This window comes from Prunus dulcis, chromosome 1, assembly GCF_902201215.1.
Source record: "Prunus dulcis chromosome 1, ALMONDv2, whole genome shotgun sequence".
Lineage (NCBI taxonomy): Eukaryota > Viridiplantae > Streptophyta > Magnoliopsida > Rosales > Rosaceae > Prunus > Prunus dulcis.
The window spans coordinates 32163151-32285046 of record NC_047650.1 but is presented as its reverse complement, the minus strand read 5'-3'; the positions used below and the strand labels follow the sequence as shown (position 1 = coordinate 32285046).

The window sequence follows — 121896 nt, the reverse complement described above, 5'->3', positions numbered from 1 at the left end:
ACTTTTGCAAGGGGAATATATTCTTAGAATTTTCAATTCAAAGTTAATGAGAAATGACACACAATTGCTATTAACCTACGTACAAATCCACCAAAACAAGACATTAAAAAATAAAGCAAGCAAGCAGGCCCATTTATATCATCATCACGACTCTTGTTGGTTTGTCTGCAATTGCATTTTGCCTTTTGCCTTCCCAATTTAAAATTGTCTTTTTCATTTTGGGTCACAAACACATTGAGTGATGAAGGCGTGCTTGGTGTAGGTGCTCCCCACTATTACCAGGAAAATCTCTATATATATATATATATATATATATATATATATATATATATATATATATCTCTCTCTGTGTGCAAGCAAAATACCTTTCTTCTTTATCCCCCAATTGGAATTTCCTTGAAAACAAAATGGGATTGAGGACAAAAGCCAGAGTCAATTTTCAACCTTTTATCATTTTTGGTAATGTGGGTTGCTCACCATGTAGTTGTCGTAAAAAGGGCAATGCACTCGAGTGACATGCCGTCGCATTGTCTTGCACACGTGCTCTTTCTTAGTTGCTGGAAGATGACCAACAAATGATGTCAATCTGATAAGCTTTTTTATTTTATTTTCTTCAAGGTTTTATAACCAAGTGGGAGTGGCTGAGCCTGAGTGAGTGTAGAATAATTGTACATCATACAATGTATACATGCTCTCGTGAGTTGGGAGATTATAATTACTAAAGAGAACACAAAGAAAGCGTTAGTGTTTGTGAAGAAGAGGGACCAAAACTCAAATTGGCTTCCTTCCTTCCATGATATGGACGGAAGCCTACATTCGATTTTCAGCGGTAGAAAAAATATGCTTCATGTGATCGAGGCATGCATAAAAAAGAAAACCTTTGACCTCACTCATACCCGCCTGCTCAATTAATAATATCACACCTTTTTTTTGCTTCTTCCTTTTAATTGTTTAATCCCGAAAACAGTCTAATAAAATTAATAAAAAAAAGCTGGTCTAATTTCTTGTATAAATAAGTATATATCTAAGATAAGATATGTATGGTCTGTATACATTGGATGTGTGTTTTGTGTGTTATGACCTATGAGCAGCTCATCGAATTCGAACCTTGTTTTCGCCAATTTTCACCCCTTGGAAGAAATCACCACAGAACAGTTTTCTGGTTTTAGAAGATTTTACCATAGACCAGATCAGATTTTACCTTTATTTTTATGAATTTGAAACATCACATTTTGCAACTGAAACAGTTATTTATTTATAAGTCAGCTGAAACGATTGAAACATGTCCTAGTGAAGCCCTTTGTTGTAAAGGTGGTAGGTCAAGATGATAGAAAGTGAGAAAGAGCAACGGTTGCTTTCGTTCATCTCTTAATCATACTCTCAGAGATGTGCCAATAACCGGTTAAGATTTTCTCGAAATTAGCCGTTTGAGAATCCGTATCACACTGCAAGGAAATAGCAGAAGGGTCATGATTCATGCGGACTTTAATCCAATGCCAATAACCGATTACACTTCAAGATCTGCTCGAAATTAGTCATTTGAGAATCCATATCACACTACAAAGAAATAGCGGTAATGTCCATAACCCATGATCCATGCAGACTTTAATCCAATGCCATGGCCCAAATCCTGACTTTAATCCAATGCTATGGCCCATTCCCAAGTAGGCGTTGTAATTGTTTTAGGGATAGCTAAGCCAGTAAATTACCCAGCCCAGTGGTAAATGACCAAACGCAATTAAGTCAATGATTTCTTTAACCTCAATAAAAGATAATCAATTCAATAGGCATAGAACCTTAACATTGCACGTGAAGTCAGAAGCATCAATCTCCTGTTTTGCTTCTACAAACTTATTTACTTTATTCAAAACAAACCAGCCATAAAAGACCAAATTGCTTTATTTTAACAGAATCATATAAAAACCTACCACTAAAACATCCATCCATATAAAGATTTACTACATGCCTTGCCTCTGCCACTAACTAAAAGAGCTCACACCCATAACTTTTTTCACCTGGGTCAGGATTAGACCCAACCAAAACCAATATACATATAGCAGCAACAGCGAGTTAAGTCACCAGCCCTCATCCATAAAAACAAAAACAAAATTTAAGTGAAAAAAACTTGAAATATGCAAACCTGAGGAGTTAATCAAAACAACAATATAGTAGTATTCCTCTCCTGATTTCAACAAAAAAAACTGTTGCTAACATAACATAATACTACATAAAATGTTGTCGGAAACAACCACCAACAACCGAATTCAGTTTAAGCTACTGCAACTGCAGGAGCCTCTATGTTGACTGCCGCCACCGGTGGAACTGGAAGATATTGTTCTTCCTTGGGAGAGTGGATAGTCACCAAATCAGGCAATGGGGTCATTGGCCCCTGCTTACCCTTAGGATCCCAGTCGAGCATGATCTTCACCTTAATACCAAGCACACCCTGTTGTATTCCCAAGAAAAAATATATATCACATAATCAACCATACCAGTCAAAAGAAAAAAACAACTGAACCCTTCGGCTAATACCAAATACCAGTTCGAAAGAAGCTAACCTGTCTAAGAAGAACATGTCGCACAGCAGAATCAATATATTCATTGACGGGCTGACCAGATGATATCATGTAACCATCCTTAAACTTCATTGACTTGGCACGCTGTGCCCTGAGCTTTCCACTCACAATAACCTATGTCAAGACAAAAATTAGTTTTTCAGGAACCATCCTTAAAGTCCTATGAGAAAGAACTAAGGTTTCCAAATGGAACAACAAGGGATCTTATGGCATACCTCACAACCCTTTGCCCCACTCTCCATGACAAATCTCAGCACACCATAGCAAGCCCTACAAGAATGAAAAATCTTTAGCTTTAACGCATAACATTATCATATAAATAAATGTTAAGTACACCCTTGTGCAGCAATTCAGGTAGATGTAGGAGAATATTCCAAACTCCAAGAACCTTGAGATTAGCACAAGAAGCCTGACAAACTCCACCCGGGGTTTTATTTGAGCATTGATACGAAATCAACCCCAAGTCTAACGTAGAAATGGCATAAAGGGAAATGGAAACAATGCTCATGCCCCACATAATGTGTTACGAAACGTGGGATTGAAAACCATTAAATGATGAAAAATTTACCATCCAGTGATCAAAGTGATCCTATAGCCAGGAGTGAACATACATATCAATCCTAAGCTAACATAGATGGAATGAGCAACTATAGTCATCCTCAGACACGAGTTTGGCACTTCGTACATGTACATCATAAGCCTATTCGCTGAAAAGATGACTTCTACTGACATGAATTCTGAATTTAAACAAATAAAGAAAAAAACGAAAAATGGAATTGGACCTGCGAACAGCGAGGCCTCCAAGGAGCTTGTAACGGAGAGACTCAGCCTGAGCAATGGCGCAGAGACCCCTGTTGTTCACCTTCTCAGCGTATAGCTCAACGCTGTTCTCAGGGAACTTGAACCGCTTCTGAACTATGGATGTCAGCTCCCTAATTCTCCTACCCTTCTCGCCTATTCGATATATACATACACATATTTTAATCAAATGAATACAAAATTATCAAATTTAATTGTAATTAATTTGATTGATAAACAGAACTATAGACCGTAGATTAGAATTACCGAGAACGTTCTGAGTACGAGTGGCTCTGATGATGATCTCAGTGCGAACAGGGGTGACCCTGACTTCGACGCCAGAGTAGCCATCCTCAGCCAGCTCTCTGGTCAGAACCTCATTCAGCTCGGCGAAGAAGACTCCGTCGGCCACAAACTATCAATTGCATAAACAAATCTACGATTAATTTATCATTTTTATGTATAATCATTTCAGATTTTAGATTTGATTGGCTAATTATTTAACTAAATCGGGGGAGTTTGTGTGTACCTTTCGCTTCTTGCTCATCTGGGTTGCCATGTTGTGAAATCGGAGGAGATGAGAGTATCCAAGACTGAGCTTCGGCGCTTTCGGCGTTTGCTTGCACAAAACCCTAATTGCTTCAGCAGAGGCGTTGCTGAACCCGAATATGTTTACTATATAAAGGGGCGGAGGAGGAGCCTGATCCGACGGTCCATTTACAAGGACAAGATCGTAATCTGTCACACTTTCTGGAACCCATTAATTTAGCCCATCATCGATTTCCCTTTTTCTCTTTGGGACGAATAGGCGGGCTTAGCCCAAAAAGTAATTACATCATTTCTCAGTCATTGAAACGGTGCGTTTGAATGAGAAAAATAAACTTGAGATTTTAACAAAACATAGAATTTCTAAATTGACATGAACCAATTCCCGTGTTTGGATTAAAAAAACATAGAAATTTAGAAATTCCGCGTGAAAAAAAAACATAGAATTTAGATATCATAAATCCAAACTATAAATTTTATCTAAAAGTCGTCATTTCTAAAATCCCAAAAAAGATTGAGTTTTTAAAAAAGATAACTTTACAAATAAAGGTTAAATTCCGTATTTTAAATCCATCACCCAAATAAGAAACTTTACAAATTCTAGAACATTAATTTCCATCATTTTAAATTCCATCATTTATGAAATTCTTTGTACTTTGATGGAATTTGAAAGTTACTTGCGCACATGATCGATCAACCGTATCTAACCGTCATCTTCCTAGAAGAGCTTAAACTCATCAAGGAGTTGCATTGTTTTTTTTTTTTCCTTTGATCTTTGAACTCTATAATAACAATATCGATTAAATTATATATTTGAAGAATTATTTCGACACTCAAATAGAATCTTTGCTACGCATATTGATCTTCTATCTTCAAATGAGGCAATTACAAGCTTACAACCACTATTTTTGAGGCACATAGGTGCTGCTCCATTCTATTCTAACCTATTTATTATTCTCAGTGACATACAATAACTGAATAAATATGGTGGTTGTCATTAAACAGGAGGACAAGCTGCTGCTTGGTTGCAAGTTGATTTTCCTTTCTGTTTAGTGAAAACTGTAGTGCACCGCGATCGAATACTAGAAGTCTGAATGGTACAAGCAAACTAGGCTCGAATGAGTTATGGGAGTCCGGCAGAGGGGGCATTCAGGCTTTTCATTGCACCACTCCATAATGCAACTCCTGCAAACAGATCGTGTTAAACCCGAGAGAGAGAGGCCAGAGTAACGAAAATGCAAAGGGGCAGTACCAGCAAAATACGTGGCCACAAGGTGTGGCTGTTGGGTGTTGCCGATTACTCAAACAGAGTGTGCATTTGCTCATCCCACTGGCCTGAGACTAAAAGGAGGAAAAAAAAAGAGTTTGATTCAGTCATTTAAATTATTTCGAAGAGATCACATCCACTTGGATGTACAAATAGGCGAATGACACTTTTGCTGGATCGACCCATTCACACTGCAGAAGTCATAATGTATAAAAAGTAATACATAAGCCTCAAAAGAGGAAAAGAGTTCAGTGTCATGATTGGAATATATACCTCTGAAGTCGATGAATCAGAGACCCAACTTCCCTTGGCAGCGTCTGCTGATATCAAATGACCTTCCTCATTTAACACAGGCAAATCTCGACCTATAAACCCATAAACAAAGGTGGCAGATTGTAATTGTAGTTACTAATTGAAAAAGGGAAACTGGTCTTTAATATACAACCATGAAGAATGCTTCTGTGATTGCCCTAAGGGCTTAACTTATTTACTCTTACACCATATGACTGGTTTTACTTGATAGGTTGTAAGTTCTGTTGCTTCATGTGAAGACCATAAATACAAATTGTTAAGAACATACTGACCTCCAGAAGTTTGATGTGTACCAAAAGTCTGATGAGATGAACCTGCGATAGAAGATAAATTACTCCGCCTCAGTCCTTCAGCAGCTATAATACAGAGCTGAATCAACAGGAATACGCCCAGAATTTGGTATCTGCATGGAAGCCAACAAAATAAGTCCGCATTTTATAGATAAAGAATCGCTATACAATTGCCAAATGATGTTCTGAAGCAAATGGGGGACAAAAGCAAGGGCAGAACAAGGGCATTGACGATAAAGAAGAATAGAGAAAATTGCTAACAGATTGCAATAAGACTCAATGAAAGGCACATCTTAGATTCACTGAGATTCTTAGACATGCCCAATCTGTGGAAATTAAATTTTAGAATAAGAATGCGGACAATTTCAATCCTTTTAATCATAAAATGTGAAAAAAATACAGTCACAGGAATACTAAGACAAGTTCATGTAATGTTATACATCCCAGAAGAGGAAGCTAGCGGAGATGAGAAACCTACGTGTTTTTGCATAAGAAAATCAGCATGAAAAAATATGTTGATACTGGAAGTTAAGAGTAATCAGCAGCTGATATACCATTCTTACATAAGTGGCTAATTGAAATTCCATTGTAACATACAATCCTTACCTAGGCCTTTGGTTGGATGGTTTTCCAATGAACACATAACGAATGCCTGCTGTACGTTTTGATATATGATAAAAGAGGCCTGCAGAGAATCAATAATAGCAAGAAAATTAGTTTCTCTCCCAAATCTTCACCAGAACTTTCACTACAATGCATGAGCTTCTAAATGCAGGAATCACCTTCAAAGTAAAAGAACATGAGGTTAGCACGAATAACCAATTGCAAAAATTCACGAGCTATAGGAAGCACCTGGAGGGACCAGCATCATAGAGATATTAACTACAAAAGGGATTCAACCCAGGTTATCTGATCACCAATCAATGCTAGTGGCATTCAAAGATTGAAAAACAAGATAACAAAAATCCTAACCTGTAATCAACTTATACGTAAAAATAAGAGGTGGTTAAGTATACCGTAGGCCATCTGCGAACTAAAGAAAGCCATAATCCGTTGAATTTCTCTTTTAATCTTCTGATAGCTGAAGCAGATGCCCCTGATGTAGAGGCAGTTGAAGTAGGGGTGACTGAAGAAGACTGAACATCATTGCTCAATGAAGCATTATTGCCATAGAGCTCATCGGAATCAGCAAGTACTATGCCACGGTTAGCAGCTCTAGAACTGCGTAAAGTGAAATCGAAAAATATACATGAGTAAGCTCACAGTTTGCTGAATAGATGCGTAAAAATGAAAAGAAAAGGTCAGGTGGGGGAGCTGGGACCTAATTCGTTCTGCAATATAAGGAAGTGCCGTCTGGTACACAATGAAAAGTGCTCGCCTTGCTGGGGTTGGAGGCAGCCCATAAGGCCCTGCAACCTAAAAACACAAGTATCAAGCATCAACTACACAAGTAACAAAGGAATTTTAAATTAGAGATAAAATCAGAAGCTAAATGGTTAAACCTGAGTGATGTCGCAGTACTCTTCCCCAAGAGTTTGCTGGCCTGACCCTGTTGTCAAAACGTAATAAAGCACTTGCCCAAGAAGCTTTGTCTGCCAAAAACAACAAAGAGAGAAAATTAACTTCATGGATGGAACTAGTTATTCATATCCCAATTCACAGTGGCTAAAGTTGAAAACTTATAAAAGGGCCCAACCTCGTTCTGGTAAGCTACAGCAGTTCTTGTACCCAAGAGGTGGCGGACGGCATCGCGGCAAGCGTCGTAGACGAAGGAGGCGTACTGGTCGTCCTTTTCGGCTGCTCTCATGATCTCCGGCTGAGCCGCCAGTTGGAACCGCCGCGCCGAGCCAGGGTCGCTGCTACTGGGACCCGCTTCTCCTCCGCTCGGCCCAGCTTGCTGCCCCGACCCGGTTACCTCGTTCCAACCCATGCTTTGTTCACTGTTTTTCTTTTTTTGGTCGAATTATGTGTTCAAGTTAGTAATTGCAACTCCAATTTGGAAAACCTAAAGATTGAGGCTTGAAATTTCAGTGTGCAGATACGAAGAGAGAAACAGAAAGAAAGACTCGGAAGAGTTTTTTGGTTGCTCGAGGAAGAGAGAGAAGGGGACAGTAAAAAAGGATAAACTCCAATACGACGTCGTTTTACCGTAAAACGAGTAGCCAAAATGGCCATTTTTCAAAAAAGAGCGCCGTTGCCGGGGATCGAACCCGGGTCACCCGCGTGACAGGCGGGAATACTTACCACTATACTACAACGACTTGGTTGTTTACTCTGCCGCAGAACATTTTATTTAACGACAAATATTTACACGACGACAGCAAGAGTTTGCCAGATAACAAACCTTTGGTAGGAAAACAAAGGCGAGCCTTATCTCCCACCAAACAAAACTCCAAAAGGCATTGGCAAAATTTAAACAGAAAATTAAAAAAACGCTGACCTTGATGCTAATTATACCTTATGCCAATGGCTGTGTCATCTTCCACCTCTACCATACACATTGCGCAGAAAAGCTTTCCTATTAATCCAACGCCTAAAAATGGTTGTATATTCTCTTCAAACTCCATAAGGTTTGCTTCAAAACCGCGCAGGTTTTGCATCATTAGAAGCTCCAGTGATGTATCGGCAGAGACTGCCACGACTGAAGCCGATTCACAAAGCTCCATTGAAGTTCCGCAAGAACCGCCTTCTCTGATTTCTGCTCTTAATGTGGAACGAGCACTTCGCGGCATACGTACGTAGAGTGTTGAGTTGTTGATCATCCATTCATGTTCGAATATTCAAGTTTTTTTTAGTTACCCTTTGAGCTTAATTAACCAAAAAAAGGTTTAGAATTGCAGCAATTACAGATGTAGATCACTATGGCAGGCTTGGACTTCGAAGAGGATGCTCGTACGATGAGGTCACAACTTAACCATTTTCTTCAAGCACCTATCTTCTTCTCCATGGTCTCTTTGTTTATGTGTTTCTGTTTAAGCATGCAGGTTTTGGTTGCGTACAAAGCCAAGCGTGATGAGCTAAAGAACCAGGGGTTAGATGAAGAGGAGCTGAACAAGAATCTGGTGTCTTTAAAAGTCAGTTTTAGTCCAGTTTATTTTGTATATGTTTTTATTATTCAAAAACAAAATATCTCATCTGCTGATTGAAATTTTGTATGTGTATGCATAGGAGTCGTATACAATCTTGTCATCTGGGGATGAGCGAAGACTATACGACTGGAGCCTGGCCAGAAGCGAAAAACCAGACACGTATGTTTGGCCTTATGAGGTTGAGAAAACGAGACCGGCAGAAGGAACTCCACCACCAGTACAGGTACTTGCTAATCTTTTTAATCTTGGTCATGTCCAAATTAAGGTTTTTCTTAAGTTAATTTCTTTATGGTTTTGTTTTGATTCTTGAAAGTCGGGCTTTAGTTTCTGTTCTTCAAGTTCAGTTCAGACTATGGTTTTATATGAATAATGGATAGGAGCACTTATTGCAGGAACCAGATGATCCAGGGCCGACAAGATTGGTGGGATACTTCATATTGGGATGGTTCATATTGTCCATCATATTATCCATAGCCCTTAATCGATAGAACAAGTTTGTTGCAACTTGCATTGCCTGTTAAATATTTTATCTGCAGCTTCTTAATTAATTTTTGCCAATGTTGCTTGGTCACTATTTTTGTGTTGCTGTGTTGGGTTTCATTGGTGCAATCGAAGTCATTGCAGCTTCTCTGGCCTTCGGTAAAACTTCCTGCGGTGTTTTTGGGGAGGGGAAGCAAATATGTACCTGAAAACACAGAAAAAAAACGCTTGCAAGTTAGCATTCTAGTATTAGCGACGGTCTACTTTTACGGGCAACCCCGAAAAGCCCTTAATTTTCAACTTCTTTATCGACGAATAAGACCAGTGCTAAAAGTTAAGTTTAGCAGCAGAGAGGAAAACCGCCGCTAAAAGTCCCGGGGATTTCGTAGAAATAGTTGATATCCTAAAATTCGATTAAACGTTTCCTTACTGAAATATTTTACTTTAGATTTAAAAAATAAAAAATAAAATTCTTTAAGAATTTATATCAAAAAATATTATTAACATATATTATCTGAACATATGATTTGAGTCTATATCACTAGATTCTTATACTATAGTATACATTTACAGAAATATTAAATATACCTTTTATTTCATTTTATGGAAATATTGAGTATTTGTTAGATCCAGTCAGGACCCAGAAAACCAAAAGAAAGTAATAATAGGTAAATATAGCAGAACCAAGATATTAAAATAAGGAACTGGAAAATCAACCAGCAATGCCAAAACTCAACTCACTTTTGTTTTGATCCAGAATTCTTTTTTAATGATATTATCCACTAATTTAGCCCCCAACACTCTAAACTGAATTTTATATTTACTCACAGCAATGGGTAACTGGGATATACTGGCTTAATCAAAATGTATAACTTCGGAAGCTTGCCAACTTGAGGAGGCAATATTAACCCCCGATTTTATGTCTTCTGTTTCTGTATCTTTTAACATACCTTCAACCAGCTTCGATATGGCTGCAAAAGTAAAGTTTCATGAAGAGCAAAAGGTATATGAGCCCTATGTCTACATCAACCATTGTGAGAAATACTTCCCTATCTCCGTTTCATTGTCACCTATCAAAGAAGGTGAAGGATAGAGAGAGGGGGTTCAATGAAACGGGGTTAGGGAAGCTTTCTCCAACCACTGCTGCTCTGGTTAAAACTTTTGTTTGCCAGCCTTCCCCCTCTATGATCAAGCTAAAAAAGTGAAGAGGGTTAGCAGATATTAACAAATAGTTACTGTCCCAAAGCCGAGTCAATCAGATCTGTATCAACAAAACCAACAGAGAATTGGCATTAGAAAAGAAGTAGCATACATAAGCAAAAGATAACTGTGCGCTAAATATGTTGCTTTCGACAAGTATAGGCAGATTACTTCAAGAAACAAAAAGAGCTAATGCTATGCTAACCAAAATAATACAATCTAACTGAAACCAAAGAGTACCATATAGAACATCAAAGTTGAGAAATCTGACGTCATCCACACAATTTACCTCAGAAATCAGCACTTCTATTCAGTGTTTTCTTTTCCGTCTACAATACTGATAACCTTCTGCACCATCTTCATCGGACCCACTAGCCATCTGCCACCTGTCATGACTCAGCTCATCAACATTACTCTTTGCACTGTGCTTAGAATGTCTAGAACTGCGACTGCTCCCTTTATGCAACTTCTTATCACTGGAAACACTCTGTTCTATGCCGGATCCTGAGTGGCTGTGATGCTTCTGACTATGCCTTTTGAAATCGTGCTCAATCCTTTTCCTGTTATCATCTTTCTTACTCATACTTTGATGATGACTCCGGCTGGAACCACTGCCACACGGTTCTCCTCTTTCCCTATACTTTTTGGAGCTTCTATGATGGTATTTGTGTTTCTCTTCACTGTGGCAACTGCTACTTGGCATATCATCTACTTCTGAACTTGATCTCTCTGTGCGATGATACTGCTTCTGATCTCTACCACCAACCACCAAATGAGAACTCTTCCGCTGACCATCAATTGAGAGCATGTCATCATCTGTGTGATTATGATGCCGATATTGCCTCTGGGACCCTTTCGTAGAGCCGTCCTCAGAGTAACTTGTACTCTTTTCTTTGTTTATACAAGATTTATGGTCATGCAATCTTTCTGTCCCAGTACAGTAACGCCTCTTGTTTAAATCAGAGTCTTCATCACCATCATGAGATTGTTCTCTGGTGCAGGACAAAACCACTCATAAGAATCAGGACTATTAATAGTACAATAATCAAAACTGATACTATCATTTCAGACGCAAACTAGCATACAAAGATGCATATACTTGTGCCCTTATTTACACACATCCATCAAACAATATATGCATAAGTAACTCCTACTGATTATTGATAATTAAAAGACTTACCTCTTTGAATTCTCATTTGAAAATTTTCTTCTCTTTTCCCGACCTTGAAGATCCGGGAACTGTGGATGAGTTAAATTGCAGTCTTCACCCATTCCTCGAAGAGGAGTGACACCTCGCATCCTCATATATCCACTGCAAGATTGTTTGGTGTCAAAATCAAAATGATGCAATTGAAGGATACTTTATATGATTGAGGATCAATACCATCACCAATATCTTATGTACACCAATCAACTAAAGATGATAAAGAACCTACCCAAAGGCAGGAAACGAGTTATGATACATAGATGCCATGTATGTAGGAGCAGCAAAAGGAGCAGGAGGGACCAGACTTGTATCAAAAGCAGTCATCACATGATTTCCATATGGATTTCTAAAGGGCTGGGCATGAGGCGAGGGAGCCCCATTCCAGTATGATGGTACATAACCTGGCATAACTCCTGGAAAGATTGCATTTCCTGAAATCCATGAATAGGCAAACATCACAGACAAGACTTCATAACAGTCTACAAGATAATGCATGCAGGTCCCATTTCATACCTGCATGAAGCATAGGATGTGGACTTGAAGCAACTGGACAGTCTCTTATGAAATGGTCTGGAGCCCCACACATGTAACAGGTACGTTCCCCCTGATTTCATAAAGACAGGGTCTAGACAGTCAAAAAATTTCCCCGAAAAGACAAAAAGGAATGTCATAACATGAATGATGGACCTATGTCAAATTCATTTTTCTCTTCATTTCATCTAACATTACAGCCCGAGTTTATAAATATGTATTACAATAGGACAAAAAAGTGAAGTTACAATAAGGACATAAATAGAGTCTGTCATTTTAGCACTTGGACCTAAAATATGGGCTCAAAAGCCAAAAAATAACTTCTAAAACAATGAAAGAATACCAACTTCCGCTGGTAAACTAAAACAGTGAACAACTACAACTTTTTTACGATAAAGATCCTATCCAAAAGAATTGACAGAATGAGATTTTAATGTTTAAATCTGCCAAATTTGAAATCTAGAGTTTGGGACTTTACTTAAATTGGCAATTATGTTCCCCTAGAGTGACATATTTGATTATTCCCACAATAAAAATAAACTGTACGTCTAACTTCACAGTTAATACCTTTCTGTGCTTTCCAGTCCCCAAGAAACTCTTGTCACCACCTGGTAAAATAGCATGATTGTTAGAAAAGGTGATAACGCCAAAATAGCTTCTGGAAAAAGTTCCAGCAAGGTCACAAAGGACCAACTTAGATAGTACCTGCTGTGCAAACCCAAGGTGGCCTCTTTTTCTTTATTGTGGGTTCAGCTGTAATCACATCATAAAAGGACATATTAGAGTAACAATATGGACTGGAAAAGATACAACGGTTAGTTATACAAGAAATAGAATACTGAGTCTACTTCCAGCAAAGTTACATTACACTAAATCAAATGTATAATTGGAAATATACAAAATAATAACATCAGACAATGAAAGCAAGAGTGAATAAGCCCCAAATTTTAAAAAGATTACCTTCCTCATGCATAGGCTTGCTTTCTCCTTGGCAATCATCAAAGGCTGCCAAGCCATCAGGTACGATACGAGTAGAACCATGTCTTTTTAGAAAGTTTTTTGCACCCAAATGGTTAGGTGCATCTTTTTTGAAGGCTGGGATATGAGCAGATTCTGCGAAGAAATGATTAGATCCCATCCCTGTTTCAGGAGAATGAGGCAACTCTGACTCTCTTTGTAAGGTACAACCACCACAAGACACATCTTTTGCCTGAATTCCAGATTCGCCATCTGTTTTTACATTACTAAAGAGTTAAAACACAAGAGTAAAGTTGAGGTAGGTCATAATAGACACATATAAAACTCGTACCGGGAGCATATTGGCAGCAATCATTATCTGGACCAGTGATTAAATTTTGAGATTCTAGGAAATGCTCAATTGCTTGCCTAAGTGATACATTCGGTAGCAAATCATCAACTCTGCATTTAGTCGAAAAACACTTCGGACATCTAGCCTTCTCAAGCAGCACTTGACAAATGCCTGAACTCAAGTGCAATTATCACATTCAGGTTACAGCCCAGATTACTAATATCTAAAGAAAAATTATATAGTAGTTCTGGGAAGAAAAGAAAAAAGGCAATAATATCCAGTCAATATCTAGGAACGAAAGTCAGCAAACTACCAGACGGTACACTTACATTTCTCACAAAAACTGTGCTGGCAGCATGGTATCATCATGGCCTCCTTGAAAATTGAGTTGCATAAAGAGCATTTCAGCTCTGATGACAAATCAGCATGCCGGGTATCTATGGGATTCACACTACCCAACCTTCATTTACAAGTGATTTAAAAAGTCAGATCCTTGAGAGAAGAACCATAAAAACAAGAAGATGATAAAACAACTGCATATCCTACTTTTCCAGATTCATGTCTTCGGCAGGATTTGGTTTTGTCTGTGGTACGGTGTGCTCAACGCCACTATGTACATGACCTAAATTAAATATTGCACAGTGGTAAGCATAGACCTAACCCATGAATGACTCGTACAACTAACAAATAACAATACAAACAGCACATACCTTCTGGAATAGCATCACTAAGGCCACTTGCTTCAAGCTTACGGCCTCCTCCCACAGCTTGCTCTGAATATCTAAGTACACATTGAAAATCATGTATTGCATAAATACCAAAATTCTACCCAAGGATTTGATGTATCTGAAGTTTTAAAATAACAAGTCATACCACACTAAGAAATCACTATTGAAAGAAAACAATCAAACCTTTTGATGTCAGTATTTGGCTCATAATCAAGGATGCAGGTATCCTTGTCCGCATCCATATCAGAACTGAAAAAGGTTTCTCTAGGAATGGGAAACAAGTCAACCCCAAAGTCATCAAAGTCAACAGTCTCCACATTCTGTGACATTGAAACATATAAGCTTTACCAAAGAGTTATATGATACAGAAGAATTACAACAACAAAAAAGTGAGTGCAAAGTTAAGATATAAACCGCTGAAACAAGTGATTTAACATTCACAGAGTCCTTGCTATGAAGATTCTGATATGAGTTGAAGTGAGGCTTGCCACTGTAGTATAAAATCACAAGAGGAAGAAATTCAGGGGCACTAAATAAACTTCCATTACCAATGAAAGATGCATGCCCATCAAAAACGAGCAAGCAATATAAATATCAAATGGGTAGATATCTTACACATCCGCATGAACTGATCCTGCGGGCACTCTCTTGATTATCACGCTAGAACCACGCGGAATTTGAATATTCTCGTCAGTGTACTCTGAAATCAATCCGAATGTTAAAATGTATCTATCAATATGCTTAAACCCTAATTCCAATTCCGTGCAACAAAACACCACAATTTTAATTCTAATTATTAAAATTGTTAAGCAAGATTTCATGCCCGAATGTAATGTCAACTGGTTTTCCTCCATTTTCCCGGCAACCAAACACAGACCATAATAAGTTGAAAACGGCAAAGAACTATTGATAAAGATGAAGGGCGGGAGAGAGTTAACCTTGACCAGTTGTCGCATCAGAGAATTCGAGATCGGTGTCTTGGCATATATTGAGGTTCTTGTGGCGAATTATCTTCGATTTGAGATCGCGAATTGCTATGGACGTTCGGCCGTCGATATCGACCGAGTCGAAGTTCATGGAGCTTCGGAATTTGAACTGAACCGCCATGGCGGAGTCGGGCCGAGTCGAGTCGAGTCGAGTCGGTGAGTCGAAGCTCAGATTATCAAGTTGTCAGGTAAGAGAGAGAAAACCCAGGAGGGATATAGATGGGACGGGATTACGTAAGAAATTTCGTTTTCTTGGTGCGAGGGTTACGATTTGGACTTTGTTTTGTTTAAGCCCATAAGAAAAGGTTTTCCTAAGAAACAAGTCAGGTCCAACTCAAACTCTTAATACAAAAATTCCATATGAACTTCTTTTTTTTCTTTTTTCTTTTTTGTCGAAACACACTTTCATTTCTTGATAATTTTTTTTAAAAAAAAACACTTTCATTTACGAAAGCGAAAGAAAGGAAACAGCACAAAAAGCTGCTACGCAACCAACCAAACAGGGAAAATCAGAGTAACAACTACAAGAAGGCCAACCAGACAAAAGCCCACAAACATAACGCCGCCCCAGAAGATGGACAATAACTTGTTATGCGTCTCATTTTATTGTGGGGTAGTCAAGAGAGAGAAAAAGAGAGAAGATGCATGAGAAGGAGGTGTTCGGAGGCCAGCGGTGCATGGGTTTAGGTTGTGAACTAATAATTTATTGCATGATTAAATCTCGTTCACATTATTCATTTGGGAGACTGAAACTTGAGCTCTCTTTTGACCAAACAAAATAATAAAAATTGAGCAATCTATGTTTAGAAGTCTCCTTTTAGAGTAAGTCCACCCCCAAAAAGCTAAGGCAAGGCAACGTAAATAGTGGCAGTCTTGCCTTTTTTGGTTCCACCCCAAAAGGCTAAGGCAAGGGCAATTAAAAAAAATGAAGATTATACAACAAAATATAAACAATTTAGAAATGCAAGAAATAAAATGATTATGTAAGAAAAAAATAAATATGGAAGAAAATATTAACAATTTACAAATGCAAGATAAAAAAAGATTACAATTTACAAATATTGGAAGGAGAAAAGTTTGTATGAGGACTTGGTGTGGAACATAAATAAAATTGTTATGTATTTATAGGGAAAAACATCCATACTTTTTTGGGTTTTTTTTGATTTTTTTTTGCTCGATGACATCAACGCCTTAAGGCTTCAGCCCAGGTAGAATTTGCCTGTGGGCTTGCCCGGGTTGGTGGGACCCATGGCTTGCCCAGACTCCTAGTCGCGCGTTGGAGGGCTTCTGGGCTCGCAAGGGGCCTTTTTGGACAGTTTGAGTCCAGCAGTGGACTTGCTCTTATGAACGGTTGAAAGGCCAAAGTTTGAAATGTAAACATCCAAATTAAATAAAGCCAACCTTAAGTCAGCCCAATAGTGGTGAACTCAGGATTTTATGTGTGTGGAGGCCTCTTACAAAATATAAACAATAAAAAATTCGAACTTGAGACATATCAAAACATCAAAAATAATATTGTCTATTCATTACAATCATAATTTTGACCCAAAAAAAATATAGAAAAAAAATCATTACAATTCATAATTGTCCTTGACACGTTTTCATATGTTGAAATCTTTGCATAACAACCACATCATCTATACTATTAAAAATGTTTTTCTCAATATATGCAACCAAGCAATCATTCATCTATGAATTAACCTAATTAAAACTTGATAATATAATATTAATTTTGAGAGAAATACTCACAAACAATGAGAAAGTTTGCTCTTACCAAGAAAATAGAAAAATGGATTAAAATCTCTTTGCTTTTTAGCAATTTATGCAAAAAGGTAATATAATAATAGTTTTATTAAAACTTTTGGGAATGGGTTTGCAAAAGAAGGCGTAGTCTTGGAGGAAACGTAGGTTTAACTAGGTAGGGCCCCACGTGGTAAAATAAATATGTTAATTAATATGGGTTATCCAATAACAACATACTACTTTCTTTTTTTAAAAATAAAAACTGAGTAGGGGTCTGGTCCCAGACGTGGCTTCGCCCCGCCCACCTTATTTTTTACAAACTTTGGATCTCACTTCATCATAAGAAAAGAAGCAATGCCCCGTTTGGTTCATGAAATGGATTTTAGGGGAAAAGAATGCGTTAAATGATTTATATTGTAATTCTAAATTGTTAATGGAGACAAAATAATCATGAAAAATGTGCATTTAATGTTAGCTCATTTTCCCAAATATTCCCATGATAAGGGAAAATAAAACTCAAAGGGTGAGGAGGGCTTCACTTTCCCCATACTTTAACATGTGTCAGGCAACGACTTCCCATACATGGGCTTATCTATAGGAAAGCAATTGATTTCTCATCCTCATGCCTCCTTTCCCATGAACCAAACAGAGCTCAAAAGTTCATTAGCCCAAAACTCAGGGCAAAATCAACCAACTCTTTTTTCTTTTCAGAAGAAAGGTCGACCAACTTTTTTTTCCCTTAATTAAACAAAACCCTTTTCAATTCATCTTTTGAATACATCAATCATCCGATCTATTTTTACTCATAAAACTCTGGATTTTGGTAGACCATTAGGATTTTGTACACAAAAACTAGTCGATAGCATTTTTTCTCACCACTTTAACTTAAGGTGTACCATCACCACTCTTCTCAACACTTGACAAGTGTCCATGAGTATAACTATAATTCAATAAATAAAAAGTAAAGAATTAATTATGATTATGTCTATGAACACGTGTTAAGTGTTGAAAATAATAATGGGAATGCACCTTGAGTTAAATGATGAGCAAAAATAATTCCAAACTACTCCATCATCCTCGAGTAAATACATAGAATTTATAATTGACATGAAATCAACCAAGATCTTTTAAGATCAGAGTTCGAATTTACCAGCATTTGTTTACTCGTGATCCTATAAATCAATGCAATATGATAATAGCCTCAAATGTTGCTCTCTTTAACCTTAATTAACTATTTTCCCCTTCCAACTTTCTTTAAGTAAAAAAAAAAAAATTCTCTCAAATAACGCACAAAATTCTCTTGATTTGAAAAGCTTTGTTGAAAGTATAAATCATAAGTCATAAGACAAACAAGAGAAGATATCTCCGGCTCTTTGGAGACAGAGACACACTTTCAACAGTTACATCAACTGCTCTCCAAGCTCTTAAATCTTTCATGTGAACAGAAATAAAGAAAAAAACAATCGTGATTAGCGAGTGTTTAGTTTTCCTTTTCGTGATGACAACATGAAGAATCACTCTCAGATCAAACCAATCACGAAATATTATATATTATAAAAAGTTTTAATTCCAGGGGGGAAGGAAGAAGGAAGGAAGTGAGATTTGTGACATGATGAAATTTGTCTTCTATCGTATCTGTCCTTCCGTTACATTGACATGAACTTTAAACCTTGGTAGAAAGTTAGGTAGTAATTAATGTGAAATTGGTCAAGAAAATGTCCAAAAAAATCCAATCATCACTTTGAAGACTTGCATTATTCCCTTGCCACTCTTGGCCGCCTTCAACCGTGTGAATTATTAGTGTCAGAAGAGTAAATTTGTGTCCACGTTTTGATGTCGTAGGTTTTGATGTCCATGGTGATGAGGATTATATTCGTCCCTTAGTTACATAGATAGTGTTTTTACCCTAGACATAGGTTAGATGGCAAAACAAATTTTATTATGAATTGGTTAATCTTTAATGAGGTTGTGACTGAGGTCTTATCTTAATGAACCCTTTGATTCACTCCACTGGTCAATTATTAACGTTGTTTTCTTTACAGAACAGCCTTCTGTATTGGTGAAAGAAAACGATGTTTGTGTAACTCTGCAGCCTGCAGGACTTCATAGGACACCCTTTCTGGAAGCTTTCAATTGGTTGGAAATTGAGGGGCATGCAGGAAAGAGTCGTATTCAATTCATAATTAATCACTCAAAGTATCGAATTCAGTGAGAGGTCAATTTAAGATGAAAGCTCATATCAGATGTCACCCGGCCATAAAATTATTAATTAATCACAAAATTCAACATTGTTTACAATAAATTTTGAATGATTTTGCCCAATAATTACACAAAATTCAATGGATGCGATAAAGCTAAAGTTTGAAAAAAATTATCTCGCGTGAAAATTGGAAAATTAGATAGCCAGGTAGGTTATCAGCACCTTGAGCCTTTTCGTTTGGTTAATTTCAACACCAAAATCATGAATAAATAGAAATTAAAGGGTAATATAATAATTATTGGACGGGGGTCTCTTTCCTTCCCATTTTGGTCAATAATTATACCTACAAAATTAATTGTGGCGTAACATATCTTCTCTCTTCGAAAAGCCCAGCACTGGTTTCTGTATGAACCACACTAAGCAAGCCAAACCTACAGTTAGGGTACGTTTTAGGCACTTATATATTTACTAATTAATTGAAATAATGGCGTCTAAAATAAATTACTTCACGTAATCTGCAAACAATTAATAGTTTTGGTTTCCCAGCACTGAACAATCTTCTTAATTAACTTTTAAGATTAGCCTAATAACATATTTTGGTGAGAAGAAGGAAGCTTCTAAAAATGGTTGGACTGTAACATCTTGCAGATGAACAAACTTCATAATCAGTTTTCGGTTTCCATGTACGTGTAGGTATATATTATGAAGCTTTGTATTATTTTCCTCCCACGTGTGCCCTTGGTTGGTTTCTTTCAATTACACCATGTTGGGGTTTTACACACAAGAAGAAAATCAGGTTTTTATAACGCAAAATGCGCGCGTGCCGCAAATGACAATTCACGATGTGATGCCGCGTACCACAAAATATGTCAACTGCTCAAAATGATTAACTTAGAAATTAATCAACAATCTCAACTAAATGATCACTGCCGCAGGAACACATGCACGATTGTTTGTAGGACTGTACTTCTATGACAGAGATCCTGTTGTCTTTTCTTTTGTTTGGTCGAAACAAAGATCCTGTTCTCTGTTGCGTACAAAAACGCTGGACTACAAATTAAAGCTAGGGCATTTAAAAATAAATGAATAATGAAGGGACAAATTTATTCAGAGATTGAAGGGATCGATCGGCCAGACCTACCCCTCAAACAATTGGACAAACTCTCGCTCTCTCCAGCCATATGTGGTCTTTCAAAAGTTGCGACAAAGACACACTCCAAAATCAATAATTATATATGAAAGGCAGCTAAAGCTTGATGCAAATAATTTTCCATTACCATTTCATCTGCTTCCACCCATAACCTAACCCCTCCTTCTGGTCATGATTAATGAAGTTGCAAATCATGATTAAGGGAGGGAGGCTTAGTTAGCATATATATTAATTTATGGTTAATGCATCACTTTGGAAAGATATTTCGTTACCTACCTCAAACTTTCAATCGAGTAGTGAAAATTAGATATTAATTCGTAGCAAGCCAACCTACCCCCATTTAAAGCTACCAGAAATTCAAAGCTCACAAGTCACAAATTAACAATCTTGAAAAGCACATGCTGGCTAGTGACTTGAAGCAGAAGAAAAAAACAAACAAACAAATAAGGACAAAAACATAATTCTTAGGAGACAAATTAGTAGGGCTCATGCTTGTATATGCTCCGCACATTTGGCACACAGGATTCGGAGACTCTAGTCCCCATTTGCTCACTTCATCAAATACAAGCTTTCATTATTTTGATCACATTCATAGGGTCATGTTTCTCGTTTCTTGATTATTTTAGTCACTATAGGAAATATTTTCACCCAAAACTTTTTTCATGAATTAATAATGACCATGCATAAGAAAAAGCCTAGGTATGTTTGGGTAATAATATTTTTTTTAAATGATAGTCACATCACATTGTGTACCACCTGTTTAATAGAAGTGGACTCTATTGTATTGATTATGTGATATGCAAATATGGTACGCCTCGCATTGCTCATAATATTTGTGTGGGGGTTGGCAGCTTGGCACATGTTGGTGCAAAGTTGCACTAAGTAAGTCCTTCATAAAGATGATTAATGACCTAAGCAGCAACTACCTCGCAAATTATTGGTCTAACTGTACATTAAAAAAATTTATATATATATATATATATATATATACACACATAATATATTGACTAATTGACATGTTAACAAAGACTGGTTTTCAGTGAATTGGAACCCTGAAAACAAGTTTAGTATCATTTTAGGGTACAACAGTGACATGCTACCAGCTTTCAGAATAAGTTTTCTTTGATGTTTTTAATCGTCTCTTTTTATTTTGCTAAGAACAGTTTTCTATTGTCAGGTGCAAGAGCAACATGTATTTAAGAAATGCAAGTCTTCATTGACCCATGATAATTATATTACAAGCAGGGTTAATTAACCATAAAGCGCATAACAACTAAGATCAATATGAAATATGAATTACACAAGCTAGCTGTCCATTAGTTAATTAAGCAATCTGCTAAGCTTAATTAGGAACTCGTAATTAATTAGTGTGTTGATCTCCTTCAACTTTAATGGTTTTGCAGAAGTCACACATGACATGCACACTCTTTTATTACTTATTTACTTATTAATTATTTCAAATTAGTTTAGGAAATATTATCTTGCGATGGCCATTCCTCGGAATCAAGCAAAAAAGCCAAAGAATCTAAATCCAATGTGGCACCGTAGTCTTCAAGATCACAATCGTTTCCACCCGTCCACGTGGCATTGATCATAGCCTCGTCTAGTGGCAGAGACTGAAACGCATTGCAGAACCCACTCTTAGCTTCAATATCATCATCTTCGTCGTTGCAGCCATAGTTGTTGTTCAAGTTGTTAGTGCAATCCCCTGCATTAACTTGTTGATCTGTCAACTGGGTTTGATGACCTTGGAGCTCTGATGGGTTTGTGGAAGATGAAGCATTGGCCGTCTGATTATAATCATCGCTAGGAATCTGAGGGATTGTTGGGACTAAAACTTTGGTCAACCTTGTGGCCTTGGTTCTTATTACTGGAGGCAGAGTGGCTGCGGCTGCTGCTGCTGATGGTTTCGTTGTTTTCGACTCGATTTCTCGCCTTTTGGCTCTGGATTTGGTTGGGGGTGGAGAAGTTTCTTTTGATGATCCGGTGGAAGTTGGCTCTCCTTTAGCTTTCTTCCCCAAAGTGGTGTTCCAGTAGTTCTTGATTTCATTGTCTGTTCGCCCCGGTAGCCTTCCAGCTATTAGAGACCATCTGTACAGTTATATATAACCAAAGTTCAGAAACTATTGCTCGAAAAAACCCAAAAAATAATGTAATTGTGGGAGAGAGAGAGAGAGAGAGAGAGAGAGACACCTGTTGCCAAGAAGGTTATGGAGTCTGACAATGAGTTCTTCTTCATCACCGGATATGTTGCCTCTCTTTATATCTGGTCTCAGATAGTTTAGCCATCTAAGTCTACAGCTCTTCCCACATCTCTTCAAACCTGCATTATGTTACACACCATCAAATTTTGAAAAACAGAGTAAAAAGCAGAGCAAAAAAACAGGGTAAAAATGCAGAAAAAGCAAAGTACCAGCTCTCTTTGGGAGGCTTCTCCATTTGCCTTCACCATGGGCTTTGATGTAAGAAGTTAGTATTTTATCTTCTAGGGCAGTCCATGCTCCTCTGTTCAATCCCTGCTTGGAGCAACATGGACTTCTCCCCATTTTGATATCCCCTTCTCTCTCTTCCTCTCAGCGAAAAAAGGAAGGAGGACTTGTGCCCTTTTATATAGCCCCCCCACCCACACAATAAATCAGAAGGCTACCGGAAGCAAGAAACTGACTGCTGCTGAGAGAAATATTATTTTTTTTGCTTGTTAAGGGCAAAAAGGCCAAGCCACTGATGAGGTGGCCAACAAAAGTCTAACAAGTTGTGTGGTAGGACGGATTTGGTGCTCCAGGGCTTATCATATACATGCGCGCGCGCACACGCACTCTCTCTTTCACATTTATATCGAATTGTTAGAATATATTTAATTTGCCTAAAATCTGAGTGCTCAAGATTTTCGATATCTCAAGTTATTATTATTTCCTGCTCTTTAAATGAGACAACGTGTTGTTGTGCTGTGAATTTTAGACAGTAGCAGAATATCACACGCAATTTCTATCACCTACACCTATGCAATTTCATTTTCTAATGTGATCCACGACGAAAAAAAAAAAAAGGAGATTGGTTGCATTGGCTAGAAGTTGTTTGCTCCAAAAAGTATTAGGAAATCTGTCTATTATTTATGTGACTTGCTGTCAAGAAAGTTAGCTAATGATTCTTGCATAATTAAATGTGTGTAGATTGTTAATCCCTTAATTATTTATGTGAACTTGGTTCGAGGAAGTAATTAATTCTGTTCGGGATTGAGATCAGTTTCTTTGAGATTTGTTTCCTTAGGTCATTCTAATTTTCTGGTAATACGTTTGGTGCCAATCCTCGAACCTAACACATACTCACCTTTAATTGCATCCTTAAGCCAACAAATTTTAAAAACCCGTTAAATTTTATCGTGCTATTGAATTACAAAAACAACCTTATAGACAGCATGCACTATTTTGGAGACTTGGAATTTCAAACCTCAATGAAATGACCCACAATGGACGCCATGTCCCTACACAATACAGTATTGATGTTCACAAGGGCTGAAAATAGAAGTTATAATTTCACTTCCACGTCCAAGTACGCAGGGGGAAATTTACCACCTGTTTCATGCGCCTCATATAATACAAAATTAAAATAATTCAGCCTCCGTTACCAAAAAATAATAATAATTCAGCCTCTAAATAAACCCAAAAAAATAAATATATCTGTATAAAGTCGTACAGAAAATAAATTTAATATTTTAATACCATATTAAGTTGTCATATCAGTCAATCTTTTATAAAAATAAGAATTTGCTACAAATATTACTTAATACTTTATTACCAAATTTGGATACATGTCATTAATTGGAATATGAAATTATGTACATTGACAAACGGGTCTCAAATTATTATGCGAACTAGGGATTGTTTCACTTTCACACGTCTGTGCCCGCACCTAATTTCCAGGTTGTGAACTTGTTTCCATTTTAGGGTTAATCAAAGAAGACCTAATACCATGCATATAGTCTGGTCAAGCCCACAAGGATTTTCACCTGCCAAACTAACTTTCCGAAAGAGTCCCATTTTATGGTTCTCTTTTAATGCTAGCAGCCTCACAGCTAATATCTATAGATAACAAAGTTTGGCTTAATTTCTCCATTGGCTAAACTGCTGAAAAAACGAATATAGACATAAGAAATCTTAATCGCAAGAGAAGCGACATGTAACATCGTTAAAACTTTATTATAAAAAATCCAAAAAAAGAAAAATTCACTCGAAAAAAAAGAATACCACCACTTCTTCTAATTCAAAAATACATAAGAAAACAAAATACCGGAGGGAAGGAAAAAAAAAAACCCCAAATGGAGCTCCGTCAGAATAAGTGAAAAGCGATTTAATTGAGGTTTTGATGGCCGACGACATCATTGATTTATTGTCCATTACTATATTGGATTAATTCTGAATGGGTTTGCCAATGAGCACATGTGCATTGTTGTTTAACTCCGACAGGTTAGAAACACAAAATCCAAAAATGACTGTCAGCGACTCAACTGAAATTCAACCAAGGGGAAGATGAAGGAAAAATGGACCCAAATAAACTAACTTGTCAATCTTGATCTCTTTTTTTTCTCCCCGAATAATGTTATATAAGTTTACAAATTTTAATGAGGTGGAGGCAGAGACTTGTTTGGACCACCGATTAATTAATAGAAAAATGTTAATAAGTTAATTATTATTATTATGTTTTGGTTGAATATAATATAAAATATTAGAAAAAACTAAGGCAAGGAAAGGAAAGGAAAAGGTGTCATTATCAAAGGCTGCAAGCTTGTGCTTTCAATATTCGTACGGTCTTAATTTGATGGGGTCTCCCTCTCGCTCTCTCTCATATCATCTCTCATATCATCTAGCTAACTTTCAATCCTTGGCACTGTGTTTAAGACTTGTAAGTTGAGCAGGTGGTAGCGTCCTTCTTCATCCACTACCCTACACAAATAGGACTATGCTTTATTTTATTTTATTTATAGCCATTGTGTGTCAAGTTGTTTTGGTAGTGTTTGAGGGGGCAGCTCCTTCTTCCTTGGGTATCCTTTATGTACATTATTTATTTTTGGCCCCATTTCAAGACCAAAAAAAGCAAAAATTATTATATAGTACCAAAACTGGTAAATAAATAATATCAAATCTAACGTACAAATGAGATATTTTTGGAGAAGCCCTCCAGTATAGGACCATTACGAATTTACGTCCCTTTAGTAGTGTCCCTCAAGAAAATGATCAGTTCCATTAATGAAAATAAAAAAAAGAGATATTTAGTTATGTATCCATTCTTAGCACTAAAATTATAAATAAATCATACATCATTTAATTTCTATAAATAAACCCAAAAAAAAACCTAAAAAATGACAGCTAATTTTGATTATTAAATTACTTTGATGCCCTATTGAGTGTTTTAAACTTTTTTATGAGATTTTTTTTATAATTTGAGTTCTTATATTAGGTATAATAGTGAATCTCTAAATAATAATTATATATAAAAAAAAAAAAAAAAAACTCCTCCATTTACAATTACAATATAAATATAATATGCATGTGACTTGTGGGAATATTCCTTAAAGTCGAAGAATCTGTCATGTCGTGTGGAACTTACTAAATGGTGGAAGCGTACCAATCTTATATCCATCAACGCAGAGGTAGCTAGCTTGTTAGGGTTTGAGTCGATAAAAAATGCAGAGGAACACATTCCTTGGTCTGGTGATCCAATTTTGCGAGCATTAGTCAACAAAAGCATACAGAATTTGTGAACTGGGTCGTCTAAATCTTTTGCATGGTTTGTTTTCTTTGGCTTATTATCAACGGTTTTAGCTAGCTTTTGTAGCTAGCTACTTGTCAGAAATGAATGGAGACTGCTCTCTCTGCTGCTTTACATTATATATTATGGGCACCTGCAAGGCTGCAAAGTGATAAGATATATATATGTATTAACCGACACACTCATAGGATAAGAAAACTTAAGTTATAGGCTCCAGCTAGCTCTGTTTTTATTGTGAATGAGATCGAGAGGATATTGGGGTCATGAAAAATGCAGAGCAGAGCTAGCACAGATGGGGAGGGTAAGAAGGGGGGGGAGGGGGAATCTTATGTTATGGCTATCTATATGGTCCACACTCCACATTCATTAATTAAGCTTCTAGAAGCTCATCGTTCCATGATTAAAATATATTCAAATGGTGATGAGTGCAGCTTTGGACTAAATTCATTTTTGACATTCTCCTTTTAATTTCCTTTTTGTACGTTCACACTAGAGGAAAATTATAATATAAAAAAAAGAGCAACCAACTTTCAAATTCGTAAGACCGTACTGGGGAAAGTTAGATTCAAAAAAAATATTTGGAAATTGGAATGGTAGTTGAATGAATCTTCGGCCCCGCGCCTTGTCATGAACTTTACGGATGTCCTTCGTCACATGACCCCTTGCCAAAATGTAAAACCTACTTTATTAATTATATAGTAATTAATAATAATTAGAGGTGGTTCTTTACAGCACACATTCTCTAATTATTAAAATTAAAGCTTTTTTATTGTAGTGATCTTGTTGAAAAATAAACCCGCAGCTGGGTCTCTGCCTATAAGAATGAACATGACGCAGACGCCCCCACCACATCCACATCCCCACACGGCAGGAAACCATGTCGCTGAGATAGAGACAGGCTAAGCTTAATTCCAATTATGGGTCGAAGACCGTGTTGTTCAAAGGAGGGAGTCAAGAGAGGGCCGTGGACTGCTCAAGAAGACAAGTTGCTTGCGGATTATATCAGAGATCACGGTGAAGGCAAATGGAGTAGCGTTCAGAAACAAGCAGGTCAGATTGAGAGAGATTATTTTTCGAACTTAATAATGGCAATTCTGATTATTTACATCGAAGGGAATATTGTTGGTGGTTTAATTTGTTTGATTGAATGCAGGGCTTAAGAGATGCGGGAAGAGCTGTAGGCTTCGGTGGTTGAATTATCTGAGGCCGAATATCAAGCGAGGCAACATTACACAAGATGAAGAAGACCTAATCATCAGGCTCCACAAACTCTTAGGCAACAGGTCACTTGTCCTAATTGCTTCAAATCATTTGTTTTTTGTTTTTTTTACACAAGCAATATTGGGGAAGGGATATTCGAACACAGCACCTCTAATATTTTGTGATTTGTATAGATGGTCTCTAATAGCGGGGAGAATTCCAGGGCGAACAGACAATGAAATCAAGAACTACTGGAACACCAACTTGTGTAAGAAACCACTACCAAACAATTTTGTACCATGCAGACCCTCCGAGGAGGCCTCCTCAGACCCACAACAAGAACAACAGTCCAAAGCTGAAGACAAATTAAGCAACGTCCCCAAATACAATAATCAGAATGCAGAATCAGAAACCAGTGAAGGGTCACTATCGTCATCGGCGACTAGGGAAGAAGAAGACTATTCTTCTCATGACTTGTGGATGAATTTTTACACGAGGGAAATGAGCCTTTCACAGTTTCTGGACACTGACTTTTCAAATATGAGCAATTTGTTTGCCGGGGTCATAGTTGGAGGATATTCTAGTACAAAACCCATGCATGACGATGATGTGGAGGCAGATTTTGGAGCTCAACTGGCTGCTTTCACGGACTTAGCTGACGAATGGATCATGTAATAAAATAAGCATATGTGTATGTGTTGGCATTATCAAAATCTTGTATTATAGTAGCACCGAATAAACTAGCTGCCTAGGTAGGGGGAAAACTTGTGTTTTATGCCCTTCAGAGATTAAACATATGGCGGAATTTGTTTGGGTGAACTTTGAGACATGTATCTTTGTTTTATAAGACTCTACAGTAATAACGTGCTACGTGTTGTAGATTTATGTGATGCGGGACCTGTACATTATGACTTGTATTGAGTCACCTAAACAAACATTAATGATTTAATTTGTGAATGTATCTGTTTACTTTGCTTAATGAAGTCCAATGTTAAAGTACATCTTTTGCAATGTGGGGTTTTTGGATTAATGGAGAGAGGAAATTGAAACTTTATGGGATTCTTTGCTACATAAACTTTACTTATGTAGAGCTTAAGTGCCATAAAACCCTTCTTCCCACGTCTCCTCCTATCCATAAACGTTCGTCACCTCAAAATTGGCTATTGGGATCTTTGAATTGCAACCCAAAAGAAACCACTGGCCATTGGTCTAAATTTTATTTTATTTTATATTTTTATTGACCAAAGGCAGTAATCCTTTCCCAAAATTGAAATTTTATAGGCCTCATAAAATAAAAGAGTTGGGTGGACAATCATATATTTGTTTGGGCCAGCAGCATCCTAACAAAAAAGGCCACTGCTTTTGTTTCTCGATATATTTTAGATAAAAGGATCAAACCCAATAACTAAAAAAAGGATTTCATTTTATTATCCTATTATTCACGGGCAAAGAATTATAGATGATATATTTTATTATCTAACAAAATTATAGATGATTTGTAGTCTATGTGATAGTGTGACGATAGCACGGGCAAAGAATATCCAAGTGCTTCATGAATCATGTTTGATATCGTCTCTTATTGACTTTTATACCATTTTACTTAAAAGGCGTAAATATTAAATGACGACGTACAATAACAGCCTAACACGGTAGCTCGGCACCTTGTAGTAGATGAGTTCTTATAAAAAATATTCAAAACTTACCCTTTGCTTTCATAAATATCAGTTTTTTAAAAAAATTTCAAAAATAGTTAAAAGCTCACTTAAATGGATTTAAATGCCCTCGCAAAGGATCCGCTAGTGTAGTAGTTTGAAGTATTTATTCCCTCAAATAAGATCTTGGGTTTGAGTCATAGCATCCGTATAGTATGTGTGAATTTAGTATGCTATCGCCTTTCTCAATATGAAAGGTCTTCTAAAAAAAAAAACCCTCAAAACAAAAACCCACATAAATAAATAAATAAAAGTCAGTCAGACAAAGAAAAAGAAGAAAATAGGAGAGTGTGCAACACAGTATGAATCGATAGGTTTTGTTGCTATTCTTCTCCCTCTATAACTGCAGAAAAGAAATTAAGACAACTTAAAGGTGTAGAGTGACGACACGTGAAGGCTGTTTGCGATCAATCTTGAAGAAAACATCTACAGCTGCAAGTACTGCAAAATCCCATCTTGCTCTTGTTGATGACATACTTTCTAAGTCATTTGACTAGAGACATGGAAAGACTTATTTTTTTTATAAAGTTGTAAATGTCACACTTGGAGAGAATGATTACATACTGTTGTTAACATATCTTGTGTTTCATGTGGCTTAATGGTGGGGTAGCAGTATGAGTCAGCACCGGAGAAAAGCCAGAAATACAAGCAAGGGAAATTTATCCTAGAGAGGTTCCATATTCTTGGTCATGATGGAAGCAAATATTTTATAGCTATGGAAGCTAAGATTGGTGGAAGCGATTTTGTATGCTGCAGATTATAGATTGCAGATTATTAAGTATTAGCTATTTTATTGATGTTGTGCTGGATTGATACTTTTAGTTTACTTGGGTTACTTTTGATCGAGTGTGTTCTCTTGTACACACTGTACGTAATCTATGGCATCACCCTTTGAGAACAAATATATTCATTTATCAATAAATAGGATGATATAAATTAATTTCTGTTCTTCTATACAAACGTGGGTTAATAAATATTCTAAAGTTTTTTTTTTAAGGTTTATGTGGGTTTTTAAATTTGAGAGCATTTGTGTCTATTTATGTGAGTTTTTGGCTGTATCTGAAATATTTACAAAAATTGACATTTTTGAAATTTGGGGTCAAGTTTTGGCTATTTTTATAAATTCTCATGCTAAACATGTGGTTAAGTTGAGGATAATATCGATGTTGCTAGTAGTGGGCCTCTGACCCGTCTCTTTGAATTTAACAAATTGCACTTGGTTAAAATGTATATTCTTTGCTACGTTTTTCTTATTGAGTATCATATTTGGATTAGTTTTTCTTCATCGATGATGTAATCTAGGATCCTAGGTTCTTTCTATTGTCATATAATGCAAATTGTTTTAGAATCTGGACAAATAAGTTCTTAAAAGAAAAAACAAAAGTTGGCCCCACTGACTTAGTTTGAGGGCATTCAAGTCTATTTATGTTATTTTTGACAATTTTTATGAAGATTGACATTTATGAAAATTTTGACTATTTTTGATAAAAACTTTTAGTAGATGTGTAGTGTGTAGGCAATAAACTACTGATTTAATTATAAGGCTTATTATCACAAAACATCCCTGAGGTTTACGAAACTATCAGATTGCATCCTTAATGTTTTTTTGTGTCACTTATGGTCCTCAAAGTTAGTATGTTGAATCACAAATGGTCCCTGACGTTAGGGTCTGTCAAAAACTTGTTAGTTTGCTATCGGCATACATATATATCACAAAACATCCCTGAGGTTTACACACTTATCACAAATGGTCCTTACGAATTTTTTTTAAAAAAATTTAAAATTCATAAAATTTTGGTTTTCTTTTTAAAATTATTTATAAATGAAAAAACAATTTATAGAAGGATTTTAATCTTGAGGACCATTTATGAACCCTAAATCTTTAGTTTTTTTTTTCATTTTTAAATTCAATGAATTTTAAATTATTTTTTAAAAACTTCATTAGTTTGTTGATGTGGCATATATATGGAGCCCACATCTACAATAATATAGTGTCACATGTATTTAAAATTTAATTATATTTTAAAATAATTATAATTCATAAATTTTAAAAAAAAAACAAAAATTTTATGAATTTTAAATTAAAAAAATTTCGTAAGGACCATTTGTGATAGGTGTGTGAACCTTAAGGATGTTTTGTGATATACATATATGCCACGTCAGCAAATTAACGGAGTTTTTGACGGAACCTAACGGCAGGGACCATTTGTGATCATACATGCTAACTTTGAGGACCACGAATGACAAAAAAAACATTAAGGATGCAATCTGATAGTTTCGTAAACTTTAGGGACGTTTTGTGATATAAGCCTTAATTATAATGCAATTATGCCCCCCCCCCCCCCCAAAAAAAAAAACCGTTAATTGTACCAATAATTACCTCTCTTGTCTCTTCCAAGTTCAACTTTGCGCATTCTACCACATTAATGATTCATGCCAATTCATTGATTCATCATCAACTTTGTAATATTGTTACTAAAATAAATTAAATACACTAATTTGTACTTCATGCCATTATTCTCCCATATGTGTTATTCCCATGCCAATATGCAGACCAATCGAACAAACCAACGAACCGCACAAAGAGAGAGAGAGAGAGAGAGAGAGAGAGAGAGAGAGAGAGAGAGAGAAGTGATTTTTCAACATTATAATTAAATTGAGTGTGGGGGAGAAGTGGCAGTTGCAGAAAGGAGTAAATAGCTTGTTAGAAACCGGTGGATCCACCGCTAGAAATGGAAGTGGGATAAGTAAATTATGAGAAAAACTATTTCCTGATAAGGGGTGAGCAATTCAATTCCTGCTTGCTAGGGACCCCTCTCTACCACCCAACTTGCTTGACCAATACGACAGTCGTTTGCTTGAAAGTTATTGCAAATGGCATGGACTCATCCTTCATCAATATCTCTACTACCCTTCTGTCGTTTCCAAAATTTCGCTACCATTATTATACCAACTCCTCCATTGAGGCTAGTAGAAATCTACGCATTTTTTATATGCACATGAGTCCATAGCATGACCAAGATATAGGGCAGATAAATGCTGACTAATGTGCGTGAATTCCATACAATATTATGATATTAGGGGGACGGGGTTACTTTACCAATGGTTAGGTTTCTGCTCCTACTTGCAGTTGAGTATGTAAGGCTACTCAGTTAGACTGACGATTGAGCCCGTATATGTAGAGAAATTCGCCTAATCTCCGAAGACATTTACCAAATTTTTGTACTGATTACGTTTTTCCTATCAATAAAATCCCATCGCTATTCTCTTTAAAAAAAAAAAAAAATCATCCTTGTAATTATATCAAAGTCGCACCCACCCATTGACGCAGAGAGAGCAGGACCTAGAGTTTCGCGTAAAAACAACAAACAACCCTTAAGGCACGTATCCATCCACCAACACGCCCCAATCTATGTAAGGGAGATGAGATATATATTAATTGTTTTTATAACGCAGCATGTAGGGACGACCACATTTATATTTCGCTGCTATTCTACATGTGCTTTTGACAGCACATTGTAGAAATTTTTTTTATTTGTTTCGCAGACACTTTAGGTGATTGGTGGAGGGGATTTATTTACATATTTATTAAGTGTTTGAGAGTTTCGAACCTCTATTTATATGAATGATAGTAAAAAAGTTCAACCAATTAAGCTATGCCCCACTAACTTCACCGACACTTTAATGTAAGATTTCTAGACACAAAAACAAAAATATAATTACTGCAAACAACAACAAAATTAAAAGCGTGAGATTGATTGAGTCCTAGTCCTAGCAAAGCCCAATGCAGTGAATATAGTTTACTATTGTACGTAGCACTGCCACTGGTTATAATTTTTATGCATATAGTGGAGATTTTTTTAATTCCAAGTTGAAAACATATGTTAATTTAAGTTATTTAATGAAAGATTCAGTTATATATAAGATTGGTTTGTACCAAGATCTATCACTCCATCCCCCAATAGCTATCTCAAGATCCCATATGAAAAGGTATAGCTATATATCTTTTGCAAAATACAGGCATATATAAGATAAGAATAATTCAGATTGCCAATTTGCCAAAGTTTGGAAAAATGGGAAGAACTCCTTGTTGCTCTAAGGTAGGACTGAACAGAGGAGCTTGGACTGCTCTTGAGGACCAAACTCTCACAGATTACATCAGAACCCATGGAGAAGGAAAATGGAGAAAGATCCCAAAGGAAGCTGGTGAGTGCAGTGCAGGAATAATTTGTCAATTTAAACAAGCCTTATAAATAATATTCATTAAATTAACAAGATGTCAATTTGGTGCAGGTCTCAAGAGATGTGGAAAGAGCTGCAGACTGAGGTGGCTGAATTATCTTAGACCTGATATCAAAAGGGGAAATATAACTCAGGAGGAAGAGGATCTCATCATTAGGCTACACAAGCTATTAGGCAACAGGTTTTCCACTAATTATAATTTCTCACCCCTTTTTTCTTCTTTCTTTTTTCTTAATATGTTGGGTGTTAATTAATTTGCAGATGGTCACTGATAGCAGGGAGAATCCCAGGGCGAACAGACAATGAGATCAAAAACTACTGGAACACAACCTTAGGGAAGAAGGTGAACTATACGGATCAACAAACAAAGCAATCCTCTGGTGCTGTTAACGACAACACGAAGAAGAAGAGAAACAAGAGCACCAAGTTACCAACGTCCACAGATAAAACTCAACCGTCGACCAACATTGCAGTCCGTACAAAGGCATTAAGATTCAACAAGGTTCTTGTCACCCCACATGCACAACAAGAAGCCATCTTTCCTCACCACGCCGATGGAAATCACGGGGACTTGGTGGCGAAGAAGAAGGCGGCTGCTGCCAACTACTACAGCTCTGAACAAGAAGACACGACAGCTTCGGAGGACCTCATGTTGGATTTCGACGTCGGGGAGCTTTTGATGTCTGGAATTAACAACCCAGATTCAGAATTCTGGAAAATATGCCATCAGTTGGACGACAACAATGAGGGCTCAAAGAACTACAAATGGGCATCGTCTCATCATGCACCTCTGTGGTTCTCTGAGGATTACAAGGATTGGATGGGAGATGATGACTGTTTCCACCATTGATTAATAATGTTGACCATAAGCATAACCTAGCTAGCTCGATTCTCTACAAGGATTGGATGGGAGATGATGACTGTTTCCACCATTGATTAATAATGTTGACCATAAGCATAACCTAGCTAGCTCGATTCTCTGGAATCTCATGCACTTTGGGTTCAACAGTTTGTCTGGATTAGATTACTTCAAATGAACTAAGCTGACTAAGAACCCCCTCCTAAGCTAGTCTTTGTTTTAATTTCTTTAATTTTTTCTATGACATAAATAGTTGCAGTCAATCAGACTGACCACTCTCTGTCTGTCTCCACTTGGAATCTTGTACATCAGCAATTCTTGGGGAAAATAATAATAATCTCATCTATCCGATCCGAGTATGGCAGCAAGTTGGATTATTGGTATTGTTTTACGGTATTGCAATTCACGCTTTTGAAATGTCATCATGCACTCTTTGTGGAACAAGTGTTGAGCTCGAACTTGGGACTGCACAATGACAAATTGAGAGTGTAATATGTTCTGTCTTTTATTTAGACATCGAATATGAATAAAAGTAAGTTTTGATGTATTAGATTATTCACTCTCAAATTTACTCTAATTTTCTTCTGTGTCTATTAAAATAAAAAAAATACAAGGGGTGCCCACAGCCAACAAACATTATATATGAATAAAATAATAAAATAAAATAAAATATAAAAAATAAACTTAAAGGGTCCTAATAAGAGTATCTTCAACTGCCTGTTTAACAGTATTAGAATGCAAAAATAAGTAAGCCACATCATCAAAATCCTCTCCAACGAGAAATTATAGAATGATACAGTATTAACATGTCAGCTGGTGATACTTCCATTCATATATTGACATGTGTCTTTTTTTCCTCCATTAATTAAATTATTTTCCAGCTAGACATTAGGTTTCAATTTTACCCTTGAAACAAAATTAATTCAAAAAAAGAAAGAAGACGACTGCAATCCTTGGCTGCATTGCCTCTACCCCCTTGGCTGCATTGCCTCTACCCCCTTGCTGCTGCCCCCTCCCCTTCTTTTCCTTCATATATATATATATATATATATATATCTCTCTCTCTCTCTCTCTCTCTCTCTCTCTCTCTCTGAATCACTTTATTTAATAGTTGGCTTTTATCATCACATTCCATGGTCCAAAACCTTATCTCTACGAGTCAAGAATTTCTTGGGGCATTTTAGGTTAAGTTTGCTTTGCACATCTTTCTGAATGCGTGTATCTGATCATCTCTTGTCAAGGCATTGCGGGATTGAGAGCAAAGTTGGATAAAGATAACTCGGATCTGGAGGTTTTGAGGGACATGAAAGCAACCTAGATAAGGAGATTGAAGGACTGGGGAAAGGAATACAAACAGGGAGGGAGGGCGCTGTAGAAAGAGACTGTGAACTGGACGGAGGGGGCTGCGAATTGGACAGAGGTGGGAGGCTGTGACACAATTTGTTTTCTCTTTTAATTTTGATGAAGAGTAAATTTGGAACCCAATGTCTAGCTGAAAAAGCAGTATAAATTTTCTTTTAAAAAATACACGTGGCAAATTCTAAATGTGTGGTGATATTGTACCATTCTATAATTTCTCCAGTCATCAAAGTTGCAATCTCTGTCTCTCTTCAGGATTGATGAGTTGACATTGGCTCTTCAAAACATTTAATTTTACTTTGGGAAAATAAAACTTACCTTGAAAATATTAAAAACATGTTTTTTTTTTTCAAACAATAAATACATAGATAGTTTTCACATGTTTTTATATTTTTCATTCTTTTCCATAACATTGCATTAATTGAATTGAAGAATTTATTGGTGCACAAAAATATTAAAGTAGCAAGCAAACAAAGCTTTTCAAATTATCACATAGATTAACAAACTTCAATTTGAAAAGTTTAATTTGCTAGGACTATGGAAGATACTCTAAGTTTATGATTTCAGACTGAAGGCCCACCATAAGCTGACTTTCTTAACATGGGCCTACTCTAGTGATTTTATGTGTTCTTTATCATGGACTATAGCAGGCCCACACGGTGGCTTCCTTATGACGATTAAGACCCTTGACACAAATGCACACCAAAGAAAAGGACAAACGACATTGCGCAGCAACAGCCTGACATTTGACCTAGAAGGATGCAATGACATTTGTAAGATCAAGTAATGTGATTCACATTTCTTTCAAATACATTTAAAATTGACAGCTTCATCTTGTTTTGTCCAAACCCAATCACACACGGTCGCTATTTTCAATCAATTTCATAAGATAATCAAAATCATCATCAGATTGTTCTTGTTTTCAAGGAAAATTCTGTCACGTGGTCCTTACTTTACAATAACTCAGACCAAAAAGGTGCATTCGAAGAGAAAAAAGTGTAGCACTAGCATCAGTCGCGTGTGAGACGTTCTGAGCTATTAATGAATGATAATATATATTTCTTCTAGTACAAGTGCTTCTTGGGAATTAACAGTACCTCATTTGCATGAATATATTTTAACTATTTAAGATATAATTTGGATGATTCTAAGTCTCTATATTTAGAGTCGGTGTAATTTACTTGTATTTCGCTAAATTTAGAGCATTGCAATAATCTAACCTCTTAGAACAAGACACATCATCAAGTTTTTTTCTTCTTCTCTTCTACGTAATCCTCTTTTCTCTGGATGAAAAATTGCCCATGGTTGAATGAATATTCCAGTCCGAAATGAAAAAACTCCAAAAGTCTTGAATGCGTAATTTCTTTTAAGTAAAAATAAAGACAGATCCATTGCAATCTGATTATGAGGGGAATGGAAATTACTTTTTCGATCAAAAGAAAAAAAGAATATGAGGGGAAGGAACTAACGAAGTTTTTTACGGAACCTAACGGCAGAGACCATTTCTGATCACATATGCTAACCTTGAGAACCATAAATGACACAAAAAAACATTAAGGGTGCAATCTGATAGTTTCATAAACCTTATGGACGTTTTGTGATAATAAGCCTATTTTAAGTTATTAGATTATTGCAATGGCATATATTTAGCGAAATGCAAGTAAATGCACCATCCATAAATACAAGATTCCAATTTGACAACAACAAAAAAACTATTTAAGCTACCAAATTTTGCAATTAATGATATCATTATTTCAGACCTAAATAAATGACATCATTATTATTTTGTGTAATTCATAAGAAACATTTGTTTTGTGGTACAAACTTATTACAAAGACAAATGAGATATCATTAATCTAATAAATAAGTAATAAAACCTCGACTTTCCGAACAAATACAACAAAACATCAGGTCAGACGATAACAACTGTGTTAGACTTGGATCTATCTACTTAAACCCACTAAATTGGGGTCCCTCACAGCAAGAACTATATAACGACTACGTCTTTGGAAATTTGTGGTCGTTTCGTTTGCAAGTGGGGAAAAAAAAAAACCTTTTATCTCAGCCACAAATCCTACCAACTTTGTTATTTTTCTTTTCTGTTGGCATTTCTAGATTGAGTAAAGCCAAACATTATAAATAAATAAAAACAATATTAATTTCAATTCTGATGCGTCCACCTCCACGTACAAGTTGCAGGAGGGTCACTCATTTTCAGATTCAGAGCTTATAATTGTTAATGCAACAGCTCGATTGAATATGCTGATTCTCTGTGTGCATGCATGCCTTGCCTTGCAATTACATTTTATCTGCGATATTCCCATTGGAGGGCCAAAGAATCAAAATCAAGCCGGCCCCTGTTTTGTTTTGTAGCTTAAAAACTTGCATAGACAACTCATTAAGCTAATTAATACTACCTAATTAGAAAATAATTAAGCATAATGCATATATACTTGTCAGAATCTAGATAATATATCCAATTCCAACTGATGATGCAAAAACTACAACCACTAATAGTTGTTTTGTGCAGAGGAGAATGTATAAAACCAATCCACATTAATTGTTTTTGTATAAAACCAAATAATACTTGTCATGTTAATTCAGGATTTTACATATGCACCTAATTACAGTTTACAGAAATATGTCAAGTTGTTCTTGAATCTGTTTTTCTCATCTATTACATGAGTTTTTCTGCATAAATCGAAGACATCGTAAAAGTGAAGATCAAAATTGTATAAAGAATAATCCTAATTATATCTGTAATCAATACATGTACAGGTTTAGAAGGCTGTACATGTATCACTGCTAATCATGACCTCATTAGACATGAAATCTTAAAACGTGATATCATTTGGCAGTAAGTTCAATTCTTTATGTTGATTCTAGCCACGTTGTTAAACAGTTAATACAAATTATTCACAAATTTCTAAGTCTTCATATAATAAGATTAGATTGAACTACAAACCATCTATCTAAAATCAGTCACTTCCAAAGACACTGGCGCAATAACGTGCAATTCTGAAAGAAAGAGAGGGGGAGAGACAGAACCGAGCAAGTTAGAGAGAAATGGGAAGAAGCTATCGCTGTGATAAGGATGGACTGAGTAAAGGAGCTTGGACTGCTCTTGAAGACCAGATTCTCATAGAGTACGTCAAAGACCACGGCGAAGGGAGATGGGAGAAACTGTCAAGGGAAACAGGCGAGCCGACTTTGACTTTACGCACAAGTTTCTTAATTTCAATGCATGAATGATTATGAAAATGATAGAACATTGTTCAATTAGAAACATGTATTATTGGATGCAGGTCTAAAGAGATGCGGGAAGAGTTGTAGACTTCGCTGGTTGAATTACCTGAGGCCTGAGATCAAGAGAGGGAACATTACAGAAGATGAAGAAGACCTCATCATCAGGCTCCACAAACTCTTAGGCAACAGGTACTGGCCTGTCACTTCAATTACTATATATTGCTTGCTACTAGCATTGAAACTGTTAAGGTTTTTCTCTTCATATGCTGCTTCGTTTATTAATACTACCAGGTATGCTTTTTTTTTTTTTTTTGTCTTTCCTTTTTTGGATACCTGTAGGTGGACATTGATAGCTGGAAGGCTTCCAGGCCGAACAGACACTGAGATCAAGAACTACTGGAACTCTGCTTTAAGGAAAAAGGCACAAGAAAGCCACTCAGAAAGGTCTAGAAATGAGTGGAAAACGACCAAGGACACCGAAAAAGCTGTCCCATCGTTAAAAATGGACTCACACTTCATCCAAAATGGACTCACACCAACAAGCTGCATCAATAATGAACAGCTTGGCACTACCAATACATTAGCAGAACCATTTATCTCTGGAGTTGAAGCAACGAATATCGAAGTAAAATCAGATTCCAGCGATGGATTCTTACCAATCACTAGAGAGAACGATATGACATGGAACTTCATAAGGGATCTTAATGCAGGCGAACTTGGCATATCTGAATTTCTACATACTGACTTCTCCAAACTTTGTGAGTTGAATACCACGATTTTTGATTGCACAAGTGGGTGCAGAAACGGGTCATTAATGTCAACCTCAACTGCCGAAGCTCCTTTGAAATTGCAGGAGTGGTTAAATGATTGGGCAGCAGACGACAATTGTCTTCCTGAAGCAGCATTTGGTCCTTGATTCTTCTATTACTGTGCATGTCAATACCAATTCAAATGGCCAAGTAGATTTTCTAATCATACATCCTCCATTCAATGTTTTCAATGTATTTGCCAAGCTCTCTTGGTTTTGTTAGAATCCAATCCAACTACACAACCTTTTCTGGGAGATATCTTAAAGGATATGTCTTTTAGATTTTACCTCAAATGGAAACTGTGTATTGAGCATTTACCATTACCAATTTTGGTAAAACAAGTGGTCATTGAGGTTGCTCGGAATTTCAATTGCACGTGCACCTATGACCAACTGAAGTGAAAATGACAGTTCATTTTGTGATACAATGATATCCGGAGCTGGTATCCAGTTGCAGTTGTTACATAGTGAGTGGGTGGAAGCTGGGTTGAGTAACATACATATGAATATGAGTTACTAATTTGATGAGTTAGTAGACTTAGCCAACAGTTTCATATGGTAAGACATCCTCCAAAATTTATCAATATGTTATATCCTAAAAAGAAGCATTTAATTTAACTTCAAACTCCATCAGCAGTAAAAAGTTATAAACTGCTTAAGAAGGCTGGAAACTCAAGCAAATAGCATAATAAATGAACGTCAATGAATCTGAAAACACTTCAGTTCCTAGGTTCATAAAAGAAATGCAGGCTGTGATAATCTAACGTACCTTTCTAGTTCTGTCTGATGGTCATGCTCTACCTCATTCATCAGAATCATCATCATCAGTATCTTCCGTTTCATCCACGTTCTCGTCATCCTCACAGTTTTCCTTCTCCTTCCCAAGGTCTCCTTGCACATCTTCTACTTTACCACCAATAATGCCATCAAAATCCAACCTATTGGACCCCATTTCAGAGATTTCAAAATTGCCACTAGACAGATTATGTGCAACTCCTGCCTCTCTCCCTGCAACGAAGGCTTCCAAAAGATCTGAAAAACCTTGCTTTGGAATGTTATCATCCATGCTAGCTGAAGGGTTACTAGAATAATAGGAAGACGAAGATGAAGGGGCGGTGATGGGTGTTCCTGAGTACAGCTGATCCAACTGATTAAAATAAGAGCAAGTTTTGAAATTATGAGGACGCTTTTTGGCACTGTCTTTGGTTTTTCTGAAGTACTTGTTGATGTTCTCCCACTTTTGTTTGCACCTTTTGGCACTCCTTTGATAACCCATTGAACCCATTAAAGCACTGACCTCTTCCCAAACAGGCCCTTTCACCCCTGGTTCCTGAAACTTTGATTCTATACTACTTCGCACTAGAATCAATGCCTTAACTTCACTTTGAGGCCATCTGCTATTTGTATGATCAATTTTGAAGGGTGTCAATTCCTCCACTGCGGGTTCATTTAAATTATCAGGCTGCAACAACAATGGGGCTTGCCTTGAAGGAAGATTGACTCTTTGGCCAGTGATTTTCTCAATGTAAGAAACAATGAGTGCCTCTCTGCTTGAAGCCAGAGCCTGTTCATGGACTTTGGCAATGGCTTCTCTCTTATGGTTTTCAGCCTCTTGACTTCTCCATGCAGCTTCTCTCTCCCTCCTCTCTTTATCCATTCTTTCAATCACTTCCAAATGCTTCTTATGAAGATTCTCTTGGTGATCCATAACCTGCTTCACCAAGCTCTCAAAGAAGCTAATCACTGAACTTAATTGTTTCTTCATTGTCCTCTTTCTCTTCCTCTTCTGAATCTTCCTCGGCGAAGACTCTTCTCCGATGGAGGCTTCCGACCCATTATCCACCCTAACTTGAGCAGTTGGAGCAACATTGAGGTCATGTGGATCACAAAAAGGCACAGGCAAGTCTACATTTTTAGGGGAGTTTTCACCAGTGAGTGCAGAGCCAGAGCCCGTTTGATTAGCCTCGCCCATCTTTGCAAGGCTATAGATTGCTTCAAGCTCACCATAAAGCCTGTATTTGTTCTCCAAGTCCTTGCATATATCTCCTTCATTGGCTTCCTTCTGCTTTCTGTTGGTCTCGGGAATTGCTGCATCGAGAGGTTTCCAGCTGCGGCATTAACACAAACACGTGCTATGTAAAAAAGGAGCAACATGAAAAACAGAGAAAATAAAGAACAAGTACAACAAAAGCACGTAAATCTGTGCATTAAGAATGTTATGAATAGAATTTTACCACATGGGTTCATGGGTTTGCCAACTTTTGAATCCTAAGTTATGCATTCGACTCTGAAGCAATCGAGGGTCGTCTCCATTTTCATCATCGAACAAACCAGCGCCAAGCAGAGCACTTTCTCCATTTCCACTGTTCTCATTGAGACCAAGCTTGAAATTTACAGGACCCAGCTGCCAGTGCAACCTTCCTTGCTGCTGCAATGCTTGAAGATGCTGGCGTTGAAACAAGTCGTGGGTAATGGGAGTGGGATGAACAAGGTGACTGATATGATATGGCTCAGGCTGCTCAAGTTGTTGATTGAAATGGTGGTGGTGGTGGTTTTGCTTCTGATGATTGAAAATGGGCAAAATTGGTGCGCAAGAATTACTAATATCCATCAAGTGTTGCTGGTTACCAATCTCTGATATGTCAAAATTAGACTGCATATCTTCTTATTCCAAGATTTCCAAGAAAAAAATAACAGTTTTTGTTTCTAATTTGAAAGTGTTGTTGGGGTTGCAATGCTAGTTGAACTTTTGAAGTTGAGGAGTAAAGTTTAGGGCTTTCTTCTTCATCCCTTGTTTGTTGTTCTTGGGAAAGAATTCCTAACAGAAAGATCTTTTCAAAGGCTCAAACACATAACAGACTGAACCTGCAGGGAGTAATTGTAGGGAAGGATAAGATTGCAGCTCGTCTAGTCAGGTTACTGTTCTTTGTGAGTGGTTTTTTATTTATTTAATTTTTATAGAAAATTATTCATGAAATATATTTTTAGAAATGAACAATATTTCTCTATAAAAAATATAAAAATATAAAAACATTACTATTTTACTTAGTTTGCAATAATTAAATAAATAGGAAAAGATTAATAAGACAGGTTAAAAAGACCAAAAATAAAATAAAATCAGCTAATTAATTATCCTTCTCTTTTAAATTGACTACCATGAAAACTAATTCAAGTTTCTTTATCTTCTGTTTTTATTATTAGGAAAATCTCCTTATCCTCTAAAATCATTGTAAAAAAAAAAAAAGCAATAAAAATCATGTGGTAAATTGATAATATAATTTATAGGTTAGTGCACATATGTGGACACATTTTACTCTTTTAAAAAAAAAAATTTAAACCTCTACTAAATTCCAATTAATTTTGAATTAAATATTTTAATTTTAAATAAAATTATGTCCAAAGTACTTTATTAAAATATATAAAGAAATCATTTGACAAGAAAATGTATTAGTAACTCTTTTTTTTTTCTTTTCTAATAAAAGTAAATAAATTTTCAAATTCAAGTATAGTTTAATTTTGTAGAAATATTAGCAAGAAGGCTTTAATTGTGGTTTCCTTGTATTATTCCTCGATGGCCATGCTTGCTGTCGCTGCGGTATTAAATGAGGGGAATAGACTGGAGAGGAGCGGAGTGTAGTGTAGCATGCACTGCAGGAAATCTCATGCGGGGCCCAGTGAGACACGTGTTCCAATCTGAAATAATATGTCCGACGACGACATGAAAGAGTGAGAGACATCCTTTTGGAAGCATACGATGTATTGTGGTTCACGTGAAGAGTAGAGTACGCGTTGTCCTGTTGTCGAGTTGTCTCCACCATTAATTCTCTGTCCCGTACGGATCTCGAATATCATCCAACGGCCAGAGTTTAAAATTGGCAAAGGCTCAGTTGACAAAGTAGTAGCATTATTGACATACGGCTATCTATAGACGCCACCATACAAGTTACAACAGCTCTCTTCTCCCTCACTCCCTTCCAACTTCCCAAAATGATTGTCTATTTCTCCACGACAAAAGTTCACAAACCAAACCAATCACCTACGGGACCATTGGATTACAATTTCAGACGTAATTGGGCTAATTGGTTAGGACAGTGAACCTGCTCCGGATTTTTGTACTAAAGTTTGAATCTTCTTTTCTATAAATTACATTATATGAGTTATTTTAATTGATTAACATGGTAAACCTACTCAATATATGTTGCTTTATATCTCCTATGTTGCAAGATGCTTGTAGGTAAAATGATTAAGAATATTTAAGTTCGATTTCTCCCTTCTCTAATATCACTTGAACCCAAATCCTAAATTGATTTGTTCACCAAACGAGGACCCAAGGACCTAAATTAATGGTGGGCCAACGCCCAAAACGGCAAAGACCAAGGTGGGCCGGCCCGAGCTTTAGCTACATTACAGCCTAAAGGCCCACTAAAGGTTCTTCAACGTTTCTTTTTATTTGAGGTCACATCTTCATAAATTGCAATGTGCTTTTAAGTATTCTTTGGCTCACGGGGACCAAGGCACGCAGAGAGCATACTTTATTAATAATTGTCCTGTCTTTTGTCTCAAATACTTATCTTCAAAGTCGGCATTCATTTGCTGCCTGTGGGGTCAGTCAAGACTGAAAATGAAAGAACTTTTGTTGCTTGTTGAAACTTGGTCCTCAAGAAAAAAGAAAAATGACACCAGATTTTGTCTACGATTCTATTCATGGTGGGGGCAGCAACAATGAAAAGTCAAAACTAAAAACCTACGTGGGGTTTGCTTACTTTTTTTGTCAAAATATCAGCCACACATCCCCCGTGTAGGGAGGGACCTATAAATTCATCAGTACTTTGGTGTCTCAGTTCCTCAAGCCAGCTTTAGTTTCATAGCAGCAAATTAGCACAAGGAAGAGAATCAAAAGAAAAAATGGAAGATAATATTTTGATCAAAACGTTGACATTCTCCTTGGTTTCTCTAATTCTGTATTCTGTTGGGAGAGTTATTCAAGTCTATTGGCTGAGACCCAAAAGCTTAGAGAAGCAGTTGAGGCAGCAAGGGATCAGAGGCAGAAATTACAAGCTTTTCCAAGATGACATGAAAGAGATCAAAATGTCCAGCGAGGAAGCATGGTCCAAACCCATGTCACTCAAGCACCAGATTGCTCCACGTGTCTTCCCATTTTTCGATCAAATGGTCCAAAATTACGGCAAGCAATAACTATATATTATCTTTTCCCATACAATTTGAGATTTTTCATGTATGATTGTGATTGATGACATAATGGTGGTGACATTTTAATTTGTTTAGGGAAAGTGAATTTGGGATGGTTTGAAACGAGGCCAAGGCTCATAGTTGCAGAGCCAGAGCTGATCAAGTTGATATTAGCTGACAAGAGTGGGCACATTACAAAGCCACCACTGAACCCACTTGTCAATCTTCTGCAATTGGGTGTCTCTACCTTGGAAGGAGACCAATGGGCCAAACGCAGAAGGCTCATAACTCCTGCTTTCCATCTTGAGAAATTAAAGGTACCTATCATATCAATATTTAATTAAAAATTCTCACAATTCACATCATATCATATGTGACATTATTGAAAATAATAATAATAATAACCAGGGGATGGTGCCTGCATTTGTGACCAGTTGTTCTGGTCTGATCAATCGATGGGAAAATTTAATTGGTGTTCAAGGATCATACGAAGTAGATGTGGCACCAGAGTTTCAAAATCTTGCTGGGGATGTTATAGCTAGAACAGCATTTGGAAGCAGCTTTGAAGAGGGGAAGAAGATATTTGAACTTCAAAAGAAGCAAGCTGTTTTAGTGCTTGAAGCCTATTATGGTTTCTATTTCCCAGGTTTAAGGTGTGTTCATTGGCATTAATTTAAAGTATCAGCTGAATTGTAAAAGTAGTTTATTCTAAGTTGTTTTAATTTGATGCTAGTTTTCTATCTGTACAGATTCATACCCACTAAAAAGAACAAGATGAGGTACAACTTGGACAATGAAATCAAAGCAATATTAAGGGGTATGATCAGCAGGAAAGAGCAAGCCATGGAAAATGGTGAAGTGGGTTCGAATGATTTGCTGGGTTTACTCTTACAGTGCAAAGAACAAGAGCAGAACAGTATGACAATTGAGGATGTGATAGAAGAGTGCAAGCTCTTCTACTTTGCTGGCCAAGAGACCACAGCCAACTGGCTCACTTGGACTATGATTGTCTTGTCTATGCATCCAAGCTGGCAAGAGAAAGCAAGAGAAGAAGTCCTACGTGTGTGTGGAAAGGAAACACCTGATTTGGGTGCCATAAATCGCCTCAAGATTGTAAGTCGTTTTCTCGCACGATTAATGTTACATGTACTACATTTAGTGATGATAAATAGTGTTACGAACATCAATTCAAACCAAAATGTTTTCTAGCAATTTGTTGCCTGAATTTTCCTTTTGCAGGTATCTATGATATTGAATGAAGTTCTGAGGTTATATCCACCTGTGACTGTTCTATATAGGCACACCCAAAAGAAAACCAATATAGGAGGCCTTTCCATCCCAGCTGGGGTTGAATTTGTGTTGCTGATTCTGTTTCTCCAATATGATCCAAAATATTGGGGTGAGCAGGTTGAGGAATTCAACCCAGAGAGATTTGCTGAGGGAGTTTCCAAGGCATCAAATGATGAATTTGCCTTCTATCCATTTGGTTGGGGCCCTAGAATTTGTTTGGGCCAAACTTTTGCTGTGATAGAAGCAAAGATGGCTCTGGCTATGACTCTTCAACATTTCTCTTTTGAGCTCTCACCCTCTTACACTCATGCTCCCATTGTGGGCATTACCCTTCAGCCACAGAACGGAGCCCCAATTATACTTCACAGAATTTAAGATGATGAAGCTGAAGCTGGTGAATTTGAATATTTATTTGCATAAATAAAAAGGGTGGATCTTCATTCACATTATCACGTTCCAGGATGTCTTGTCTGGTCTATCAATCTGATTAAACTCAAGAAATCTCTGCAAGATTTCTAAGTTATAGCCGAACAGTTCTAGTACCAATTCCACAAATGTGAACATTCCACAATAACATGAAAGGATTGTCACACCAACATATGATTTGTTAATTCAAGGAAAAAAACCTCACGGAGTGGAAAATAAAAACAGAAGGAACAAACACGAAGTGGGATTTTCCTAGAATGAGCAAATGGCCTCAAATGCAATAATAAGAAATATCATGAAATCAGAAAAAGAGAAGGGGAAAAAAGAAAGGAACAAGGTAAACCAACTCTCATCCATTTCAAGGAATTGATTCATCCACAGTCCACTCCAAGTTCAAAGGCGCTTCATCACTTGAGCAGTCAAAAAACTCATCTCATTAAAGCCAGACTTGAAGCTATCCTTGCGTTTGGAGACATCTTCTCTTCCAATTGTCAGAGCATTCACAAGAAATGAATCCTAATTTTAGGATGACCGACCCAGTAATTCTTAATCTCATTGTAGGTTCTACCTGGTAGCCTTCCAACATCAATGACCACCTTAATTCAATAGCTACCCAATTCATAAAATTGTCAACCCAAATGTTCTATACACATGAAAAGATGAAATAATCTAAATTAATGAGAAAACATTGTTCAAAAACTAGAACTTGGGCAAGCTCACATGTTTCCAAGGAGCCTTTGAAGCCTAAGTATCAAGTCTTCTTCTTGGTCTGATATCTCTTAATATTGGGTCTAAGATAGTTTTTTTTTTTGGACGAAAGGGTCTAATATAGTTCATCCATCTAAACCTGCAACTCTTTCCAAATCGGTCAAGACCTTCAAAAACCAGAAATTGAGATTTCTATATCTAGGTCATGTGGTTTTAGTTATACAGTATTCTTTTGCTCTTGGGGACAAAGGCATGGAGAGAGCACACGTTAATCATTGACCTCTTTTTTGTCTCAAATACTTGTCCTCGGAGCCACGTCTGAAAATGAAAGCACTTTTGTAACTTGTTGAAACTTGGTCCTCACGTATATCAAGAAGAAAAAAAACTTGTTCCTCGAGAAAAAAAAAAAAAAAAGTGACACCAGATTTTGTCTATGATTCCAATAATGAAAAGTCAAAAGTACGTGGCTTTTGAATTTTTGTGTCAAAGATATCAGCCACTCATCCCATGTATGTGCCTATAAATACATCAGTACTTTGGTTTCTCAGTTCCTCAAGCTAGCTTTAGTTTCATAGCAGCAAATTAACACAAGAAAGCAAAAATGGAAGATTATGTTTTGATCAAAACTTTGATACTCTCTTTGGTTTCTCTAATTCTGTATTCTTTTGGGAGAGTTGTTCAAGTCTATTGGCTGAGACCCAAAATCTTAGAGCAATTCCAGTGATCAGGCCAAGTCCGAGGCTAGGCGAAGCACAAGCGAAAAATTCAATTCCAGCGGGCCATTTTTGCCCTGACTGGAGGCGGGACCCACGAAGACAGGCTGGCCCGAAGGCAGCTCTCGTCTTAGTTTGAGCCCGAGGGAGGATGACGTCAGCCCTGCACTCCACTAATAGCTAGAAGACATGTGTCGTCGTCTGGGCACTCCGATCGCCTGCTCTTCTCCAATCCAACGGCTGAGGTTTTTTTTGCTATAAAATTATGAAAAAAATACCAAAAAATTATGGATTTTTTTTTCTATAAATACCTACGAATACTCTTCACTTTCAACACTAAATCTTCATACATTTTCTTCTACTTCTAATATTATTCACTTTTAAATTGTATTTTTATTTATCATCTTATCCGAAAATTTTATCCGATTGGTATATGAATTTTATAATAAATACTGACACGTACGAACCCAAAAATCTTATCCGAAAATATTATCCAAATTAATTATTTAGGTAAAAAAATTTGTAAAAAAAAAAAACAAATGAATAGTATTTGCCCTGTGCCATGACAATAGGTGGAAACACACATTACTTTTTACAAGGACAGCTACTATTCACGTGAATAGTACTGCCTTAATCTCCCCCTTACCATGACAAAGGGCAAATGGATGGAATTGCTTTTAGAAAAGCAATTAAGGCAGCAAGGTTTCAAAGGCAGAACTTACAAGCTTTTCCATGATTACAAGAAAGAGATCAAAATGTCCAGAAAGGAAGCATGGTCCTGTTGAAATTAATGCACATTTGTGCTAAAGAAATGTGTGGAGAAATCTAGAAGCTTTGAGATGAGCCTAAACTATTGGAGAATTATCTAGAAAAAGCCACACACTTGTGGCTGGAGTAAAGTCGGCAACTACATGCAACTATGAAGATTATTCTAGAAAGCCACACACTTGTGCCTGGAGTTAATAGACTAAGTCGGTGGAGAATGTCTATGTCGTCTACTCTCATCTATAAAAGGACTTGTAGCCTTCCAAAGCGGAGTGGAGTGAACCAATCAACTCCCAATCTATGTGGGAGTCAACAAAAAAAAAAAAAAAACTCCCAAACTAAGGGAGCCAAGAGCTATCCAAAGAAAGTAATGTTGAGAGCCAATAAACTCATCAATCTAAGTGAAAGGCCAAATAGTTCAAACTAAGGGTCAAATAGCCAAAACTAATATAAGCAAGTGTGATGGCCGATAAATTAAAAAATTAAGAAGGCTAATTAGCATACACTAAGTTATGTACTGTTTTTTTCTAATCTAATAAAATCACTTTGTTTTCAACTATTGTTTATTGTCCTAAACCTCTTCACCTTGGTTGGAGCGGGCTTGTCCTATTTTTTTCTACATGTTAAAATTGCCAGGTTGAATTTAACGTCTCTTTTGGATATGCCCTCAGAAGCCACAACACCATATCATTTCATATGTGACATCAATTTAAACCATACTTTAACCAATTGGGAAAAAAACAGGGGATGGTGCCTGCATTTATGACCAGTTGTTCTGGCCTGATCAATCGATGGGAAAGCTCAATTGGTGTTCAAGGATCATATGAAATGGATGTGGCACCAAAGTTTCAAAATCTTGGTGGTGATGTTATAGCTCGAATCGAACCGCCTTTGGAAGCAGCTTTGAAGAAGGGAAGAAGATATTTGAACTTCAAAAGAAGCAAGTTGTTTTAGTGGTTGAAGCCTATTATAGTTTCTATTTCCCAGGTTTAAGATGTGTGGTGCTACTTTATTATAAGTTGACAATGATAATTTAAACTACCGTTGAATATTAATAGTAGTTTATTTTAAGTTATTTTTATGCTAGTTTTCTCTCTGTGCAGATTCATACCCACTAAAAAGAACAAGATGAGGTACAACTTGGACAATGAAATCCAAACAATATTAAGGGGTATGATTAGCAGAAAAGAGCAAGCCATGGAAAATGGTGAAGTGGGTTCCAAGGATTTGCTGACTCTGTTTCTCCAATATGATCCAAAATATTGGGGTGAGCAGGTTGAGGAATTCAACCCAGAGAGATTTGCTGAAGGAGCTGCCAGCCAAGGCATCAAAGGATCAATTTGCATTCTATCCATTTGGTTGGGGCCCTAGAATTTGTTTGGGCCAAACTTTTGCTGTGATAGAAGCAAAGATGGCTCTGGCTATGATTCTTCAACATTTCTCTTTTGAGCTCTCTCACCCTCTTACATTCATGCTCCAATCATGGGCATGACCCTTCAGCCACAGCATGGAGCCCCAATTATACTTCACAGAATTTAAGATGGTGAAGCAGAAGCTGGTGGATTTGAATATGTATTTGCATAAATAAAAAGGGTGGATCTTCATGTAAATGTGAATTTGTCACATCCATTTACTTATTATAAGACTAGTTTTAAATCTTGAGTTTGGAATTCTGTTGTTTCACCAAACCACAAGAAGACAAAAGGTTACTGAATTAATTAAATAGCCGACATTTTATGCAGCCTTTTATCTCTTTATCACTTTTTCCAAAACCTATAATTGGTTCTGGTCTATCAAGCTGATTAAACTCAAGAAATCTACCACTTCCTTCTCTGCAAGATTTCTGAATTGGGCTAAAACAGTTCTAGTAGCAATTCCACAAATGTGAACATTCTGAAATAACATATAGAGATTGTCACACCAACATATGCTTTGTTAATTCAAGGAAAAAGAACCTCACAGAGTGGAAAATAGATACAGAAGGAACAAACATGAAGTGGGATTTTCCTAGAATTAGCAAAAGGCCTCACAAATGCAATAACCAGAAAAAGAAAAGGGAAAAAAGAAGAAGGAACAAAGCTTAAATGTCATGCAAAGTAAACCAACTCTCATCAATTTCAAGGAATTTATTCATCCATTCCAAGTTCAAAGGCCCTTCATCACTTGAGCAGTCAAAAAACTCATCTCCATTGAAGCCAGACTTGAAGCTCTGCTCACATTTGGAGGCATCTTCTCTTCCAATTGTCAGAGCATTCACCTCCATTATCTGGATATTCTTAGTGTCAGAGGACTCTTGTTCTGCTTTTGAGACTGCTCTGTTTTGTCTTTCTCTCTGCTTTATCTTTTTGCTCAAATGGGAGTTCCAATAATTCTTAATCTCATTGTCGGTTCTACCTGGTAGTCTTCCGGCAATCAATGACCACCTTAATTCAACAAACAGGTACCCAATTCATAAAATTGCCAACCCAAATGTTTTATCAACATGAAAAGATCAAAGAATCGAAATTATAGAGAAATCATTGATTATAAAATAAATAAATAAATAAAACTAGAACTTGGGCAAGCTCACCTGTTTCCTAGGAGCCTATGAAGCCGAAGTATCAAGTCTTCTTCTTGGTCTGATATATTGCCTCTCTTAATATTGGGTCTCAGATAGTTCATCCATCTTAACCTGCAACTCTTCCCACATCGGTTAAGACCTGCAAAAACCAGAAATGAAGCCTGCTGTATTAATATCTCCACAAAAAGAAATAGACTTTGGACATGTCTATATGTGTGTGTTGAAAATGAACCTGCTTTGGTTGCAACAAACTTCCACCTCTTTGGACCGTGGATTTCAATAACTTGAGCCAGTTTCTGGTCTTCCTCTGCTGTCCAAGAGCCTCTGTTTACTTCTTTCCTTGTACTTCGTCTGCTCAATGGAATCATTGCAAACTAAGGCAATTGAGCTCACTTGAACCACTACCAAGAGAGGAAGCTCAAAGTTTTATACCAAGCTTTCAGAGGTGTATTTATGGCCTAGAGAGTGGTGAGGATATGTTGGTTTTGTTTCGCCTCTTATTTCTTAGCTACCTTTCCTTGAAAAATTTCAACGCCAGCTAACTTTATATTTATATATACATGAACAGAACAGTGTAGGACTGTATTAAGAGGTTGCAAATCTTTCCCCAAGGCATCTACGTGGATTGATGATTGAAGAACGATAAATTTTTGTGTACAATATACACACACATGTTGTACACATGAGAATTCAACCAATTAAAAACATTCTGCAGATCTAACGGCCCAGATTGTCCAATCAAAGATTATACATAGGTAATGCTGCCATATTGCTTTATACAAAGATTATATGCATGTGATATGTTCTGTGATCCAAGTGGACCCAGACAAGAGAATGATGAAAGCGCTGAAAGTTTATTAGCCTTTGATCAGGACAACAAGCTAGCCAATTTAGTGATCAAAACTAGAGTCAAATTGCATGATATAAAAAGAACACTCTGTTTTATAATCATAAAGATAACAAAGTACAAACCCAAAAGTTGGAAAACACATTACAGGGATTGATTGGATTCTTTCTTTTCTTCAGAGAAGTAGGATGATGCCCCATTCTCCTTACAACCCACATGACCCAATGTTTCTGTGCCCTCATCATGCTTTTTTATTCTCTTCTTATTGTCTACATTCCAGACCATAAAAAAAACTTAAAATTTAAAAAAATTATAAAAAAAAATTGAAAGAAATGGGCCAGAAAGCCACCTGCCCTCTCTTCTTAGCAGACTGAAGGAGTCAGAGACCCACTTGGATCCTGCCATGCTTGCTTGCTTGTGTAGATTGGGGCCAACTTCCAGGACATGTTGCATAAATCCATAGAGAATCCATTTTCAAGCCAACTTGGCAAGAGAGAACTCTTTTGGGACATCTACAAAATTGTTATTTGCAAAATCTTTAATAAACAAAAAAAAAATATTAATAAACCATGGTATCTAACATTGGTTATGTTGGGTTTTGCAGATTTAGTATTTTAATGAAGACCCTTACAGTAGCTCAAAAAGGTTCAACTCTTTTCTCAAGTTCCCTGCAGGGACAGTCATTATGAAACCATACACATCTTTGAAAATATCAAATGACCTTTTTAGACAGAGTATGTACTGTGCTTTTTGATTAAGGATTAGGTAGAAAGTGGGCATCTGCTGCAGCAATGTTTGTATTCTTTTTCTTATCTATTTACAGACACAGAACTTGTGGATTTACATGTATTGGAAGAGAATATAGCGAGTTGGATTTTAATGAATGGAGTTTACATAATAATTGTAAAAACTAACTGCTGCAGTTTTTTCATTATAATTAAACTAAGAAATTGAGCTTAATTATGCTCCTTTGCACATGAGTTCGATTCCCCGAAATCTACATTATACTAGTTTAGAATTTTTATAGTTAAAAAAAGGAAAAAAAAGGTCATACTTGACACAAATCTAAAACAAAATGTTCAAGAAAGTGCTAATTTGTAGTAGAAATTGGCTTCTTTTTTCGGTACGTAATTAACCACTACCCACCAATAAAAAAGAAGACAGAAAAGCAATTCAAACTCTAAAGATCACTGCTAATTGAAGTTTTGAGTTGATCATCATGATTAGTATAATAACATTTACATTACAATGATCTCTTTAAATCAAGATTAGTCATCATCATCATCATTGAGCTTGTTGACCCGTCACAGCATGTGGAGCAGTAATTACCAATTACCATAGCAGAGAGAGCTCCATTAATTTATTTAGAGACATCGAAAAGAAAACCAAGAGTTATCATTTAGGGCATGTGAAAAGCAAAGTCTCAATTATATGGCCATGTTTTTGGCATAGGGAAACTTCAGTCAGGAAACTTGCCAAACAACAGCAACCAACATAAGGAAACAAATTGACCGAAAAAGCATAAAGGAAACTTTCAATTTAAACAGTCTGCCTGCACTACACTTTATTCAAGTAACCCACCCTCCCTCCCTCTGTAAAGTTTCAATTGGCGGACGCAGCAACCGAACAACCAAGGGAAATCAGTTATAGATACACCGGACGATCAACCCGAAAGTTATTACGGCCATCCTGAGAAGGCCAGAAGCAACCAGTAAGGAACAGAAACAGAGTCTAAGCAAAGAAACAAAAACAAAAATACAGGGGAAAGGACCTCTTCCACTTAATACAATGGGGGGGCTTACCAATTCTATATGTTTAGGCACTTTTCGTGCCATCTCGTCCCTAGCACGATACATGAAAAGGACCTCTTCCATTTCTTCTTCGCCATTAATTTGTCCGAGAGGATGGTTGACAATTTTTTCCAGTCCAACAGCGTTGTCTATTAAGTACATCACCAGCTTCAAATCACCGGGGCGACCACGATAGTTTTTCACTTCCACTACCTTGAGGGAACCATGGGAAAATTTTGGAGCTTCCTTGATTTCTATCTCAGGTTGGGGTCTCAAAATACCTGTCAACTGCAACGAGAACCGAAATACCATTACCTCTCCTTGACGACTTATTGACCATTATCATTCCAACGGGAAAAGTAGTTACCCAAGAAAATTTCACATATTTATTTTTAATACATAAAGTAGACGCAACTGGTAGTGGACCGACCGCACGGAAGATGCCTTTGTCTTGTTGTACTTGGTTAAAAGTTACATTTAGTAAGCAAAGCAAGAAGTCATAAATTTTACTGGGCTTGAAATAACTGACCAACGGATGAATTTGCAGTAAAAGGGAGCATTAATCTATACAGAGGAGAGGTTAGGCACAAAATACAAATGAAGTGTGTGATCATGGAACTGGAATAGCATCAGTACATTGAAAATGTCAAACACTCCAGCGTACGCGAGTGAACTACCATCTATACACAAATTAAATAGGAAGTTTCACTAGCAAGCAAGAATATATATATATATAGCTCCAACACCAGTTTCTGCAACTTTGGACATGCCTCAATGAAGGAAGCTAATAGAAGGACACACCAATCCTCATCAGCTGCAATCTTTACTTCCAAATGTTTGAGATTTGCTAATTTTGTAATTCCATTTCCATGATTCCCGTAGAACTGAAAACCAAACAAGGGGTAAGGCACCAACATATATTAATCCAAGAAAAAGGAAAAAACCAACACATAACCAGGGTTGAATTCAGCTTGAGCACCTCCATACTAGGATGACAGGAGTAAAGGTTAGAGAACACAACAAAATGAGAAACATCGCTAGTATATTTCAGGGATACCTGGGCAAGGAGAGGTGCATTCGAGAGAAAGAACGTTTTATAATCTCCAGGTTTGGATGATTGATCTCAAGTGCTTGGGCACTGCAATTCACTATCTCTAAGTGCATCAATTGCTTTGATGGTCCAACAACTCTTAGCTTATCATCCCTAAACCCTCCGCAGTTTACCAACAGGCAATTCAAAGCTTCTCCCATCGTGGCGATGGCTGTCAAATGGATAGACTTTAGAAACTGGAATCCCATGTACTTGCAAGGGTGTGCAATATCAGTCAGACCATCACACTCCATCATCTCGTAGTTACCCATAAATGTGTGGGCAGACTCATAGGCCAAGTCCATCACACTCCAGCAACGTCACTGTCTGGGCTTTGGCTTTCTCCGCAAACTCGAGCCATTTACTTACTGTTGTATTTGTAGATTTATCTTTTTCCACATCAAAAAGAGCCAGAAAATAGTCTAGATGTTCCCCTGTGTGGTGTTTCAAAACATCATCGACGAACTTCACGTAGTTCTCTTTTCGCTTCTCTGGTTCCAGCGGCTCCTCAGGGAACCTATAGTCATCGTGAAAGTTCAAGGTTCTAGTATGCGACCACACGTAGCGCCATCGTTTGGAAAGGACACAAGTAGCAACTGCTTGTTTTAGCGGCAAGCGAGAAACTATTCCTCCAAGTATTCCATCACCTAACTCACTTATTCTATCCACCAAAACCTTGACCCAAACAAACAAAAATGAAAAAATCAACGTCAAAATAATGAAAGCAAAAGCCAAAAAAAATTAACAAGAATCATAAATCAAGAAGATGACATACAACAATTACAAAACCTACTCAAACGAAATTGCACAAAAACAACAGAGCCACCCTCCCACTGTAAAATTTATTAACCAGAAGATGACATACAACAATTACAAAACCTACCCAAACGAAAACAAAAATCAAATCAAAGTCAAAATAAGGAAAACAACAGCAAAAAACAAGAATCATAAATCAAGAAGACGACATACAACAACTACAAAACCTACGCAAACGAAAATGCGCGAGAAGCTTGATCAAGAATCAAAAACTTGTTACCAGATTAACAAAATCATAAATCAAGAACATGACATAACAACAATTACAGACCTACTTAAACGAAAATGCACATACGTACCTGGCCTTGATCCATAGAACGCAGCCGCACCGACCGACTACCGAGTGAGGAGGCGATATGACCACTAGCTCTCACTCTCTCTCTCTCTCTCTCTCTCTCTAAAACTCGCCTATAGCAGAAGAAGAAACAGAACAAACCGGATGCTACAGTAAATAGCTATCTCTCTCTAACGTGAAGCACCAGCTTATGAACTGCACTAACTCTCCCCGCCCAAACAAGCTGCTTAACGGCTAATTCAGCACCCAGTAACTGTAGCAGTGGACACATGCCAGATGGAGAATCGACGTCACTTCATTTCTTTCTTGAGTTACTACAATACAAGCCGTTAGATTACTTTGAAATCTACGGCTGTAAACAAAACACCAAAAAGTAAAAAAGTAAAAAAGTAAAAATTGAAAAAGAAAATATATAAAAAAGATACAAGGCTATATGACAAAAAGACAAAGAACATATTCGTATACATTATTTCATATCATATGCTATCAACCAAACCAATTTCATCTGAAATCCTCTTTAAATTTTGAGATTAAAAAATAAAAAATAAATACACCAATCCACCAATCTGTTAAACTAACTAAAAACAAAATAGAAAAGAAAGGCAAGATTGCTAGCTGACGAAAAGGCCCTCTTTAGGAAGAAAGCTTCCAATGGTTTTCCCAAGCAGTAAAAGTGAATCAAAATTTTTTTTCTTTTCCAAAAATTGCTTCACCAGCAGTAAATTATTAACATAGTTTTGGATGGAATTCATGGTAAGGGGTAAAATGGGTCACTAATTTTTGGTCGGGGGAAAATGGGTCAATTTAAGTTTATGGGGACAAAATGAAATTTCACCCTAGTTTCATGGAGCATTGTTGTAAATAAGCCTTATTTTAATCTCTAGATTTTGGACACAATAACCTGAATTCTAATTGTTTAACACATGCCATATCTGTAAAACTGTTCCTCTTGTGCATCAGAATGTCAAAAGTTTGCTTCCTCAGCTTCGTGGAAAACTATTCCTCTTATGGATGCAAGATCTGTTTTTGGTTCCCTCAGCTTCGTGGAAAAGTTTGACATTGCATTGCATAGATTCTCATCTGTCGTACATTTTTATTCACCTGCAAGATCGGGCTGCAGAGCTTTTTATGTTTCTTCACTTCAAAAATATCGAACCCTGGTTTATCACAATGAGTCTTTCAAAACCTGGCACAAAAATTATCAAACTAGCAAGGAGCACAAGGAAGCAAGCAAAAACCCAAATCCTAAATACAGCAATCAAATTAAGCACAATGCACTTCAATCAAAAGGAAAAAGTGTGCCCCTAAAGAAATTGCCAAACAAAAGAACAGAAACTCAAATACATACTAGTGTGCAGCATGATGTTGCACATAGGGGAGCAAACAAATTGTATAAGTTTAGGAAGTTTTTCTTGGAGCTGCTGCCTAGCATGATTTACTTCTCTTTGTTCCCTCTTCATCATTAGGTGAGGATATTCGAGAGGACCGATCGCAATTTTTTCCAGTTCAAGAGCGTTCTCTACCAAGTAGATGACAAGCTTAAAATCACTTGTGCGACCACGATAATCTCTCAATTCCACTACCCTGAGGGAATGATGGGAGCAATTGGAAGCTTCCTTGATTTCTATCTCAACTGAGGGAGTGGGAATAAACAAGGATCTCGTACCGCTCAACTGCACCAAAAAGAAATGGAAGATGAAGGTGTTTTCCTGCTTGATTCAAAAGTCATATATAGCTAAGGTTCACAGAAAAAACTGCTCAAGGAGATGGAGTAAGCAAAAGCAAAGCAAGCTAGCCGTCAAGATTTAAATTGACTTAAAATAATTGACCAACGTATGAATTCAGTGGAGCACTAAACTAGGTGAGTGATTGAACTGGAATAACAACTGTATACATTAAAAGTGTCAAACGAGTGAAACACCACAGTAAATATAAGTACCAAGTAAGATATTATACCTCCAACACCAGTTTCTGCAAGTTAGGAGATGCCTCAAGGAAGGAAGCTAATTTAAGAAGGCAGCAATATTATTATCCTCAGCTGCAAATTCTAATTCCAAATATTTGAGATTTGGTAATTTAAGAAGAGTAATGCTATTTAGACACACAACATTGATCCTCCTCGTAGAGCTGAAAATCAAACAAGATATATATGTATGTTAGACCTTTATTTAGTTTTTGGTGAGATTCTTTATTTATTAGACCTTAATAAATATTTGAGATTAAAGAGGCAAGAGAGATTACATCTTCCAGCAAAAAAGTAGGAGAGAGAAAAATTTTCTTTTATTTTTATGAGAGAGAGAATAAAATTAATGATTGTCTATTTTAAAAAAAATTAAAACTACTTGCCATGTAATATTTAATCTCAACCATTGAAAGTGGAGTAATCTAATGACCTAAAAATTGTGTCAAAATCGTAGTGCCACGGATTCGCCCCATATATATATATATATATATAATATAAAATCCAAAAAGAATAAAAAGGAGTGAAAACCAACACATATATAATTAATTTGCATTCACTAACCCAGGTTGTGTCTAGTTTGAGGACCTCGAGCTGAGAACAACATAAGAAAAGTTGGGAGAAGTCTTCAATCATACGAACTGGGGGTAAATAGTTAATAGACACCTCAGTAAGCCGCGATACATTCCTAAGAAGCAAGTTTATCTTGGGTCCATAATAAATCAATGAAACAAGGTTTGCATCATGGATATCAACGCTTTCAAAATAGCAACTATGCAGCTCTAAGTGTTTCAATGCAATCGATGAACCAACAACTCTTAGGTTACTTGACTCCGCACCCAACAGTGATATTCGTTCAAGAAATACACAGTTAGACAAGAAGCACTCAACAACTTCTGCAGTCATTCGATTAGACCTCACATCAATACTTTTTAGAAACTTTAAGCAACTGTATCTACAAGGGCAAAGGTTTACACTTTCAGGAGACCCACACAGGTGCTTCAGAGGGGACCCCAACCCCCCTCCGGTACCTAGGACTCCGTGGAGATTCTGGAGACAACTAGTATAGCTCAATTCCATATTCGCATCATACTTATCATTGCGTGACACGAACAACTCAAGTTTCTGAACTCTCCTTTTCGCAGCAAAATGAAGCCATCTACCTGTTGAACTTTTATACCTCTCGTCTACGAGATCAATATAAACCCTAAATTGCTCTACGTTTCCACCTCTGTGTTGATCCACTACACTATTCACCCGCTTGACGTAGGCATCGATTTGCATGTCATCAGGTCCCCCGAAGTCGAGAGTCGTAGTATAAACCCAAACATAACGCCATCGCTTCGAGAGGATACTAGTGGCTACTTTTTCCTTCAGTGCACGCAAGAATTACATCTGTTAATTCACTGATTCGATCCACCATGTTGGAGGAAACCTAATTACATGTACAAGAATTTGACCCGAAACAAGAACAAAAAATCAAAATAACGACAAATAAATATAACAAGAATCTAAAATCAAAACCAAAACAGCGAAGGAGACAAAAAAAAAAAAAAGAAGAACAAGAATCGAAAATCAAAATCACAATATAGATGGCAACGATTAGAAAACCTAAGCAAAATTGACAAAGTTTGATAGTTGTACCTGATCTTGGGAAACTTGACAAGTTAAACGCAGGTTTTTTTGGTCCATTTAAGCTGTCTTTATATAATAACATTTTTGAATTTATCTTTCTTTCAAAACGTCATAAAGTTAACGAAATTATCAGATTGAATCCTTAATGTTTTTGAGTTACTGGGGTCTCTAAGATTACACGCGTGCTCAAAAGTAGTCTTTGTCGCCAGGTTATGTAGGAAAGCCTGTTAAATTGTTGACAAGACACACAAGGCGTGATATCATTGGATATGTGTGCTTTGTCATCAATTTATAACAGATTTTTGGACGGAACTTAACAACATTGACTATTTTTAAATGCATGTGTTAATTAGGTTTTTTCAAGCTTTATCTCTTTTTTATTATTCTAAGTTTGCAATCTTAATTGGGATGCCTATGCCAAAGTTTCTTCGATCTTGCCTGATCTTGGTGAAGACATACCTGATTTTCTTAATTTTGATATTAGACCGCTCCGTTATTGTAATGGCCCTTTTATGGCTAGTTTGTATTGACCCTTTGTGGCTAGTGGCTTTTTTGACTGATTTATGAATGCAATCATAGAATTTCTCAACAACAACAAAATCTTAAGGACCACTATTTAAAACATTAAAGACGCAACCTAATAATTTTGTTAATCTCATGATGTTTTGTGATAAAAACCCAAAAAAAAGTTCAAGAATACTATTCATTTGATTAAAATTATGTTGGCAGACATTGAGTTTAAGTCCAAAATGTCATGCTGATCACTCATACAATATGTGATTAAGTATCCTATTCAGTTAAAGAGTCCTAATTCAATTATAACTTCAATGAATATACAATTTGCTTGGTGATGGAGTCCTAGTTGAATTTGAACGAGAAGAATTCACGCATATAAACAAAAGGTTCATGTCATTACAAAGTGGTCACACGCATAAAGTACTCAAACGCCCCATCTTGAAATTGTGTTTGCACAAGGTAGAAGACTTTTGTAGTGATTGTATGGCTTCATATGTTAGTGATTAGTGTCTTTGAGAGTGTGTATATTCACTTGCCACCAATTAGCAGAAAACCTTTAAAAGTGTTCGGTTGTGGGAATATCACCTGGTTGTTGTAAGATACATTTCTGCAAGGATTCAGTCATATTAGCACTTCAAAATCAAATCCCGGATAATATTGCATCATCAGGTTGAACAACATAAAAATGAAACTAAAATATTTTTAATTTTACTCATAGTACAGCAAGACTCAGGCTATTTATCAGCGGCACCACATCCGACCAGTAACATGTTTAATTATAAAGGTTTTATATCATCCATAGTGGTTGTTTAATAGTTCAAACTATAATTTTACTTGTAATGGTACAATTCAATAACTTCAAATCAATAGTTATATCTTCTTACATTTTTTTACATATTCAAATAAAATAAAATGGATAAATTTAATAACACTAAAAATTGTACCATTGAAATATTCTCAAAGAAATCTTTGAAAAGAGACCAATTTTGAATAAAATATATATTAATTGCTATATTTTTTCAATTGCATTGAACTATTGAACAACCATTGTGAATGCTCTTAAGAATAATGCTACTCTTACTACATTTTGTATACCACATTCTCATACCATCTTATATGGCAAATGAGGTAGACAACCACATCAATTAAATTAATTTAACATTTTCTTTTCTTTTATGATTTATTGACACTTTTTAATTGATATGATTGTCCACTTCATCTACTACATAAGGTGGTATTAGAATGTGGTATGCAAATGTGGTAAGTATAGCATTACTCTGCTCTTAATGGCATAATGCATTAATTGCTGTATTTTTTTTATTTTTAATTAGCATGTGGGTCTCATAGTTAGCTTATTGCAATTGCATTTATTGCAATGAACTAAATCAGATCATTACAAGCAGGACGGAACCAGAAATTTTTATAGAGGTGGGCTATTATTTCTTATAAGGGTAAAGATCTCTAAATAAATTTTCATTTATTTTTTTCATAGGAGAAAACTTGAAGCTAACTGGAGATCTGTTTGGATAGGACATACTAATTTTTGCTTGGATGGATTGGGCTAATTTTTGTAAAATGAGGTGTAGTGCCTAAAAATTAGAATTAAATTTCTTTTTTCCCAAACTTTGCACTAGGCTAGAACCCACTCTAGCCATAGTAGTGTAGTTCCGTCCTTAATACAAATTCATGCAGTAAAATTGCATTGATCTTAACCATTACAGATACTCTATTCTTAACTAAGTTATCACTGTAAACAAGATAGCCACTTACATGCAACAACGGCTAGGGGTTAAAGCTTAGCTCAGCACAAACATAGCTCATCTTTCAATAACTGCTCGAAATCAATGCATATATAAACATGGCTACTCACAATGAAAATATGTTCTTCAGTTGAGGTAATTACAAGCAATATTGGAGGAATGACAAAATAGAACTTAGGAATTCGAGTGCATGGATAAATGTTATCAACGACTTGTGCTATGATTAATTCTCAAATAGTCAAGCCACAAAAGGCTCAAGATCTCAAGAAAACAAGCAAAGAAGTCAAGCAAGAGCCTTGAGTCCTTCGGAAAACCTGTATGCCTTGAGGAAGGGATTAGGGTTGTTGCTCAAGTGAATGATTCCCCTTTTTATATGACTTTTACCCTAGCTCATAGGTCATTAACTTGGGCACGCGGTTTGTGGGGATTAAATCGGCCTGCAATTTAAGCCCACGCCATACAATAAAATTGGCATCATTTAGGGCATGAGAAAAGCAGAGTCTCACTTTCGCGGCCATTCCCAAATTCCTCACTAACTTTCCATACTTGAGAGAGATTTTTAGAAGGCTTTAGTCTCAACAAATTCTCAACATTTCTACAAGGAAAGAAAGGATACTGGTCAAGGCACTAGTGTGTCAATTTAAGCAATAAAATTCAAAAATTACAAAACAACAGCAAGGAGCATGAGGAAACAAAAACTCAAATCCAAATCAGAGCAATCAATTCAAGCGTCTACATTGCACTTGATTCGAGTAAGCCACCCACCCTCTATAAAATTTCAACTGGCGGAGGTTGAGATCGAAAGAAATTGTCAAACAAGGCCAGAAGCAACGAAACAAAAACAAAAATCCCAAATATACCAAATACAGGGGAAAGGCAGGCACAAGGACCTAATAATTCTTTGCCCTTTAGAGGCGTACAAAGTTTATATGTATAGGGACTTGTCTTTTGAGTTGCCGCATAGCAAAATCTACTGCCCTTACTTCTTTAGGATGCACAACAATTTTTTCCAGTTTAACAGCGTTCTTGATTAAGTACATGATAAGCTTCAAGTCACCTGGCCGACCACAATAGTCTCTCACTTCCACTACCCTGAGGGAATTACGGGAGCAATTGGCAGCTTCCTTGATTCCTATCTCATGTTCCGGTCTCACCGCACCTGTCAACTGCAACAAGAACCGAAATACCATTAAGTATCCTTGATGACTTCTTGACCATTTCGAAATGACACAGATCATTCCAACAGGAAAAGTAGTGACCCAAGAAAATTCAACATTAAGTAGAAGCAACTGGCAGTGGACCAACCGAATGGAAGATGAAGATGCATTCTTCCACTTGGTTAAAAGTTACAGCTAAAGAGTTACATTTAGTAAGAAAATCAAGTCACGATAGCCGTAAGGAAATAAAGTCATAAATTTAACTTGACTTGAAATAACTGACCAACGGAAAGGGAGCATTAATCTCTACAGAGGAGAGATTAGGCACAAAATGCAAATTAAGTGAGTGATCATTGAACTGGAATGACATCAGTACATTAAAAATATCATTCTTTTAAACCCTATCTATATAAATATACCTCCAACACCAGTTTCTGCAACTCTGGAGATGCCTTAATGAAAGAAGCTAATTGAAGGAGACAGCAATCCTCATCAGTTGCAATCTTCACTTCCAAATGTTTGAGAATTTCTAAGCCAGGAAATGTATAATTCTCTTTGTGGATCTGAAAACCAGACAAAGGGGTAAGGCACCGATATAAAATCCAAGAAACAGGAATGAAAACCAACACATAATTATTACCAGGCTTGTTTTCAGTGTGAGGACCTCCAGCTGAGAATGACAGAAGTGCAGTGTGGAGAAGACAGCCACTGTAGAAGCTCTGCTATCACAGGCAAGGGACACCTCAGCAAGCCGCGGCACATTCCAGAGAAACAAGCGTATCCAGTCTCCAGCATAAGTAAATGAAACAAGGTTTGCAGAACTGATTTCAATGCCTTCAATGCGGCAATTCCGTATCTCTAAATACTTCAATGCAAGAGCTGGTCCAACAACTCTTACATTATTATCAAAACCTCCGCAACCACTCAGTAATACTTTTTCAAGGAATTTACAGTTGCCCAACAAACATTTGAAAGCTTCCCCCACCGTACCAACGCCAAACAAAGAAATGGATTTTACAAACTTGAAGCCACCGTATTTACAAGGGTGTGGAATATCACTAACACCATTACACTTGTGCTTCAGCTTGTAGTTACCTATGAATTCATGGGGAGAAGAAGCATAGGCCAAGTCCATACTACCAGAGCAAATTCCATCATCCAACAAGATCAACTTAACTTTCTGGACTCTGTTTCTCTCCGTAAACTCCAGCCATTTCCCGAACGTTGCATTTGTGGACCTATCATTTTCCATATCGAAGAAAGCCATGAACTCCTTTACATTTCCCCCCCTTGTGATTTTCCACAACACGATTTACGAAATTGACTTAAATTTCTCTTTCCCTCTCTGGTTCGAGCTCCACCTCGGAGAACCTATATTCATCCCTGGAAGTGAGAATCGAACTGTAGCCCCACACACTGAGCCATCTCCTAGAGAGTAAACGAGTATCCAATATTTCATCCTGTGTCAACCTAGACACTATGCTTCCAAGAATTCCATCTTCTAATTCACTGATTCGGTCCATCGAGTTGGACGAACCCTATATTATTGTACAAGAATCAAAACCAAACTATCAAACACTATACAAAAACATAAATCAAGAATCAAAATAAGTATAAAAATTCAAGAATACGATGATATTCTGGCCCAGATATCATGGTTCGTCCTCAAATGAAATATTATTATATTAAAATAAAGCAGAAAATTAACAAGAAACATAAATCAAGAACAATCATTGAGAACGAGAAGCTTGATAGTCGATCGTACCTGGCCTTGAGCAACTTGATGAGAATTTTGAGGCCGCTTTGGATCCAGTGCCATTGAAACTGAACGCTAGTGCTCACGGCTGCAGCGACGGAGTAGCGAAGCGAGTGAGGAGGTGATAATAATCTAGCTATCTCTTCTCAACCTTCAATCACATATAGCCGAAAAAAGATTTCACGTAAGCACACTAATGCAACAACCAGTAACCAATTAACATCCAGCTGTTAAAAATTGCCACGTAGATCCCCAAATAGATGCCAATTGGACAAATCCACGCTGTAATAATATCTTTTTAATATTTCATTTTATTTATTTTTCTGTGTTTCGTTTTTTGAGTTGCTAATTCTGGGCTAGAATGTTACTCATATTTTGAGATGTAAAATTAGGCCTGTGGGCCTTAATAATTTTTTTTTTGAGAGAGAGAGAGAATTGGGCCATCGGGCCATAATTGTTATCACTTCTTTTTTTTCTTAGCCCAAAACATTAAGACAGAACTCAATACCAAAGTTAAGTCCAACCCAATCCCTACACAAACATAATACCTCATTCCTCATTAAATCTTATTTGGATTGGCCTCACACTAGTTTAGAGATTATTGCTTGTACTAAAAAAATAAAAATAAAAATCTTATCATCAACATTTTTTTAATATAAAATCTTATTATCAACATTAGAAAAAGAAATATATGTAACATCCCATATCGACCAACAGAGAATGGGTGATGTGCCTTATATGTACATGTCCGCCTCCATCTAGCACGAGGCCTTTTGAAAACTCACTAGCTTCAGAGTCATGGGAACTCCGAAATTAGGCGAGTTGGGGTTAGAAGAATCCTAAGATAGGTGACCCACTGGAAAGTTGCTCATGAGTTCCTATAAACAAAAATGTGAGGGCAGAGAGGGGGGCCCAAAGCAAACAATATCTAATCCTGGGATGTGATAATTTGGTATCAGAGCCACTCTACCATGTGGTGCAAGTGTGCCGACGATGACGTCGGGCCCCTAAGGGGGGTGGATTGTAACATCCCACATCGACCACGAGAGATGGAGTGATGTGCCTTAAATGTACATGTCCGCCTCTATCTACCACGAGGCCTTTTGGGAGCTCACTAGCTTCGGAGTCAAGGAAACTCTGAAGTTAAGTGAGTTGGGGCTAGAGCAATCCCAAGATGAGTAACCCACTGGGAAGTTGCTCATGAGTTCCCATAAACAAAACCATGGTTTGATGGCATAAGCAACCGTCGTCGTCTTAACAAAAATGACACAAATAAGATTACGGTTTCCGTTGATGTATATGATGCAATCGTTAAGCCGAACTTATGCAGCCAAAATCTATTTGAAGGATCCCTCAATAGAAGCTATATATATATATATATATATATATATAAACTTGACGCAAGATCTGTGCGGGCAACTTGGGTTCTAATTGTTTAAGGAAATGCCTGAAACCAACCTGTGTTGAGAGCAACTTCATATGACTAATACCTCATTTTTGTATGTACTAGACTAGACTAATACCTCATTTTTGCATCAGAATATCACCGAAGATACCCCCATAGGGTTTAATTTTCGGACTTTGGATTAGAAAAACAGGTTTTCCACAAGATGATATATACAGATCAGATCTACCAGAAGCTCAATCTTGCCTAGGCAATAAGTCACCCGTATTTAGACCTTTAAAAACTCTCTCTCTCTCTCTCTCCGTATTCATTGAGCAATCATTTTCAGATGTGCTGAAACTCAACAATGATATATTCAATCACTTTAGCCCTGATCCCATTTTGACATTTACGTTGCAGTCCACCATTAATAGACATTAACTTGTAAACATCATCAACTATATATACAAAAGAATAGAGAATCCTATATTGCTTATGGAAGCAAGATCTGTTTTTGCTTCCTCAGTTTGACATTGCATTGCATCGAGACATTAACTTGTAAACTCATCTGTCATACATTTTTATTCAACTGCAACATCAGGCTGCTGAGCTTTTCAAAATCATCGAATCCTGGTGGTTTATCACAATGAGCCTTTCAAAAGGAAATCCTAAGAAATCTATCATTAACAAATTGGTCAAAGCAACTCAATTCGTTTAAATTTTCAAGATTTCTGTAGACACACATTTTGGACACAAAGAGCCGAGTTGTTTTCATAGCTATCTTGTCTGCCACCATTTTCAATCTTGGAATTTTACAAAAACAGATTTTGCCCAAAATCATATATGCAAAAGTATTCATCTATAGTAGACTAGTGCTCAAGCCATCTTGGCGCAAGAGATAGCTGTTTTTGGACATGTACAAAATTGTTTACAAAATACTGATTAATTAGGCGATCAGTGACTGAATTAGGCATGCTTTTTGTATACTTTTTATTTTCGGAAATCAAATCAATATGTACTTCACCAATTAGGCATCCAATACATTGATTATAGATTGAATTGAACCATGTGCAGGTAAAATGAGTGAATTTATTTGTCATTCTTCTCTCATGACTCTTATTATTGGCATGATCATATTCTTTTTAAGTAGCAGATCAATTTTTGGGTTCATGGTCGGTGATAATTAAGAATGAGGTTTCTTGACAGGTCAATAGAAAAATGTTTTTTTGGCTGAGATGAAATATGATGTGACCAACAAAGATTACTTGCTAGCGATTATGGGAGTATTTGGCAACTTCACCAAGGAAGGAAGCAGGGGCGGCCTTGGGGTGGTGCAAGTGGCGCCACCGCACAGGACCTCCGATTCTTGAGGGTCCCCGAAAAAAAATTATTTATATTATATATATTAATATTATAGGATTCGTATATATAGTATAGCGTGCTAAATATTTTCACAAGAGTGTCTGGTGGAGTTGGCTCCAGCACATATTCACTTATCAGAAGCGCTATAGTTCGATTCTCGCTTTAGTAAGTAATCATCACCATTCATCAATCTCTCCTTGGTTCTTCTTTCAATCCTTTGACAATTTTTGTTATTCTTTCAAATAGTCTGATTGCTAAACCATAATTTATCTTCTTCGGTAATTGTCTGAATATTATCTTTAACATCTCTTTTTATTTAATCTCACTATGTTTGTTATGTACGATATTTGATAATTAAGAGAGGAAGGATATTGAATTGAAACAACTTTCAACATTCGATTAGAAATAGAAGTATCAATAGATTAGTACTTATGTTCGTTTACATCAACAATGGTCACTCTTATTATCCATCTAAGAGAAGAATGATGTTCTTCAAAAAAAGGAAACCAAACTCAAAAGAAATAAAATTTGGTTTAAAATAACCATTTATTAGATACCTGTTGAGATTAAACCGTCTGAACAGCCTCTACATCATATTCACTAGCTAGCTCCCATCCAAAAGAAGATGACAATAACTTGTGGACATCATCAACCACAAAGAAAATCCTATTGCCTATGCAAGCAAAATCTGTTATAATGCTTGCTCAGCTTTGTATTATAATTGTGTTGTTGTTGTCCCCGTGAAAACCCAAAGAACAAAAAATGAAAAAGAAAGCCATGACGCGAGAACTGCGCACGCAAACTTGGGTTCTAATTGTTTAAGGTAATTGCCAAGAAAACCAACTTAAAATCCTACTGCTTATGGAAGCAGGATCTGTTTTTGCTTCCTCAGCTTGGTGGAAAAGTTTGACATTGCATAGATTCTCATCTGCCATACATTATTCAACTGCAAAATCGGGCTGCAGCTGTTGAAAAAATCATTTGTTTCTTGACTAAAAAAATATCGAATCCTGGTTGATCCTTATCCTGAGAAATCTGTGATCAACAAATTGGTCAAAGTAACTCGATATCGTCTAAGTGGTCAAAGTAACTCGATATCGTCTAAGTTTTCAAGATTTCTGCGCATTTTTATTAACCATTTTCAACCTCCGGATTACGAAAACAGATTTTGCCCAAAATCATATCAAATGTAAAATATTTATCTGTAGCAGCAGACTGGTGTTCAATGTTTGCATCATCAGAATATCACATCTCACGCGACACAATATCTCTATTGAAAACAATTAAATAATCTTTGTGTATCTGTTTACAATCTAAACTGGTAGTAAGTAAGTTCAACACTTGAATATTTCTTTGAAAATGAAGAGTCTACGTCAGGTGAGGAAACTCAGATTTTCAGATAAGCCATGAAAAGTAATAAAATACTGCCGCCTCTGAACAAGTCTCAATTACAGTAAAAACAAAATAATGGTTGGTTGGACTGATTACAAGTAACATATGTATTCAAGTTGAAAGCTCAGAATCCTTAGCAAATCTGAGACATGATTTAAGCAAAGATATAAACAAGTTACTAGATTTAAAGATAATACGAAACAAAATCAAGCATTAAGATTGCAGTTGAAATTTCAAAACATGGACCAAGAGAAACTCTGGCAGTCTTGCTATTTTAGGTTTGACCAAGTCCAAGTGTTTCCCGCTTCATCGGAAAGAGCATTTTATATCTTTGTCATTAGCCAATGTTAATTTCGTTATTAGTTCCTTGTCTCATTTGATCAGTAAGATCTTGGACCAGGTGCGTCAAGATCTTATAAATCTCTAAAATATCGAATTCCATTTTATGATAAGGCAGCTATATATGACAAACCAGAAAAATTAACTTGTCTTGTCCCAATTTTGCATGGTTGCTTCCAACTCAAGTAGGATTATAATTGACACATAATGAACTGTCAAAACGACAACAAGTTGCTATATATACTGGGTCACGCACTTTAATCATATACCAAATGAGAACAAAAAGACTTGCTTCATCATCTTTTTCACTTTAAAAGACCAAATAACCATCTACGCTCCTCCTCACAACAAATAGATAGAGTTTTACTTCTTCTCGTAAGCTTGGCTCCTTGACGAGGACAAAAATGTTGGTTCCATCGAAACAACCCTTTATTTCATTTTCATATATCCAGTAGGGTAGATTAATAATCAATCACAACTAAGGTCATTTGTAATAATTTCTTTTTTCTTGGAGTTATTTGTAATAATAAATTTGACCCTTATGATTAGTCTTTTTCCTTTATCTTTATACTCGCTTTTAAGCTTGAATTTTAACCTATCTATCAAATGAAAGAATATTGGAAATGAAAGAGAGGTCTAAGTTCTTTCTAACCATGGCCCATTTTATTATTATTATTATTTTATTTTTTATTTTTTAAAAGCGGGGCAATAAACGACAAGCAAGCAATACATAAACCAGCATAATAATTAACTTGGTAATTAAATAATCGCATAACCTTTTTCTTTAAGCTGTAAACAACTACACTACTTTATTACGAAATAAAATTATATTTGTAGTTCTTTTTTTAATCTTTTCATGGTTGGAAAAGGTTATCGGAATTGGGATCAATTTCTGAGCTTCTTCTTCAAAAGAGGTACGTGAAGAAGTTAATTATTTTGTGCCTAGGATTCTCATTTTCCTCTTGCCTTATCGTTTATCTTTTGAGCAACAATGCGAATTGTGGCAGATTTTAAAATCGCAAAAAAGATTTTGGTGTGGGGCGTTTTGTTTTGTGTACTGTGGGCGTTTGGAGTCAGAGAGTTTGTCTACTCCGTAAGGGCCAAAGTTAAGAATATCATAGCGTGACATAAAAAAAGAGATGCTACAAGACCCCAGCAGCATCATATGGACCCCCAAGATTGATTCTTTCAATTTGCCTCTGAAAACCTACAAACTACAGTTTCAATGTGGTTTTTTTCTAGAATTTGAAATAAACCGATAATGATAAGAATAGTCGATGTACACTTAGATGACTGCAAGTCATTGATTGTTATGAATCCAACTATATATAACTCAAATATACAATTGTCATCAATTATGTGGACGGCTGTTCGGACTAAACTTTACCAAATATTTTAAATAAATATAAATATTATTGATTGAATTCCTAGTATAGAACTCGAAAATATTTCTTAATTAGGGTTTGACCACTGAGCAAGATGATGTCTGTAAATAACGAATTTAGAAAACAATGGCTAGGCGGTGTGACTTTGTATAAAATAAATGATAAATGTGAGGGAGCCTTAGATTGGAGAGCACCTACACTTGTGAGCCATTTCCACTGGCAGTTTAGAGGCCGGCTTGACATTTGACATACATACTTATAAAACTTATAAATTCAGAAACAAAATTAATATTTGACATTTAATTATATAAGAGATGTGCTTCTAAGTCTACTGCACTTCAGTTAGGGTTTCGTAATCACACGATAAATGGTCTACTTAACTATATCTTAATTTGGTTGACTTTTGCTAATTAGGTTCTGACTTTTAATGTTTCAACATAAACATATAATCGGTTATTACAGGTACAATGTACTTAAAATACTTGTAAATTAGATGCGCGTGCCCAACTGATTTTTGTGACTTATGTTGCTTTTATGAATTCGAATATAGAATATTATCCGACTTCTAACACAAGGTGTGTTGACTTAATGAATATTTGGCCTAATTATTTAACATGTTGTTTCAAGTCTTACAAACAGTGCGTGGTCATAACATATGCGCGATATGCTTTTGTTTCAAATTAGGGATTTTCAAACTTGAAATGTGTTACAACATTAGGGAAAGAAAACATATATTACTGAACTAAGAATTGGTTTTTTTTTTTTTGTTTTTTTATAAACAAAATAAATTTATATCACTAAATTAAGAATTAGTTGATTTTCAAAATTAAGTTGAAATGGTGATTACGAGATTCGAATCGTTGCAAATAAAGTAGTTATACGAAAAACCATTTCAACCACCAATTTCTAATATATTGATGAACTAATCTTACTTTTTGTTTCTTTATCAATAAACTAACAAATGGAACTCGTCTAATAAATCTTCATTCGACCACTCTTTCGTCCTAATATTTGTTTATAGCCAAAGCCGTCATAGTGTACAAGCATTAAGGAAGGCGTGGTGGTACTATGGTACTATTGTTGACTATTGGAATATATATAATATTTCAATGTCAACAATTTAATTAAAATTAAATAAAAAACAAGGTATAAACCATTAAATATGCCTACCAATCTTTTCCCCTAAATGCAGCACTTAGGTCATCTGCGTCCCTTCGCGTACTTAGAGAGTCTAGGTTAATTAAAATTTAATTGAAGAAGAACATATATGATTGATATTTTTGGCTCTCGGTTAGAGCATCTGAGTTAAAACATATTCAAATGAGATTTGACTATTCGGTTAGAGTAACTTCAACCTTCATTTTTTTATCATTTCATATCCATATAACAATTTAATCATGAGTTAAAGTTAAATATATTTTTGCATGCTTAGGATAAAAAAATAATAATAATAATCACAATTACTTCACCCTTTGAATGGCCTAACCATTCGAGACATGCAAGTAGTAAAACCTACCATTTTTTGATTGATTAATTGCAGACTCTAGATAAATATGATTGTTATGTATAATTTGTACGGCTAAAACCATTGAAGATTTTAATATTTATGAGGCAGAGGGCCCGTGAATTTAAAATTTTTGCTCTCAGTTCACACCTTCCAGTTTATTGGTGTAAATTCAAGTAACCGTAATACTTTGATGGCCAAAGAAATGGACGAATGATTAAAACTTGCATGAAATATAGCATGTATCATCCCCTACTCTACAAATTTGATTTCTCCTCTTTTACGATCTCGTATTATGTCGTGAGACTGTGAATCTTTCTATTCAAAAATAAAATAAAGCATGAAAGAAGATGTCACTAATGATCACTTAACAAGTAATCATGCACTATAAGCGTGAAACAAACCAAAACAAAATGGAAACTGAGAAAATTAAAAAAATAAAATAAAATAATTTAATTTAATTTATATTATGTGGAAGTGGCAGACAGAGGATGTCGATAGGATCACAACGTCAACAGGATATTGAAGCTAGGCTGACGTCAATATTTTGTTTAATATTTGATCAATTAAATTCTCAAACACTTAAAATAATGTAATTAATTAAATTAATTAATATATCATTTGGTTTCTGAGGAAGGAGCGACGAGAATCAGCCGCTATTTAAGCCGTAAACTCCAAACTGTAACCACCACTTAAAAAAGAGACTAGAGAGCTGGCTAAGAGTACTTCTTCTTCTACTCTCTGACACAGACAAGTGCCTGGCTTTTGAGGCTTTCTAGAGAGATAGAGAGGGAGAGAGAGAGAGAGAGTGCTCACCGGCGAAATTAATCTTTCAACTCCTTTCCGGCCAGAATGATAGCCTACCTGGAGTGTTTCGTTCAAGAAAACGACACCGAATCGAGGCCGGACGACGACGTTTCCAGCCTCTCCAAGGCTCTGGACCTCCAAGGCAGTATCCACGACTGCGAGGGGCCCACCGACGAGGCCTCCAGAGATTTCGGCGGCATGAATTCCCTCGCGCCGCTCGCTTTCATCCGCCCTTCCGACGCCGATGACGTGGCGAGGAAGGTCAAAGCGGCTGCCAGGTCCTCGAATCTGACGGTGGCGGCGCGCGGCAACGGCCACTCGATCAACGGCCAGGCGATGGCGGATCGAGGCCTCGTCTTGGACATGAGGTCCTTGGACGACCATTTCCGAGTGGTAGAAGCGAACAATGGCTCCTTCTACGCCGACGTGTCCGGAGGGGCATTATGGGAACATGTGCTGAAACAGTGCGTTTCCGAGTACGGGATGGCCCCGAGGTCCTGGACTGATTACCTCAGCTTGACGGTGGGCGGGACGTTATCCAACGCCGGCGTCAGCGGTCAGGCTTTCCGTTACGGTCCACAAACGTCAAACGTAACGGAGCTACAAGTCGTTACGGGGAAAGGCGAAATTTTCAATTGCTCCGAAACCGAAAACTCGGAGCTCTTTTTCGGAGCGCTTGGCGGACTCGGACAGTTCGGTATCATCACCCGAGCTAGGGTTTTGCTCCAACCAGCCCCAGACATGGTTGGTATTTCAGAAATTCTGATTTTTCATCTTTTTTTTTGGTTGGCTTCCCAAATTCATTAATAAAAGAAAAAATTATAAAAATTGCTACATTCTAACCATAAATGATCGGTGGGACTGAGTGCATGAGAGACACGTTTACGGAACGTAATAATGGATTTTTTATGTGATTAGGTGAGATGGATAAGGCTGGTGTACACCGAGTTTGAGGACTTCACTCGGGACGCCGAGTTACTGGTGACTCGGCAGGACGAGGACGACTTGTTTGATTACGTGGAAGGCTTTGCCTTCGTCAACAGCGACAACCCGGCAGATGGGCGGCCCTCCGTGCCGTTGGATCCGGACCAGGTCTTCGACCCGACCCATCTTCCACGAACCGCCGGATCAATGCTATACTGTCTCGAACTGGCTCGTCACTACCGCAACACTGACGACCCCTCAATTGTTGATATGGTAATTAACTTTAATAAAAGAAATAAAAGTTATTTCCTGCGTCTTGTCCTAGGATAACAAATCTGCACCCTAACTTGCTGGCCATTCAAGAGCTTGATTCTATAGTTTGCGTCATGGCTCTGCTTTTATGGCCCCCACAAAAGTCAGTTTATTTTTTTTGGGTAGGGCCATGCAGTGATGACTGAGTTTTGACCTAGGTGGTTGCTAAGTAGGCCCCACAGCCGCGAAGATTTTGACCTCGAGTGGGTTAAGTGCGTCCCCGCGCAAAACCGTCTACAGCCGGACAGTGAAAAAGTCAAAACAAACCCTCTGAAGTGAACTCAGTCTCACACGTGTTCGAAGCTCGTCGATGGAGGACGGCTTATTCTCCCTTCTCATCATCACTCTTCCCATTCACCATTTCATTTCATGCCCCTCACTCACTCTGTCTGTGTACTTTCGTCTTCTGATATATTATTATTATTATTATTATTATTATTATTATTATTATTATTATTATTATTTTCAAACTTTTTAAAAAAGATTTTAAACAATGTTATTTAATTTTCATCTTATAGGAAGTTTTCCTTCTGTCGCTTGCTACAACTTTAGACTGACAATACGCCAATGGTGTATCTTACTATCTTCCGTTGGATTTTCTGACATAGTACTTATCTATCAAAACCCTTGAGGTTCGCTCTTAATTACCAGAATGACACTCTTTTCCCGGGATAAAATGGTAATCACAGGCGTCAGTAGACGTTTGATGATTGGGATTTTGCTGACGGCGTGGTCCCTGGAGTTCCACAAATGGCCAAATTGCCATCATTTTCTGGAATCTGTAAATCATGAATGTATGTCCCTTGTGTGCGTGTGTGATGACGGGAATACCCCTGGAGTTTGACGTTATTTGCTGAATTTTTTCTGTGCAGGGCGTGAACAGATTGCTTGGAGGCCTCGGATTCGTTGAGCGATTGAAGTTCCAAGTGGACCTCAGCTACCTTGAGTTCTTATTGCGTGTGAAGCGTGCAGAGGAACACGCCAAGGCCAACGGGATTTGGGACGCGCCACATCCTTGGTTGAACCTGTTTGTCTCGAAATCTGATATCGCTGATTTTGATCGGACGGTCATCAAGAAGATCCTCAAGGATGGGATTGGTGGGCCCATGCTTGTCTACCCTCTGCTGCGAAGCAAGTACGTTTTTCCCTCTCCTCCTCAACCCCACTCCTTTAATTATATAATTAATCTTTGCCGTTTAATCCTTGCATTCTTGCCACGTGTAAATTGAGTAGCATCTGAGCTTAATGTGAGCTGACGAGGTTCACTCTGGTAGCCTCCAAAATTGACACGTGTCCACATACGCCCCCAGGCTCCGCCTTTCCATGTCACTCTAAATCTTAACGGAAAATCATACCTACATACGTATTTTAGGTCGCTGATCGTATTAATTTCGATTTCCATGCATTTTAGAATGCTTTCTAATAATTTGTCAGAAAATTAAAATTTAAAAATCGACTTTTTTATGTGTGAAATATAAGCGAAAGTTAAAATTATAAGGTGCTATTTTATTGGAATACACACTACTTATTTGAGTTCGAATGTAAAAAAATCAATACTATTTTTAGTACTAATATTTGACATTTTATGCCTATTTTTGGTGCATCTAAAATGGTACAAATTATAAACATCATTTTCTGAATATGATTCGCTGACAAATTGGATGAAGTTTAAAATCGGGTGGTTAAGATTCCGACGGTAGGTCAAATATTTTCTACTTGTAAGGTCAAGGGGGACCTCAGAGTTGCCCCACTTTTTTTTATGTGCGGACAGCTGATGATGGTTGTACCATCTTAAACCTGCATCCAACCGTAGCGGATCAGCACCACATTGCATTTGATGTATCATTATTTACGTCACGTTAGGTTTGGTGGAGCTGTTTGGTTGGGTTAGCGTATAAGCAAACGTAGGAAGACTGACTGGACGAGTACTTGCCGGACAAAGATACAGTGGTCCCCACATTGTAGAATACCCTTTTTTATTTTCTTTCCTTAAATAGTTTTTTCTATGCTTAATTAGCTCAAAATGAGTCATAGGTTTTGTCGTTTCAAATATTATTAATTTCCGAATTGAGCCTAAAAGGGTAGTTTCGTAAATTAAAGCCCGTGATATCGATTTAGCCAGACAGGAAGCGTTGGAAATACCGCGAGGGGGTATGTTGGTCACGCAGAATTTTTCTCTTTTTACGGAAAATGAGATTACTTCCGAGTGATGCAACGTTCACGGTGAGTCTCATGCCCATTTTAGAAACGACAAGGAATATGCATATCGACACCATAATTTTGTCTGGCTCAAACTCCACTTTCTGGTGTACGAAAATACCCCTCTTGTTGGTAGATCCATAACGAAGCTTTCAACCAATATAAAATACCCCTCTTGCATTTGTTTTACTTGGTAGTGGCCATTAGCTTAATTGTTTAATTACCTTTAATTAATCAGCTGTAATGTTTGATTAAATGTGATCAGGTGGGATGCACGTACATCAGTGGCGCTACCAGAAAGTGAAATCTTCTACATAGTGGCTTTGTTACGTTTCACTCCACCATACCCAAAAGGTCCCTCGTTCGAGAATCTGGTGGCCCAGAACAAGGAAATTATACAATATTGCGACAAAAAGGGGTTTGATTTCAAGTTGTATCTGCCTCACTATCGATCGCAGGATGATTGGAAGCGGCATTTTGGAAATGATCGATGGGCGAGATTCGTCGAGAGGAAGACCTGCTTTGATCCAATGGCCATCCTTGCTCCTGGGCAGAAAATTTTCCCTAGGGTTTCTCAACCCTAACAGTAGAATAATAAATAGTGATTGGTGCAATGTAATTGTTTTGTGTTGGCATCTTTTTTCTCTGAATTAGTTTCTGCTGGTGGGTCAGTGTCAGTGCCATTGTTATCAAAATCGACATTCGACAAAGAATGTGTTGGAGCAATTAATGTATAGAAATAGTTTGAGCAAGAAATTTTGATCGCTTTCATGTATTTGTTTCTTTGTTAATTAAACATAAAATAAAAAGCCAAAAAAAAAAAGGATGGAAGTATTATCAAGCAAAAAAAAAACAAGTCAATGATAAGACCATTATGCTCTTAGATTGAAATGTGGCCATGATCATCTCCTCTGTGCAAACTCAATTATGAATGACATTGATGGTTACAAATTTTCATGACAAGCCAATCTCTTTTTATTTTTTTCCTTCTTTTGCTTTCCCTTTACCCCTTTTTCTAAGGTGAATTATTTAATTTGGACCGTTCAATTTACTCATGTATTTGTCTAGGATAATCTGAAGTGGCCTTGATGTTCAGTTGGAGATGATTTGACTTCGATTTGGCCAAAGGGCTCAGTTTATCTTTTCAACAAAAAAAATAAAGGGGATGGAAAAAAAGTGTAGCTAATTAGGCGTGTAGTTAGGCATCAGATTCTCTTTTCATGCAAAAGAAATCAAATTGCCATGCATCATCGATTTGGTTTCTTGTTTACAAGCCTCGAGCCTTGCTTGTTTGTTTGGTTTCAAGGAAAATCAAATCTATCTTGGTTTCTTTATCCAACCACTTTTCTTCTCCCCTTTATTTTCTTTTCCCTTTCATATCTCTTCTTCTTTTTCTCCCATGAAAAGTAGAGAAAAGTTGAACTAGGGTGGGCCCCGTTTCTGGCTTTAGAAGGCAATTATAAGATCATGATTTCTTGTAAGGTGCACCCAACGCCAAAGCCAACGACAACTTACTAATACTACTAATAAGTAATCAGACAGAGCTTCCTCGGTTAATTAATCCCATGCAAAAAAGCATCCTGTACGTCCTTTGTAAGCGTGTCATGCAACCACGTGTTGTACTTTAAAAAAACAACACAAAAAAAGACGAATTTTACAGGCTTTGTTCCTGTTTGTAGCGTACGTTTGTATCACAAAACGCAAACCATACAAAAAATTTATATATTAATTAATTTTCTCGTATATGTTTCACATGTTGGAAGATTTGAATCATGCAAAAGGCTGCTTGCTACACTTTGAAAACCGATGCAATGGATGAAGGAAGTTTAGGTTCTATCTCAAAACTAATTAATAATGAGAGGAGTAGCTCAACTCCTTATAAGTCCTTATTAAGTTTCATAACTTTCTAATGTAGAACTCTTTACCTTCACATTCTTATGAAAACCATCTAGAAGAGTGGAAGCTAATCTATGGATATATTTCCAGGAAGTCGTACGTACACTGTACACACCACCTCCCAAAAGTAAAAGAGAAATAACCTTGACACTTGAACCAGTTACCTTTAAGCACGCGATGCTATCAAATTAAGATTGGATCGACCTGAACATCAGGCCTATGGGCTTTCTTTAGCCAATTTCAAATCAAAGGCTTTCTATATGAGGCCTGTTTTGTAATTTTGAACGTGTGATTAGAGGGCTCAGAGTGTATTTTGATGTTAGAAATTTTGAAGCATTGTGGGCAGGGCAGTCCAATGATGGTGTCGACCATTTTTGGTGGAGAGTATTCTATAATGACATCTTTATCAAATAGGTTAGTTTCATCTAACGATTAAGAGATAAATATAGAATTTTAGTTTTGGAGGAAAGTATAGCCTTTCGGCACTGTGGTGTGGTGGAAGATTTTCAAGTTTTTTATGACCTTGCGGATTTACCAACATCTTTTTGACACCATTGGATTGGTTGTGTCCACGGGACCTACATGTTCCCCTATTTGGAAGTTGATGACTCTGTCTAATGTCCAAGGTTCCCAAATGGGTAATGCTAATCATTCTTAATTGTCAAAGTTTAAGCTTCCTTTTCTTTAATTGTTTTTTAGGAGTATTGCTAACCCGTTTCTTAAGGATATGTGTGTTAACGAGTAAACTCCTATGGTACCCATGTTAGTTGGATTGGCCAAGATATTTAATGTCTTCCAAGTGGTTATGGTTTCATTCTCACGGTACTCGTGTGTATGAGTATTCCCCTCTTCCCGTCTCTATACCACTGGCCATTGCATTACATCAGTGATGTTTTCAACTACTTTAATTTGTCAGGAGCGAAGAGAACCACCCAAGTCCTGTGAGTTTTATTCTATTGATGCCTGCAAATTTCTGCTGTTGAATTTAAAATGTAAAATCAAATCTACTATGAAAATTGTAGTTTAGAGAGACTCTGATGCCTATATATCTTGTGTAGGCCGACCAAGAGGGTCAGGCTGCTGGATTTGCCCATTCACCCAACTGCAACTTGTTATTATATCCGACATCTCAAAATTCAAAGCTGACTTAGATTTCATCAGATTTATGATTTTGAATTCTCCTGTGCTTGAGGAGATGGTGGTTGGGCCTGCTTATGATGACGGTCATTTGGAGTTTGTTAAACAGTTGCTCCGGTTAAGGCGTGCCTCAGTGCATTCAGAGATAAACTTCTCGACCGACCACTTTGGAACATGATTCATCACTCAACTTAGAGGTCTTGCTTGAAGAAATGAATGTGTGTTTGGACTGTTGGGCACAAGTCTTTATGGGCTTTCTTTCTTTTAGCCAAATTGAAATCAAAGGCTTTCTATGTGAGGCCTGTTTTATAATTTTAATCGGCTCAATGCTTGGGCTTTTCAGGGCTCAAAGTATTTTTTCATGTTTAAAATTTTGAAGCATAGTGCTGCTGTCGACCATTTTTGGTGGAAAGGACAACCTTTAGGCGCTGCTGTGTAAGATTTTCAAGATTTTTATGGACTTGCGGATTTGCCAACATCTTTTTGTCACCATTGGTTATGTCCGTGGGACCTACGTGTTCCCCTATTTGGGAATTGATGACTCTGTCTAATGTCCAAGGTTCCCAAATGGGTTATGCTTAATCATTCTTAATTATCAAAGTTTAAGCTTTCTTTTCACTAATTTTGTTTACGAGTCTTGCTAATGGAGTTTCTTAAGGACACTTGTCAACGACCTAATTAAGTCAAACCAATCTTATTGTAATGTTATATTTATTTAATGCATAAACTAAACCATAACAAACAACGATCATCTTATATAGCGCGATCTTTAAAAAATATACAAAATGAAAATAGTTTTTAGTTTAAATTTTAGGCAATCTTGGTCTGTTTTTTACTTTTAATATTCCTTACTCATTAACTGAGAATAAGGATTCTCATAATTTCTCATACAATAATAGTGTCGTTTATAATTTTCCTTTTAGGAGGGAAAATCATGATATAAGATTTAGACTCGAAGGGAAAAAAAAAAGAAGCCAATATAACTAGAAAAATAACAAAATAATAAGAAGAAATGCAAGAAACATGGTGAGAAATACAAGAAACTTATCAAAGAAGGAAACAAGACCAACCGATGGTAAAAGGAAAAAAAAAGTTTTTTTTTTAAAAAAAAAAAAAAAAAGAAGAAGAAACGGCGTCGTATGGATTCCACCATTTACATATAGTGTTGTTAATAATATAATTTTTTTTAAGGTAGCTAGACTCTCTTGCAGACTTTGAGTTTCCGTTCGAAGTAGAAAAACACAGATTACATCAGAGCACTCGAGGGTACAACAACAAAAGCGTCCACCGCAAATAAGCTCTCAGGATCTTATCAGATCCACTAAAATTCTTTCTCGTCCTCCCTCTATTTGTTAATTAGTTTGTACATTAATGTAGATATCGATCAATTCCTGTGTTGCTGTGCCGAGCAATCAAATTTCAAAAATTGAATCGACGCTCTCTCATTTCTAGGGTTTCTTGACTTGTTCCATCATTTCTGCGTCAATTGGGGTGTTAATTTAGGAGGAGGAGTGAGCAGGGCGTAAAAATGGGTCGGATCGTGACCTAGGGTTTGCAGAGGTCCGAGGTTTTCCTTCGAGTGCATGAAGATTTGGTGCTGCCTATGCTTCACCCAAGAAGACGAACCAGAAGAGGAAGATAGCGAGGGGGAGCCGATCATGAAGGAGGGAAATTTCGAAAATGAGGGCAACGCGGAGGGCGTTACCGGAAATGGCGAGGAAGCCGAGGGGAACGTTCCAAGATTAGGGCTTGCATCCATTGACCCTGGCCGCGACGGCAACGGCCATCTACGAATGTTCGAAGGGATGGTCCAAGCAATGCGTGGTGGTGCTCAATGGGACGAGTCGGTCTGCGTTGGCGCTCTTGCGACATTGAGGGCCGCGATTAGGAGCCCACGGCTATCCGAGGGCGAGAGTAGCTCGGCTTCCGCTGCAGACGACGGTGATCACGATTCGCACCATAAGCGAGCCAAAGTTCACTCCTTTTCTCAGTGAGCTTCTAACTCTCTAACCGTCGGCTTCTATTATTTTTGGGCTTTGTTTCTCTAGGTTCTCAGTTTACTTGATTGTTAAATTTTAGGTAATTTACTCATGGGTGTACTAAAGTTTTGACCTTACTAGCAACTGGGTTGTTAATTGGGGCTTTATGATTCACAGATGTGTTTTATAATTGATAGTGGTTTGAGCGAGTTCATGTCTTTGAGTATTTGGTTCTGGTATAATTTGATTTTCAACTGGGCACAGTTGACATTACCATAATGATCTTGCGTGCGTATATTCTATATACTGTTTGTTTGGAGAGATCTCTGGTACTCGATGTTTAGTGCTGCAATGAAGGCGGGGGCTTATGTGTTTGCTCTACATGAATTAATTTGTTTCATGATCTAAACCTTTTCTCTAACATGAGCAATCATTTAAAGAAATAATTCACATCAAATTTAGAAGGTAGTCACAGTAGGCATGCTTAGAAGACTCTCATCGATAGAAGCATATTCATAACGTGTCAATTGTGTATTCTCTGATTATTAAATTCGTGATTGACGTTCAACCCTAGTCCAAAGGAAATATGATGTATAATCTAATCCTTATTAACTATTCCCATCTGATTTACATCAATGCTCCACATTTTAGGAGAATTATGAGAAATAAGTAACTGTTTAACGTGTAAAGTTTTATATATATATATATATATATGTATATATCTGATTTATATAGATTATGCAATGAAGATTTATTTGACAGATATGTATTTTGAGCTTAAAGTGAATTCGTGACATGGCATTTGTGCTACATTGTCTCTCATACTTATGATTGGCTTTGACACTGTTTCTTGCAGTGACGTCCATTGTGCAATGGTGATATCTTCAGGTGCGGGAAATTCCAGTTCATCTGCAGACAGGGACTACAGAATAAATCAGGGCTCTAATGTTCCATATAAGAGCGAGACTTTTTTTCAAAATTTTACTCCGAATAATGGTGGTGAGGAGAGTCCCTTTGATTCTGGCAGTGGGAAAGATGATGAAGGTGATAAGAGTGGCACTTCAAAAACAGAAGATTTAGAAGTTCGGATGGATCTGACGGATGACCTATTACATATGGTAAGCATTGCCTCGTGTATATATTTGCATGTAATGAGTCTATGATCAATTTTGGTACTAACTTTGTTGTTATTATTATTGCATATTCTCCTTGTTACCAGGTTTTCTCTTTCTTGGACCACATTAATCTTTGCCGAGCTGCTATAGTCTGCAGGCAGTGGCGAGCTGCTAGTGCTCATGAAGATTTCTGGAGATGTTTGAATTTTGAGAATCGGAACATATCTTTGGAGCAATGTGAGTTTTACTTTATTCTTTTGTGGTTTACCGCTCAACATTTTTACAAAGTACAAAAGTTGAAGATGTAGTTGTGCCAAGTAAATGGATAATTTGTCAAACTAGTGGTCACGGATGTGTTCTGTTCTGAAGTTTGTCTTCTCCCCCTCTCAAAAAATTTATGGTTTTGGGATACTTTTGTTTGTTTTCTGTATGCGGCTTCTGCTGCTTGTGGATTTATCAATTTTAGTTTGCATTTGTAAATAGTAATGGAAGTGTGGATTTTAAAAACAGTCTGCACTTATTGTCTGACTAATGTTTTTGTATTTTGAAAGTTAATTTAATATTATATATATTTGAATAATTTTTTTTAAATATTTAAATATTTAAGATTAAAAGTTGGGTGCTTATTACTCATTTGTTATTGCAGTTGAGGATATATGTTGGCGGTATCCCAATGCCACAGAATTGAATATTTCTGGTACCCCTGCTATTCACTTGCTTGTTATGAAAGCAATCTCTTCATTAAGGTAAATTGCATTTTTAAGTATTTATGCTCATGCATGTATCCTATAATTGGTGCTTATATAGTTTCCATTTTACATATTTAATTTTGAATTTTTTCTCAGGAATCTTGAGGTTTTAATCCTAGGGAAAGGGCAGCTAGGGGATCTCTTTTTCCATTCATTAGCAGAGTGTCAAATGCTGAAAAGTTTGATTGTCAATGATGCCACTCTTGGTAATGGTATTCAGGAAATACCTATAAACCATGAAAGACTGCGTCATCTTCAATTAACAAAGTGTCGTGTTATGCGCATATCCATCAGGTGAAAATGTTTTTATAATTTAAATTTATTTAACTGTCATGCGCTTGTGATTTTGGTTACATTTTTGTGCTAAATCTGATCTTTTTGCAGGTGTCCACAACTTGAAAATCTGTCATTGAAGCGCAGTAACATGGCACAGGCTGTTCTTAATAGCCCTCTTTTGCATGATCTTGATATGGGCTCTTGCCACAAGCTTTCGGATGCTGCAATTCGTTCAGCAGCAACTTCATGCCCTCAATTAGAGTCTCTAGATATGTCAAATTGCTCATGTGTTAGTGATGAAACACTACGTGAGATAGCTCTTACTTGTGCCAATCTCCATGTTCTCAATGCGTCGTACTGTCCAAATATATCCCTTGAGGTTAGTTTGTAGTTTTAGTCACTGTCTTCATTTTAGTGATATTTGGATGTACTTTTTATTTGACATGCTTCCTTGTTTTATTATTGGAAGTCTGTAAGACTGCCAATGTTGACAGTTCTTAAGCTTCACAGTTGTGAGGGCATCACCTCAGCTTCGATGGCTGCAATATCTCATAGTTACATGCTGGAGGTTTGAATCTTGTGTCAAATATTGGTATTGCTTGGGCTGTCTCACTGACTTCTTTAAACATATTTAATTTAATTTATGACTCATTGTAGGTTTTGGAGCTTGACAATTGCAGCCTACTTACCGCTGTGTCCTTGGATCTCCCACGCTTGCAGAATATTAGACTAGTACATTGTCGCAAGTATGCTTCTGCTCGCCCATCTCTCTCTCTCTCTCTCTCTCTCTCTCTCTCTCTCTCTCTCTCGTATTTGTATGTATATATATATATATACATATCTCCCCTCAACCCCACCCCTCGGCCCCGAAGAAAGCCCTGAAAGCATCCCCTTGGAGAGGACAATATATTTTTTACATTTGGTACTTCTCATGCAGGTTTGCTGATCTAAATCTAAGGTGCATCATGCTGTCATCTATTATGGTGTCTAACTGCCCGGTGCTCCATCGTATCAACATCACTTCAAATTCACTTCTGGTATGTATTTTGAAGAAACAGTTTGAGTCTTCATCATTTGTCAGATACATGAAATCTGAATGAGCGATATTTTGGATTTGCAGAAACTAGCATTGCAAAAGCAAGAAAGCTTAACTACGTTGGCACTGCAATGCCAATCTTTGCAAGAAGTGGACCTTACAGATTGTGAATCTTTAACAAATTCTATATGTGATGTTTTCAGTGATGGTGGGGGTTGTCCTATGCTCAAAATGCTAGTTCTCGAAAACTGTGAGGTTTGTGGATTTGTCTATTCTCATTAGCTGAGTAAGTACTGTTGAGAGTTGAATATGCTATCATACTGGTTTGGTGGGCATTGTGACATATTTGATGTATTCCATGTGCCTCTGTAAGTTGATGCCATAAACTTGGGACTGGAAACAGTGTTGTTCAGGGAGGGTTGAATCATTTATTTTTAGTTTGATAGACTGAGTTATCTTCTGATTGTCATGTGCTCTTCCTTTGGCTGACATAATGTGTTCACTTCATTCAGAGCTTAACAGCAGTTCGATTCTGCAGCACTTCTTTAGTCAGTCTTTCACTTGTTGGTTGCCGGGCAATCACTTCTCTTGAACTGACATGCCCCTATCTTGAACAAGTTTCTTTAGATGGTTGTGATCATCTTGAAAGAGCAGCGTTTTGTCCAGTTAAGTGAGAATGAATTATTTTTCTTAGAAAATTTATAATTTTCCTGAACACAAGTTCTACAATATGCATGATTGTTGGTCTTTCTTGAAGATTTATGTCATGAGATGTAACTACTCTATTTGCACTGTTTGTAATGCATGTTAATTCTGCCGTTAAGCAGTCATTAGATAACTGAATCCTTTTCTCATTCAATTCTTCAGGTTGGTCTTAGATCACTCAATTTGGGAATATGTCCTAAATTGAACGAGCTCAGTATTGAAGCGCCAAATATGGTGCTGCTTGAGTTGAAGGGATGTGGTGTATTATCTGAAGCATCCATCAATTGTCCACTCTTGACCTCTCTAGACGCTTCCTTTTGCAGGTTATTTTCTTTATTTTATTATACTCCACTACCTGGACTGCTTCTTGCCTCCCTCCTTTTCTGCAGGCCTCAATCTAACTAAAATCCCTATTACTTTTGCACATGCAGCCAGCTTAGGGATGATTGCTTGTCTGCAACAGCTGCTTCATGCTCACTGATCGAGTCTTTAATTTTGATGTCGTGCCCCTCTGTTGGTTCCGATGGACTGTACTCTCTGCGCTGGCTTCCAAATTTGACTCTGCTTGATTTGTCCTACACTTTCTTGATGAACTTGAAGCCAGTTTTTGAGTCTTGTATGAAACTAAAGGTGATTTTTACGACCCATGCCCTGTTTATTTGTTGAAACATGGAGCGTGTTGCTCCTCGTACCATAGAATACTTTGTGTACATTGAGCAGCATATGACACGTTTCTTTATTTGAACTTAAATTTTATGAATCTTGGGCAGATTTTTCAACCTTTTATCTTGTTTTTCTTATTTTCCTATCTTCTCCCAGGTGCTAAAATTGCAAGCCTGCAAGTACTTATCTGACTCATCCCTAGAGCCTCTTTACAAGGAAGGGACTCTTCCAGCTCTCCAGGAACTTGATTTGTCTTATGGAACACTATGTCAGTCTGCTATAGAGGAGCTCCTTTCTTTCTGTACACACTTAACTCATGTGAGCTTGAATGGCTGTGTAAACATGCATGACCTGAATTGGGCTAGCAGTGGTGGGCGCCCTTCTGAATTGTCAAGTATTTCTGCCCCATCTGGCATGTTTTTGCCTCAGAGTGCCCACGAGCCAATTGAGCAGCCAAACCGATTACTGCAGAACCTCAACTGTGTAGGTTGTCCAAATATTAGGAAAGTTCTCATTCCTCCAGCAGCACGTTGTTTCCACTTGTCGTCATTAAACCTTTCTCTGTCTGCAAATTTAAAGGATGTCGATGTTGCTTGTTTCAACCTCTGCTTTCTTAACTTGAGGTAAAAATCTCTGTGTATGTTTGGCCCTTAATTTTTATGCTGTTTTATCTTTGCTAACATTTCTGTCCTATTTTCAGCAATTGTTGTTCTTTGGAAGTTTTGAAGCTTGATTGTCCTAAATTGACTAGTCTCTTTCTTCAGGTATGCATTTTGTCTCTTATATGATTCCCTTTATATGGATTATTGTTTTTCTTTTAAATATTTTTTATTTTGTTTTTCATGAAAAACTTCATGCTCAGGCATAACGACAAAATCTTGAAAAGACATGCTTTTATTTATTTGCTTTGGCTGTTGTTTTCACCAGCCATTACTATGAAGGGCTGCTAACTGCTTCCATTTACTGATATTCTTCCCTAATTTCATTTTCTTGATGGGACTTTGTATGTATTAGTCTTGTAACATTGATGAAGCAGCAGTGGAAGCTGCCATATCAAAATGTAGCATGCTGGAGACTCTTGATGTCCGTTTTTGTCCCAAGGTTAGTTCAAACTTCATCTCTCTCTCTCTCACACACACACACACACATGATACTATAATGTTTCAAGAAAACCGGTCTCTTATACTGTAATCCAATATTGTCATTTACGGTGATTGACAGCTATGTCCTATGAGCATGGGGAGATTACGTTTGGCATACCCAAGTTTGAAGCGCATCTTCAGCAGCTTGTCAGTGTCTTGATCAGAGCAAGAAATGCATCTCTTTTCTGCGGGACTTGTTGACTCAGCTTTTAGTGTGGCAAGCAGATTTGGTCTATCCAGGAACTTGTATGTAAATTGTGTCATCTATTGTGCTTGTATTTGATTTAGGTATATAGGTAGCGGACATAGGCTTATTATGTAACCATACAATAAGTAATGTTTGTTTCTATGTTGGACTATCATTTGATCCTCTTGAACTCAATTTTTCAGGACGAGTGAAATTCAAAACAATCTGAATTCTATGTTTGTATAGTGTACTGAATTTGGTACTGTCTTTATGTAATGGCCCAATAAATTGTTTTCGTTCGTGATTAATTTTCTTTTGATCCAGTTTCAGTTTTCCAAGTTTGTTTATTTCAGTTGGGTTTCTGGAATGAATTATTTGATGATTATACTATTAAAGGTTACCTTTTTTTATCCGTAGCAGAGCGATCACTTGGAAAGTAAGAAAAAAAAAGATGAGAATGGAAACCTGTTGGAACAGTCGATCGATTCAAATTGGTCCATTATGTATTTGTCAATGTAAAAATTATACGGAGAAGCCGTCTGCTTCTAGTCATTACATAAACACTTACATCCTCCACAGGTAATGATTTGGTTTCAAGTTTTGTTGAACAAGAGAGGTGCTTTCCAACAACAGATATAATGTGAGGTGACGAAAAAGAAACCAAGAATCTTGACACGAAGTTTACAAAACATCCACGTATGCGTTAGGAAAATTTCAAAGCTCACGAGTTCATAATATTGATTCCAATTGCTTCAGGTCCGGGTCTGAGATATCAACATCTGCATTCTCTAATGAGCTCCTATAAGAATCGGCCGCGACCTTCCCTTTGTCCAGCACATCTGATGGTACAGTTTTCAGGAGGCTGCAAAAAATGATGGTCTTCAGAAAATGTAGCTTTGTCATGTACGTCGTAAAATAGTAAAACAGTAAAGATTCACCTATCCAATGCACCAAGGGCAGTATTAATCTGTGCCTTCATTGATTTGACCGAAGCTTGTTCTTTCCTTGATGCGTGCAAAAGCAAGGAATCCAGTTCTTCCAAGGCCCTTCAAAAAATTGAACATAGTTGACACATAAATCAGAAGAAGCTTGTGGCTGTTCTTGCATCATGGGATTCAGCAGAAGACAGGGCAACCAACCAATGAAACTGAGAGTACCTGAGACATTGATCAACACTGCTAGAAGCAGTTTTCCCATTGCCATCGTCTGAAGCATACTGCGCCACCTATATTTCCAAACAAAATTTTCCCTTGAGCTCTTAGGAATTCAAGTACATAAAAACTTCCATAATGCAATTGGAAACAAGCATGTAGACTGATGCCAATTGCTTCTCAAGGAAGGAACCCTCAACTTACAGCTCTAATATTTACACGAAGGGACGCTGCAGGGCCCGAACGTAGCAGAGACCGGCAGGTAGCAAACTGGGGCTCATCACCTTCCAGAGATTTCTCTGCATTTAGTGAAAGATTATATCAACACAACTCTGCTACTATAAGGACTTAGTAAGTGTACTTTTAAAAAAAAAGTGTCAAATGGAAAGAGAGGAGATGCATAAATCATCAAAAATGGGAACACAGAAATCAGTGGCCAAACAAAACAAAGGCAAAGGCAATTACCCAAGTCCTTGATTTGTAATTGGGTCAATATGACTGGCGACACATAAGCCTCAAGAGGGTCAAGCTTTTTCCTGGGTTTATCATAATTATGCAGAATTATGAGCTAAAGCTTTAAACTTTATGGCCTAATAGCTATAAGCTGATTAAAGGCATTACCTTTTCACATACTTATCGAATGGACTGCCGGCAACAGCATCTGCAGCATTAACCCAATACGAAATGCAAGTTACGTTTTTGTTTAAAAATCTTTAATTTTCCTTTCTGGCCAACCAAACAGAGAATAAGGATAAAACTATAGCAGAGTTAAAGAGCCGTACAGTTAGGGACAAGGATCAAATTAGAGAGACCTAGAGACAGAGAGATGGAGACCAATCGCCTGCTCTCCCGCCAATTCGACGGTGACGATGCGCACCTCACTCGCGGCAGCTTCTTTGCATTTGCGGCGAGCTTTATGGGCTGTGAAGGAGGGGGAGCTAAGGAGCTAAAGGGGTTGGTGCTAACGTGCGCAGTGCTGCTCAATGTGGCCATGCCACCAGACCTGTATAAGACACACATAAACGGTGAAGAATCTGCAAGTCTTATCGGTTTGGTTATCTCAAACTTCCACATATGCCCTTAAATGTTTCTCCATTTAAGAGGCCTAGGTGGCTGTGTCCGAGGGTAATTTTGTAATTTCAAGCTATCAAACAGCAGTTAACTACCTATAACGAATAGGGCCTCCGTAGCCCGCATTCATAAACTGTATTAACTGTCAATAATTGGACAATTAAATTCAATGTTTAGGCAGCCCCAAAGTAACACAATGGCACAATGGAAAGCAGTTGCACCAACCAAGCCATGCCACATGAGCGGCAATGGCTTAGCTTCAAAGGAACATCCATTATCCAAATAAGGGTTCGACCCGGTTACCCGGTTGGTGACCTTGCATTGCCACAAGGCCCACAACCAAAACCCACAAAACAAGTTTTCTCCGTTTTTTAAACGGAAAATAATATTTTTTTAAATGGAAAAAAAGAAAGAGAGCAAATAATAGCTGTCCGTTTTAGGAAAGCTCGCACCCGAGTGAAGCCGACACATTACTGGCTTCATCTAACTCTCTAATTAGAAACTAAACTCTCTCTCTCTCTCTCTCTCTCTCTCTCTCTCTCTCTCTGAACTGCAACCAGACCACAGCAAAGCAACAATGGCAAAGAGCACATGGTTTCTTCTAGTTTCTCTTCTTGTTGTGTCTGCTGCAGCTGCTACTCAGAGTAAGTTTCCTGCAAAAAATCTACAACACATACACAAAAGTGGTTTCTTTCTTTATGCATATGTTTATAGTAGGACAATGTGACCTTGGAATTGTGTCATGTCTCAGATTTGGAACTTATATCTAAGTGGGTACCAAATGTTAGATCTGCTTTAAGATTTCTGGGAGACTGGTTCTTTACCTTGAGTCGAGTGTGTGTCTTTGATACATTTTCTGAATGTGGCTACACTTCTCACTTCTGCATTTGCATACAAGTCTGTGACTTTATTGGTTGGAGTTTAAGTTGGCTTTAGATCTCTCTGGTCAAGATCAGAGCTTACATTTGAAGTTACTCGATCTATTTTGGTGGGAGATTTTTCACTTAAAAATCTTCATCTTTTTTTTCTTTTTTTTTAAAAATGTTTCTAATTAGCTGTTGTAGTCATGTTGATTTTGTTTGCTGACAAAATTTGAGGGAAACAAGAAAAACAAATATTACAATTTTGGATCTTGGAGTTTACATGATTTATGCTTGATTTACAATAATGATAAAGAACGAAAAGCAGAAAAACTTCAAATTATTTGAACCCAATATTCTCCTGACTTGAAGAATTAGTTTTTGGTAACCAAAACAATAGATAAGATTTGATGAGTTGGGAGATTTTTTATTTTTTATTTGCTTCATAGTTCGGTTCTTTCCATCATTGGGTTCAGTTTGACTTATCAATTGCATGCTCTCAAATAGCGTTCTTGTGGGATCCAAAATAATTTTTCTTGTTTTTGGTTCGTTATTTGTTATATTGATATTATTGTGCTCGGGGATCAGAGAAACTTATGAACTCCCACTTATGAGATCATATGTGAAAATTGCAGTCAAAGTTACTGATAACCCTGCGGATGAGTTAGTGAGTGTGATTAACAGCAACAGAACTGCACACAAGGCATCAACCCTCTATGACAACCCTGGCTTGGCCTGCATTGCCCTGCAGTACATAAAAGCATACCAAGGTGACTGTAGTGCAGTAGGAGGAACTGACGCCAAGAAGCCCCTTGAATCTGAATTTGCGGAAACTTTTGCCCCCAACTGCGGTGTTCTAGCCTCAACCCTCACTCCAATTACCGGTCGTTTACTTGGCTGCCAGTCCAAATATGTGCCTCCTTCTGAAGCATTTTCAAAAATCTTGATTGAAAACAGCAAGAGCTTAGAAATTCTCTACAACAAGAACCACACTGAAGTGGGAGCTGCTGTGAGGGGCAGTGATGGAGGGTCTCCATATTTCTGGTGTGTGTTGTTCAGCAGTGGCAAGACTAACAGCAGCTTTGCAACAGAGGGAGGTGCGCCTAAAATAACAAGACCCGGATGCTTTAGTGGTGCTGATGACAAGTGCAGTGGTGCCGATGATCGATCTAGAAGCAGTCATATGTGGTCATTTTTCACCGCAGCTCTGATTGCAATGTGGTATGCCTTTGGATTGTGAAATTCTGGATTGTTTTGCATGTAACTTTGGGGCCCCTTTTGATCTGTTGTATTGATGGGCTTTGTCCTCTGTAAGCTCATTTTCATTGTATGTAGAGTCGAACTGCGAGATCAATGTCATTCATTTTCTTCAGTTATTCCCTTACTTGTAAAATATTATTGGCTGCGAAAGGAGCATTCATTTTATATTACTTATTGAATGATAAACGAACCTGCTTAGTTCTGCTATTTTCTTAATTTGGTTTGATTGGAAAGACAATCTTAATTCTATTTGTATGGTTTTGTGTAGAGAGAGAATTCCTAGGATTTTCGAGAGGTGAAAAGGTTTTTTTCTTCTTCTTTTTTCCTTTCAATATTGAGAAGCTGCTGAATCTTGGCTCAGAAAACAAAGACTTCAAGACTTCCAATTCAACAAGAAGCTGCTTATTCTTATTTATATAAAAAAAGATACATGAACTTTGTTCTGTAAAGCGATAAGCAAATTACATGGCAGAAAACAAGTACTACAAAAGATTTGAGCTAAGCCTCCCAGTTCCTAATAGAAGCTTTAAACTTCAACACCAACGCAAGAACCATGAGGATTATCGTGATGCCACTAGAAGAACCGCCAACTCTGTGAATCCAGTAAGGATCAAACCTGGTAAAGCTTCGGTCCAAGTAAAGCGACAAAGTGAGGGCCAAGATCAACACCAAGAGCAGCAGAGGCAGCCAAGAAGCAAAGTTAATAGGCTGCTCCAAATCAAGTTCTGAATCATCTACCGTTGTCCGGTCGATATAGAGAGGAGAAAGCACAGCTAGAAGGGCCAACCCGATGGCCACCAGCCTCTCATATGAAGAAAACCTGCTCGTCCTCCTCGATGCAGCTCCAGGCTCCATTCAGGAAACTACCTCAGGACTCAGCAGGACAACCCACCCTTTCTTGTCTAACTTGGCTCTGTTAAGAATGCAAGACTTATTACAAAGTGAGAACCAAAATACCCTCCATTCCGAAAAAGAAGTTTGCTCTGTGGAGTGCATAGGTCTAGTTATAGCTCACTCTCAATCTTGTTCGTCCAGTTGAATTACTGAATTACTTTTTCGAAACAGAAGCTTATCTTAGTTTGTTTATCAGTGCAGATGTCCAATTTGATGGTTCTCATTGGGAGTTTGACCCAAGGAATCCTTCCAGAAACTAGGAGATAATTAAATTTTTCCCTTCAAGACTAGGGAGTTAGCATCTTAACCATGAAGGCTCTAGTGTCAGATTGAGTGGGATAAATTATTCTCCAATAAGGAAAATCTTTATTTAAAAAAATTATAGCCTTTTGGAATCGGATGCTTTATGCGTCACATGGATTTTCAAGACTCTTGCCATATGAATCAAATTGTTGAAAACACAACTATAGTTAATCTCGATTCTCAAGAAAAGGAATATGGGTCATGAATGACAGACAGACTACAAAAGCAACTTGTGTCTAAACCCAACAACGAAGACGGTGGAAGCTGCCTATAGGACTTCCACAGTTCAAACTTTTCTCCAAACTAATTCATCTATGAAACTTCGTTTTGGGAAACATTCCATGGACCTGAAGAGTGAAAACTAGGCTCAACAGTATCCAATTGAAAACCATCCAGAAATGGGCTTCTGTCCTCAAATATCATCACTTGATCAATAAACTAAAATATGGGCTTCACAGCAGCTGATATATCAAAACTGCATCAGACTAGTAACCAACCACTCCTGTGTAAAAAATATATATATAAATTTGCCATATGCTTTCATCCTTAATGCTTACATTTTTAGCATCAATGCACCACCACCTTTTATGCTAGGCAAAAAAAATTTGTGCGGTTTCAGCCAAGTACACAGAAAGAAAGAAAGAAATAGCCGTAAGATTAGTGTCGAGTACTCGAATATTACAAAAAACAATGGAGGGTAAAGCCTAACTGACACCACCAGAGCTCTTCGTGTTGTTTCCCTGAAGCCTTGTCATCCATTTCTTCTGAGATGTAGAGAGGTTAGTAATTCCTGCAGGAGAAGCAGTGACTTGTTGTGATGAGGCTGGAAGCTCTGCAGGTAGAGCAGCAGCTGTGCTTGTAAAGGCATTCAGAACCAAAAATGCCAGAATGGGAGAGAGGTCCAATGTGCCTCCAAGTGGTGGGATTAGCCCACGAAATATGTTCAAGTAAGGGTCGCATATTGTGCTGCACAATGCACCACATCCACATCATAATCAATTTGATGTTCTTTTACATTAAAACTTTTTGAATGGGATACACTAAAATGTGCGATCTTTATTCACAGTCTAACAATATAACTCGGCCGAAGTCAAGATCAAATCTTTATTAAGTTACCGAAACATTATTGTAAATGTATCCAATAATAAAGTGAATAAAAGAGGTTAATTAACAAGGGTACCTGAGGGGGCCAACAATGGCAGGAGGGGAGTTGGGGAACCAGGTCAAGACAAGCCTGACAACCAAGAGAGTGTTGTACAAGTTCAAGAAGTTGGAGATACCATTTGCCACCACAAGCCCTGCCACTGAATCTCCTGGTAAAACCGCTGCAAAATTGTGAGCTGATAAAGTCTCCACCTGCCTGTGCTTCCTGCACCTAATCTGAACGCACCCAGAAGAAAAAATACAAAAAAAGGTTGAAGCTTTAGTTACACTTGCATTGATAAATTTGAAATTAACCATGAAATCAATGCAGAGAGACGTGCCTGGTGACAAAGACTTTGAAATTCAGAACGCAAAGAGAGCAGTTTGCTGAGAAACGGGTTTTGAGAAGCCAATGAGTGAAGCAATTGGAGACACTTATCGGTGGCGGATGCAATTGAAGCTGGAATGTCGGGAAGAACCAAATTGGGCTTCTTTAATGGCGATGCTCTGAGAAACGGCGCAAAATTGGTTGAAGAAAGTAGCATTGCGCAGTTTGGAGTAAAATTGGAGGCTAAGGGCTTCGGGGTCTCGGTGGCCGACGCCGACTCACTGTGAGCCATTTTCAAGCGTTTGTGAGGAAGCTGAAGCAGAAGCTGAAGCTGAAGCAGATAAAGCGTGGATCAGGGAAGATATAAAATATTTGGATAATTTTGTTGTATCTCATGCGGTGTACTTGTTACGACGACGTTTCCTCTCCACTCGTTTTTCTTTGGTAGGTACTTTTCTACTTGGTAGTTCGTCTATTTAGGGCTCGTTTGGGAGTGATTCTTCTTGAAGCGCTTATGCTAGTAGTGCTTATAACATAAGCGATTCTACAAAGAATCAGTTTGTTCTTTGGATGTCACATTTAAAAGTGCTTTTACACTATATAAAAGTGTTTTTGATATTTTGTTGAGTATTTGGTTGACACAGTAAAAATGCTTTTAAAAGTACTTTAAAAAAAATTTAAAGAATCCCAAAATATTAAACATAGGAAATAAAAATTCACATGATCCCAAAATAAAAACATGACTTAAAAAAGTATGAACTTCACCAAGTAGTATAACTTGTAATCATCTTTTAAAAATAAAAAAGGAATTAACCGGACATAAGAAGATTTGCAATTCTCTCACGTTTGTTAGCCATCTCACGCCCATGGGTTAGATTTTGTTCTTCAATCATCTCTTCCCCAATCGTAACTCCCGCCCCGCTAGAGGGAAGTAGCTCATCATCATCATCATACGGTTGGAATTCTTGATCTGTCATTGAGTGACATCTTATAAAGTTGCGACCAAACAGAAGAAACTGACCAAACAATCCAATCCAAGTTGTTTGGGGTCATACTTGAAAGTTACAAGACCAACTGGTTCAACCAGTTGTTCAGTCAAGTTTGGGGTTTAAAAAGCCAAAAAACCAACCCAATCCAATTCATAAACTTAGGTATTTTACAAGACCAATATGGGTATTTTCGGCATTTTAAAAGTTTCATTAAAGGGAGCCAAGTGCTTCCCGTGTTTTTGTCATGCAGCGCTTTTAAGAAGAATCACATCTTAAGTTCTTCTTTCAAAACCACTCCAAGTGCTTTTGGATCTCACCCAAAGCGCTTTTGCAATTTTTGCCAAACACCATTTTTAAAAGACAAAAGCGTTTTCACCCATTTAAAAGCGCTTTTCGCTATTCCAAAAGCACTCCCAAACGAGCCCTTAGCTTCCTAGTTTGACGGGCTTCACTAATATATCCAAAATAGGGGCGGAAATTATAAATAAATAAAAACCTCACATGGAATACACTTTAGAAACACACTCAAAACTCATTTACTATATAAGAAATTGGTGTTGAAGTTCCTATAAATTACATGACTGTCATTGATCAATTTAAAATAAGCCTAACACAAAAAACTTAAAAAAACACCCAAAACAAACCCAGCCCAGTTTTATAAAAAAAACCAAACAATTCATTACAAACAAAACGTCTTGAAAACCTTAGCTTCATTAACGCATCATGTTAATTAATGATTGTAATGTTCCACACCTTTACTGTCATGTTGATTAATGGATGTAATGTTACAGTCTAGGGTAATAACACTGTTAGTTTACTGTCATGTTGATTAATGGATGTAATGTTACAGTCTATGATAGTAACACTGCTAGTTTACTGTCATGTTGATTAATGAATGTAATGTTCCAGTTTAGGGCAATAACACTACTAGTTTCCTATGACATCCTATTTCTAATGCATGTCTACCCTGTAATGTTCCAGTCTAGGGTAATAACTGTTTGGGCCTAAATTTGGCACACCAAAGAAACCCAGAAAAAAGGCCCATAGTGAAGTTACTTACCCAGCCCCAAAAAAGACCCAAAAATGGAAAGCTGTTATTTGGGCTTCAAGAATCAGCCCACAAATGTTGTTTAGGCTCAAACCCAAGAGACTAAAAAACACACCCACGCGGCTATCTCACCTTTGAAAAGTCAGCAATTCCAACTAGAGTTTTTATATGAGAAGAGACGTCTCTGAAACACTGCCAAAAAGAAAAATCAAAAGCCCATCTATGTTCAAAGATTTTGCTCCAAGGCAACACACCATCTTCCAAAGATTTCACAGGTCACGCTTTCTCAGTTAGAACGGAAAAACGGGAATTGTTCAGGAAAAATAGAAGAAAACCAAAACCGCCATAAAAAGCCCACACAAGCGGTGGCGTTGGTTGAAACAAAAAAAAGCTGCCGCCCAGGAAACCAGGGAAAGGACTGCTCTAGGAGGTGACTACTGGGAGCCTATATGCCATAATTGATAAAATCTTTCCTGCTTCACATTTTTTGAGATCTTTTTGCCACCCATTATTAAAATTTAAACCACCTCCAAGAGAAGGTCTCTTATAAAAACAGAAGTAGGCAAGAAAGAAGAGGACACTCAATTGATCAATCAACAAAAAACAACAACAACAAAAACAGCCAAAAAGCTCGCTTGAATTCCAAGAGAAACCAGCTTTAGATCAGAATTCCAAAGTTCAGACTTGGAAAATAAGTCTTCTAAAACGAGATCCCTCGTTACAAATTTGGTTCAGCAAAAGCCAAGACAAGCAGAGTTTAAGTTTTCACAGACATGGAGACCTCAGCGAACTCATGAAGAGTCCTGCCCAAGCAGAACAACTCTCGTAGTGCAAACCTTAGCTCATCAGACCATCGAGAATAGCCACTTCTGTCCCTTTCAAACTGGGGAAGCTGCGGTTCTGCTCATTCAAAAGGCCTCACGAAGCGTGAAGTAAACATAAAGCTCTGCCAAAATCTAACTTTGGTATCGATTTGCAGGTCAGCCGAGTATTTGAAGTCACAAAGCAGTACGGACCGACCCAGACGCGTCCAGTCCAGCCCAAATTGGAACCCTCCATCCAGGCAGAAACGGAGTTCCGGCCATCGTCTAAGCTTTCTAGAGTCAGCATGCATATTTATTATCTTGTAAAAGGCAGTTCTGCCTGAAACAGCCCAACTTCTATCAAACATTTCTGGCCAGAATAGTCATTTGATACTGAGATAAATTATGAAAGTCCTCACCAGTCTGAGGCAAGAAAAGAACTTACTTGGGAGATATTCCTCACCCAAATTCACAATCGTTTGTTTTAGAAGTCAGTAACTTGGGGCGCAAGTTATCTTTTCTAAAAGAAGTCTGCTAGGATTTATGTTGCTAACAGTGGAACGCTCGCACACTAAAGAAAGCTGACTTGTTGACCAGCACATGGTCTCCAAGCCAGTGGGGAACTTCACCCTTCCATCACAGGAGTAAACGCGAAAACGGGTGAACAATAACACTGCTAGTTTTCTATCATGTTGATTAATGTTTGTCATGTTGCTATTTCTAATACATGTCCACCAAAGAAGAGATGAAGAAAGAACAAACCAGACCAACTCAAAACAAGCAGAGCCCATATTATTAATACTATTATGTCATAAAAGTACATTGTTAATACTCTGTCATAGAAGTACATTGTTAAACAAAAAATGAGATTCATAACTGAAATAGTAACAAAAGATAAATTGATAATCAAAACTGAAAATACATTCCGAAAATCAACTAAAATCCGAAGAGAAATACATAATTGAAGCAAAAGATCAAAAATCTCAAGTCCAAACCAGACGACGATGACGTGGCGAAAGAGAAGTAGAGCTAAGAGCATCTGATCAAGGTTCGTTCGAGGTTCCGAACAATCCGGAAAAATATATACGAATAGAAGCACGATTTTAGAACAAGAAATCGAAGATGAAATATTGAAAATTGTAAACCAGAGATGAAGAATATAATTGGACCTAAGACTGAGCTTCAATGTAAGCTCCTCTTGCTTCAACAACGTGAAAGCACCAGCAAGAAAAGAGAAAATGAAGTTGATTTAGTTTTTTGGCACATCTGATTTTTCTCTCTCAAATCCATAGTACAAGGGCAATATAGGTATTTTACACACACAAATATACTAAAAAATAGCTATTAAATTGAAAAAAATCGACAAATGTCTAAGATTTTTTATTTTTTTTTTGGGTGTGTTTATAGTTTTTAAATTATATAGAGTCTCTTTATAAGATTTGGTATATAACTAAATTTATATTTAATAATCCCCAAAACAAGTAGGACTCCATATAAGTTGAGATTCAAGATGTATATTTGTTCTCACTGTTTTGTTTAAAAACCAAAAAAAAAAAAGGTCTGATAGTTTTAACTGCCACCTAATCGACTTGTTCTCACTTTCTATTGTTTTAAATAAAATAAAAATAGGATTCGTACCTCAAATGTAACAAAGCAAATGGTTCTTTTATATCGCTCATATCATATGACATATTTTCGGCCGATACAAGTACAATGCAATATATGAAACAAGATTAATCGATACGAGCATGATAATATAAACTTGTTATATTATGCACAACACGAGAAGAACGAGCACTAACAAAACAAGGCATGATAATATTAAATATATTTTTTTCGTTTTTTCTTTTAAATAAGCAAATCTAGTTAGAAAATGACCAAAGCAAAGGCCACCGGGTTGACCCGTTTAAGCCCAACATGAACACATAGGCCCAAAGACCGTATTGGGTCATCACTTTTAATATTCCACACGAGGGGCATAATAGTCAATCTACAACCTGTTTGGGCAAATAATATCTTTAGCAGTTTTTAATATTTTCTAGTTGAGCTCATTTACAACGAGCTTCTCACAGACAAAAGATGAAAATAATCTGACGTGTCAAATTATATTTAGGGATTATAGCGCCAATAGTTTAACCAATTCAACGACCACCTCTACCTTTCCCGGTCATCGTCCACCACGGCCTCTTCTCTTCTCTATCAGATCTCTCTCTTCCTCTTTCTCTCAGACGCTGAAGTGAGCTTTTTCTCTCTACAGGCTATATACCGATGGTAAATGGTATGCTAAGGCTCTCTCTCTCACCTGACCCAAAGCTCCTCTTCAGCTACAGTTCCAGCTCCAATGTTGACCGCTTCGCCTTCAACTTCAAGCCTCACCTCCCGCAACATCGTCGTTCCAATCCCTTCCTCCAGCCCCGCTCAAACTCTAATTTAACTCTCTCCAGCTCCCTCCAAGCCTCGGCTAACACCGCGGCGCTTCAGCAAGTTCAGCAAGAACCGCGCGCCGCCGAGACCTCGGTGCTGCTCGACGTCTCCGGGATGATGTGCGGCGGCTGCGTCTCGCGAGTCAAATCGGTGCTCTCCACCGACGAACGAGTCGACTCGGTTGCGGTCAACATGTTGACCGAGACGGCGGCGATTAAACTGAGGCCGGAGGTCGCCGCCGACGGAGTTGAGACCGTGGCGGAGAGCTTGGCCGGGAGGTTGACGGAGTGCGGCTTTGCGTCGAAGAGGAGAGCTTCCGGGATGGGAGTGACGGAGAGTGTGAGGAAGTGGAAAGAAATGATGAAGAAGAAAGAGGAGATGTTAGTGAAGAGCAGGAACAGAGTGATTTTCGCTTGGACTTTGGTGGCCTTGTGTTGTGGATCACACGCTTCCCACATTTTGCATTCTCTTGGAATTCATGTAGCTCATGGTAACTCTAGTGATAACAAAAAATGATTTCTTTGTTTAGAAATTTTAATTTTGTAGACATATTAAATTTGTGTTGTATTGATTTAGGATCGTTTTGGGAGGTGCTTCATAATTCGTATGTGAAGGCTGGTTTGGCTTCTGGAGCTTTGTTAGGACCCGGACGAGGTTGGTTGGTCTTCTGCAATTTACTTGTACTTTCAAAATTCTTTGATTTCAATCTGCCAAGCAGTATTGGTCTAGCATAATGGGTAGTTCACAACTTCAGTTTCAATTTGTCCCAGACTTGCTTTTTGATGGTCTGAGAGCCTTAAAGAAAGGATCCCCCAATATGAATTCTCTTGTGGGATTTGGATCCCTAGCTGCTTTCACAATTAGTGCGGTCAGTCCCTCTTTTTCAAAAAGTTAGCATTAGCATTCCAATTTGGTTTTGTTTTAAATTGTGTAATTTGAATTCTTTGATCTTGTAGGTCTCGCTTCTTAACCCTGGCCTTCAATGGGATGCGTCGTTCTTTGATGAACCGGTGACTGGTTTTGCTTTCAACCTTGCATTGTTTATAGTTTATGATTTTTTTCTGCCTTTTGTACGATCGTACTAGCAGTTTGTTGATATCCCATACCAAGCTTGAGCCTTTACTTGACCCAAAAAAAAAAAAATTTCTTGAGCCTTTAGTAACCAATTTTGTACTTGGCTTGGCTTGCTTACAGTTGTCTATCGACTTGATTGAGATCTGTTCGTTTTAAAGCTTGTAGATGAAACATTAATATTGTTGGTTGATGAGAAATTTCTCATAAAGCTCCTTTCTTTTAGCATGCAGGTCATGCTTCTTGGTTTTGTGCTCCTAGGACGTTCTCTTGAAGAAAGGGCAAGGATCAGGGCATCTAGTGATATGAATGAACTCTTGGTAAGTTAGAATGTGATCTGTATTTGTAATTTAAATAGAAAAACTATAAACACGATACAGTATATGGTGTTGCTTTCCTTCTCTTATATTTTAATATTTTGTGGTGTATAGTATAACCAACACATGATTGATTTGAATGTGATTGGCAGTCACTGATAAACACGCAATCAAGACTTGTAATTGCTTCCTCAGAAAATGATTCCTCCGCCGACAGTGTACTTTGTGCTGATGCAATATGCGTTGAGGTCCCAACTGATGATATTCGAGTTGGAGACTCTGTGTTGGTTTTGCCAGGAGAAACCATACCTGTGGATGTAAGCATTTTAGATTGTCTACAGACACCATCATTAAAAATCCAAATTTCAATTATTACTCTAGTTTGATTTGGCATGGCCTTTTGAAACTTCAAGCGAAACACAAGAAATGTATATTGAAATGAGTGTGAATCATTAAATTCCCTTATCTTTTCTTCTTTTGTGTTTGGAAATTTTGGGATTGAGTGTTTGCTGAAAATAAACTGCTTCAACAGGGAAGAGTTCTGGCTGGAAGAAGCGTTGTGGACGAATCCATGCTTACAGGAGAATCACTTCCTGTATTTAAGGAAAAGGACCTTACTGTCTCAGCAGGAACAATAAACTGGGTATGTTTATGTATACTGGAGAGTGATGTGTAATTTTAATAGGTTGTCACTCACACCCATAGTTTTCACTTTATTTTTTATTTTTATTTTTCAGTTCACACTTCTGTACTTGCTTTAGTTTGACACGTTGAAGAGCTTTCTAAGTCATGTATCACCTAGAGAAATCGAGGACAGGAAGTTCACAGATTAAAATGGGAACATAGTTGAGCATTTAGTTAACCTTGCTGGATTAGGTCAAGAGTTTAGAGTATATTCACATAGCTTATATGCATACAAGTCACCTGTAAAGTTTTGGTAGTTAATTTCATTGGAAATTTATCTTTGCGTACTTAAAACAGAAGGGCAACTGTTCACTTATTTCAGGATGGTCCATTGCGGGTTGAAGCATCTTCAACTGGCTCCAATTCAATGATATCCAAGATTGTTCGCATGGTTAGTAACTACTTTTGCTTATGACACAGATAATTTATTACATATGAGGTAGAGGACAGACACTTTTCCACATTGGAGGGAAGGCTGATAATGCAAGGAAAGTTTTAGTTTGATATTGCCTGTGCATTATTAGTCAATATCAGCATGCTTACTCTTTCGTCAATGCATGCATATCATACTTGTCAGGTTGAGGATGCTCAAGGCAATGAAGCACCCATACAAAGGCTTGCTGATTCAATAGCTGGACCATTTGTGTACAGTATAATGACTCTATCAGCTACAACATTTGCTTTTTGGTATGTGGTGGTTTTTTTACTTTCTCACATATCACAATTGTTAGGCCTGAATCATATTTTCATAAAATTTGTTAAGCTCATTTATATTACATAGAAGCTTAAAGAACCATCGTGTTACTAAAGTTTTGGATGCATGCATGAGTATAAAACTAATCGACTTTACAGCGCAGTGTGTTTTCTTTTCACTTGGTAAAAACATTGTCATGCATGAGTGCCAAGTGGCTCTTCCCAACTATGCATGCTTATGCTTTGAAGTCACGTTCAGGTACTACATTGGAACACAAATTTTTCCTGATGTTTTGCTCAACGATATTGCCGGGCCAGATGGCGATCCATTGTTGTTGAGCTTGAAACTTGCCGTGGATGTCTTGGTTAGTATAGGGTTTTAACGCAAATCATTATTTCAGTGAATTGATTGACTTGATTTATATTTGATTTATGATTATTAATCACTATTATTCAGAAAATGGATTTTTTGCTGACTTAGGTAATAGCTTAAATTGTGTAATTACACCCTTGTACAATACAACAATTACTGATTATAAATACCACTATATTACAATTACTTTTTTGCAGATTACTAGACATTTTCCTGCTTGATAAAGAATACATCTCATATGAAAAACCTCTCCGTAATGTTTTTCAAACAAGTATGCATGTTTCTTTTGCAGGTAGTTTCTTGCCCTTGTGCACTGGGTCTTGCCACACCCACAGCAATCCTAGTTGGCACTTCTCTTGGTACACCATCTAAAATTTTCTTTGATGTTGCATATTGTAATAGAGGTTCTAAGTCATATATGTGAAAGAATCATGCTAGCTAGGTATTTGATGCAGAATCCTGCCACGTTTCAAATTTACTTGTTACCACCATGCTTACAAATATTACCAGTTACAAACACTATGTAGTTCTCGGTTCTAATTTTACTTCTGTTGCACTGAAAAATGAGCAGGAGCAAGGCAAGGGCTCCTTGTGAGAGGAGCAGATGTACTGGAACGCTTGGCCAACATAGATTATATTGCTTTAGACAAGGTAATTTACATTTCACAATTTCATGCTCACACCCAGAAACTGGCTCTGAAGTTTAAAGATATGTTGACTAAGTGCTGCATTTCACTCTAGCTTATATGTGAAACTGCAAATCTCACTCTGAACCTCAACCTTCAGACAGGAACCCTCACAGAAGGAAAACCTGCTGTTTCGGGTATTGCTTCTTTTATGTATGAAGAGTCGGAAATTCTTCAAATTTCTGCCGCGGTAGAGAATACAGCATCACATCCAATTGCCAAGGCCATCATAAATAAAGCAAAATCATTAAATATTAGTATCCCAGTCACGAAAAGGCAATTGACAGAACCAGGTTTTGGAACTTTAGCAGAAGTAGATGGCCGTTTGGTTGCAGTCGGTAGTTTAGAATGGGTTCACGAACGGTTCCAGGGACGAACCGATATGTCTGACATTTTGAATCTAGAACAGGCTGTGCGTCAAATATCAGAAGGCATTACACCTTCAGGCTATTCAAAAACAATTGTTTATGTTGGACGTGAAGGGGAAGGCATCATCGGTGCTATTGCAATATCTGATAGCCTGCGGCATGATGCTGAGTTTACTGTAACTAGGTAATACCTCCATTACCTTATAAGCATTAGGTTTAAGGTGTTTACTTAGCAAGGAACCATTTACTTATTATCTACCCTTTATTTGTGCATACTCAAAATTTCCCGTTCCCTGTCTTTGACTACTGTCATTTGTGCATCCAAATGTTTTGTCTATAATTTGAACTATCCTTACCTAAACAACCACAGCAATGCTTCTTTTGTCTTCAAATAACGTAGAGCATATGGCGGATTTTGTGATGGCAGGCTTTACATATGACCTGTCTTAGTTTTACTTTATTATTTGATCCTATTGCTGTATTTTTTTGTTTGTTATTTTTTGTATGTAACCCTTTTACTCTAATTTTATCGAGTTATTATCTGCCTGGTGTGCTGACATTTTGTTGCTCTGACTGCAAGACTCCAGCAGAAAGGTATCAGAACTGTCCTCTTTTCTGGAGACAGGGAAGAGGCAGTTGCAACTATAGCGAAAGCTGTTGGAATAGAAAATGAATTTATCAAATCGTCATTGACTCCACAAGGGAAATCTGGAGCTATTTCTAGTCTTAAAGATGAAGGGCATCGTGTTGCAATGGTACCCGTCTGAATTTAATCACTTATTTTCTCCAATTTTTTTGCTTTTGCTGTGCCAAATCTGTTGTAACACAATGGTAAATCTGTCCATAACACTAAAAGCTACATGCCAAAGATTCATTATACCTCATCATCGCTGAAGAATTAGAGAGTTGATGCTAAAACTGACGTGTCTAGTTCTTTTGAAGGTTGGTGATGGCATAAATGACGCACCATCTTTGGCTCTTGCGGACGTTGGGATTGCTCTTCAGGTTGAGGGGCAAGAAAATGCTGCTTCAAATGCTGCTTCCATCATACTTCTTGGAAACAAATTATCACAAGTAATTTCTACAATCTCATAAACAAGTCTTACTAGCTTCTCCACTCCATGTTTTCATACTCGAGGACTGGAACCTGTTCCTTGCAGGTTGTAGATGCACTGGAACTGGCACAGGCAACAATGGCAAAAGTGTACCAGAATTTATCTTGGGCGGTTGCATATAACGTAATTGCAATCCCCATAGCTGCCGGAGTACTGCTTCCTCAATATGATTTTGCCATGACACCATCGCTTTCCGGTGAGTAAAATGATCTTCCTCATTCCTTTAGTTCCTGTTAGATGCTTGTTCCTTGTCTATGAATGAATCTCTTCCAATAACACAATATTGGGTTTTGACAGGAGGGATGATGGCTTTGAGCTCAATATTTGTAGTTACCAATTCATTGCTTCTACAGCTCCATAGGTCTGACGGGAGTAGAAAGATTAGCTAGCTCCGCTACTGCTGCAGATTTCCGTCTGTTCAAGCATTGGAGTTGAATAATTTTGTTAAATTTAAATTGTTTTCTGTTAACAGTGGGATTAATTGAACAGGGAAAGTTATTGCTTCCTCATTCCATCTGTATTGTCCCAGAATTTATGTAATTGATATAATATAGCATCAATAATTTCGAATCTCGAGAGGGTCACGTATAATATAGAATTTATGTATTGTACCAGAGAAACTGTCACGTACGATGTGTGCGCAGATTTAATGAGGAGAAAGTAAAAGTATCCTTTAGTTTTAAATCAATAATTAAATAAAACCCCTTTTAATTAATTGGAAATATGTTTTGATCTGCAGTTTAGGTTTGGAAACTTTGGATCATTAGAACAAAACGTAACTTATGTGACAAGAGAATTCATCCTCTTTTTCAGGAGATGGTGCAACTATCCCCATCCTGCAAACAAATAATGTGCTTTTACTGTCTCTTATTATATCATATCCCCAGACAGACACGCTGATATTCTTGGAAACTCCTTCAAATAGATTTCTTGAGGTGTCCCGCAACCGCACAGAGAGGGTCGGTCAACCGGCAAGCATGGTCGAGCACCCAACTGTCTCTATCTCGCAATTGAAGCTCTCTGAACTTATATCATATATGTGCATTATCATGGTCATAACCTTTTTTCGTTTTATTAATGTGGTGCATTATTATCATAGTTAGTTTTTTGCGTTGAGGTTTATGTTATGGAGAGCGAGAGAGCAGGATATATAATTGAATGTGATGTCCTTGTTGCCAACACTCATTTAATTATTTACTTGGAAGTACCAGTACTACAACAAAGAGCCAGACAGGGGAGAAGAGAAGCACACTCCAGTCCGTGTGTCTACACTCTAAGACGATCCACGTCCCCACTCTCACAAAACAATACATCATGAGATTCCATCTCCAAAACTTCTTTCACCACTTTTACATTCCGAAACCTACTTTATATTTCACCATATCACTAGACGACAAACACAAATTTATATTTTGAATCATAATATCAATAATTAAAACATTTGTCTTATATTAATGAGAGAGAAAATCATGGACCACTGAATTCATTTGCACAAGACACAGGGAGAGTCATGGGCCGCTGAATAATACATTTATCACATTGAAAGATACTACATTGTTAATGGCCGGCCCGTGGTCCTCAAGCTTTTGGAATTTGAAAAGGAAAATTATAATAAAAATAATAAATTCTGGATTTAATCAAAGTCGTCTTTATTTACTAGCTATCTATTAATTTAGTAATAATTCTCTTTCCAACGGAGTAAAATATGTCCAATCCCACGTCCCAAAATGTCAAAATAAATGGTTTCCTCTAACTAGACAATCGCTGTGCAATTAGGGTGAGATATTCTCCTTTTAGGATCCGGTACATGGGAAGCAAGGGCCTATTTTATTATTAATTTTGGGTTGGCTAGTATATTTGAGAATAATATCGGGCCCATGAAGTTTGTTAATTTGGTCAGGTGGGCCAGTTAAGCTTTTTTATTTGGTCAGGTGGGCCCATGAGGCTTTTAATATACACATTTAATGGGCACGTGATTGAGAGGAACTGCTATTGAGAGAGAGAGAGAGAGAGAGAGAGAGAGAGGGCCTTCAAATTCAGATTAAAAAACGCCTTGCATGTGAGATTGGGGCCAACATACCCCATCCTCATATGTCTTGCCCTACTATTTTTTGCATCTCCTTCACTCCTCATCATTAAAATGTCATTCCCCTTCCATAAAATTTGACAATCAATTATTCTTCTTACAAACAAAAAGAACTGATGATTCAATGTTTTTTCTAGAAATGCTAACCAATATTGTTAGTTTTTTTGAGAACCTAATCGCAACTTTCTAAGAAAACTCTAAGAAAAAATTCATAGCCGCGGTCTTGGAAGCCACCCTTCTTAGCTTATCCCTTTTTTTTCTCTCTTCTCATCCTCGTTCCTCTCCTTCCCCTCCTTTTCATTTTGGATTCTTTATTTTTTTTTATTTTTGGGGTCGCCGTGAAATGTTGTAATTGTCGTCTTTTGTGGTTACATGAAATGATGTGGAGCGGTAGTCTTATTTCTTTGTTTGTTTTAGTTTAATAATTCTTATGAACTCCTTAGGAGTTTGATGTGGTTTGTTTTTTTTTAAAGATATTTTTTTTTTTTTAACTTTTGGCATTCGATATGAGTTTGTCGTTTATGCCATTGCGTGACAAATCTTTATTGTAGGTTTGAGTACATGTGTTTCGGTTATTGATTTTGGGATTTTAATCATTTTTTGGGTTGTGCATATTCTCTCCATATCAATTCAACCTGTTGTTGCATTTATATCCATATTCGGCACCTTAGTTGTTTGTATTTATTTTTGTTTATCTTATCAATAAAAATATTATCGCTCCTTTATATAAAAAATAAAAATAAAATGCTAACCAAAATTTCAAGGGTTTTTCAAGATATATATGTATTAATGGAATTTTTCGCTTATAACAGAAAAATACAAATAGTAAGCTGCTACTAATATTACTAAATGAAGAGAAATCAACTAGAGGACTTGGGATGAAAAAATAACGGTTTTAACGAGTTGAATTACAAGTTCATTACATATAAACTAATTTTAAGCTTATATATTCATTATATGATGTTTTTATTATAGTTTCTATGCCAAAATGTGGAGAGACTTGTGGGGGCATATCCATGAGGGGCGCCCTGATTCGACATTGTTGTTTACTCATTATCTTGAGTATATACGTACATTCATATACATAGGTGATAGGTATTTCAATAGACCTACAATTTCGTACCCACGTATATATTCAAGGGTTAAAGACCATTTGGGTCCTAGATTTGCTTGAATCTTCATTTTGGGGCATGTGTTTTGAATTCGACCAGTTTGGTCATTAATGTTATACCAAGTTAATAATAATTGCTCACTTTTACTTAATTTAATGTTAATCTACTTGGAAAGGATACAAATTATTAATATGTTTAAATCCAATGACTAAATTGAGAAAATTGAAAACAAAATAAATAGCCCTGTTGCAGTCTGCATATGACCTATAACTTAAGGTAAACCCAGACAGATGAGCTCACTGTACATATGCTTATTATGATCATATTGCGCGGCAGATTCTCAACCCACGTGGCAGCCTCTACATGGTAAGATTGCACGATAATAATATTTTTCCTTTGGTTAATAATGGTTTTTTAAAAATTATTTTATAAAGAAAAGCAATAATTGTATTTATAAATTAGGCACAAAGACCATCAGTCATAAGGCCGTCTCCAATCCATGAGGCTAAACCCAAAAAAATCCTATTTTTTAAACCTAGTTCTTCTCCCAACTCAAGAAAAGTAAGGGGCTAAAATTTGGGAAAATCCAAACTTGGGGCCAAATACCAGTCCAACTATTGCCTGGACTATGTTTTTTTTTTTTTTTTGGTGTGGAGCCCGCATAGCCATGATGCAGCCCATGTGCAAGGAGGAAACAATGGGGCGCCAAGTGTAGCATTGCTGGTGTTGCAACACTTTTTTTTATTTTATTCCAACAATAACCCAAATCAATGATCCATATTAAATCCAAGTTATTTTAACGATAAAAAAAAAAGATTCAACGGTTGAAATTTAAATCTAACGGTTAAAATAATATTTTAAATTAATCTAAATGATATCCAACCCCAAAACTCACTCCAAACTCTATAAATACCCACATATTTCTCAAACAAAATTATATTTATGAAATTTCAATTTTTTAGGTCAAATTGTTCCAAAAATTAAATTATGAGGTTATTTAAAAAGATTAAATAAAGAAAAGTTACCTATGAAAAAAAAAATAGATTTAAACCATTATTAAACAATTTAATATAGTTGTGGACTTAACATTTGAGTGTGAAATGTTAGGGGAAAAAACGGTTTGAGTCTAGATAAAACACAAATAGTTACTTTTGGAGAGGGAAATTTGGGTCTAGGACCAAATGGTTTGGAGAATGCCTAAGAGCACTTCCACCCATTGTGTAAGAACCCAAAACAAAATATCAAAAAAAGAAAGAAATATCTAGAAAGGTAAGGAAAATATCTTTTAGCAAAATGACCAAATTGCCCTCGCATATTTTAATGGGGAAAATTTGACTTTTTGATCGAGAAAGAATTTGGGAATTTCGCTTACGCCATTGCGTAGAGCGCGGCGAAAGGAGTTCGTAGACACGGAGTAGGCCCGAATCGGAGCCGTAACGAAGAAGTTATGGTCTAAAAACCGCGAAGGGCAAAATGGTAATTTGGCCAAAAGTCAGATTTTATACCCCCTCTCTCTCTTCTCCCCGTCACTTTCTCTCTCCTCCCTCTCTCTCCTTCGCGCGATTTGGGGTCGTGCGACCCTTCGCCTTCCAAGGGACGGCCCGGCCACCACAGGCCGAGCCGATCTCCGCCGTTGGTACCTACGGGTCCACCTTCGTGTCTCCGTCACAACCTGACCGATCTCAACCCCGGGGCCGCCCTGAGTTGGCCGGAAAACCATGTTTTCCGACGGAGGTTCCTGCAAAGCCACCCGAACTTCCAGCTCGAAATTCTCCTTCGTTTCTCCACCAAATCGATCGAGGAAGGTATGGTTTCTCATCTATTTTTCGTGCTCTAGCTGATGGGTATATGGGCTTCGATCGATTTTAGCGATAAGAGGTTCGATTTTCGACTTGAAGTTTGGCCGAAACTTCGGCCCTTCGAAACTACGGTTTCTGGTCACTTTTTGGGGGTGGTCCAAGAACAAAAGTGACTCCAAATGGGGTGTTTTACCTAGGGTAGGAGTTTGGAGTCTTGGTTCCGAGATTTTTCGGCCACCCGGTATCGCTTTGGACACCCAAAGCTGCCCGCGCGTGCTGGAGCGCGTGGGCGAGGGTAATGATATAATTATGTGCAGATTTGTGACCCTCGTGTCGTCACGAGCGTGTGGAATTTCGCGGATCTCGATTCGGAGTCCGTTTGAGCCCCGAACGAATTTTCCATATCGCGCGATCCGTGAGTGCTGTGTCGTTAAATAGTCGGATCGAGCTGAATTTCGGATATGTCGGTCTACGTGATTTCAGGATCGTGTAGGATTCGACGGATTGCGAATCGGAGTCCCGGATACTCCGGAATCGCGAACCCTGGGGCTAGGGTTAGGGTTTTAAGAGATAACGCGATTTTGGCCGATCCGACCGTCCGATTCGGACCAAATTCGCAGAATATGGTTCCCGCTGTATGAGAAACCTTCAGGGAAGCCCAGATTGGCCATCGGAGGCCGTGGACCCGCGGGGTCCCGGGTCGGCCGGTCGGATAGCTTATCGCTTCAGTAAGCGTCGGGTCTTCCAAATCTGGCCTAAGAGTCTAAAAAGCTAAGGTGGGCATAGGAGTAACCTGAAACGAGTGAACGTATTTCTAGGAGCCGGGGGCAGGGTGTTTAGTTGAAATTCTTTTTATTCAGCAGTTTATTAATTTAATCTTTATGGATAATCAGGCATCAGAGTTCCAGCCGATCAGCATGAGGAAGCTTCAAAGGGTCAAATTAGCTTGGACCATCCGTGAGTGGACCTTCTTTCATAAATCAGATTTCATGAATGACTTGATGTGCTTTTATATGAATTGATGTGCTTTTATATAAAATAGATTTTATAAATGATTTTATATAAATGAGTTTTATATTTGAGTTTATTTGAGTAAGTTTCTTCATTCAGTCTTTGAGTAAGTTTTAATACGATTTTGAATATGATCAGTACAGTAATAATTCTATAAGTCGGTGCTGCTTATTTACCAGTTACAGAAACAGAGTTTGAGTTTTGAATCAGTTAAGACCGCAGCACGACTTGAGTTTTACAGTTATTATTCAGATATTTCTTTTTAAAAGGACTTTATTTTAAAACCACCTCGTACCCGTTTTTCTTTATGGTGATTACCCAGAGTCGGACCGATGTCTACGGACATCCAGTCTGATTATAGTTCAGTCAGTGCACTTGACTTGCCTCACGAGTTTCGGGGACGCTCGGACCGTGAGTGCCAGGATTTGCGGCTCGGCAGACTTGGTGTCCCGAGACCTGCCAGGATTGCGGCTCGGCTGACTTTATGTCCCCGAGACCTGCCAGGATTGCGGATCAGGCTGACTACGGTCCCCTGCATCCTGCCAGAGCGACTCGAGTTGACTTGGTGTCATCGAGGAATCTGCCGGCGGGACAGGCTGATCATAGTCCCCTGATTTCGCCAGTTTGCGGCTCGGGTAAGTCTGTGTGACGCCCGAGACCTGCCAGGGAATTGACGGAAATGACAGGGGTACATACTGGTGGTATTTTCAAAGGATTCTGAGTTTCTTTATTAAATGTTGATTTTCAGCTATTATAAATCAGTTTTTCTGATTTTTCAGATATAGATCCCTTTATATTTGTTCAGTTATGAAAGATCTGAGTACAGAGTTTTTATACGCGTTGGATTTCAGTACTTTTATGAAAGCTTTGAATTCAGTGGTTTGTATGAAACTTTCAAGTTTGAATATGACTGATATAGAATGCCTTGAATTGACTACGCGTGATATAATAAGTAAGTATTCAGTTTTATTTAGCTAAATTTATTATACCATGGGGGATATTATGTTTATGAGAATTGTTTTGAAGAACATTATTGTTGCTTTGGTCCACTCACATTTTCAACCTGTTTTTCGCCCCCAGGCCGTAGAAGTACGCGGGATCCACCACCGGGCCAATCATAGTTTCTGCGCCAAGGTAAAGTTTTGCAGAAAATCCTTGCAACCTTGAAAACCCTAGAAAATGCTCTGATATCATGTTGAACATAAGGAACTGAGGTTGGAATCTGTTTGTTGACTTAGTCTGGCTGTTGGTAGGGTTTCTGAGATTGTTTGACAGGTGAAAAGTTTTGGGGTTGGTCAAAATACAGGGGAGACTCTGCCTAATTTTCGGCAGAAGTCTAAGGAAAATTTAAAGAAAAATTGAAGTAAGAAGGGTAAAAAGGTCATTTGTGCTCGACATTCGCCAGGTGTCGGACACGCACAGAACTTGGCTCGAATTCCAAAGTGGAAATTGGGTCGGGTCCTGTCACATTGTGCCATGGCAAAGGGCATACACTATTCACATGAATAGTGTTTGCCATACCCTTTTTAATTTTGCTTTCTCACCCATTGTCATGACAAGTAAATGCAAATACTATTCACATGAGATATAAGGAGATGAATTTTTATGGAGTTTTTATGTAGGAAGTGAAGAACATAGCTAGGTATTTATATATAAATTTTTTTGAATTTTTTGAATTTTTTTATAAAAAATTTGAGTATTTAAATTGGTGGTTGATGTCACGCTGACATCAGCAAACCCAGTCAACAACCCAAGCAATTCTTGTCTTTAGGCTGGCCTGGGTAAATGGGGCCCATTCTTGCCCAATCTAACCTTTGCTGTTGTAGGCATTATTTCAAGACTAGGCTGCCTTTTGCCAAGGCAAATGACAACCAATGGAAGTCCTCTAAGGACAAATATAAATGCCCACAAAGGGGTAATACAAATATGGAAGCATAGTAACCATATAAGGTTAATCCATGTACACGTCATAAAAAGGCTATATAAATTTCGTCATAAAAGTCACATGCCTGAACAAACCAAACTTGAATCACAGCACCCAAATCTACCAATACAACTACAACTTTTAACTCTCACAAGTACAAAATACAAGTAGAGACTAGAAAACAATAAAACACCAAACTCATAAGGAGTTGATGCAATTATTGCAAAATAATAAAACTGAAAACAAATAACCAAAAACCAACAGAGCCACTAACGCCATCACCGCCTTGGAGACAAAGAACACCACAAAGATTGCATCGAGTCACCTTACAACTAAAACACTAACTAACAAAACCACAAATCCAAGCAAACCTAGACACAAGCAACCTCCCCACAATTAATATTCCAAATCCAGTTGATGGAGAATGGGAAAATAAATGGGGAAGTAGGGAAAGAGGAGGAGGAGTTAGACATGGCAATATCGTACACGACTCGTTAACATGACACGAATTCGCAAAAAAATAATAATAATAAAAAATTCGGGTCCGAGTTATCATGTCGGGTTGATATCGTATTGACCCGTTAGCCATACGTTAAGTTAACAGGTCGTGTTATATCAATTCGCAAATATCCGTTAACCCGTTAAACTTAGGGACATTTTTGTAAATTTATATATATAGTTTTTCTCCTCTCTCCCCGGTGGACTCTTCTCAACTCGAACTTTCTCTCACTTTCCCGTAAAAGGAAACCAAACCTCACATTGCAACTAATCTTGTGAGGCACTGAAAACAACATTATGAAGCAAAGCAAAGTAAAACATTCTAGTAAGGAAAGAAAAATGTAGTTCACAATACATCATTGTAATTTTTAAGAAAATAACTCGAACTTTGTATTGTTAGTTTCTAACTCCCAGCTTCTGATCCATAACTAGCATTGCCAAATCCACCACTAGGCATCTGAGCATCACCGGTGCCGCCCATTGGAACGTCTTCGTCAGCACCTTGATAATAATTTGGTTACACAGGCCCTCCAACTCCTTTTTCTTGTTCTCAAATACCACTTAGCCAACTAATGGATGGTGGTTGTGGTTTTGAGAGGGGATCAATGATGTAAAGCCATGGTGGGTTGGGGTCTTGAGTGGTGGTGGTTGGTTATGGGTTTCTTAGATGGACATTGGGGGAGAAGAAAGCGAGGGACGGGCTGCGTAGGAGTGGTTGGGGTTGATTTTATAATTTTTTTATTATTTTAGTTATTTTTTTACATTGTTATTATGTGAAACGGGTTGTATCGTGTGATTCACGAATTATATTTGATTGTGTTCTTGTTTGATATTTTCAACGCGTTCTCTTATCGTGTCGTGTTGTGTCAACCTATTAAAAAAAATGAGTTGTGCTGAAAACGACACAAACACTGTAAAAATGATATGAATGCCATGTCTAGGAGGAGTGACCTCTCCCCCTCCGTAGAACACAGCAAAGACGTTAGACAGAGAAGGGAGGCTAGTATTTCAAGGCTTAATGGTAATGGGTATGTTGCTTTAAGAGGAACATACTCTAATCCAGGAAACATTCGCGGATTAACGAAAAGCCCAAAATTAGTTAACCATCAAAATCGCTTTTTTTTTGGTTGTTTTTTTTGTTTTAAAATTTTTAAATTTAACAGCAAACAAATAATAAAATAAACGGAGCTCACAAAGGAGTGAAAACGACCGCTGACATGGACGTTAACGGAGGGAGAGGGGGCCGTCAATGAGGGTCGTCAGTCGCCAGGCTTTCGGGTCGGGTGGGACCCGCGAAATCATGGCGCTGTGTCAGACGGCTGAGAGAGTGAGATGAGAGGACGGGGACAAATTGCCTTCCCGAGGTGAAAAAAATACGAAAGCGAGTAACTTATTCTCGCTTTTCTGTCTTCACTTTGATCAGCTTGATACGAGTAAAATCAGACTACGAAGGGCCCTGTGGGCCCCCACTTTGTTTCATCAGTTTTTACCGTGGTTATTCTCGAATTTACCGTACTTCACTAACTTATTGTCTTATTCTATTTTTTGCTTTCCAATTGTCGTTTTATTTAATTTATTTACTGATTGTCGTTTTCTACTGTATTACTGTCTGGGATGACTTTCCCTTTATACGGTAAAATCTAAAATGAACATAATTTTTTGGTGAACATAATTTAATTTTTGACTGTATGAGAAATAATTGTGGTGACCGTGGTCCACTGGACCACTTCCTGAATGAAGGCATGTGTAGGCGAAAGGACATACGCCCATCTTCATGATAAGGCCAATATGGAGGTTGAAGGAACCTTATTTAAATTTATTTAACGATTTTTGCTTCCAATACAAATACATGGATTCGCTCATCTTAATTTAAGGTGGAGAGTATTATTTAATTATATCATGTTAATTTTACTTGTAACTTATGGGTACAAAAACTTTTCTTATTTAATATTCGTGTTTTGCAGTTTGTTTTTGTTTTGACATAAAACGGCAACTTTTATTTATAAGGAGGTCATGTATGATATATGTGGGTAAGTATCATACCATGAACACCTAACTTCAAGGGTTAAAACAAAACAAGCTAAACGATGTGGCATCTTATCTAAACACATGCACAAATGACCCACCCGAAAAAATAAAGAAAATAATGATTTGCATATTCAACGATAGGACCAAGTATTATAATTGTTTACAAATTATTAGATATATTTGATGTTTATTTTTGCGCGTAAATACCTACAAAACATGAAATTAAACCTCATAGTATATCCAACATTGCCAAAAAAAACAAAACAAAACTATGACTAAATAATAAAATGATAATTTTGTACTTTGGTTTGGATAGCAACATGAATGTCGCATTCACAAACACAAAAGTGGAAGAAAACTTCAAATGTTACAACTATTGTTTATTTGTTCCTTATCTATTTTTAAGAAACAAAGCTTTTAACCTTATCGCAGAGATGAAGGACATAAAATTGAATTCCCTCCCACCAAAAACAAAATAGGTTCATCTATGGGAACATGTTTGTCTTTCCTTGTATGGTATATGCATCTAGGTACTTCACTAATTATATGCGTAGTATTAATTCATGTAAATTTTAAGTTATTTTCAATTTTTTTATACAAGCAATATTAATGGAGGGATAATTTTTTTTTTTTTTAGTTTGGATGGGGGGAGATTAAAGCATGTGATCTGGTGTAGATGAATAGTTATTTTTAACCACTTATGCTAACATACGTTTATCATCAAGAACTAAGTATAAGTAAATAAATAAAGATAACTTAAAATGCAACAAAAGACACATTTGTAAATATATAAAATAACTTATGTGGGTTTAGAATGAAAGTGATTAACTAGCAGATGTCAGTTAGTTTGGTGGGCCAAGGCAATGCACCCGTTTCCCTACACCCAAATTTGATCCCCTTCCCTTCACAATAGAGTAATTTATATCAAAAGAACAAAATGATTATGATGAAATATATATAGGATGTAACTGGTAATTCTTACCGAAAAGAATTACAAACCAAGAAATCCGAAAAAGTGAAGGGCCATTTTGCAATAATAGAATTTAAATAAAAATAAAAATAAACATATACCTGACCCACAGAAAGTGACCACTTATTTTCACCCAAAAAAAAGAAGAAAGTGACCACTTATTCACAGTGGACACTCAGAGAGAGCGAAAGAGAAAATCGAAAACCGAAAAAATATATACAAGAGATAGAAAGTTGAAAGAGCAGTAATGTTGCAGGTTTTATAGCAGAACAGAGGGGACTGGCATGTGGCTTCTTAACTTTATCCATGAAATAATTCTCCCTCTTCCTTTCTCTCTCTAGATAACTCTGCATTTCTATCTCTCTCTCTAGTTGGTACAGTTGTATTTAGAGGCCTACGCGCCAGAGCGATGTGATTGAACAATAGCAGGCTTTAGTTATGAGTTGAAGCTCCTTCTGAATATTTCATCAGGTCGGTCGTCACCCAGTGAAGACTTTGAAGAAAATAGAAAGGGAAAAAGACCAAAGCAAAGACTTCCAGAGTTTAAATAACCCAAAATATCCTCAGCCTCTTTCAAGCTCTATATCTGTGAAAGTGGTTCAATGCAGGCGGGTCCAAGAGGGGGAGGAGGACGAGGACGAGGGCTTCTTTGGCTTTGAGGGTGTACCTGAAGACGAGACTTGGCGGGTGATTTGTGAAATGAGGTTTAATGGGAGGGCAGTTATGGCATTTCGGGTCGACTTTGTTCTTCTGGTTCTGCTTGTCTGTGTGAGCTTCGGTTATGTGGATTCAGAGGATGGTGAGTTAGAGACTCTGTTTAGGCTTTTGCATTGTTTGGGTACCCAGAAAATGCACGAAAGTTTTGAACTTTCAACGAAGCTAGCTCAAGTGCCTGATATTAGCAAGTCTCTGTTATCTTTATACTGTTGCCCTTTCTCTCTGCAGCCAAACAGGGGATAACCATCTGTTTTCTCAAGAAAGTTTTGAAATTTTATCTGGGTTTAGTGTAGGGGCGTTGCACTGAGCCTTAAAAACCTTTTAGCTTGGAAATAATAAACAGTGACTAGCTGGGTTTTAGTTTATTTTATTGGGTTTTATCATTTTGCAAGTGTATCTTATTCCGAGCCTGAGATTTTGATTGCATTTTTAATATGAAGGAACAACGCTGCTGGAGATAAAGAAGTCATTTAGGGATGTGGACAATGTTCTATATGACTGGACAGACGCACCCTCTTTAGATTATTGTGTTTGGAGAGGCGTCACATGCGACAATGTCACCTTCAATGTCATTGCACTGTAAGAAGCCCTTTTCCTTCTCTTTTGGGTTGACTTATTTAATTATTCTAAATATTATCTTAATCAAGTGTTCTTTTTGTTTCATTTTGGTTTGCTGTTTTATATTGCTTGTGTGCAGTAATCTTTCAGGTCTAAATCTTGATGGAGAAATCTCACCCGCAATTGGAAATCTCAAAGGCCTTCAGTCCATGTACTCTTCGTCACTTCCTTACAACTATTTCACATGCTTTTTCATTTTTGGGTGACTTTTATGCAGAGATTGATTTTCATTGTGTCTTCTTTGATCAGTGATTTGAGGGGAAATCGTCTATCAGGCCAGATCCCAGATGAGATTGGTGACTGTTCGTCTTTGAGAAACCTGTAATTTCTGTAACTTTATTAAAGTTGCTTTAAAGTTTTCTAATTTCTGCTGGATATAAAGATGTAATTTTTAACGCCAAATCGATCGAATAATTCAATTAACCGTGTTATTAGGGACTTGTCCTTCAATGAGATATATGGAGACATACCATTTTCGATATCCAAGTTGAAGCAACTGGAAAATCTGTAAGTACCGGAAGAAGCTTACTTTATTACATAAAAAATTACTTGCAGATATTTTATATGAATATTACTTTTTTATTGGAATTTCAGAATCTTAAAAAATAATCAGTTGATTGGACCACTTCCTTCAACTTTGTCCCAGATTCCGAACCTGAAGATTTTGTGAGTTCTTTTTCCCATCTCCATTCAATTTCTTTCAATTTAATAATCTCATCGTTATTGTATTTAATAAACGTGACTGAATTTCCTATTTTTCTGGCATGCTTCTTCTAGAGACCTAGCGCAGAACAATCTCAGTGGGGAAATACCAAGACTTATTTACTGGAATGAAGTTCTACAGTATCTGTGAGTAGATTGTTAAGTTGATACTAAATCTTCCTTTTCCATTTTTCTGTCGGCTTTGCTAACTTCATCTGGTGATGTTATTTCACATGCAATGCCCATTTAATCACTTTTGTCTTAATGTAGTGGTTTGCGAGGGAACAATTTAGTTGGAACACTCTCTCCAGATATGTGCCAGTTAACTGGGTTATGGTATTTGTAAGTTAACATCTAACACTTTCATTCCTCAAGCTTCCGGGAATATTATATTTTGCAGCACACAATGCACTTTAACCTGGTCTAACGTACTCTCTATTATTGGCCAGTGATGTGAGAAACAACAGTTTGACTGGCAGCATTCCTCAAAGTATAGGCAACTGCACCGCCTTCCAGGTCTTGTACGTATTTCATCCGACTTATGAGGACAAATATCTTGTAATGCCTAAGTTGGATCATTCAAATATGTTTCAACCCTTTGGATTGGCAGGGACCTGTCCTACAACCAGCTAACTGGAGATATTCCGTTTAATATTGGGTTTCTGCAAGTAGCCACCTTGTATGTGCTTGCCATTTCTTTGCATTTTTATATGTCATCACAAAATCATCAACTATTGATTTATCAATTCCTCCGTTTGTTTTTGCAAGGTCGTTGCAAGGTAATAAACTATCTGGGCCTATCCCATCTGTGATTGGCCTGATGCAGGCACTCGCCGTATTGTAAGTGCTTAACTGTATCTGTATGAAGCTCTTGGATTTTTAAATAATTACTGTTTTGAGTTCTTGTCTCTCTCTCTTGTGTCTTATCTCTTCACTATCTCCAATCCAGGGATTTGAGCAGCAACATGTTAAGTGGACCAATCCCTCCTATCCTTGGGAATTTGACTTATACAGAGAAATTGTAAGTACATGTGTAATTATGAAATGTACCAGGGATAAAATTTCTTGAAAATAGTTGTGAAATATGTTGGTGTATGGCTTCATAAAATTCTGATCCTCTGTCAAATGCAACAGATTATCAACAATTTCTATCTACACATTTGTATCTGTAGTGGGGATTAAGTTCTGTGGTTATACTTGATTACTTAACAAATTTATAGAAAACATATATATGTTGCTTGTATGCAATGTTCTGACTCCAAATCTTGACTGTATAGATATTTGCATGGCAACAAGCTTAACGGATCAATACCCCCAGAGCTTGGACAGATGACAAAGCTTCATTATTTGTATGAAAACTTTTTCTCTTTCCTTTTGAATATATTTCTTTCATAACCATTGACGGGGACTGCATGTGTGTCTAAGTTGGGAGGTCTTGTTTTTACTAATTTTTCTCATTTAACTGCATGGGTTGCTCTTTTGATGTTATCCTTGCCATTGAGTAATTGTTAGCATTGGATATGATGTTCTATGAAAATATTTAATTTGTTTACTCTCCACCCTTTTTTGTGTTACCTTATACATAATAGATAGATCATCTTTGCTCGTAGAGTATTTAAGTATGAGGTAAGGAATGTTCATTGTTCAGACATCATTTCCTCTCTAACTGTTGATTTTCCTTTGCAGGGAATTGAATGATAACCTGCTTACAGGACATTTTCCACCTGAACTTGGGAAGCTTACTGATTTGTTTGACCTGTAGGTTCTCTTTCCAGGAGGTTTTTAAATAAGAACTGTTTCTGCATGTCTTAAATTTTAAGTTACAGATCGTCATTCTTGCAGAAATGTTGCGAACAACAATCTTGAAGGGCATATCCCTGATAATCTTAGCTCGTGTACAAATCTTAACAGCCTGTAAGAATACAACCTCAAATTCTTACTTTGATTTATCAACCTAGTTTAAGTTAGTCATGCCTAATTAGTTTCATAACAGCAATGTGCATGGGAACAAGTTGACTGGAACCATACCACCTGCTCTTCAGAGGTTGGAGAGTATGACTTATCTGTAAGTTCCACCAATATGAACATTGATTTAAGTTTAAAACATATTATAGTTTTTGTTTTATATTATCATTCATGTTCATTGGGTAGAAAGTACGAGTTAAGGGTTCTGTCTCACTGCTGTGACAAGTATGTTATTTATCATTTTCAGGAATCTCTCCTCCAACAATCTTCGCGGCTCAATTCCAATTGAGCTATCTCGGATTGGTAATTTGGATACTTTGTAAGTTTTACATGTCCTATTCTTTTTGGATACGTTGTAAGTATTGCATGTTCTTCTGGTATTTTCTTCTTATGTTTATTTTCTTTTAATAATGTATATGAATATTTTTGCACAGGGATCTTTCTAACAACAAAATAAGTGGAACCATACCTTCCTCACTTGGGGATTTGGAACATCTTTTAAAGCTGTGAGTTCAACTGCTTTATTTTTTTTTTAATTGCTATGGTTTTTCTTTTCTTTTTATTCTCTGACACGTGATATTTTGTGGTAGAAATTTGAGTAGAAACCATTTGACAGGATTTGTTCCAGGAGAGTTTGGTAACCTAAGGAGCATTATGGAAATGTAAGTATTGGTTGATTCTTTAAAACTTTGTTTTAATCATATAAATGGATACCTGTTCTGTCCTTTATGCTTGTTCTTGTATAAACACAATGCCTTTGCTTTGCAGAGATCTTTCAAGTAATCACCTCACAGGCTTAATTCCTCAAGAGCTCGGTCAGCTGCAGAACTTGTTTTCATTGTAAGAAGAGTAGCGTGCTATGTTTATGCTGAGCTAAGCTTTAACCCCTAGCCGTTTGTTGCATCTTAATATCAATCTTGTTTACAGTAAATGGCTAATGACTTGGTTAAAACCTTTATAATTGAACCTGATGTTACTGGTTTGCTTATTGAATTCGTCATTACTTCCTTAAATTAATGCAAACTATTACAGGAGATTAGACCACAACAATTTAACTGGGGATGTGGTGCCGCTGATAAATTGCCTCAGTCTTGCTGTACTGTGAGTAAAATTGAAAACATTCTAGTTTCATTTTTATGTCGCTCAACCTGATGCAAGATTGTCCTTGATTTTATTTTGAAGCACTAATATGACTGAATCCTTGCAGAAATGTATCTTACAACAACCTGGCAGGTGATATTCCCACAAGCAATAACTTCTCAAGGTTTTCACCTGACAGGTTAGGCAATCTGATTATATTTCCTAAATTTCATACACTTTTAGCTGCTCATTGAGAGTTCAGCTTACTCCATTGATGTCCGCAAGCCATAGTTGCTTCTAGGAGAACCTTTTTCCATATTTTTTGTCTGATGTACCCTCTTGTTTGCAGTTTTGTTGGAAATCCTAATCTTTGCAGCTATTGGCTCAATTCTCCATGTCACGAGTCCCGTCCAACAGAACGAGGTAAACATGAC

General features: G+C 37.3%; 20 protein-coding genes, 1 non-coding gene and 1 pseudogene across 30 annotated transcripts in view; 11 read left to right on the top strand and 11 right to left on the bottom strand.

Moving 5' to 3' along the window:
* Positions 1-1897: 1897 nt before the first annotated feature.
* LOC117636896 (40S ribosomal protein S3-2) lies at positions 1898-4042 on the bottom strand. Its single transcript, XM_034371624.1, has 6 exons — positions 3904-4042; positions 3642-3789; positions 3359-3530; positions 2792-2846; positions 2559-2690; positions 1898-2446 (listed from the first exon to the last, which is right to left on the bottom strand). Exons 1-6 carry the CDS (start codon positions 3931-3933, stop codon positions 2270-2272), a joined length of 714 nt encoding a protein of 237 aa, XP_034227515.1. The 5' UTR covers positions 3934-4042; the 3' UTR covers positions 1898-2269.
* Positions 4043-4718: 676 nt separating this feature from the next.
* LOC117637258 (peroxisome biogenesis factor 10) lies at positions 4719-7885 on the bottom strand. The gene is made up of 10 exons (XM_034372108.1): positions 7486-7885; positions 7292-7381; positions 7111-7205; positions 6806-7010; positions 6572-6641; positions 6396-6474; positions 5772-5902; positions 5461-5552; positions 5173-5261; positions 4719-5105 (listed from the first exon to the last, which is right to left on the bottom strand). Exons 1-10 carry the CDS (start codon positions 7717-7719, stop codon positions 5003-5005), a joined length of 1188 nt encoding a protein of 395 aa, XP_034227999.1. The 5' UTR covers positions 7720-7885; the 3' UTR covers positions 4719-5002.
* A 93-nt stretch (positions 7886-7978) lies between these two features.
* TRNAD-GUC lies at positions 7979-8050 on the bottom strand. Its single transcript has one exon. It is a non-coding gene; the product is annotated as a tRNA-Asp (tRNA).
* A 104-nt stretch (positions 8051-8154) lies between these two features.
* Positions 8155-9382, top strand: LOC117614467 (NAD(P)H-quinone oxidoreductase subunit U, chloroplastic). The gene is made up of 5 exons (XM_034343286.1): positions 8155-8523; positions 8630-8691; positions 8774-8863; positions 8958-9101; positions 9271-9382. Exons 1-5 carry the CDS (start codon positions 8250-8252, stop codon positions 9364-9366), a joined length of 666 nt encoding a protein of 221 aa, XP_034199177.1. The 5' UTR covers positions 8155-8249; the 3' UTR covers positions 9367-9382.
* On the bottom strand, positions 8417-15623 carry LOC117614465 (E3 ubiquitin ligase PQT3-like). 4 transcript variants are annotated; one of them, XR_004583875.1, is made up of 17 exons: positions 15272-15623; positions 14949-15033; positions 14748-14823; positions 14517-14653; positions 14316-14386; positions 14152-14227; positions 13935-14065; positions 13606-13776; positions 13257-13526; positions 13002-13049; positions 12864-12904; positions 12279-12369; positions 11995-12196; positions 11739-11870; positions 10848-11550; positions 10309-10619; positions 9298-9563 (listed from the first exon to the last, which is right to left on the bottom strand). XR_004583875.1 is itself a non-coding variant. In XM_034343285.1 (16 exons), the coding sequence occupies exons 1-15, from the start codon at positions 15438-15440 to the stop codon at positions 10869-10871; spliced, it is 2382 nt and encodes a 793-aa protein (XP_034199176.1). In that variant the 5' UTR covers positions 15441-15623; the 3' UTR covers positions 8417-9563; positions 10848-10868. The 4 variants fall into 4 exon arrangements, 3 of the variants coding, with proteins under 3 accessions (XP_034199176.1, XP_034199175.1, XP_034199174.1); XM_034343285.1 differs by lacking the exon at positions 10309-10619 and having other exon boundaries at positions 8417-9563; XM_034343284.1 differs by lacking the exon at positions 9298-9563 and having other exon boundaries at positions 10082-10619.
* Positions 15624-21605: 5982 nt separating this feature from the next.
* LOC117616280 (transcription factor MYB123-like) lies at positions 21606-23003 on the bottom strand. Its single transcript, XM_034345541.1, has 3 exons — positions 22826-23003; positions 22606-22735; positions 21606-22503 (listed from the first exon to the last, which is right to left on the bottom strand). The coding sequence occupies exons 1-3, from the start codon at positions 22956-22958 to the stop codon at positions 21879-21881; spliced, it is 888 nt and encodes a 295-aa protein (XP_034201432.1). The 5' UTR covers positions 22959-23003; the 3' UTR covers positions 21606-21878.
* A 4026-nt stretch (positions 23004-27029) lies between these two features.
* Positions 27030-28263, top strand: LOC117635500 (transcription factor MYB1-like). The gene is made up of 3 exons (XM_034369813.1): positions 27030-27228; positions 27332-27461; positions 27573-28263. Exons 1-3 carry the CDS (start codon positions 27096-27098, stop codon positions 28051-28053), a joined length of 744 nt encoding a protein of 247 aa, XP_034225704.1. The 5' UTR covers positions 27030-27095; the 3' UTR covers positions 28054-28263.
* Positions 28264-28998: 735 nt separating this feature from the next.
* LOC117618265 lies at positions 28999-29853 on the top strand (annotated as a pseudogene).
* Positions 29854-33062: 3209 nt separating this feature from the next.
* LOC117624352 (transcription factor MYB123-like) lies at positions 33063-34204 on the top strand. The gene is made up of 3 exons (XM_034355547.1): positions 33063-33296; positions 33384-33513; positions 33594-34204. The coding sequence occupies exons 1-3, from the start codon at positions 33164-33166 to the stop codon at positions 34180-34182; spliced, it is 852 nt and encodes a 283-aa protein (XP_034211438.1). The 5' UTR covers positions 33063-33163; the 3' UTR covers positions 34183-34204.
* A 3192-nt stretch (positions 34205-37396) lies between these two features.
* On the bottom strand, positions 37397-42506 carry LOC117624331 (trihelix transcription factor GTL2-like). 5 transcript variants are annotated; one of them, XR_004585306.1, is made up of 4 exons: positions 41839-42506; positions 40374-41712; positions 38903-40086; positions 37930-38733 (listed from the first exon to the last, which is right to left on the bottom strand). XR_004585306.1 is itself a non-coding variant. In XM_034355529.1 (3 exons), the coding sequence occupies exons 1-2, from the start codon at positions 42261-42263 to the stop codon at positions 40407-40409; spliced, it is 1731 nt and encodes a 576-aa protein (XP_034211420.1). In that variant the 5' UTR covers positions 42264-42506; the 3' UTR covers positions 37397-37873; positions 40374-40406. The 5 variants fall into 5 exon arrangements, 4 of the variants coding, with proteins under 4 accessions (XP_034211420.1, XP_034211413.1, XP_034211404.1 ...); XM_034355529.1 differs by lacking the exons at positions 37930-38733; positions 38903-40086 and adding an exon at positions 37397-37873; XM_034355522.1 differs by lacking the exons at positions 37930-38733; positions 38903-40086 and adding an exon at positions 37397-37859.
* On the top strand, positions 38617-39712 carry LOC117618255 (transcription factor MYB1-like). Its single transcript, XM_034347855.1, has 3 exons — positions 38617-38749; positions 38856-38985; positions 39136-39712. Exons 1-3 carry the CDS (start codon positions 38617-38619, stop codon positions 39710-39712), a joined length of 840 nt encoding a protein of 279 aa, XP_034203746.1.
* A 1963-nt stretch (positions 42507-44469) lies between the features above and the next one.
* LOC117614709 (cytochrome P450 CYP72A219-like) lies at positions 44470-46511 on the top strand. The gene is made up of 5 exons (XM_034343604.1): positions 44470-44789; positions 44891-45111; positions 45203-45447; positions 45544-45907; positions 46034-46511. Exons 1-5 carry the CDS (start codon positions 44510-44512, stop codon positions 46457-46459), a joined length of 1536 nt encoding a protein of 511 aa, XP_034199495.1. The 5' UTR covers positions 44470-44509; the 3' UTR covers positions 46460-46511.
* A 4097-nt stretch (positions 46512-50608) lies between these two features.
* On the bottom strand, positions 50609-51787 carry LOC117612630 (transcription factor MYB114-like). Its single transcript, XM_034341307.1, has 3 exons — positions 51489-51787; positions 51266-51395; positions 50609-51119 (listed from the first exon to the last, which is right to left on the bottom strand). The coding sequence occupies exons 1-3, from the start codon at positions 51622-51624 to the stop codon at positions 50777-50779; spliced, it is 609 nt and encodes a 202-aa protein (XP_034197198.1). The 5' UTR covers positions 51625-51787; the 3' UTR covers positions 50609-50776.
* A 1887-nt stretch (positions 51788-53674) lies between these two features.
* On the bottom strand, positions 53675-54278 carry LOC117615876. Its single transcript, XM_034345043.1, has 2 exons — positions 53906-54278; positions 53675-53792 (listed from the first exon to the last, which is right to left on the bottom strand). Exons 1-2 carry the CDS (start codon positions 54203-54205, stop codon positions 53748-53750), a joined length of 345 nt encoding a protein of 114 aa, XP_034200934.1. The 5' UTR covers positions 54206-54278; the 3' UTR covers positions 53675-53747.
* Positions 54279-72886: 18608 nt separating this feature from the next.
* On the top strand, positions 72887-77261 carry LOC117616553 (cytokinin dehydrogenase 7). Its single transcript, XM_034345902.1, has 4 exons — positions 72887-73795; positions 73970-74248; positions 75160-75422; positions 76752-77261. Exons 1-4 carry the CDS (start codon positions 73097-73099, stop codon positions 77068-77070), a joined length of 1560 nt encoding a protein of 519 aa, XP_034201793.1. The 5' UTR covers positions 72887-73096; the 3' UTR covers positions 77071-77261.
* A 3440-nt stretch (positions 77262-80701) lies between these two features.
* LOC117632578 (F-box/LRR-repeat protein 15) lies at positions 80702-87679 on the top strand. Its single transcript, XM_034366108.1, has 17 exons — positions 80702-81509; positions 82355-82616; positions 82718-82850; positions 83260-83359; positions 83459-83656; positions 83747-84017; positions 84108-84206; positions 84296-84384; positions 84576-84675; positions 84759-84929; positions 85187-85339; positions 85542-85702; positions 85811-86009; positions 86199-86665; positions 86743-86806; positions 87057-87143; positions 87264-87679. Exons 1-17 carry the CDS (start codon positions 81103-81105, stop codon positions 87342-87344), a joined length of 3042 nt encoding a protein of 1013 aa, XP_034221999.1. The 5' UTR covers positions 80702-81102; the 3' UTR covers positions 87345-87679.
* Positions 87680-87852: 173 nt separating this feature from the next.
* Positions 87853-89670, bottom strand: LOC117614149. 2 transcript variants are annotated; one of them, XM_034342851.1, is made up of 7 exons: positions 89305-89670; positions 89144-89183; positions 88988-89058; positions 88727-88821; positions 88529-88596; positions 88310-88417; positions 87853-88233 (listed from the first exon to the last, which is right to left on the bottom strand). In XM_034342851.1, the coding sequence occupies exons 1-7, from the start codon at positions 89594-89596 to the stop codon at positions 88101-88103; spliced, it is 807 nt and encodes a 268-aa protein (XP_034198742.1). In that variant the 5' UTR covers positions 89597-89670; the 3' UTR covers positions 87853-88100. The 2 variants fall into 2 exon arrangements, with proteins under 2 accessions (XP_034198742.1, XP_034198743.1); XM_034342852.1 differs by having other exon boundaries at positions 89335-89546.
* Positions 89671-90047: 377 nt separating this feature from the next.
* On the top strand, positions 90048-91920 carry LOC117614171. The gene is made up of 2 exons (XM_034342891.1): positions 90048-90237; positions 91089-91920. Exons 1-2 carry the CDS (start codon positions 90171-90173, stop codon positions 91691-91693), a joined length of 672 nt encoding a protein of 223 aa, XP_034198782.1. The 5' UTR covers positions 90048-90170; the 3' UTR covers positions 91694-91920.
* Positions 91921-92099: 179 nt separating this feature from the next.
* On the bottom strand, positions 92100-92811 carry LOC117615760. The gene has a single exon (XM_034344903.1). It carries the CDS (start codon positions 92566-92568, stop codon positions 92212-92214), a length of 357 nt encoding a protein of 118 aa, XP_034200794.1. The 5' UTR covers positions 92569-92811; the 3' UTR covers positions 92100-92211.
* A 587-nt stretch (positions 92812-93398) lies between these two features.
* Positions 93399-94759, bottom strand: LOC117614581 (ylmG homolog protein 2, chloroplastic). The gene is made up of 3 exons (XM_034343442.1): positions 94395-94759; positions 94091-94290; positions 93399-93876 (listed from the first exon to the last, which is right to left on the bottom strand). Exons 1-3 carry the CDS (start codon positions 94671-94673, stop codon positions 93615-93617), a joined length of 741 nt encoding a protein of 246 aa, XP_034199333.1. The 5' UTR covers positions 94674-94759; the 3' UTR covers positions 93399-93614.
* Positions 94760-99273: 4514 nt separating this feature from the next.
* On the top strand, positions 99274-105582 carry LOC117613531 (copper-transporting ATPase PAA2, chloroplastic). Its single transcript, XM_034342149.1, has 17 exons — positions 99274-100135; positions 100222-100299; positions 100416-100513; positions 100602-100655; positions 100950-101036; positions 101186-101350; positions 101566-101676; positions 102040-102108; positions 102295-102404; positions 102670-102775; positions 103076-103142; positions 103355-103434; positions 103570-104021; positions 104418-104592; positions 104780-104911; positions 104998-105148; positions 105250-105582. The coding sequence occupies exons 1-17, from the start codon at positions 99490-99492 to the stop codon at positions 105339-105341; spliced, it is 2673 nt and encodes an 890-aa protein (XP_034198040.1). The 5' UTR covers positions 99274-99489; the 3' UTR covers positions 105342-105582.
* An 11031-nt stretch (positions 105583-116613) lies between these two features.
* LOC117614253 (LRR receptor-like serine/threonine-protein kinase ERECTA) overlaps positions 116614-121896 on the top strand; it is a 7547-nt gene continuing 2264 nt past the window's right edge. The window contains exons 1-23 of one of the 2 annotated variants that reach the window (XM_034342998.1): positions 116614-117179; positions 117538-117676; positions 117795-117866; positions 117965-118036; positions 118151-118222; positions 118310-118381; positions 118493-118564; positions 118688-118759; positions 118867-118938; positions 119028-119096; positions 119186-119257; positions 119367-119438; positions 119695-119766; positions 120104-120175; positions 120260-120331; positions 120411-120482; positions 120630-120701; positions 120817-120888; positions 120973-121044; positions 121151-121222; positions 121415-121483; positions 121590-121661; positions 121812-121885. In XM_034342998.1, the coding sequence (XP_034198889.1) occupies positions 117080-117179; positions 117538-117676; positions 117795-117866; positions 117965-118036; positions 118151-118222; positions 118310-118381; positions 118493-118564; positions 118688-118759; positions 118867-118938; positions 119028-119096; positions 119186-119257; positions 119367-119438; positions 119695-119766; positions 120104-120175; positions 120260-120331; positions 120411-120482; positions 120630-120701; positions 120817-120888; positions 120973-121044; positions 121151-121222; positions 121415-121483; positions 121590-121661; positions 121812-121885 (1747 nt within the window). In that variant the 5' untranslated portion in view covers positions 116614-117079. The remainder of the gene's footprint in view (positions 117180-117537; positions 117677-117794; positions 117867-117964; positions 118037-118150; positions 118223-118309; positions 118382-118492; positions 118565-118687; positions 118760-118866; positions 118939-119027; positions 119097-119185; positions 119258-119366; positions 119439-119694; positions 119767-120103; positions 120176-120259; positions 120332-120410; positions 120483-120629; positions 120702-120816; positions 120889-120972; positions 121045-121150; positions 121223-121414; positions 121484-121589; positions 121662-121811; positions 121886-121896) is intronic. The other variant, XM_034342997.1, reaches the window with a different exon arrangement.

What these genes read in the sequence shown, in the direction of transcription:
- LOC117616553 (XM_034345902.1), top strand. Translation starts at nt 73,097, where the DNA reads ATGATAGCCTACCTGGAGTGTTTCGTTCAAGAAAACGACACCGAATCG. An exon ending in TCCAACCAGCCCCAGACATG is followed by an intron (nt 73,796 to 73,969) that starts GTTGGTATTTCA and finishes TTATGTGATTAG; the next exon opens with GTGAGATGGATAAGGCTGGT. An exon ending in ACCCCTCAATTGTTGATATG is followed by an intron (nt 74,249 to 75,159) that starts GTAATTAACTTT and finishes TTTTCTGTGCAG; the next exon opens with GGCGTGAACAGATTGCTTGG.
- LOC117614171 (XM_034342891.1), top strand. Translation starts at nt 90,171, where the DNA reads ATGGCAAAGAGCACATGGTTTCTTCTAGTTTCTCTTCTTGTTGTGTCT. An exon ending in TGCTGCAGCTGCTACTCAGA is followed by an intron (nt 90,238 to 91,088) that starts GTAAGTTTCCTG and finishes TGAAAATTGCAG; the next exon opens with TCAAAGTTACTGATAACCCT.
- LOC117618255 (XM_034347855.1), top strand. Translation starts at nt 38,617, where the DNA reads ATGGGAAGAAGCTATCGCTGTGATAAGGATGGACTGAGTAAAGGAGCT. An exon ending in GAAACTGTCAAGGGAAACAG is followed by an intron (nt 38,750 to 38,855) that starts GCGAGCCGACTT and finishes TATTGGATGCAG; the next exon opens with GTCTAAAGAGATGCGGGAAG. An exon ending in CACAAACTCTTAGGCAACAG is followed by an intron (nt 38,986 to 39,135) that starts GTACTGGCCTGT and finishes GGATACCTGTAG; the next exon opens with GTGGACATTGATAGCTGGAA.
- LOC117614467 (XM_034343286.1), top strand. Translation starts at nt 8,250, where the DNA reads ATGCCAATGGCTGTGTCATCTTCCACCTCTACCATACACATTGCGCAG. An exon ending in GAGGATGCTCGTACGATGAG is followed by an intron (nt 8,692 to 8,773) that starts GTCACAACTTAA and finishes TTAAGCATGCAG; the next exon opens with GTTTTGGTTGCGTACAAAGC. An exon ending in GAACTCCACCACCAGTACAG is followed by an intron (nt 9,102 to 9,270) that starts GTACTTGCTAAT and finishes CACTTATTGCAG; the next exon opens with GAACCAGATGATCCAGGGCC.
- LOC117614465 (XM_034343285.1), bottom strand. Translation starts at nt 15,440, where the DNA reads ATGGCGGTTCAGTTCAAATTCCGAAGCTCCATGAACTTCGACTCGGTC. An exon ending in TGATGCGACAACTGGTCAAG is followed by an intron (nt 15,034 to 15,271) that starts GTTAACTCTCTC and finishes GATTGATTTCAG; the next exon opens with AGTACACTGACGAGAATATT. An exon ending in GGATCAGTTCATGCGGATGT is followed by an intron (nt 14,824 to 14,948) that starts GTAAGATATCTA and finishes TTTATACTACAG; the next exon opens with TGGCAAGCCTCACTTCAACT.
- LOC117636896 (XM_034371624.1), bottom strand. Translation starts at nt 3,933, where the DNA reads ATGGCAACCCAGATGAGCAAGAAGCGAAAG. An exon ending in TCGTACTCAGAACGTTCTCG is followed by an intron (nt 3,531 to 3,641) that starts GTAATTCTAATC and finishes TATATCGAATAG; the next exon opens with GCGAGAAGGGTAGGAGAATT. An exon ending in GGAGGCCTCGCTGTTCGCAG is followed by an intron (nt 2,847 to 3,358) that starts GTCCAATTCCAT and finishes TCATTCTTGTAG; the next exon opens with GGCTTGCTATGGTGTGCTGA.
- LOC117615760 (XM_034344903.1), bottom strand. Translation starts at nt 92,568, where the DNA reads ATGGAGCCTGGAGCTGCATCGAGGAGGACGAGCAGGTTTTCTTCATAT.
- LOC117637258 (XM_034372108.1), bottom strand. Translation starts at nt 7,719, where the DNA reads ATGGGTTGGAACGAGGTAACCGGGTCGGGGCAGCAAGCTGGGCCGAGC. An exon ending in TATATTGCAGAACGAATTAG is followed by an intron (nt 7,011 to 7,110) that starts GTCCCAGCTCCC and finishes CACTTTACGCAG; the next exon opens with TTCTAGAGCTGCTAACCGTG. An exon ending in CATGTTCTTTTACTTTGAAG is followed by an intron (nt 6,475 to 6,571) that starts GTGATTCCTGCA and finishes GATTCTCTGCAG; the next exon opens with GCCTCTTTTATCATATATCA.
- LOC117624331 (XM_034355529.1), bottom strand. Translation starts at nt 42,263, where the DNA reads ATGCAGTCTAATTTTGACATATCAGAGATTGGTAACCAGCAACACTTG. An exon ending in CAAACCCATGAACCCATGTG is followed by an intron (nt 41,713 to 41,838) that starts GTAAAATTCTAT and finishes TTAATGCCGCAG; the next exon opens with CTGGAAACCTCTCGATGCAG.
- LOC117616280 (XM_034345541.1), bottom strand. Translation starts at nt 22,958, where the DNA reads ATGGGGAGAAGTCCATGTTGCTCCAAGCAGGGATTGAACAGAGGAGCA. An exon ending in AAGCCTCCCAAAGAGAGCTG is followed by an intron (nt 22,736 to 22,825) that starts GTACTTTGCTTT and finishes AACATAATGCAG; the next exon opens with GTTTGAAGAGATGTGGGAAG. An exon ending in CATAACCTTCTTGGCAACAG is followed by an intron (nt 22,504 to 22,605) that starts GTGTCTCTCTCT and finishes ATAACTGTACAG; the next exon opens with ATGGTCTCTAATAGCTGGAA.
- LOC117614149 (XM_034342851.1), bottom strand. Translation starts at nt 89,596, where the DNA reads ATGTGGAAGTTTGAGATAACCAAACCGATAAGACTTGCAGATTCTTCA. An exon ending in ATTACAAATCAAGGACTTGG is followed by an intron (nt 88,822 to 88,987) that starts GTAATTGCCTTT and finishes CACTAAATGCAG; the next exon opens with AGAAATCTCTGGAAGGTGAT. An exon ending in GCCCTTGGTGCATTGGATAG is followed by an intron (nt 88,234 to 88,309) that starts GTGAATCTTTAC and finishes CATTTTTTGCAG; the next exon opens with CCTCCTGAAAACTGTACCAT.
- LOC117635500 (XM_034369813.1), top strand. Translation starts at nt 27,096, where the DNA reads ATGGGTCGAAGACCGTGTTGTTCAAAGGAGGGAGTCAAGAGAGGGCCG. An exon ending in TAGCGTTCAGAAACAAGCAG is followed by an intron (nt 27,229 to 27,331) that starts GTCAGATTGAGA and finishes GATTGAATGCAG; the next exon opens with GGCTTAAGAGATGCGGGAAG. An exon ending in CACAAACTCTTAGGCAACAG is followed by an intron (nt 27,462 to 27,572) that starts GTCACTTGTCCT and finishes TGATTTGTATAG; the next exon opens with ATGGTCTCTAATAGCGGGGA.
- LOC117612630 (XM_034341307.1), bottom strand. Translation starts at nt 51,624, where the DNA reads ATGATTCCATTGAGCAGACGAAGTACAAGGAAAGAAGTAAACAGAGGC. An exon ending in GTTTGTTGCAACCAAAGCAG is followed by an intron (nt 51,396 to 51,488) that starts GTTCATTTTCAA and finishes TGGTTTTTGCAG; the next exon opens with GTCTTAACCGATGTGGGAAG. An exon ending in CATAGGCTCCTAGGAAACAG is followed by an intron (nt 51,120 to 51,265) that starts GTGAGCTTGCCC and finishes TGTTGAATTAAG; the next exon opens with GTGGTCATTGATTGCCGGAA.
- LOC117614709 (XM_034343604.1), top strand. Translation starts at nt 44,510, where the DNA reads ATGGAAGATAATATTTTGATCAAAACGTTGACATTCTCCTTGGTTTCT. An exon ending in TCAAATGGTCCAAAATTACG is followed by an intron (nt 44,790 to 44,890) that starts GCAAGCAATAAC and finishes TAATTTGTTTAG; the next exon opens with GGAAAGTGAATTTGGGATGG. An exon ending in TTCTATTTCCCAGGTTTAAG is followed by an intron (nt 45,448 to 45,543) that starts GTGTGTTCATTG and finishes CTATCTGTACAG; the next exon opens with ATTCATACCCACTAAAAAGA.
- LOC117632578 (XM_034366108.1), top strand. Translation starts at nt 81,103, where the DNA reads ATGAAGATTTGGTGCTGCCTATGCTTCACCCAAGAAGACGAACCAGAA. An exon ending in AGACTAGTACATTGTCGCAA is followed by an intron (nt 84,385 to 84,575) that starts GTATGCTTCTGC and finishes CTTCTCATGCAG; the next exon opens with GTTTGCTGATCTAAATCTAA. An exon ending in TCACTTCAAATTCACTTCTG is followed by an intron (nt 84,676 to 84,758) that starts GTATGTATTTTG and finishes TTGGATTTGCAG; the next exon opens with AAACTAGCATTGCAAAAGCA.
- LOC117613531 (XM_034342149.1), top strand. Translation starts at nt 99,490, where the DNA reads ATGGTAAATGGTATGCTAAGGCTCTCTCTCTCACCTGACCCAAAGCTC. An exon ending in GAGAAACCATACCTGTGGAT is followed by an intron (nt 101,351 to 101,565) that starts GTAAGCATTTTA and finishes CTGCTTCAACAG; the next exon opens with GGAAGAGTTCTGGCTGGAAG. An exon ending in CATGACACCATCGCTTTCCG is followed by an intron (nt 105,149 to 105,249) that starts GTGAGTAAAATG and finishes GGGTTTTGACAG; the next exon opens with GAGGGATGATGGCTTTGAGC.
- LOC117614581 (XM_034343442.1), bottom strand. Translation starts at nt 94,673, where the DNA reads ATGGCTCACAGTGAGTCGGCGTCGGCCACCGAGACCCCGAAGCCCTTA. An exon ending in TTCAAAGTCTTTGTCACCAG is followed by an intron (nt 94,291 to 94,394) that starts GCACGTCTCTCT and finishes GGGTGCGTTCAG; the next exon opens with ATTAGGTGCAGGAAGCACAG. An exon ending in GCCATTGTTGGCCCCCTCAG is followed by an intron (nt 93,877 to 94,090) that starts GTACCCTTGTTA and finishes TGCATTGTGCAG; the next exon opens with CACAATATGCGACCCTTACT.
- LOC117615876 (XM_034345043.1), bottom strand. Translation starts at nt 54,205, where the DNA reads ATGGTATTTCGGTTCTCGTTGCAGTTGACAGGTATTTTGAGACCCCAA. An exon ending in TGCCTAAACATATAGAATTG is followed by an intron (nt 53,793 to 53,905) that starts GTAAGCCCCCCC and finishes TGGCCTTCTCAG; the next exon opens with GATGGCCGTAATAACTTTCG.
- LOC117624352 (XM_034355547.1), top strand. Translation starts at nt 33,164, where the DNA reads ATGGGAAGAACTCCTTGTTGCTCTAAGGTAGGACTGAACAGAGGAGCT. An exon ending in AAAGATCCCAAAGGAAGCTG is followed by an intron (nt 33,297 to 33,383) that starts GTGAGTGCAGTG and finishes AATTTGGTGCAG; the next exon opens with GTCTCAAGAGATGTGGAAAG. An exon ending in CACAAGCTATTAGGCAACAG is followed by an intron (nt 33,514 to 33,593) that starts GTTTTCCACTAA and finishes ATTAATTTGCAG; the next exon opens with ATGGTCACTGATAGCAGGGA.